This window comes from Podarcis vaucheri (assembly GCF_965113315.1).
Source record: "Podarcis vaucheri genome assembly, chromosome: 5".
Classification (NCBI taxonomy): Eukaryota; Metazoa; Chordata; class Lepidosauria; order Squamata; family Lacertidae; genus Podarcis; species Podarcis vaucheri.
In genome coordinates this window covers 103116677-103248530 of record NC_138763.1, presented here as the reverse complement: position 1 = coordinate 103248530, position 131854 = coordinate 103116677, and the positions used below count along the sequence as shown (strand labels likewise).

The following is a 131854-nucleotide window of genomic DNA, read 5'->3' as shown; positions in this document are numbered from 1 at the left end:
AAAAGTGGGATGCCGGAAAAAGTCAAGGCCGCTTCCTGGCCGCTCAGTGGAAAGTTTAAAAGTCTCCTTTCTTCCTACAGATTGTCCTGAATGTATATGTATTAATGACTGAGAGAAAATCTGGAGCTGAAAAAAGGAGGCAAAGGAAGCGATGCAAAAATTCTCCAATTACAGCACACTCGCTTAAATGGTATCTCGTGTTTATCTTATCCAAACAAGATGCAGAGTGATCTTTGGTCCAGAGGAGGATCTGCCCGGAGACCATCCGCCTCCCTCCGGCTGCGCTCTTTGTGTGGGGATTAGATTAACTGAGGGTCAAATGTTATTTCAATAAGAGCAGATGGTGCTGAGTCCTATTTGAGGAGAGGAGTTGCTTCCTAGGCTTGCAGGTTACCCCCCCCCCCTTCCTCTAAGAGTGCTCTGGGCTTCCCATTTACACAGAACTCTAGTAATCATCCCAGGTGACTTACAAAACTGGACTGTTCTACATCCACATTTAATCTTCAAACAGTGAGCCCCAAAATACTGTAGTTAATTTGTTTAATGGTTTGGTTGGAACTCTAAGATACTACTACTATTATTATTATTATTATTATTATTATTATTATTATTATCATCATCACTTATACCCTGCCCATCTGGATGGTTTGTTAAGGCTCTATGAACTGCCATCTGATCAGACCAATGCCCATCTCGTCCAGCAATCTGTGTCCAGCTGTGGGCTGGAGGGGACCACCTGCCTCTGTTGGCCCATGGACAATGCAATTAATATGGGTGCTGTTAGCAACTGATAATTGCCTTCTGTTGTTTTCCCCCTATTATTATTTCATTATCACAGGAGAGGAATCTGGTAATTTTTTGTAAAATGACACCTTGCGCAAGGCACCCCCAAATAGATCTTCACAAGTATGGATCTTCTCAATATTGCGCCGCCTCGGCTTGGTGCCTTCTAAATCTGGCACTGGCTTACCACATTGCACAGCATAGAGAGTTGCCTGGGACAGGAAATCAGTTCCAAGGGTTAAAGCAGGGGTCAGCAAACTTTTTCAGCCATGGGCCGGTCTACTGTCCCTCAGACCATGTGGTGGGCCAGACTATATTTTTTTTGGGGGGGATGAACAAATTCCTATGCCCCACAAATAACCCAGAGATGTGTTTTAAATAAAAGAGCACATTCTACTCATGTAATAACATGCTGATTCCCAGACCGTCCGTGGGCCGGATTTAGAAGGCGATTGGGCCACATCTGGCCCCCGGGCCTTAGGTTGCCTAGCCCTGGGTTAAAGGGTTGTTTAGTGGAGGCAGAAAGGAAATACAGAGATACCCACTTGGTAGCAGTAGTGCGGACCAAGGAAGGAGGTGCTAAGCTAGCTGTTTCACTTGTCTGCCCTCCTTCTCATGGTGTAGGCTGCAGCCCCCCCCCCCCGCCCCCCACCCCCGTTACCCTAGCCACTCTGCCTTTTTGGGCAGCTTGGATGATGCACACTTGCATTGGCATATTTGCATACACATTGGCATATTTCCTCAATGCCAGGTTCCTGAGGCTCAAGGAGCAGAGCTTGAAAACTCAAGGGCAGTGCCAGACAAAACGAATGGAGCCAGTCATCTCTTGACGACTTGCTGTCTTCAGAACAGGATTCTTGCCCTCCTTCTCACAAGTTTTCAAAATATATTTATTAGACCTTATTGGCATCTGTCTCAATTTCCTCTAAGAGAAAAGGCAAGTGAGACTGGAACAATATGACGAGAAAATATGCCAAATATGCCAACAATATGCCAAGTTTCCTGCTTGGCAGGGGGTTGGACTTGATGGCCCTTGTGGTCTCTTCCAACTCTGATTCTATGAAAAGGGAAGGAGGCTAACTTTTAGGATAGTCTGCAAATGAGACTTCTGAAAATAGTCCTCTGTGCATCCTGAAATTTAACCCCTCGCCCTGGAAATCCTGAGAAACAAGCCAAACCTCTGACATTTCCAGTCCAAGCAAACCCAAGTCTTGGGAGTTCATTTGTCTGGTGCCACACTTCACAAATAAAAATAGTACAAAAGTGAGTATTTGGGTTTTTTTAACTAAGGAGCAAAACAAACATGATCCTTTCCATCTCAACCGAAATCTCCACAGAGCATCTGCCCTCCAGGCGGCTGCTGGCTTTATCTGAAGCCAAACTATTTGGAGGTAAAATTGAACTGTCGCAGAGCAAAACTAAAACAAGCAAAACTGCAGTCAGGATGGTGACATAATGGAAATTCGTTCCCTGTTGCCTTTACTCTGTTTGCTTCCAATATTAGCACCTTTGCTTCATGTGCAACTTAAGAGTATGTGCTATATATTGCAATGTTTGCATGAAAGCTCTCTTCATAAAGAGCTTCTAATAACTTTTTGCATGTGTTGTGAAAGAAAATGTTTTGAAATGATTTTATTGATTACTACTGCATGTAGTGCACAGTTTTAGGGCTTAAGCCTTCTTTTGCAGGTCTCAAAAATGAAGTGTAAAACCTTGGACTGATGTGCCAGAACGCAAAGTCAGACAGTTCTGCTTGGTTTGGTTCTTCTGCTAAGCCACCAAGCATAGCCAGGCTCTGACCTCTGATCTGCAGGTGGCATCCCGGGCCTCTTCCAGCTGTCCCTAGGCTCCAACCCTAGTCCCAGCTGTCCCTAGGCCCACCATCTGCCGGCAACCACCTCCTGTTACCCAGATGCCTTCACTTTGAGTACCAGGGTCTGATGCTATTGAGATTTGACAACCATAAAGGGAGACTACACTTTTTCAAGCTTATGGTTAAAACCATTTTTCCTTCCATCCACATTTGATTGGCTGATTTATCTTGTAATTGGCAGCTTGTACACTACAGGAAATATGGAGTGCAATTGTTTGAGTTGGGAGTCAGGCGTCATTTCCAGTAAGTATTTGTGAAAGGAATTTGCAGTGAATAATTTTCCAGATAAACCTACCACCAGGGAGCTGGTAGCCTCATACTTCTGGTCACTGATCACTTTTGTTTATATTTAGTCTTATTCCATTCTGGTTCCAGGCACCTGAGTGCTAACAATAAAAATAAGATTGCTCTGGATAGAACTAAAAAATATAATAAAATCCAGTGCAGGACTTATCTACAGGGGACTGGCCTGAGACAGTACAGTGGTACCTCGGGTTACAAACGCTTCATAACCCGAGGTACCACTGTAATCTGCAAATGATTGCAACTTCTACTCTTCTTTTTCAGCAAACACACTGGTTTCCCATTGGTACAGGTCCAGTTCAGCTAATACAGGGACATATAGGCAGCCAGCGGGACGCAGGTGGCTCTGTGGTCTAAACCACCAAGCCTCTTGGGCTTGCCGACTATAAGGTTGCCAGTTCAAATCCCCGCGACGGGGTGAGCTCCTGTTGCTCTGTCCCAGGTCCTGCCAACCTAGCAGTTCGAAATCACAAAGTGCAAGTAGATAAACAGGTACCACTGCGGTGGGAAGGTAAATGGAGTTTCCGTGAGCTCTGGCTTCCTTCACAGTGTCCCGCTGCACCAGAAGTAGTTTCGTCCTGCTGGCCACATGACCCAGAAAGCTGCCTGCAGACAAATGCTGGCTCCCTTGGCGTGAAAGCGAGATGAGCACTGCACCCCATAGTCAAGTTTGACTGGAATTAACCACCCAGGGGTCCCTTACCTTTTACTTATATAGGCAGCCAGGAAATTTTCTTATTAGGTTGATAAATTAGGTTGATACTGATTGATATTTTTATACTCAATTTTTATTAAAAGTTTTAGAGTACAATAAAAGTAAAACAGGTGGGGGGAAAGGAAGAGCATAAAAAGAAAAGAAAATGAGGAATTAGATGAAGAGAAAGGAAGGAAGGAAGGAAGGAAGGAAGGAAGGAAGGATTGGAGGAAATACAAAGCCCTCTCTCTCTCTTTACTCTTAGTCCACACAAAGGGAAGTAATCCATCCCAGCTCTTGCCTGGGGGCTTCTCCCTCTTCCCCCAGCCTCCCACCCTGGGAGATCCGCTCTTCCTCTCACGGAGGGCCTTTCATCTTCCATCCATCACAGAACATAAATGTAGAAAGAGCTAATGAAAAAGAACAAAGTTTGAGAACCATAGAGACAAAAAGATATAAAGAAAATTTGATTTAAAAATTGATCAACAGAAAAGGAGCTGCTGATTAGTTACTGAGTATTTATATTTTTTAAAAAAATAATTTTTAGTTCAAAACAAAACGTCTTGAAAGATGCATTCTCTCTCATCACACAACAGAGAATGCCTCTTCTAAGATGGTGCCTACTGTGATGTGTGCATGCATCATCCAAAATAAGTATGTATTTAAATCAGAACTAATGCTTAATCTGTATGCAAATATATGTAGAATTGCAGGGCACTTCAAAGAGGCGGAACTACCAAATCCAAGGCCGTGCCAAGCTGGGTAGAAGGCTGGGAAGGGCGGTATCTCCTCATCCTCCTGTTTCTGGGTGCAAGGAAAACTGAGCGTTCATTCTGAGAGTGAGCCAGGGCAATGGGGTAGCTGCCCAATCTCCCTCTATTTAAAGGACATATGATCCTTGAAATAAGAATATTGATGTCATTTTGTATACACCCACAACTTAATAATTTGCTTTGAAAAACAGCATTTTTAAAAATAGACTTGAGTTCAATCACCCTATAAATAGGCTTTTAAAATACTTCACATTGAGAAAAGATCTGCTTTTCAGCTGTTACACTATGAATTATTGACACCAGCTTAAAACCTAATATAGCAGTTGGATTTATTCTGTTAATACATTTCCCATAAGTTTTTTGGAGGAAAAAAGACTTAATAAATGCTGCTGTAAATATATGAAAAGCAGAACAGTCTATAATTGGGAACACATGAGGAGGGAGGCTTAAAAAGAAGAAGTTTAATGTTCAAATATGTAATTTAGGATATGCTAGCCTGCCATTTAGGGAGGCCTGGCTAGAAGGCCCCGCAGGAGCACGTTCCATCTTGGGGGAAGTGCCGGGGCCCAGAGCCCTTCCTGGGACCCCCATCACGGGGCTGGAGGGAATCCTTCCAGGGTCCCGTCCCCCCCTTGTAGCAAACAAAGGCTTGGGCCTTCTTTTTCATTCTTCCCCAGCACCAGTGATGCACTGCTATGTTGGGGGCATAGTGGGGCATTAAAAAGACTTGGTGTTCCTCTCAGGGGCAGAAGGCACAGATTAGAAAAAGAATTCTTAATGGAAGTTACAAGTCCTAGTTTGCGCAGCCTGCCTATACTGAGCCAAGTGAAGCTCGTTTGGAAACTAGATTTCCTCTTTTGAAATTGCTAAATTATTTGCCAGAGCAGTTTTCTTGTAGCAAGGAGTTCTGCAGCTCAGCTTTCTCCAAGTTAAATACATATATTCACTCTGGAAGTCCTGTGAGTCAGCTCTCCATTTTAAGAGGAATTTGCTGCTCCAGAGCCTCAAAAGAATACAGCTTTTCATTTTATATCTTTCCCTTCCCCCACGTCTCTCCTCTTCTGCAATTTCTCCTCTCTGTCTTCTTTCACACTTCCACCCTCAAACTTTATTTCATCCCTCCTTTTAAATCCATTCCCTCTGCAAAACAACAACTAGTTTCCCTCTCTTATCCTGTTCCTTTTCCTTCCCACTTTATTATTTTAAGAGATATGAACCATTCATCTCTCTTTCTAATTCCCTTCTGCGCTTCCCCCTCAGAGGAAGGATATCCCCCCCCCAGCACACATGTCTCTGGTTCTCCTGCAGGGCAGTTTCAGTTCAACCAAGAAGCAGCGCATGAACATGAGGATGCTGAGCAGGTGGTGGCGCTGAGGCGCTCAGCCCAAAGGGACCGAGGTCTACTAGTGCTCTCTGGCCCTCCATTTCAGCCAGTCAAGTTGGCTGTTTGGGGGGAAATTGTATCACAACTTCGGCGGGAAGTCTCCTGAGAAATTGCAGTCGTTAAGAGTCGTCAACAGGCTCATCTCAGCTACCTGCCAATCTCCCATTCCCACCACCCTTCTGAGTAATACCCCTCCCCACCTTCGCACTATATAGAAGGATCTGGCAACTTCTGTTTCAGTGTATCGGAAGAAGTGTGCATGCACACGAAAGCTCATACCAAGAACTAACTCAGTTGGTCTTTAAGGTGCTACTGGAAGGAATTTTTTTATTTTGACTATGGCAGACCAACACGGCTACCTATCTGTATCCTGAGAAATGGTGCTTGTGTTGGAGACCCACGCATGCATCTTTCCTCTTCTTCTTCTTTGCTTCCCCTGAAGTCCCTCGGCTCTTCTTCCTGAAACCTGGAATTTCTGGCCCACCGCTCACACCTCCCTCTCCACACAGGACACTTTCCCTCAAGCTGGAAACCATTTCCTTTCGATATAAGCGTCACATCAACAAGGAAATTCTCAATAATCACATTAAACATGTTGCGTGTGAGCTGGTATCAGTCTGAAAGCTGGGGTACAAATGTAGTAAGAAATCACTACACAAGTTAACAGAGTCTCTCGGACAGGCCTTTCAGCCTTGAACATGGCTGACGCAGCCCCCTTTCCCCTCAGACCAAGACACAGGGAGCCAGTAATCATTCAAATCATTGTTTGGGCTTCCCTCTCCAGCACTGTCTGCAGAGATTAAAGAGGCAAGCACATGCGAGGGTTGCCACACTTTGAAACAATTTAAATTATGCCCTGTGCATTTGCTTTTCAAAGGAGTGGGTGGAGAAGCAGGCCTGCTGATCATGATTGTCATTTCCAGTCACTTCCACAGACAACATTTGGTTCTTATTATCAAAAGATAACCACATATGCGGGGGGAGGGGGCGTGCAAAAACAAAAAAGACTATCCAAAGTGCCATAAGAATTCCTCAGACATGCACCGTTCTGAAAGCATTTGTTACTGAGGCTTTCGGAAACATCTGTTATTTTTTATTTTGCATGTCCAAGTAAATTTTATGTCTTGTTTCCTTTGTATTATCAGGACTGGCAAAACATTAACGTTTGATTTAGCTGAAAAGAATATATATAAAGAACACCCTGTGTATTTTAATACTTTGGATTGAGAAGTGAATTAAATACATACAAATGACATTAAGGATTACCTAACCAAGGAAAAATAATAAAGAATACCAAATTTCTGTGCACTTTTTCTGTAGTCTCTCATTCTGCATGTTAGCTTGCAAGCCATTTTGGAGTACTGTACATAAGTGAGTGAATAAATAAATATATGTAAATTAATTTTTGCCTTTTAAATTAATGCATTTACAGTGGTACCTCGGGTTAAGAACTTAATTCATTCTGGAGGTCCATTCCTAACCTGAAACTGTTCTTAACCTGAAGCACCACTTTAGATAATGGGGCCTCCTGCTGCCGCCGCGCCGCCGGAGCACAATTTCTGTTCTCATCCTGAGGCAAAGTTCTTAACCTGAGGTACTATTTCTGGGTTAGTGGAGTGTGTAACCTGAAGTGTCTGTAACCCGAGGTACTGTACCACTGTATAGGACTGGAGAGTATGGAAGCACTTTTACAGTCAATATCGCATTAATTCACACAACACAACTTTACCATAGACACATAAATATCAAACAGAAGACTGCGTTCTGTCAGAGGTACTTGCTTGTTACACATATACAATGATGGTTAGGTAATTTTAGACTCTGAACTTAATGGTCTTATGGTATTATCCATTATCCAAGTTCAAAATGTGTTAATCCAGTGCTGCTGTGCTATGGAACCTTCCTGCTCATTCTGTCTTGTCCTCCTGCTCCCTGGGCTCAGGCAGGGAGAACCCCAATGGATTTATGTCATCATGACGAGTGCAAATATGGGACAGAGAGACATGAGGATGACCGGGGGGGGCGGACGGACGGACGGATGGGGGCTTAACACAGTAGGCTGTCTTTATTGCAATACATATACCCACCTATAAGTGAAAGACTTCTAATCCCGCTCCCTTCAGCCTTAGGACTGCATTTCCTCTCTGCATTTGGGAATGGGAACTAAGGAAGTCAGACCCTTCTTAAACTCCATGGCCTGAACAAGGAAATATGCCCAAGAGCTTTGGGAGTATTCACATGTCCCCCAGGTACACTTATAAGTGACCAGAAGAAGACGAAGGGAGAGTACCCAGCAAAATGGATCCAGGAAGGAAAGTTGCTAAATGTGCAACCATCTCTGAAAAAGATCCAAATAATGCAATCTGCTGAAAGTGTCTTTATGTCTATTAAAAACAATAAGGAGTCTTGCAACACCTTAAAAACTATTTTATTACGGCATAAGTGGACGAACTCCACTTCATCAGAGGCATGAATAATATACATTAGTTGGCAGGTCTGTTGTAAAAGAGCCAGATTTCAGGCAGCGTGGAAGTGTGGAAAACCATATGGTATCCTTCACAAAGGCTTTTGAAACACTGCTGCAAAAATGACTCCAGGCAAGGAGGGAGCATGTTGCAATTACAGCATCCTCACCATATGTTTTGTTAGTCAGTATATGGGTTGAAAAGCATGGCAACAAGGAGCTACGATAATATGCTGGGGAGATGCACGCTGCTTTGGAGCCCTAGTTTAAGATTATTCAGGGAGAACTTAAAGTCCTCTTCCCTTTAAATAATATGCCAATATCATATAAATCCAGATACACCTGTTATAAACGAAACACAATGGCATAACTATGGAGCTAAAGGTGAGATTATAGAAAAACAACCCTGACCTGCTTCAAGGAGGCTGGCTACTTCTTCCTGAGGAAGGCAACTCAGACGTCTGGTGGGAGCCCACAAGACTGAACGGTTCTTTCTATAAAATTTTCTCCCCATGCAGAGATCACGATATCAGGGGAAAGACGCTTGTCTGCTGACAGACTACTTTTCTATGTGCAGGGATTTATTTATTTTTATTATGAAGGAACATTCAATCATGTGAGACCCTAGTTGATGTCTGAAGTTGTACAGCTCAGTCACAGGTTTACCTCCTAAACAAGGACTTGGCACAAGAAGCTTAGTTATTGGGTGACAGCCTTCCTCTCTGCAATGTGCACAGCCCTGTATGGAGAAGAAAAATAGGGGTGGAGGCCTGCATCTGGTTAAGCCTCCGCACAATCCTTCTTTTTATTTTCCAGGCAGAGCCTTATTAAGCATGTGTAATAAATTCCTGTGACTGTCATTCGTTTTAACTGTTTTTAATACAGAATTTTAAATGACTGACACCCGCCCTGGGGCCTTGGGATGAAAGGTGGATAAAAATTTAAATAAATAAATATTACCTCTTGCTGAAAGAGAAAGAGCTAAGTTGTGTGGATGTAGAATTCTATATGTGCTGCATCCCTATCCCAGATGATCATCTTCATTTTTAAACGGTGTTTTACATCTCTTAATCCATCTCTTAATCCCTTTCTACTAGTGATGCCATTCCCTTAATAAGCATCTATGCTATTTCGGGGGTTTTCCCCTCGTTAAGTTCTAGGAAGCTTAAGCAGGGAACATCTACAATACACTACACCATACAATAGGATAGCATTATTTTCAACACAAGGCAGCACAAGGTACAGTTCTAGAAACATAAAAACGTACTGATGGCAAATACCTCCCAACAGAGCTGGTTGCAAAGATCTCCGAAGAAAACCTTGGACATTTTGAGAAGGGCAATGGCATACTCTGCACTGGTTCCTCAGTTCCAAATTTCTTAAACCTACCCCTGGTAGATCACTATCCCTATTTTGTCTTTCAGGTAGGTTTTGACAAAATTGTTTTTTAAAAAACATGTTACTGTAAATCGCTACAATTTTAATTCCTTTCCTTCTCCTGGTTCCCTAGAAGTTTAATCTCGGAAAGTAGGAGAGAGGTGCATATGTAAGCTGACAGGGCACTACATCAGAAAGCTGTCTGGAAATATTTGCCCCTGGTTATAATTTGTAGTCAATAGAATTTGACCAGTTGCTTCCTAAAAGTGCAGCCATGGAATTTTCAAAGTTATGTTACTATGAGAAGATCTCAGCCGGCCAGAACATTCTTAAAGGACTGAACCGAAATGCCTTAGACTAGAGGCCCTTGCAGTGCTGAGGCTGGAAGGATTCCTATCTACATCATCAGGCGAAATATTGGCTTGTCTGCTCTTCCTAGCTTCCAGCTACTATGAACTGCATTGCAAAGAGTGGTCTGAAGCAGGTTTTGGGGAACTGACTGCTTTTAATGAAAGGGCAGGTGCCGTGCTCTTTTTATTGTAATTATTTGTATGTTTTAAACTTACAGTGGTACCTCAGGTTACATACGCTTCAGGTTACACACTCCGCTAACCCAGAAATAGTGCTTCAGGTTAAGAACTTTGCTTCAGGATGAGAACAGAAATCGTGCTCCAGTGGTGCGGCAGCAGCAGGAGGCCCCATTAGCTAAAGTGGTGCTTCAGGTTAAGAACAGTTTCAGGTTAAGAACGGACCTCTGGAACGAATTAAGTACTTAACTCAAGGTACCACTGTATTTTATATATGTATATACAGTAGTTTTAATTCTATCAATGTTTATTTTTTTAAAAGTGTTGTTTCTTCTCTGTTTTTGCAACGTTTTTTTATTATCTATAAGCCACCTTGAGTCCAACCAGGGGAAAAGGTGGGGTAGAAATAAATATATTAACAACAAACAGCTGCAGCTTTGCTTATATCAACATTAAAAGCACTGTTAGAAAGGGAGCAGTAATTCTCCAGTATATTTTTCTGCTGTTTTCCTCTTCACCCGCCAACTCTTCCTTACAATTTTAAACTCATATCTGAGATAAAGCGATGCTATTTACGTACATCAAAATTTTATGTTGAATGGGACGAGAATTGAGAATAGCACAGTTATTTCCATGGTGTATGTTGTGTGCATTTGAACTCTGTGAGCCCGAAGTACCCACCTATGATGGAGGCTTCCTGCTACATCTCTGCATGACTCACTGCTCCAACCTTTCTCTCCTCCACCTCAGTTAATCTCTGCTGGGAGCAGGTAATTCTGCCTCTTTTCTGCATTGGTTGCAGAAATATAGTAGAATTACTTGCCCTCTCCTAGGAGCCTGCTCTGGGCTCCCCCCCCCCCCAGGTATTAAGAGTATGCTTCAATTTTAATCCAGGGAAAATTTCTCTCTGTTATCAGAAGTTTGGAATGAGTAGAATAGTTGGACTGCAACATAGGTTTGGAAAATATGTGAAACTGTTGGAGTGGAAACATTTAGTTCAGCAAAACCACAGACACCCTCTTTATATACACTTAACAGTTAGTTTTAGCATCAACTGCAGAAATAAAAAATGGCTGAATTGAAATATTCTGGTCCCAATCCAGCAAATTAGATCCATCCACTTAACTGATGTAATGCACTGCAATTATATCTGGTTCTCACTGAATTCTGAGGCCACTAATTGCTGCATGCAGCAAAGTTTAACTAGAATGGAGCCACTGCATTAGTTCCTTGGACTTCTCATACAAAAAAATAGCAGCACGGTTCTCCCATCAGTGGGGATAATAAGGATTTAATCTGATGGGATACCTGACAGCAGAGCATATTCAAATCATTAGAGTGGCTCCATTTCAGGGATAAATAGCACCTCCTAGACACAACATCATAATCCTGTTTTTCTAAGCCCCAATTCTTCTGAATCCAAGCAGTTTATGGAAACCAAACAGTATTTCATTAAACTTGCCAAGAATGAGAGCACCGTTTGGGATTGCAAGCTATGTTACGTCAGTGCAAATGCATTAAATGATTTTACCATTTACTTTAAAAATGTGAATGCTATATGATGACTAGGTTTCACTGACTGGAAGCTGGGGCAGACAATACAGTTGTCTGCTTCTAGGCAGGCATTGAATAAAGTTTTAGTTTGCCTCTCTTTATATAATATTGTCTCTATTAATTTGCTTTTAGCCTGCTGCTGCTTTGTGTTCTTTATCTAATTTGTGTCATCTGTACTGAAATGGTAAGCCATTGTGAGTATTTTTGGTAAAGAAAAGAAGAAGTAGAAATTGGACTGCAGAAATAAATTAGCAAAGGACTGATGGTAGCGTGTGGATTTCTTTTCCTATATTCCACCTCCATTTCTGGTCACAGAGTTGACAGGTGTTATAGTGCTATGGAAACTCTGCTGGAGCAAGACTATGATGCTCGTTTTTAGCTCCTCCGAGAGCACTTTGTCCTATAGGGCGATCCTAAAATGTTACAGAGAAACTAACTCCTGATCTGCTCTCCCACAGTGAGTTAGAATTAGGCAAAAGTGACCCTCTCTAAGCTCTGCTGGTGGTGATGGAGGGGCTTCAGCACTCTGGGCTTCCCCAATGCCTCCATTGCCACTGGCAATGTTAACCAATGATCCAATGATAAAGATAGATCACTCATGTGAGGTAATCAATCAATTACCGTATTTTTTGCACCATAACACTCACTTTTTTCCTCCTAGAAAGTAAGGGGAAATGTCTGTGCGTGTTATGGAGGGAATGCCTACGGGTTCCTCCTCTAAAAACTACATGCGTGTTATGGTTGGGTGCGTGTTATAGAGCGAAAAATATGGTACTTAATTGGCTGGATCCCTAGATCGAAAACATGGGGCTAAACATACTCTCTAGCAAGAGAAAGACCATATCAGTTAAAAATCACAGAATCATGGGAGTAATGGGTTGTTAGACCTTTTAAATATCATGCTCTAGCCACTTACAGTGCTTCCCATCTCTTCCCCTCTTGCAGTGAACAGACCACACCATTCAGAAAGTTAAGATGCTTTACTTGCAAACTTAAAAGGTCAGATTCATATGTTATTCCATGTAGAAGCAAGAAGAACACAGGTAGATATTTGGGGATTCAAAAGATAGTGAAATGGCTACATTACTAATTATTACATTTCTACCACATAAAGAGGTTATCCCCACCCACCAAAAATGAACCCAGAATGTGAAGCAGCACATATATGTGTCTGTATGTCACTATGCTTTCTGTGACTTCAACTCCTGTGTTAGAACTCATTGGATTAGGCTTTAAATTGTATTTATGGAGAGACAGTCATCCTACATGGTCAAACTCTCAATGTATGGAAAGTACAACCAGTATTGCTTAACCTGTACTTACTTACCACCATTCCTTTTAGTGCCCTGGCAAGCAAATCACAGAACGGGATCTTCTTTGGGCCAGATTTAACAAGGATACAGTCCCACCCCCATGCTTCCCAAGATAACTGGGAATGTGATGGTGGTGAGGAAGGTAGGGAGACAGAAGTGCTTAGCCTCCCTCGCTTCTCTGGAAATGATGTTTTGGCTGCCTTTTTTTTTTTTTTTGTAGAAAATGGGTGAGTGAGGGAAAGGCTACAGTTCCCCCCAACCCATCTTTTCCCTGAGTCTCCCCTGCAAATCTCCCTGGCTTCTGCCCCATATTAGTATTACAAGGAAAACATGATATTGGGAAACCTATTTCCTTCAAAACTTCTCTTTTGGCCCTATGTTCATGCATAAAACGAGGGTGGGGAATCTCCAGCCCCCAGGCCAAATGTGGCCCTCCAGGCTTTTCTGGCCCTCAGCACCCTTCCCAGGCCACACTGCCTGTTCCGCAGGTCACATCCTTCACCAGACCAGACTCCAGGCTCTTCTCAAGCACCTCTTTCTGGCTGGAATGTGCTCCTGAACTCAAATAATAATGCCTCTTTCTTGCCTGGATGGTGGAGAAAGGTGTGTGGAAACTTCTGGCTTTTATGTTTCTGGAATGTGGCCTACGATGGAAAAGTAAGCCACATCTGTTGCGCCGCCTGCTTTTGGCTGTAACCCTGTTCTCTCAAAGTTGCCTATTAGGAACTGCGGCCAAGCTGAAAAAGGTCCCCGTCCCCCCAGCTGATTAAAACGTGTTTAATCCTCTTTTGCATTTTCGTATCCCAGAAGAGTGGGGTAATCAAATTAGACCTTGCTTTGTTACTAAAACAGAGCTACTTGTAAGCATTCTTTTCCTGTCCGAGCGCAGATAAAGCTAGGAAAAAAGGGTAGCGAATCAGCCCAGAATTTTGTGATTTGCCATTTTTTAAAGGGTTAGAAACTGACAATGTAAGACTGCTTATTTTCTTGTGGTTTTTTATATGGAAGGATTTTGGCGGTGCCTTTTGTGAAAAGGCTGGATTACTAATAAGGCACAGGAAATAGATTTCTCAGGCCTATTATTCACTTGCATTATTTCATGCTATACTGTGTAGTGTTGTCTAGATCACAATGTGCAGATTCCTACACTTAAGAATGGTTGACCTTTTTTTTTTCTTTAACAGAGCTTTCAAGCCATGATGATTCAAACCTCTGGATTTTGTGTGGTTATACACACACACACACACACACAGATATAGATATATATGCGCGCCTCTGGGGTCCATGGGGTATTAAGGGAGAGGTAGTAGTCCTGGTGGGGGACACGTGCTGTTCCTTCTGGAGTAGTTTGTCCACCTTTGGTCCCCACCCTGCAGTCGGCTCTCACCTGTGGCTCCTAGAAGCTGTCAGCATGCAACAACGGCCACACCCTGGGAATAGCTTCACCTGGCCAGCTAAACCAGGTGAGGGTAGCCGATAGGTCTCAAACCCTCGGTGAGTTAGGGACTTCCCCTGCATGTGAAGACACCCCCAGGGGATTGAGCAGATGGGACCAATACTGGGTCCAAGAGTCAAGAAGGCAGTTTCTGCGTGTGCTGTAGAGGGAAGTGAGAGGCAGATGGCACTCATCCACCTGGGAAGAATCATAGAATCATAGAGTTGGAAGAGACCACAAGGGCCATCGAGTCCAACCCCCTGCCAAGCAGGAAACACCATCAGAGCACTCCTGACATATGGTTGTCAAGCCTCTGTTTAAAGACCTCCAAAGTAGGAGACTCCACCACACTCCTTGGCAGCAAATTCCACTGTCAAACAGCTCTTACTGTCAGGAAGTTCTTCCTAATGTTTAGGTGGAATCTTCTTTCTTGTAGTTTGGATCCATTGCTCCGTGTCCGCTTCTCTGGAGCAGCAGAAAACAACCTTTCTCCCTCCTCTATGTGACATCCTTTTATATATTTGAACATGGCTATCATATCACCCCTTAACCTCCTCTTCTCCAGGCTAAACATGCCCAGCTCCCTTAGCCGTTCCTCATAAGGCATCGTTTCCAGGCCTTTGACCATTTTGGTTGCCCTCCTCTGGACACGTTCCAGTTTGTCAGTGTCCTTCTTGAATTGTGGTGCCCAGAACTGGACACAGTACTCCAGGTGAGGTCTGACCAGAGCAGAATACAGTGGCACTATTACTTCCCTTGATCTAGATGCTATACTCCTATTGATAGCATAGGGAAGGTAGCCCATCTAGAAGGAAAACTATCATCTCTGCTGCCTTGAGGAATATCTTCAGGAGAAGAAAAGGCTAAGGATTAAACTCTACACAAATCTGGAGTTGAGTCCTCAAGATGGTTGGATGGCGCCTTGTACGCCTCCTTCCGGCAACTCCTGCAGCCCAGCTGGTGCCAAACGCCTTGCTCTGCTTTCCTTTGGACCACTTCAGTGAGGCCATGAGGTCTTGTCGTCTGGGCAACCCAGGACCTCCTTCCACACTGCCCAGACTTGCGCCCCAGGGAGGGCACTGCAGTGCTGCTAACACAACAGCTTGACTTCACCCCCAGAGGCACACCCCACTGTCTCTCAAGACTGACAGATGCCAACAATGTGTGCCACTCCATTAGGAAAGCATGGATTTCAGCTTCTGACATTTTTCAGTGCTTCAAAAATTGGGGTAGACAACCTGTGGCTCTCCTGTTGTTATTATTGTTGTATGTCCACCTCCCAGAAGTCCCAGCCAGCCCAATGGTCAGAGATGATGGGAGTTGTAGCCTAGTGACAATCTGGAGAGGCGCAGGTTTCACGCCCCTGTTCGAAACAACTGTATCTCCCTATCAATGCATGGAGGAGACATCAATGAATGAAAGAATAATGGACTTCTGTAAAAATTAACGGCAAGTAGTTCATCTTGCCTCCTTTTCAAAGTGTTAATTCTGTAAAAATTAACGGCAAGTAGTTCATCTTGCCTCCTTTTCAAAGTGTTAATACAAAAGGAGGATTCTGAACTGAGTCACTAATCTTATTTTCTCTTGGTAAATGTGGCTCCTAAGCATGAAGGGGATGTGAAATAGTGAGGCTTATACATCTGTCACTGATTCCAGCTTCATCTGTTTAGTTACAGAAGAAAAAGAGATGGTAGTATCTACCAGCTACTGGCTTCAGATCTGAAATAAAATCATAGGTGATTACGGAATTTTTCCAGTGAACAGCATAAGGTAAGTCACAATGCTGAGGCACTTATAAAAAATTCAATTTTTTTTTTTAAATGGCCAGTTGGGCTCAGTACTATAACACATACCTCACATGCAAAATATGTCAGGTTTGATTCCAAGCATCTCCAGTTCAAAGGATTATTTTGGGTAGCAGAGCTAGGAAAGACCTTGGGAGAACTGCAGCCAAATGGCACCACCCAGTATAAGGCAGATTCAGAAGTTCTATATTTCAAGTGATTCCACATTTTAATTTACCACTTGTAGTTCAGGAGAGTATTTTCTATTACTCCTGTGAAAATATGCTCAAATAGGTGTTCTAGCTTCTGAAAGAAGCCAAATATGCATACAATTGTGCCACAAATTATAGAATAAGTGTACGTTTTAATTCTGGAACCAGTTTTTTTAATTGAAAGGAAACCTACTAACATACATGAAGAAATACCAACTATTTACTAAAAAGTAGAGCATGAAACTCTTAATCTCAGGGTTGTGGGTTCGAGCCCCACATTGGGCAAGATTCCTGCAGTGCAGGGGGTTGGACTAGATGACCCTCGTGGTCCCATCCTGCTCTGCCATTCTGATTCTATGTATAACAGGAAAACTATCATTTGTTAGGGAAGGAGGAAAAGGACGGAAAATGTTTTTGCTTTTGAATAAATGAATTTGGTAGGCTTAATACCATATATTTAAATGAAAAACTTTTGTGATGTGAGGTTGTTGTACATTTGCTCTGACTTCTGTTGTGAGTGAGAGTTCAGGATTGCCACACTTGCCTGTGCTTGAGTTTGTTGAGAAAATCACTTATGGTATTTTGTAATCTGAATTTATTTACAAATACACAAGTTGAGTTGTGATAGAGGCACTCAGTTCAAAAACTCCCTACAGAAAGCTCTACTACCTCCTATTTGATCCCCAGAGAGAGGTGGACACCCCCACAAAATTGCTGCTAGCTTAGACTCCAAAACTCAACTTTCTATTTTTGTCCTCCTAACTCAAACTTCTCTTTGTTCCTTTTCCACAACAGATTAATAAATGCATTATTTGTTTTTGTTTTTGTTTTGTAGAGTGAAGACACCAGTAACATTATCTAAGTATCGTACCCTACAAAATGTATGATGCCGCCACGGGACATTGTCATTGTAAATTGCTTATACATTCTGTTGATAACATACCTGCTCCTTTTTGCTATCTTTGTTTGCCTGTTTGTTCTTATCTATGCATCCAACCTTCTCTTTGGCAGCAAGAACACTGACTGAAGACCCGCAAAATACAAATGCAAGCCAAAATTTAATGAGTCATATTTGCTGACTTCCTTCCCACAGCATTGAAATGTATCTCTGAATCTTGTGCAACATCATCATATAGCTTTGAGAGACTGTGACTTGGTGTATACATGGAGCAAAATGGGGTAATGAAGATGACAATACTATTGCATACTAAAGGTAGGAAATGTCATTTTTGAACGTTTCCCCACATAAAAAGCTCCCTGCAAACAAAGCTTTTCACATCTCAAGAGACAAGTTCTAAGCAAGCCACCCTCTGCCATGTCAGTTTCCTGGTTTCAGGGAGATGTTTGGGTTCTTTGGTTGTTTTTTGTGTAGAGGAGTAGCATTCAGAACTGTGATTCCCACTCCACCTGCCGTCTGAAGTGGTGCAGGACACTCCAAGAAAAATGCCCCTCCGTTCCTCTGTCTTTGTAGACCAGGCATGTCCACTTACTGCTCTGCTGGTGCAGATGAGGGAGACGCTCTTTACCAGCTAGCCTCTCTCATTCCCCCCAAATGGTATTCAAGCCGAGGGTAAGCTTATCAAGCAATTTTTGGATTTAGTAGAGGAACTGTTGATAGAAAAAAATAAAATAAATAACTCTGACATGCAAGGAGGTCTTTTGGATGTGTGGCCATAGGTAAATTCTTCCCAAATTTATGGGACAGAGACATGTATTAAAAATGCAAGACTAATGAAGACTGAATTGGGATTTCTGAGTAACTGCCAAAGTTCTCCCACTGATGGTTAAAATCACAATTTTCCGTGCTTCTCAGAATTCATTCATTTATTTTTAAATTCTACAAAATGACTCAAAAGTAAAAATGGTTCAAGAAGACACAAAAAGACATTCAACCCAACTAATCAAGAGGCACAGTACTTCCCCAAGACATATATAAAATAGTATCTAAGTCAAACTCAGAGTAGATCCATTGATATCAGTGGATCTACTCTGAGCATGAAAGAGTTTGATAACTTTCTAGAAATCTTATGGATGTTTTCTCCTGGGAGAAAATTCCATATGAAAGTCTGAAAAGAGATCATGAAGACAAATTTTGGACAAACTTTTCCTAGTTGAGATGAATATTCTGTATAACATCCAATGTCAAGTGGGCTGACTTCTTCTTCTTCTTCCTTTTCTTCTTCTTCCTCTTCCTTTCCAGCCCTGATGGACCCCTCTGTCCACATCTGCTCCAGAAGATCACCAAATCTCTAAAGCAGATTTTTGGGTTATTGGGGATGGGGGCAGTAGGGAGAGGAGAAATCCGTTGCACCAACTATGTGTGTCCTTCTAGTGGAGTTTTCTGGTCATTCAATGAATCTTTATGCACAGGGTTGGATGTCACAAATGAGATGGGAATGCCTTTGTTCAAGTTTTCCTCCATAACATATAATATTGCTTATCCACTCCTGCCAGTGGCAACCAATGATTTGGAATGGAGGTGGAGAAATGCACAGGAGATGGTGTTATTATATGGGGTAAGTGATACCATATGATACAGTGCAGAATGCAACATAGGAATGCTGTTTTCCATACTATCCGTCTCCTGCAACATATATTTCTGTCAGTACAGTAGTTTCATTGTAAAAACAGTCTGTTATCTAGAAACATTCTTATATGGATGTGTTTGTGCACTGAACAATTGTTAAGCAATTCATTTAATTTACTGTTTCCCAAAATTTTGCTCAATTTGTATTTGCTTTTATGAATTGGGCAGCATTATATTATTCTACTGAAACTGACACTGGAATCATTCGATGAATGGTGGGGCTACAAAATTCTCCTATAAATTCTTCTAGAAGCATTATAGCAGTATCAACAACTTTTACTAAGAACTGCAAATGTTCTATTATATTGTCTTCACTGTACATTTTTTATTTCTGCATTAATATTTTCTTTTGGAATCCACCATCCTCTTGCACATTATAAAGGCTTAGTTTCATAATATCCATATGTCAGGTAAAAAACATATTAATGTTGTTTTCTTTATTACAGTTTTGAAGTTGAAACAAATACTTCTGCAAACCTTTTGGATATATCCAACTTGATAATATTGATCCAAACATCACCGGCTAGTGGTGTTAAATTGTGTGTAATACTGGCCAGAAGGAAAATTTGAATACACCTCTTCATCAATATATGCTTGCCTGGAAATAAATATATTCAATTAATAAAAGTTCTCATAAAAATGTAAAGTTCATTCTTCATGTGTTCTGCTTACGCTTCAGATAACTGCTATGCAAAGTAAAGTAGTCACCAAAAGCATCAATAGTATCACAGAACGATAACAGGTAATTGTTATTAAGTCTGACATTTTGTAAAAACTTAGCATGCTTATTTTTAAAGATTATGACAGATCACTGAATGTAGAAAATAGCAAGTTCTCTGTGGAATTTCAGGAGGATGAGCATTTTGGACCAAATGCAACCAGTTTGATCAAAACAGAATAACTTTGCCAAGCTCTTGAAGATGCCTTGCACAGAGTCAGATCATGGGTCCATCAACCTCAGTGGTGTCTAAAACGACTGGCAGTCCCTCTCCAGGAGACATACCCAACCCTACCTGAAGATGTTTGGGACTGAACCTAGGACCGTCTACAGGCAGACGTTTCCCCAGAAGGGGGTGTCTCCAGATCAGGGTTTTAAACTGGAAAAACTAGAAACCTGAGCCTAAAGAACAACGAGCGGAAGACACTACTCTATTGATCAGCTAAAACCAAAAAACAGGCTCCTAGCCTTTATACCAGGCCTGACCAATGCCTGCTATTTTCTGGTGAGACTGAAGATGGTCATATGTATAGATGATAGCTTACCAGACTAGGCACATGAGGTACGTGGTATAGACACTTCTTACCTTGTCTTCTGTTCCTGGGAGAGCTGTGCATTAAGATTATCTAATGTTCTCCGAAGCTCTCGATTCTGACGCTGCTGATGCCGTTCGAAAAGCACTTCTGCCCTAGCTTCCTGAATGCGCTTTCTGTCCCACTCTGCATTTCTTTGACGTTCTTCTTCTTCCAACCTCTATGTCAAAAAGGAAATGCTTGTTATTTCTTCATAAAAGGTAAAGGGACCCCTGACCATTAGGTCCAGTCATGGCGACTCTGGGGTTGCGGTGCTCATCTTGCTTTATTGGCCGAGGGAGCTGGTGTACAGCTTCCGTGTCATGTGGCCAGCATGTCTAAGCCGCTTCTGGCGAACCAGAGCAGCACACGGAAACGCTGTTTACCTTCCCGCCAGAGCAGTACCTATTTATCTACTTGCACTTTGACGTGCTTTCGAACTGCTAGGTGGGCAGGAGCAGGGACTGAGCAATGGGAGCTCACCCTGTCACGGGGATTTGAACCGCCGACCTTATGATTGGCAAGTCCTAGACTCTGTGGTTTAACCCACAGCGCCACCCGTGTCCCTATTTCTTCCAGCAACAATAGCTATTTCTTCATAGCCAGCAACAATTCACACAGCAACAATTCACAAACACCCCAATCCTAACTAGGGCAATCCTCATACAATCAAAATGGTGTATGTATGTATGTATGTATGCATGTGTGCATATATGTACGTGTGCAAATAGTGCTGTGCATGCCTTCTGTTTAAACAGACCACATGCCGGGGTTGGGATAACTAAGACAGTGGCACAGTGGATTTCAAGCCCACAGCTCAGAACTCTGATCAAACTGCTTCTTCTGTCCTCATTGTAGGCAGGAAGTCTACCCACCCACCTAATAATGTGCTGGTCCTCCCACAGTCTTAATTATGCTGGATCTGATGTAGATCAGGGCCACTGCTGGTGAGTTTCCATGACTGAAATCTACATATAGTTATACTGAGAGTTGCAAGTTGCCTGCCTCTGGCATAAAGGCACAATTATACAGAGCCCAGAATGTGGAAATACATTTAGAGAAATCCATGCAGCTGACATTACCAGCTTTACATAAAATATTTGCCAAGTAGCATATGTCTCCACATAAACATATGAACCCTAATATACTTAATTATTTCTTCTGTAATTATCAAGGAGTAGACATACTGCATGCTTGGTGGGAATGTGCAATGAAATAGGAGTTTTAGTTACAGTTAAGGACAAATGTTAAAAAGACAACTCTATTAGTTCCTGTAATTATCTTAGGATATTTGGAAGAGGTAGGATCAGTACAGTAACAGGAAAGAGAACTGTTATTTATAAATAGCTGTACATATTTTAATAGCACAATATAGGGCGGAAAGACACAATTATGAAATAGGAAATTAAGAGTTGGTCAAATTAAATGCATTAGCTTTCTGTCCATCTGGGCACAGTTTGGGCCTCGCCTACTGGTGGTGTTCATCTTTGGTGACCGAGGCTAAGAAGAGAATGCACTCTAATAGGTACACCAAACCTATGGAGGCACAGGGAATCTGCTTTCTGTGCCTTGCTAGATCAATGCAGCTGAGATGAGAAGTGTGGGCAGCCTTTTCCCTTCTCCTCCTTGTACCAACATGTACAATTTCAAGGTTCCCACCCATTGACATCAAGCATCTCGAGTTTCAGGGCTTACAGAGTTCTTGGTGCTTTGGGGGAACATGTCAGAGGAACAAGGGGATTCAACTCCAAGGTTGTCTGTGGCACACCCAGTCTTCACATGCAAAGACACACACACACACACACAGACACGTGTGTATCAGGGGCTTGCACAGGGATATATGAACCACTCTGCGGACAAATTACATACATTCCAAAGGCCTCTCAGCCAGACTCTGACCAGCTACAAGACTGCAGCCTGAATTGGGCTGAGCGGATGAAGCATAATTTCATTTTTAAGGTTGTTAAGAAAATAATGAAGTCATTGGCAGGGCCGTCTTAAGCATATCCGGTGCCGCGGTGCAAAGCTCCCTCCCGTTTCCCAGAGTTTTTTTAGAGAGGACGGTGCTGCCAGCGGGGCTGGAGGAGGCAGGCAGCGCCAGGGGGGCGGCTCCTCTGGTGGGGAAGAGGCAGAGGCTGGACGCGACGCCTCCCAACTCAGCTGGACACTTCGTGCTGCGGTGGCCACAGCAGACAGAGGCTCTGGGCGCAGCGCTGCTTCGGCGCGGCATGGCAGAGTGGGGCAAGCTGATGCTGGGAGGCGCCGCGTCCAGCCTCTGCCTCTTTCCTGGTGCCCTGCACCACTAGCCTCTATGGGTAAGACGCCCCTGGTCATTGGGTTGATGTGGATAGATTATGTAATTGTTTTGTAGTTTTAATCATTACAGAGTAGTGTTAGTAGATTTTATGAAGGAATAGTAATGATGATCTAAGTTCTGGAATTATATTTTTCTTGATATGCTACACTATTTTTAAAAAATAAGTGTCCCTGTGCAATCCCAAAATAATTGTGTGGTCAGGGTGGCAATTACGTTAAGTGTGAATTAGTTCTTACAATGAATTCTGGAAAACTGGTGAAAAGCAATTAAGTATTTGTGTTTTTTAAACATCCTATTTCAAAAGAGGATTCATAAGTTTCTACTGTGGCACAGCGGCAATAATGAAAGTGAATACCAGCTTCTCCAGAACTTGTTGCAGCTGAATGTCACGTATTTCTTTCAGCTGATCTTGGTTCATTCCTTTCCATCGGTTAGGAATCACTCGACCGTTACCAAAGGAACTGGCCGCTTGCTGTGGGTTTTCAGAGAGCAGGTCTCCTCTAAGCAGATTTGAAATCTCAGCTATGTTATCTTCGTCTTCTTGCTGCTTTTCAAGTTGTCTTCTTGATGCAATGTCAGCAGCCTTAAAAAAGACATTGTTGTAGGAAAAACTCAGAAAAACAGCAAACCCTATTAATTATTCCAAAAGACTTACCTTGTTAAACCATGCACAGTTCTTAATGAGTACAGCATGATATTGTTATGTTATCTAATACACTTTACTACAATCCCTTCTCTTCAGCTCACAGGAGAATCAAGATAGAAAGATAAATAAGGAAGACCTGAATTAGACTAAATGAACTGAGGAAAAGGGAGCCAACATAGAACAGAGAAACACAAGAGGATGAGAATCAGAGGTAAGCATCCTGCTGCTGACTGTTTTTACTCAACTGAAAAAAATTAATCTTGCTGTTTTATTGATTTTAGTTATTGTATTTCCGAAGTGCACTGTCAACTGCTTTCTAAAGTTGTGAAAGTAAAGGTAAAGGGACCCCTGACCATTAGGTCCAGTCGTGACTGACTCTGGGGTTGTGGCGCTCATCTCGCTTTATTGGCTGAGGGAGCCGGCGTACAGCATGTGGCCACCATGACTAAGACGCTTCTGGCGAACCAGAGCAGCGCACGGAAACACTGTTTACTTTCCCACCAGAGCTCACCCCGTCGCGGGGATTCGAACGGCCGATCTTCTGATCGGCAAGTCCTAGGCTCTGTAGTTTAACCCACAGCGCCACCCGTGTCCCTAAAGTTGTGAAAGGTGGTATGCAAATACTATAAAGAAGTAAAACAACAGAAGAAAGAAGAACAAGATGGGAAAGCGGAAAATCATTAAGTCGAAATAAAGGAAGAGAAGTGACAAGGTAAAACTCTCAAAGATTAGAATGGGCCAAAACAGACAAGATTCACTAACTGACAAGAGTTAGCAATAGTCTAACAAGTGGAAAAACAGAAAGAGAAGAATCAAAACTCACCCACAGCTTAAAAACAAGATAGGAAAGAACCAGATGAAATAAATAAATAAATAAGATGCAGAAGGGTCAACTAAAAGTTTAAGAGACTAAAGCTAAAAAAAATTAAAATCTGCTCTTAATTCATTAAACCCCACTTTATTTTGGAGGGAACTTCCTAAGCTGAGCCAGAATAAACCAATGATTTAAACATCAAAAGGTCAAGCAAACCAAAAGTCAGATATCACTGTTGTTGGTTCTTTCTCTTACTGGAATCATTCATCATAAAATATGAGCCAATTCTTAAGTCATGCAGGATTCACTTGGAATGGGAGTTTTCCCACAGGCCTGCGGAGGACTTGTCCCCCTACCCCTTAGAAGTCCTGAGTTTTATTCCAGGAACAAAAGGTTGACCACTTCCAAGGATGGGGGGAGGGAGGAAAAGACAGTGATTTGTACATTTGAAGGAAGTCTTTTTGCAGAAACTGAATGGGGATTGTTTGGTTCTGAAAGGGCCCTGAAAACATTCCATAAGAATAGCCTATTCCATCTAAAATGTTGGATGGCCATTTGCCTTGGGATGCTTTAGTTGAGATTCCTGCATTGCAAGGGGCTGGAAGATTACCTTTGGGTCCCTTCCAACTATACAATTCTATGATACTGTTTTTATGTATGTTTTATCGTTAAATTGCTTTGAGATGTTTTATGGGAACAGATTCATAAATAAAATAAAGGATGTCTCTAGAGGATGTCTAAATATTCTGAAGTGTTTTTTCAGTGTCTTATTTGTTACACTATATTACACTGAACTTGGAAAATAATAGTTCATCTTCTTTTCCCTTTTAATACTGATTTACCAGAGCTTTATTAAATTCTGTAGTAGTGATGCAAATGGCTCGTCTTGTTTCTTCATCTATTCTTTGAAGGTTCACAGCCTTTTGATCAAGTTCCATTCTGTGTTGGTCATGGAGAGCATCTAAATTAGTGAAACAGAATTGGACACGTGTACACATGTAAATCAGTAGAACTGGGCGGGGGGGGGGGGACGACGACCTATTGTCTCATTCTGTTGCTTCTGCCTGTTCCTTGGACTCAAGTTTCCACGTTCACCTTACACAACCCAATTCATTTGCCCTGCTCTCCTGACAAACCAGTAACTTCTCTAAGCCCTAGATCCAGCTTTCTCCCTCCAATTAATACACATCACATGCATATGATTCTGCAATCCAATGAATGTCTACTCTTAGGTAAATCCCACTCATTTCAATGGGACTTATTCCCAGTAAATAGGTACTGAACTGCTCCACTGCTCCAGACTGTGGATTAGGGCTGACAAAACTGAAATGTATTCCAAGCCAAAAAAAAAACCCACAAAAAGGCAACAAAACTAGTATGTCAGGGAGAAGTGTTCTAAACAAAAATATGTAGGAATGCTTTTGTCTGGCATGCAGCTGAACAACTTGACGACTGTTTGGCCAGCTACCTGAGATATAACTTTCAAAACAAATTCAAAAATCTAGGTTAATTTATTACCAGCATATTTTTTATCTGCCAGTGCGTTCTCCAAATCTTTTTGTTGTTGCAAAAGCCATTCCCTTGTTTGCTCCTTCTGGAATTTCCACCTATTCTCACTGTTCAAATCTTCTCCCATAAACTTCTGCAAGCCAGATATGGTACATCGAGGGTCACTGTCTGCGAGACGAGCTGGAGTATCTTTCTTTAGGGCTTGTGGGTCAGACAAATCAAATTCACGCCGTGTTTCTGGCTGCTGATAAGTTTGGCGAAATTCATTGACAGCTTTGTTTAGAATTTGAGAGTCTCTTTTCTGTCGTTCATCTAAGATGCAGAGGATTTTGTCATTTTGTTTCATTTCAGCAGCTGGATTAAAAAAAGGAAAAAAGTCTCATTCACAACCAGATGAAACATATACTCTTTTTAACTATTTATCAATAAAGGAATTACAAACTTGTTGACCAGCATCCAAAGACTTGTATGTGCACATTTCTGATGGTTCCATGTAGGGTTATGCCAGCTGTTAGGAGGGTGAGGCAGCCTGCTCCAGACAGTCAATTTCAGACTGCAAATGCTCTAACATTTTTACCACCGTGCAGATAAGTGAGAGGTGCCTTTTGGCACCATATGTCTTTGAGCTGTCTCCAGACTTTTTCTTTATTAAATGTATATCTTACCCTCCTCCCAAAGGAGCCAGGGTGCCCGTTGTATGCATGCAGCAAGGCTTCCAGCTACCATTCTTCACACTTCTGTACCACAGGCTGCTGCTCTGAAGCAGACGCCACCCCCGGTTGTGGAAGGCTTCTTTTTCAGTGGCACTGCATGCACTGCAGCAGTAGGAAAAGAAGCCTCAGAATCCTCAGTACTTTTGAGTTCCCCATGTGGTCAACTGGATCACTCCTTATTTTAAAAAAAATGCCAAAGAACCATTCTTTTTATTGAACTAACTTGTTTTGGTGTAGAAATATGCAAATATTTGAGCAACAGAGAAAAGTGGGAGCATGAAAAGAGTAAGGATGCGATTCTAATCATGTCTACTCAGGTAAGTGGAGTTATCAGGTAATTTGCCATCTTTCTACTCCAAAATGCCTTACCGCCTTGGCTGATTTTCAACCTGTGAGGTTCAAAATGCACACATGGATATGTAAATACCTGGTCCACAAGAGGGGTGGGGCCAGCTAGGACTGGGGAAACAGCAGGCAGGAGAAAGGCTAAGTTTCCCTTCTGAAGCTCCTCTTCTTTCCTTTTTCTAACGGTCACTAGAATTCTATTACACATATTTGTAGTATTTTGAGTTGGGGAAATCTTCTAATCCCTGGATCCAGCAAATGTTAAAATATAACACTTTATAGGCACTATAACAGAAGTATAGTGTCCAGATCATGGAAAGTCATAGTGCAGCTCTATTCTGCCTTGGTCAGCCCCCACCTGGAAGATTGTGTCCCGTTCTGGGCACCACAATTTAAGAAGGATGTTGACAAGCTGGAACGTGTGCAGAGGAGGGTGACCAAGTTGATCAAGCCTTATGAAGAATAGTTGAATGTATGTTTAGCCTGGAAAAGAGGAGACTGAGGGGAGATATGATAGCCATCCTCAAATATCTCAAGGGCTTTCACGTGGAAGAGAGAGCAACTTGTTTTCTCCTGCTCCAGACGGTAGGACTCAAACCAATGGCTTCAAGTTACAAGAAAGGAGATTGCGACTACACATCAGAAGGTTGGTTGAAGCAGAGGTTGGATGGCCATCTGTCACAGATACTTTAGTTGAGATTTCTGCATTGCAGGGGGTTGGACTAGATGGGTAACTTCCAACTTTACAATTCTATTTTTCTATGATAAGCAATGATTCAAATTCCTGGTGAAGTGATAGTCTAGGCCTGGGCCATTAAGTGAACAAACCAAGTGGATCTGTGCCAGATAACAAATGGGTGGGCCACCATCCCTCAACTGGCTGTTAGTTAGAAAGACTAAAGGCCAGATGGAAGTGATCTGAGCTAGAATCTAGAAGTGGGAAGCAACAGGCTCGGAAACCAGAGAGTTAGAGTGATGTAGGCTCAGGTTGTATATATGTGTAAATAAACCATATATCGTAAAGGCACCTCAGCCTCTGCTGTACCTTAGTCCAAAGGAAACACCGCCCCTGTAATCTTGCACCACTCGGATATTGCGGTGGCATGCAACAGCAAGCAGGATCTAATTTGCATTGGTGCTACATTGGGTATATCTCTACTACAAATTTATAATGGATTTACGCCAGTGTAATTTTGATGCCTTCCCAAAGAATCATGGAATGGGAGTTTGGTGAGTATTCTCAATAAGAACTCACACAACCACAGTTCCCATAATTCCCTGGGGAAAGAAATAACAATTAGACTTGTTTAAGTTTGTGGTGAACGTATGTCTTTCTGTTGCAACTCCTACTGGCTGTAAAAACACACCTAGTTTCCAGCCAGTAGGAGTTGCAACAGAAAGACATATGTACCTCTTCCATGTACCTGGGGTTAAGTCCCACTTAATGGCACTTGCTTCCAAGTAGACATAGAACCATAGAATTGTAGAGTTGGAAGGGACACCAAGGGTCATCTAGTCCAACCCCCTCCAATGCACGAATCCTGCCCACAGCTAGCCCTGGGTGGAGGGGTATAGGATTGTGCTGTTAATTTTATATAACGTTGGCAATTCATGACTTCCATCTTCACAGCAGAAGAGTCATAGAAAATGTAAGGTGTTATTTAAGAAGAAAATAGTAAGAGAACAAATTTTGGTAGTTGTTTGATAAATTACTGATTTAAAACTATTAACAAATATACCAATGGTGTCATCATATGCCCTCTGAGTTGCTTCTTGGATCTTTCTGTCTTTGATTTGAGCATCCAAAGCTTCCGTGTCAACCTGTAGTTAAAAAAAAGCCCACCACAAAACTGGTTCAAATGTATAAATTATAAAGAAATTACTGTATTACCAAAACTATGCAGGGCTAACTTCAATACAGAAACTGCTATTCAAGATAAAGCATTTAGAAATGAACTAGTGATCAGATTATCCATGTAACTGCTCCAAGACTAATCCTTTCCTAGTATAGGATGTCATTATAAGTTCTCTATACAGGAGTAAAAGGGGTATTAATATATTTTGCAAACTCAAGACACTAGCTTGAAAATAAAAACTTGTGTTCATCTGATTATGTATCCAACGTATTTACTTTAAGCACGCATTCTGGAAAACAAGGAAAACATGTACATTTCCAGTGAGAACCAGTGTGTTACAGAACGCTGGAATGGGATAAGGGAGACCTGTGCTCAAATCCCCTACTGAGTGACTTGGGTTCATACTGAGAGTACAACTGTGTTCACTGTGAGCACCCTACATAACAAACAAACAATATACAGTGGTACCTCGGGTTAAGTACTTAATTCGTTCCGGAGGTCTGTACTTAACCTGAAACTGTTCTTAACCTGAAGCACCACTTTAGCTAATGGGGCCTCCTGCTGCCACTGCGCTGCCGGAGCACGATTTCTGTTCTCATCCTGAAGCAAAGTTCTTAACTTAACCTGAGGTACTATTTCTGGGTTAGCGGAGTCTGTAACCTGAAGCGTATGTAACCTGAAGCTTATGTAACCCAAGGTACCACTGTATTAGTAAGAGATTTCTGTCCTTAAACACATTATTTACTTGCCTTTAGAAGCGTCTATCCAAGCATTGCCCTCAAATGTCTAAACATGACTCTACATAGATTTTTAAGAGCATGCCACTAAGACTTGACATACTTGCTTTGGGAACTACAGTATTACTCTGTTATCAGAGTAATTACAGCTAGTGATAAAGCATGGCATTTTCTTTAATCATGAAGTTCATTGAGAGGACTTTTGTCTAATCACCATTGCTCAGGTAGTGACCAAGCTTTTGTAAATTCAATGTCTTCATTGCATTTGTAGATATGATAAATGAGCAGTAATTAACAAAAGATTACAAATGAAAATAAAGGTAAATATAAATAAAATTGGGAGAGATAAATAGCAGTCTTAGTAGTAGTTGGTGATGCGAGTTATGCAATATCAGAAAGAAAATATCCTAATAATTCAAGGAATGTCTATGTTTTAAAATTATTTTCCACAGCGTTTTCCAAATATTTCTGTGGATTATTCATAACATTTGCAATAGGGAGTTTGCAAGAAGAGTTGCAAGTCATCTGAAAAAGTTTTATGCTGCTCATTGGGACATTGCAGTACCATTTATTTCATGACTGTATTGATCAGGCTACAAGAAGCAACATTCTCAGTAAAATCAATTTTGACATTCCAATTTCAGAAATTTGCAGACAGGATACTTAAATCAACACTTTGGCCTAGATGTCCTAAAAGGAAGCATTGCCCCTTCCCAGGAGTCACTCTGCCCATTGCTAGAGGCACTCTGCCTACAGGACCAGAATTATTATTATTATTGCTATTATTTATTCCCCCACAAACTCCACATCCCTCTCCCGCACGCTTACACCCATGGTCCTGACTCTGGCGTCGAACACCCGGCTTTGCCTCTGCAGCTCCCGGTAGCGCCTCCTCTGGAGGGCAACGTCCTCGGCCAGGTCTTGGCGGTAGTCCCGCTTCTGCGCCATGGGGGAAGAAGGAGGCGCGTCTAAAAACCTGCAAATGGCAAAGCAACAATTTCCACTTATATGTTTGTGCGTGTGATTGTGTGTGTGTGTGATATATATATATGTGTGTGTGTGTGTGTGTGTGTGTGTGTGTGTATATATATATATATATATATATTCCTTCTTTCCCCCTGACAGCTATATTAGCAAAAGCTAAAAACATAGGGGGTGGGAAACACTCGTTAAAAAAGCATTAATCAAATTAAAGCTATATGCATATAAATATATATGAGATGATCTGCTGGAGTTACATCCAAAGCAACTCTCCCCCCCCCGCCCACCTCGCCTTCTCTCCTCCCGGGGATGCGAAGGAGGATGTCAACAACGCGCGGTTGCCAAGGGAAACAGGCCGCGCCCCCCAGCCAGGTTCTCTTCCGCTCCAAGGACCGCCTTGCCCCATAAGCCACGCCTCCCTCTTGGCTCCGCCCACCCCGTCTCACCATCGCGCTTCCTCTCGCGCCTTCACTCTGTGAAGAACACGCCGCCCTCTTCCTTACTGCTACTTCCGGTGAATTCCCCCCCCCCGACCAAAACACGGGGGGGGGATTTCACCATAGACGCGCGAAGGCTAGAGCGACGCTGTCTGAGTCGAGCGTGCTTCGAGTTTCTTACGTGACTTTTTAAGGCTGTGTAGGGTCAGTTACACGTGTGTCTCGGACGCAAGCGGCGCGCTGCTCCTCCTGCCCACGGGGGGGGGCTCGCCTTCTCCCCCCCGGAGGGGTCAGAGGCCGGACTCGCTTCGGCCAAAGGGAACATAAACATAATGAAATACTGTTTCAACGCATTAGATGAAGTGTTTGTTTTTTAAACCCTGCATCTCCGTACTTTATACCACAGCAGACAAAGCATTTTTAAAGTAAAATTAAAGGTTACTCTTCTAGTACAACCTAATTTTCAGTCAGGGGTAGAATTCCAGGGTTCATTTAATATATTCAGTGCATGTATTATGGTGCATAACTGATTCATCTTTATAGTGTATATTGATTTACCGCTTGTAATAACGAGAAGATTGTAGCGCGTAACTGATTTATGTACTTTGTTATTTGCGCCATTGAACTGCATGGAGCAATTCAATCAATAAACGCTAAATAACTTCCTTCGTCCTGCCGCCTCCGGGATCCCCCCCCCCGCCAGGGGCGTCTGGCCAGCCGCCCTAGGAAGTCCAGCACCGGCCGCACCTTCGCGGCTCTCGGGACGTCCCTCGGGCGGCGCAACCTCAGCGCCCGCGCTACTCGGAAGCGGAAACACCGCCCCCGGCGTCTGCGCGCGCAGCCCTCAGAAAACGGGAGCCGTTAAACTCGGGGCGGGGCTTCCGTGCCGATTTCGGCGAAGCCCGTCGAACTGCCCCGCCCCTCTCTTGGGACTCTCGCGAGATTTTGTTCCCCTATGAAGAGCGGGCGGGTGTGAGAAGAGACGCTCTAGGAAGAGACGATAGAGAGGGACCTGTGAGGCGGCATTCGGGCGAGAAGGTGGTCTTCTTCTCCTTCTCCCCGCTTGTCCCGTTCGAAATCCTGGGGCGAGGAGACCCTCGGGGCTCCCTCAGCTCTGTGCTTGTTTGCTTTGTATGATTTTATCGTGGTTTTTCTTTATAAAAATAAGGAGACTTATTTTCTTTTTGAACTCCCCGTTTGAATATGTTTAGCGCCACCTGCAGCTTGTATTATATTATTACACATATAATATGAACATGAGGGTGTGGGGAAAGCAGGTTACGGTATATCCACCTGTATTTAAAAAGCACACACGCATCACTGTAAATATATACTAGTTACAGATGGGTAGCCGTGTTGGTCTGCCATAGTCAAAATAAAAAAATTCCTTCCTGTAGCACCTTAAAGACCAACTAAGTTAGTTCTTGGTATAAGCTTTCGTGTGCATGCACACTTCTTCAGATACACTGAAACAGAAGCTGCCAGATCCTTCTATATAGTGCGAAGGTGGGGAGGGGTATTACTCAGAAGGGTGGTGGGAATGGGAGATAGGCAGATAGCTGAGATGAGCCTGTTGACGACTCTAAACGACTGTAATAGGTCTCACTATATAGAAGGGTCTGGCAACTTCTGTTTCAGTGTATCTGAAGAAGTGTGCATGCACACGAAAGCTTATACCAAGAACTAACTTAGTTGGTCTTTAAGGTGCTACAGGAAGGAATTTTTTTATTTTGTAAATATCTACTGTGCGTGCATATCTCTATTTCTATCTACACACACACAGTCTTGAGATTCCTGCCTTGCAGTGGTTGGACTAAATGACCCTCGAGGTCCCGTCCAACTCTACAGTTTTACTTAATTTTACTTCTATATAGTAATGTTATATGGCACCTATTTTATTAACTATGTTGGCAATGTAACTATCGGGTGCTGAGTACTGTATTGTCACTGACTTGTTAAAAATATTACTTAGGCTGCACCCCCTGCTCACCTGGGTTCAAAGGATTTAACTTCTGGGTAGGCGTGGTTAGGATGGTGCTGCAAGAAACGTGTTAAAGCGGGAATTAGACAAATTCATGGAGGATACATACTGTACCTATCAATGGCAGCTAATGGCAGTGGAATTTGTGGAGGGCTGTGTTGAGCGCCAGTTTAGTAAGGTCAGATTGGTTGGAGAGGGCAGTTGCCTTCATTATTATTTATTAAATTCGTGCCTTTAAACTGTGCTTATATTAGGGGGAATATGGGAACATGGAAAATATATATCAATAGCAGTTTATATTATTATTATTAGTACTACCGTATTTATTAAATTAATGCATAGCTACTGGCCTGCCTGTTCCAGCAATGTTTATGTTACGACTATTATGTGTAATACAGTGGAAGGTCTCCATTTAATGGGATTAATGATTTATGGTATAATCCTAACTATGTCTCTTCAGAAATATATTCTGTTGAATTCAATGGCACGTACTCCCAAGTGAGCAGTGTTAGCCTGCAGCCCTGGTAGTTATCCATATCATTTCTACTGAGCAACTTTCATATTCAAAGGGTTGCAGTGTTTGATTGTTACTTAAAGTGTTTATTAACTATTGAGGGGTAATTGTCTATATATTTTTCTTTCAAAAATAATTTTCTCTCCTCCCTGTAATCCATAGATGGGATACTTGCAGCTTTTGATGGTGGAAAATTTCAAATCATGGCAAGGGAAACAATGCATAGGACCGTTCAAGAAATTCACATGTGTCATTGGTCCCAATGGCTCAGGTAACACGTGAACAATTCAGTCAGGCTTCTGTCCTGTTATCTCCACACTGTTGCTAGAGTTTTTCTTTATCCTGTGTATTATTTGTTGTCTGTGATGTACCAAGCAAGATTTATTGTATGCTACTTTGAATGTTAAAAGGTGGCTCACAAATGGTTTTAATGAAATACATTTTTAAAAATTGATTTGGTGGAATGTACCGGTAGTTCTACCTACCCAAATTGATTAATCTGTATTAATATAACCCATTGTAAACTAAACTTAATAAACTAGCCCTATAGGGAAAGTTTGCAGAAGGTTTCTCAGTTTGTGAAACAATGGCTGTTACTCAAATATCAAGCTTTGCAAAGCCTTTAGCCCCCACCAATAATGCCTTTGAGGATCTTTCCATTCTTACCCCAATACAGAATTCTTCATATCCAGTATGATAATACACCTGCGAAGTCTGTAGGTGGCATATGCATGGCTGAGGTTGCAAGGTTTAATCTTCGGAGTTCTTCCGAGGTGTCCTCTGTGCTTTTCTCCCTTTTTTCATGGGAACTACTCTGTCACCCTTACTTTCCTCCCCATATGCTATCCTTAAATTCTGTTTTAAGCATAAGCCAGCTGTCTTATATACTTAAATTCATATTAAAAATAGAAAGTAAAATACAAGCTTATTCAACCTTAATTACTGAGGTAATACTTCATTTTACGTTGTAGAGGGGGAAAGTGCGGCTCAAAAAGAGGAGTTAACTTACAGCTGAGTAAGCTTATAGGTGGCTTTCATTTCAAAACGTTTTAGAAGAGATAGTTGTAGATAGGTAGCTGTGTTGGTCTGCCATAGTCAAAATAAAAAAATTCCTTCCAGTAGCACCTTAAAGACCAACTAAGTTAGTTCTAACTTAGTTGGTCTTTAGAACTAACTTAGTTGGTCTTTAAGGTGCTACTGGAAGGATTTTTTTTATTTTAGAAGAGATAGTTCCTGTCTCTTCTAAGATGGTACCTGCTATGGCAGGTTTGTATATGTTACAGAAAAATAATACATGTTTTTTCCCTTACGAATTATTATTAAAATTTATCATTAATTTTTATAATAGTTCTGAAGGAAAAAACCTCTTATATATTATATAAACCTCTTATATAATATAATTACCCTATAAATTACCAAACCAAGACTTGGGGGTATGTGGTAATGATTTCAATGTTTTCTACAGTGAAGTCATTGCTGTTATCAGAAACTAGTAAAATCCTATGTTGTACTCCTAATCTTCAAGACTAAATTAGGGGAACGAAAAGAGTATAATTTAATATTAAAATTAGGCATCTATCAGTGTCATATCAATGAAGCAGTTTTATGGGGTTTCAGGGCTTTCCAACTTTTTGGGGTCAGGAGGCACATTTGGAATTTTGAGGGCTCCGGTCCCAAAATGGCTGCTTTGGGGCATGCAGTGTGGCCTAACATAAAATGGCTGCCACATCGAAAAGAGCAGAAAGAGTCCAGCAATGCCCCTGCACCCCCTATCAGTGGGGCAAAGGTACCTCTAGCAGCCACAACTGTGCTTGCTCACAAAAAGGCCCTTTTTGCTTATCTCATCCATTCAGAACAGAAGGAAAGTGTCTCCAGCTCTGAAATTTAATGAAATGTGAGTGTGATTAAGAGAGCAAGCTCAGCCCAGGAGAGGTTAGAGATGTTGAAGGAAAACAAATAGGGAAATGGTCAGGGGGGGGGCTCCATTTTTTTCAGAAAAAACGGGGGACAGCACATTTTCCACTTTTTTCATGGACCTTCACATCTTTCCAGTACATGAACTGGGCAGGAAGAGTGAGCAGACTCGTATGCATTGTAGGATTTTGAAGGGATGTTCCATGAGGACTTTTGTGGGTGGTTGAGGAGGCGCTGGCAGGGAGGCAGACAGACCCCAGCAGGTGTCATGTTGGGGATCTCTTGCTTGCACCACTATGGTGCCCCACACTCTGTGGGAATTGCTGTGTGAGGCACTACTTCAGAAATTGCCTCCTCGTTTGTGTATCTAGAGGTCTAAAAATGTATTATAAAGAAGAAACCTGAGTTATATAGTCTCCTGTTACCTGTGCTAGTGGTTTTTAGTCATAAAAGTACAGTGCAAAACTGTTTCAACCTGTATCTATGGCTGATAGCAAATCTTATTAAAGTTCAATATGGCTTAGTAAAATGTGCGTAGAAGTGTGTGCTAAATTGTGGAATTATACTAGCTCTGTTTATAATCTAACATAAAAATAATGTCTGTGAGTTCATTCTCACAACTAGGAGATAAAACATAGCTGTGGTGATACACGAGTCATGATTCTTTGCCTGGTATAAATCAAATATTAGTCAGAAGTTGTATCACACCACACAATATTTGAAGCTTTTTTTGTTGTTATGGTTCATTTAGTATTGTTAATGGTTTTGCCATGCCCTCAAGCTTTCATATCATCATGTATACAGCAAGCCTTCATTGTTATTCTTGAACTTTGGCTAGGCAAATGAAATAGAAGTCATCAAATCTGCCTTTCAGCTCTTCAAAAAGTTGGGTTACCCACTATGGAGTGTGTGATGAAAATTAACTTTCAAGCTTGGCTAACCTCATTAAATTCTTCCCTTAAAAAAAGAGGATAGAAAGGAATCTGAGAATAACTTCATTTCCCCCTAAATTCGGAGGGTTGGGTAGATGATGCCCAACCCATAGAACCAAGAAAATTTGTTGGACATGTTTAGACGTACATACTGTCAAGGCCGTGCCAATGGATAAAAATATCTTCGTTTAAAGGGAAGTTTTTAAATTAAGAGTCTCTTACATCTGATCTGAAATGAAAATAAAGATGCTTGTGATTATCTAAGCTATATTTGAAAAGGGCAATATTTTGATCTTTTATACAACTGAAGGGAAATCAAATGTAATGGATGCACTTAGTTTTGTAATGGGTGAGAAGACATCTAATTTGAGAGTGAGGCACATCCAAGAACTGATACATGGAGCACATATCGGGAAGCCCGTTTCATCTACAGGAAGTGTAAAAATGGTGTACATGGAGGAAAATGGGGAAGAGAAAACATTTTCAAGAATTATTCGAGGTGAGTGGAGCTTTTCTAAATCATGGGTAGGCAAACTAAGACCCGGGGCCCAGATCCGGCTCAGTCGCCTTCTAAATCCAGGCTGCGGACAGTCCGGGAATCAGCGTGTTTTTACATGAGTAGAATGTGTGCTTTTATTTAAAATGCTTCTCTGGGTTATTTGTGGGGTGTAGGACTTCGTTCATTCCCCCCCCCCCAAAAAAATAGTCCGGTCCCCCACAAGGTCTGAGGGACAGAGGACCGGCCCCCTGCTGAAAAAGTTTGCTGACCCCTGTTCTAAATAGTGGGTATGAGGTTTATATGGAAAATATATATATAGAAGCTTTTCATTATATATGTTTTTATTTTAAGAAGTAATTATAGAAAAAAATACATTAGCATAATCAGCAACATACATAGAAGTTTTTAAGATAATTTGTTTGGTTAAATATAGAATTACTTTAAATTTTAAAATGGCTTGCTTTTTAATTGCTGTTGATTTTGCTTGTTCTTATTTTTAGGTTGCTTTTTGTCTTGTTTTTAGGGTGTACATTTATCTTATTTTGTACTGTGTCAGTTGTGTGTAAACCACCTTATGTACTTCTGTAGAAGGGTGGATTATAAATTCATATTAATACTATACTTCTGTCTGGTGTCCCTAAATGTGAATATCTCAGTGATTAGCTGTTAACGACTTCTGGGGCCAAAGGAATTTGAGGATAGAAAGCAGACCTATCACAGTGATTAACACCTTGCAAATTTTGATGGCTTAACTACCTAATTCTCATTTCAGCATAAGGCAGTCAGTGTTAAATCTTACCCCCTCCATTTCCCCCTATTGTGACACACACCCCAGCCTCCATCCCACCAATCTCCCTTTTTATCAAAGGGAGGACAAGCAGGCAAAAAGCTTTCTCTTTCTTTCTTTCCCTTTATATGAGGGAAGCTATTTAGGGCCAACAAACGCCTTACTTTTACACAGGGGGAAAAGGGGCTCTGTCCCAGCCTCAGATGGGCATTAAAGGCACCAGGAAGGGGAGAGAAATGACACAAGGACACACATAGAAGGGGAGAAAAGAGAGTCTTAAATAACAGGGCAACTTTTTCCCCTCTTCCTCTGAAGAAAACAACCAGCTTCTTTTTTCATGGTGGGTAAGGAAGGGGCAAAGGGGAAAGGGGCTTCCAGCAAGAAGCCCCAAGCCAGCTCAGAGCAGCCTCTCTAAATAGCACCTGCCAGCCTGGCCCGCCAGCCCTACTTTAAGCAAGCAGAACCTCAGGTGTCTGCTAAGTTTCTGCTGCTGGCTGGCTGGCTGCTGCTTTCCCAGCTGCTTTCCAAGTGTCATATGCTGTTTTGATCAGTTGCCTCTGCAGCAGGTATTGGAGCTGAGCTGCTGCTCGCTGCAGAATGGGGGGTGGGGAGCCTCTCGTGAAGGCTGCTACACCTACTCTTGTGAGTCACTCGCTGCCCCTGCAGGAGGCAGCGGAAGGCTACATGGTTTCCCCAAAATTGGGACGTTTGCCAGGTGACATTTTATGAAACCATTATGATATGGACTTCGAAACCAGTTTTGGATTGATATATTGTTCCCCATCACTCGGTTAAGCCATTAATGTCAGTCTTGTCTGGTCATGCACTGCAAAGCTGCAGGTTATGAGCACCTTCTCCTTACGTACTTTCACTTAGTGTAGTGTCTAGCAATATCTCCCCACTTACCTCCACCTTCTGAATTCCCTTGCCTCTAAGCCACATTTGTTGTTTCGCTTTTGAGACTTTCTTGGGAAGGCACCAGACAGTATCCATCTTGGAAGGAAATATTTGTATGTTTTCAATCGCAGTAAAAGGTTTGGGAGAACCCAATACTGTACATTTAAAAGAAGACCCATGACACAAGGCATTGTTGGTTTTTGCAGTAGATGACCTGGGTCTCACAGGAGTGGTGAGACAACAGGCTTTGCCTCCCATTGCTTAGGAAGACGCCTGGTTCCTCCTGAGATCCATAACGAACAACTTGTTTGGCTTTGATGCTGCCTACTTATTTTCGAAGGCATGCTTCTAAGCTTTTTGCCATCTGTGTGTAACACGAGCATACATGTGAATGCATACACTAGTGCAAGAGCAGATCTGGTAACAGTTCAGAACTAAAGACCACCTCAGAAAATAATGAAGTGTTTTCTTGGCTTGAGTAGTCATTATCTCTTTCAAAATGGATGGATTGTATAATCTGCTCTTTCTTCCAAAACTAGGCAGTGGATCTGAATTCCTTGTTAATGACAAGATTGTCAGCAGATCTGTTTATACAAAGGAACTTGAAGAAATTGGTATAATTGCTAGAGCAAGGAATTGCCTGGTTTTTCAGGTAAATATTTGTGCTGTAATCTAATGTATCAGGAAACTAGAGCATAACTGACACAGGTCTCTGCAGCTTCAGAGGCATGGAAGAATCTGGGGAGTAGAATGTGTGACATCCTGTGTCCTGTAGCCTCACACCCATTGATAGATTGAAGCAGGTACTGTATTAGCCTTGTATTTTAGCACCAGCTTAGCAGCCATGCGGTGAATTGTATGCAGAGGAAGGATAGAGTGCTCTGCCTTTGCCTGTGTCTGGCATAGAAACCAAGCAGGGCTAGCAGAGGGCGAAAGCCGCCGCCTCCTTGTTCAGCGTAGAAATGTGGCCAGCTGTTTTCAGCTCCCAGCAGGCTAGTAAACATTTTTTGCAGGCTAGTAATTTAGGCTTACTTACAGAATAAGTTCGGAAGCTTTTGTTTCCTCTTAACAGTTTCTGCTTAACTACACTAGAATTGTGGTTAACATTAACTGTGGTTAGTTGCATCGCAAGCCATAGTTTGAACCTATAATAATAACACATAAAATGACAATGTGAAGAAGCTCAGTGTTGGAAAAGCAGAAACAAAAGCTTCTGAATTTACCCTGGTCATAGAGGAGGAGGAAATGGGGGATGCACAAGACCAAAGCTACTTGTGGTTTGTTTTTGCTTGTGCATGTCATGCTAAACCATAGTTTAATGTAGGAGTGAGAAACTTCCATCTTGCTGGCCTCAGCAGTCCACCAGGCTTCACAGATTGGACAGGCTGTTTCGGACAAACTAGCCACCTTTCCTATGTCTGATGTTAAAAACTGCAGTTCCCAAGATTCTTTGTGTGGTCGGGGAAAGTGCTTTGAATGTACTTTACATGTACGGTGTGTATGTGGCCGAAGTTTGTTCCCAGTTCTTTAAATCAGATGATGGTTTCATATGACATGCAAACATGGTCTTTGTTTTTAATCCCTTTCTCATTTTTGTTGCTGGTGACAAGGTTTTGCTTCAGTTTTAATGCTTTGTAATTCTGTAGTTTGATCCTACTTTGCTGTAGGGTGAAGTTGAAACAATTGCTATGAAGAAACCCAAGGAAAGAACTCTACTTTTTGAACAAATTAGTCATTCAGGAGAACTTGCTGCTGAATACGCAGAAAAGAAGAAGAATATGCAACAGTCAGAGGAAGAGGCACAGTTTAGTTATAACAAGAAGAAAAATGTTGCAGCTGAGCGCAAACGTGCCAAGTTGGAGAAGGAGGAGGTAATTCAAAGAATAGCACAAAACATTTGGCTCTTAAAGTTTGTGTGCAAAGTTTAGCAATATTGTTTTTGGTTCTTAGGTGGTGTTTTTATTGTTTTCAGTAGAAATTCATGATTTAAATCAGTGTTTTCTAAATAATTTCCCATTATAGAGATTTAGCTCATAAGCATATGCACCAGCATTATTGTGCCAAAATATGCTTCCTCTGAATTTACTTTAACTATTTGTGCAGAAATCTTATAAATCAGGTTTCATTTGACATTTTTCTTTGCTTCTCCTGGTTCAGAGCTGAGAATCATGTGTCTGGTTCTTCTTGTTCAACAGTAGAAATAATGTTGTTGTTTAGTGCAGTGTTTCCCAAACGTTTTTGGGCAACGGCACACCTGTTTACTGAAAAAAAATCTCGCGGCACACCACCATTAAAGCCCCGCCCCGTGACGTCAGCGCGCAGCGTCACGCCGGGAGGGACGCACAAAAGTGAAAGTTTTTTCCCTCCCCCTTGCCGGGGAACCTCCAAGCTTTGGGGGTGGGGGGGGGAGGAGGCAGCAGAGCAAGGGACTGAGGGACGGCGGCAACTGAGGCGGCGGCGGCTGTTGTGGTGGTGGCGGCGATAGCGGGCGGAGGAGGGGGCGGCGGCGGGGCTTGAGGAGCCGTCGCCAGGAGTTGCTGCTGCTGCTGCTGCTGCCCGGACATGCCGGCCTCCTCCTCCTCCGCTGTCTTGCGCTCCTCCCTTTTGCACGCGCTGCCCCGCCGCTCAGCACCACCACCGCGGAGCCGCCCCCGGCTTGACGCGGATCCTCGCCGCCGCCTCAGTTGCCGCCATCCCTCAGTCCCTCGCTCGGAATTCAGCCTGAGGAAAACCCCAAGTCCCCACATTTCTAGTTTCCCGCGCCCTTTAAAGGGCGATACGAGCCCCACGGCAGGCAGGCAGGCACAGCTGGGAAGGGGGTTTCCAGGGGACACGGCAGCTCCTCGAAAGGCTTCTCTCAGCTGCGCTCAATCCGCCTCGGAGAGGATTTCCCCTCCGGTCCCATGTGTTCGTTTGGGGCATCGCTCCGGCTGCTCCCTCTCCCGCCGCGCAGGAGCGATGCCTCTCTCTGGCTCTCCCTCCGCGCAGGCTGAGGGAGGGAGGGAGGTGCGCGTGTGACCCATCGCTGCTGGGAGACCAAACCCAGCGAGGCAGAGTCGCGCGGAGGCGCCCAGGCAGCGCTGCCGGCTGCGAGGAGGAGCGCCAGGCAGCAGCAGGAGGCGCGGCCTCTCCTCGCCGCCGCCGCCCCGCCTCTCGCCGCCCGACTCGCCCGCCTCCCTCCAGGCATCTCGCGGCACACGAGGCAACGTCTCACGGCACACTCGTGTGCCGCGGAACACCGGTTGGGAAACACTGGTTTAGTGGTGTCCGACTCTTCGTGACCCCATGGACCAGAGCACGCCAGGCACTCCTGTCTTCCACTGCCTCCCGCAGTTTGGTCAATTCATGTTTGTGGCTTCGAGAACACTGTCCAACCATCTTGTCCTCTGTCGTCCCCTTCTCCTTGTGCCCTCCATCTTTCCCAAAATCAGGGTCTTTTCCAGGGAGTCTTCTCTTCTCATGAGGTGGCCAAAGTATTGGAGCCTCAGCTTCACGATCTGTCCTTCCAGTGACCACTCAGGGCTGATTTCCTTAAGAATGGATACGTTTGATCTTTTTGCAGTCCATAGGACTCTCAAGAGTCTCCTCCAGCACCAGAATTCAAAAGCATCAATTATTCGGCGATCAACCTTCTTTATGGTCCAGCTCTCACTTCCATATATCACTACTGGGAAAACCATGGCTTTAACTATACGGACCTTTGTTGGCAAGGTGATGTCTCTGCTTTTTAAGATGCTGTCTAGGTTTGTCATTGCTTTCCTCCCAAGAAGCAGGCATCTTTTAATTTCATAACTTCTGTCACCATCTGCAGTGATCATGGAGCCCAAGAAAGTAAAATCTCTCACTGCCTCCATGTCTTCCCCTTCTATTTGCCAGGAGGTGATGGGACCAGTGGCCATGATCTTCGTTTTTTTGATGTTGAGCTTCAGACCATATTTTGCGCTCTCCTCTTTCACCCTTATTAAAAGGTTCTTTAATTCCTCTTCACTTTCTGCCATCAAGGTTGTATCATCTGCATATCTGAGGTTGTTGATATTTCTTCCGGCGATCTCAGGGACCACTAGGGGCGCATCAGAAGATGGCTGACAATAACATCTCTCCGACCCACACAAGGTAAATTGGAGGCTGTGATGGGAGTAAATAGCCTCCCTACCCCCCCCCCAGGATTATGGTGGGGGACTGCCCTTGCCTGCTGTGCCCTATACCACCCCCAAATTTGTGGGGTGGGGGCACTAGGCACAATGCCCTCCTGTGGGATTTCAGCACTCCTGGACGCCGTCTCTGATCCGCACCACTAGCTGCAAGAACTTCAAAAGAAATAATTTGGATGAAGCTAATGCACATATTTCAAGGAAGAAGGGGGAGTAAAGACTGCTAACAGAAGAGATCTCTGATAAAACAAGACGAGTCGGAGGAACAAGTATAGATCATGAGAAGATATGCCAAGACTCGGTATGGCAAAGGGACTGATGGGAGGGGGGGGGAACCTTCCTTTCTTTCTTTATGTGATTAAACAAGAATCCCACCCACCCACAAGTCAGAAATGTCGTTTTAAGGACTTAAGCTGTGGATTTAAGGCTGTGTGGAGATAAACTTTTGAACCAGAGCTTGTTTTAAGAAGAGCGTGGAATGTATAAGGGCTTTGGAATGACGCAGTTAAAAATACCGTCGCCATACTGGGAAGTTCTGTCGGAGGACTTAAGTCTGAGAGGAGAAATAGAGCTGTTTTTATATTGTGGATGAAACTCCTCAGTAGAACTTAAGAACGACAGTTCTGTAATTAATGATGGAAAGAGCGCTGTTATCTATGAAGGTGATATATGGAAACCATCTCGATTTGAGGACTGGAAGAACGGAAAAATTCACACAGGATTATTATTGGTGTTTATCAGCTTAAGGAGACTATCAGAAGAGATCATAAAGAAAAAAGAGAAAATATATGAACAAGATGTGATGTGGAAACAGCAAGATAAGTCTGGATAGAATTATGAACTTTGGACTGATTTGGACATTAACGCAGTAGCAAGAAGACAATCAGAATCCCCCTTCGGATCTTGAAATATGGGTTCCCTCAACAAAATTTAAAATTCGACTTTGTAATTCGGAATTTATGTGATGTGATTTGATTTGATTTGATGTGATTGGCCGGTTAATAATTTTTTTTTTTTAAAAAAAGATATTTCTTCCGGCGATCTTAATTCCGGCTTGGGATTCATCCAGCCCAGCCTTTCGCATGATGAATTCTGCATATAAGTTAAATAAGCAGGGAGACAATATACAGCCTTGCCGTACTCCTTTCCCAATTTTGAACCAATCAGTTGTTCCATATCCAGTTCTAACTGTAGCTTCTTGTCCCACATAGAGATTTCTCAGGAGACAGGTGAGGTGATCAGGCACTCCCATTTCTTTGAGAACTTGCCATAGTTTGCTGTGGTCAACACAGTCAAAGGCTTTTGCATAGTCAATGAAGCGGAAGTAGATGTCTTTCTGGAACTCTCTAGCTTTCTCCATAATCCAGCGCATGTTTGCAATTTGGTCTCTGGTTCCTCTGCCCCTTTGAAATCCAGCTTGCACTTCTGGGAGTTCTCGGTCCACATACTGCTTAAGCCTGCCTTGTAGAATAATAATCAACTAAAATAATCAATGGCTCTGCAATATCAGCAGTGGTGTAGTTTCTAAGGCAAAAGGAAAAGAAAATGAAAGAAAAATAAAATGCTCTTTCTGTTGTCCCAGACTCTCCTCAGCCCTCTTCCTACCTGCTGCTTCCCTCCTCCTTCCCCCAAGGATCTAGCTTCCCCTTTGTTCAGTGCTTCCCTGGCAGCTGCTTTTCCTGCTTCCCAGGCCCACCTTTTCTTTTTCAGCCAACATACTTACTCTGTCTACACTTCTCCTTCTGTCCCTGCCAATCAACCACCTGGTAATGGAATCTGTCCAATCAGAAGGGAAGCAAGTGCAAACAGTGAAAGGTAAGTAAAGAAGAGCTGAACCTTGAGCATGCAGCAGGAGGAGTGTGCACGACAGGGTGTGGATTGGCCAAACCCACAGCAGGCATACAGTTTCCAGAGGTTTGACCATAAGAAGACCTGGCCCTTGGACCAAAGAAGGTTAGCCATGCCTGTTTTAAGGAACAGAAGAGACTTTCTGGCCCACTTTGGTGCAGATTGAAACTGTGGCCCTTATGGCAGGCATACCAGTCTTTAACCTAGATGTGGCTTTAAAGTGTGTATCCCTGCTATGAATCTGGTCCTATTCCTCCAACACCTATAACCGGTTGTGACAAACTAAAGAATAATATAATTAAACAATTATCAAATAATATTGCTATGGAGAAGGCAAAACCTATGAATGGAGTATGTTTCCTTTCCAACTCTGTTAACCAGTGGCTAACATTTTGTCCGTATCAAGGTGGTGAGTGTTGTAAGACAATAGAGGCTGGGAGAGAGAGTTGACAACAATGTCTAGGCCATGCCCCTGATAGATAGTCGAGGCAGAGATCAGGGTAGGAGACCTTCCTTCTCTGATTCACACAGAGGCCCAGCCTGCAGGAAACCAGCACTCAGAGCTTGGGCTGCAGCAGGGCCAGATGGTGGTACCCATCTGCCCTCCCCCCACAAAAACCACTGAAACCCTTGGTATAGTGATGTCTGTTAAGAAATTTCTAATATTTACAAATGCTGTTTTAAGGATTTAAATATATAGGCTGCATCTATAAATCACAAATTATTACTAATACATATTGTATGTATATTTAATATAACCGAAATAAATGCAAGTTTTTTGTTTGGCACTTTGCTTTCAACTTTTAACTACCAATATCCATTGCTGTTGAATATCAGTTAGCTGCTAATGATTTGGTTGTTTACAGGCAGAGCATTACCAGATGATGTTTGACAAGTTAAGGGAATGCAGAGAGAAGCTGCAAATGTTCAAGCTGTATCACAATGAACAAAAAATTAACTTTCTGAACAGCAAATTGGCTGTAAAAAACAAGGATATTGATTCTAACAAAACTGCTGTTTCCCATGCTGAAGATGCAGTGGGAGCCAAGAAAAAAGCGCTTGGAGCATTAAATAGAAAACAGCAGCAGATCGAAAAAGAAATAAAGTAAGTGCATAAATTAACATTGTTGGGAAATGTTTGTTTTTACCCATCTCTCAGAATGCTGTGCTACACCTGATGGGTTTTGCTGGTATGTGAGGATTTTGTTTCCCCATTTTCACCAGGCAGTATAATGTTGTGAAATGCTTTGAGTGGGAATGCTTCTATTTAATCTCTTTCAGCTCTCCAGAGCCAGCCTGCTGAATCTGGAGATTATGCAAAGCTTCAGTTTCTATTTACTGACCGATATTGCTAAGAAGCTAAAATCCCAGAGAAGTTCAATATATATTTTTTTAATCTGATTTCACCCCTTCCCTTGCCAATCCCAGCTTCTTAGCATAACAGAAGAGTGAACAAAGCCTTGAAACCCAACCTTATGCCATCACAAAACAGGACTGTCCAGGGCCACTTTCCTGCCATTTCAGAATATGAATTCCCGGATTCCCCTTACTCCGGTTAAGGGCAAGGGTTCTTCTAAACCTATCAGCTCTCTACCTAGGGACCTGGGCAGAAGTGAGACATTTCTTCCTGAGACTCAAGAGCCTCCCTCAGGAGACACCTCATGACTTAGATAAGGAGAGAGGCCAGGGGAATGATTTACCCAATGAGGAGGTTAAGGGAGCCAGGTTATTTAACGCCTTGGCTTATGTCAAGGCCATTTCCAATGTGGTTATGTGCTCTGCTTAACCAGTTCCAGCAAAGGCACCATCCAGGGCAGCTTCAGTCTGCATCTGTCAAAGTATCTCAGAAGGCAGCCTCTTTCCCTGCAGTATTAAAGGGTGTAGCAGAATCAGAGTGAGCCTCCCCCTTGAGTACTTAGAAATCAGATGTGTCCCAGTATATTAGATTAACCAGCTGTGGGCTTTTTTATATGGGCCTTGGGCAGAATTTCCTGGTAGATCTCTGCGTGATTTGAATAAAGTAACCCCCTAAATGGATGTCTCCTTATGCCAACCTTGAAGTCATATTCAAAGTAAGTGGACCGATGTTTATTTGGAAAAAGGTTGATGACTTTAATGGAGCCTTTCAAAATTCTTTCTTGAATTCCTTTGAAAAGTACTTTGTTCAAAGATCAAAATATATCCCTTTTTAGGTCTCTGGAGGTTTTGCTGAATCAAAAAAGACCTCAGTATATAAAAGCAAAAGAAAGAACCTCTTACCAAATAAAAAAAGTAGATACAGCTAAGAAAGATTTAAAAGATCATATGAAAGAACAGGCTAAGATGGAAGAAAACAAAAAAGAGCTAGAGACAGAACTGATGGATATTGATAAAGCTTGGAAAGCCTATGAGAAAAAGGTTGAAGAGGAAGCAGTGCACCGAGGGAGAGAGGTTTTGCTAGAAGAAAGCCAGGTAAATTTCAAAACAAGCAGAAAAATGCTCAAGCTTTAGCTTTAGGTAGCTTTAGACATATACTTAACACATCAGGGGTTCGTTGTTTTCACCATTTCATTTTAAATTCTTTTTAATTCATTTTTGGAGTGATTATTATTTCTTAGCCACATAAATCAGGAAGTTGTTGCAGTAGATATTCATTATCTTTTGTATGTAGAATATTAAATGATGTTGGGTTTTTTTGTTTCTAGTATCCCATATAGTCCTACATGTTATTTTTAAAAGTTAATTAAAACCAGAAATAAAATAACTTTAAATACCTTAAATGGACAATGATTTGGAAAATTCAAGCTATAAAATTACTACATGGTGGATTTTTTTTAAAAAAGAATAATATTTTACTGATTGCTCTTGAGCACTTTATAAACTTGGTAAATAGCTTTTATGAAGCAACCTGGTAATGTATGTCCGATCTTGTGTCCAGATACGTAAATATAAGGAGCTGAAAGAACTAGTTAGGAAAAAAGTAGCTGTATTGACTCAGCAACTGAAAAAACTGCACTTGGAGCAAAAGGCAGATGAGGACAAGATGGCATTTGAGCAGCGGAAACAGAGAGAAGTTGAGGTACTTGTAAATAATAACAAACCAAAAATTATTTTGGGGCAAGAGTTGTATTCAACCTGTTGGCCCCCTTGGTTTTCATATTTCTATGTTAATACTGCACTTGCTGTGCAGTTCAAGAAACAGTGTATTTTCATGCATTCAGTTTCGCTAACAAACAGCACCAAGGCAGTTTTTCTCTGCCCTCCCTATTGCATCTGGTTAGTCCCGTAAAGAATAGTGATTGATGAAGATCCCAGCACATAATAGTCCTCCAGTGATCTTTGCATGGCAGAGTTGAGGAAATTGAGGATGGAAACTTCAATTGTTCTGGAAACAAAATGGTGTAGTAGGAAGGCAACTGGGTAGAGATGCAACCTTCAGGGGAAAAGGGAGCTGGAGACTGAACAACTGCAGGTGTTCCTTCATGAGACTGAGTATCTAGATCCACTACAGTCTGGGTTCAGGCCCAGTTTCAGAACTGAATCAGCCTTGGTTGCCCTGATGGATGACCTTTATTGCGAGAGGGACATGGGAAGGGAGACCCTGTTACTTTTGCTTGATCTCTCAGTGGCTCTTGATACTGTCAACCTTGATATTCTCCTGGACTGACTTAGTGGGAGGGATATCAGAGGCAGTGTATGACAGTGGATCTGCTTGTATCTTGTCCAGTAGTGTGTTAATAATTTTTTTATAAGTAAGTGGGAGACCAGGGAGAGAAAAAAGAAGGCTTACAAGCTTCACAGGGGGAGAAACTTGCCTGTTGTGAAAAAGATGCTAACCTGAAGAGCCTTAGGGTACCAGGGACCCACCAGGCAGACTCTCAGGTAAATGAATGCTTTGGGGCTCTGAGAGCTTCCTCTAGCAAACTCACAATGTTTCCTCTAATAGACTTTTCAAAGCGAGATCCTTCATTCTAAAGCCACTAGCATTTTAGAGGTAGAAGAGAGACAGTTTGTTACTGTTCGTGGCATTGATTCTCTCAAGCCCAGAAGACCTGAAGATGTGTTTCCAGTACAAATGGGCAGTGTTACCTAGATTGTCTTCTGAATCATTGGCTCTCTTTGGGGGAAGGGTTAATATGGTCATCTGTCATGGATGCTGTAGCTGAGATTCCTGCATTGCTCGGGGTCTCTTCCAACTCTAAAATTCCATGTTAATGGTTGATTGGATGCCAAATTATGCCCAAAATGGTTTATTCAGCAGCACTGCATCCTGAAGTTCTTCCAGTTGGTGGGAGGGTTAAGTACAGAGTGCTTTGCTTTGCTCTGTCTCTGAAGTAAGTCAGAGGAGCAATCCATCCCCTGGATAACTTCCATCCACTAGGGAGAGAATAAGGGTAAGCTTCACATTCCTTTTTGATAAAGCAGTATCTTTTGACATTCTGTTTTTGTTTAGGCAAGTATGAAGCAAGTTATGGAACAGATAGAAGATCATGAAAAGCGGATAGAGAAGTTGACAGAGTATAGCAGCACATGTGTGTATGTATTTATAAAATCTGATTAAATTTAAATTCATCACTTTTTGCACAAACATGAGCTATTAGATTAAAATATTTTGATAGTTCTTTGTTTGGTTTTCCCCATAAACCTGTTGTCAAAATAGTATATTAAAGGGAGAGCATTTCATGCAAATCTACAGGTGTATGCTATATAGTTTTGAGATGTAAACTGGCTGTAAACATATACCCAGGTAAACTCACAGAGCTCTGGAGTGGGCTGAGTTTCATAGGTTGACTGGGAATATTATTTTTAATACATGTAAAATTTATATCCTACGTTTGACTGGGAATATTATTTTTAATACATGTAAAATTTATATCCTACGTTTTCTCCCAAATGAACCCAGGGTGACTGTCAGGACACTGTCAGAGGCTCCTGGCTGGTTGCCCTCTTTCAGCGGGTCTAGGAAGGCTCCCTCACAGAGGGAAGCATTCATCACCCCATGGAGCCCAGAGCCCAGCCCTTCCCGGCTTGCTTTTATGAGCCAGAATGGGCAAAGATCAAGGAGACAGGTGGTCGGTTTCACTCGTCCAAACAGCCTGCCCACATCTACACTGTCTTCCATCTCCCTCCTCCCTGAAGGGTCAGGATGGGGAGGTAGTCTCCACCATTCCTACTCTGCCCAGTTCCTGACAGTGACAGACAATACAGTAGTAAGAACAATACTCTCTCCCAATAAATCAGTATGAGCAAGGTTCTTTTGGTGCTAACACCACTTGAAGTGAAAAGGATAATGAAGGAGCATCTCCACCCCCATCGTTCAGCCCAGATACTGAGGTCCAGCTCCGAGGGCATTCTGGCAGTTCCCTCACTGCGAGAAGTGAGGTTACAGGGAACCAGGCAGAGGGCCTTCTCGGTAGTGGCACCTGCCCTGTGGAACGCCCTCCCATCAGATGTCAAGGAAATAGCTATCTGACTTGTAGAAGACATCTGAAGGCAGCCCTGTTTAGGGAAGTTTTTAATGTTTGATGTTTTATTGTGTTTTTAATATTCTGTTGGGAGCTGCCCAGAATGGCTGGGGAAACCCAGCCAGATGGGCAGGGTATAAATTAATAATATTATTACTGGTCTTACATATGTACATTTTTGTAATGGATAGAAAGTGCCCTACCCAGCCAGGAAGGTTACTGTGCAAGGTGTGGGGGTGGGATGGGGAGATGCTTGTCTTAAGAATTTAGTTTAGTAAGTTTTACATTTGGGGGGGTCTTTCTCTCACTTGAATGTATCTTTGGTTCATACTGTTTTTCACTGTGGACACTTTGGATGATCAGGAATTTTCTCCTATGGTAGCTTTTTCCAGAGAGTTGTACTTCTATTTGCAGATCAAGATCCTGTAACTGAGTGTCCCCACCTAAGATCATTTACCTAGGGGTCAGGTAAAAACACTGTTGCGTAAGAACAACCAAGAGCCTTAAAGTGCAATCCTGATTGTTCCTTGGCAAGCAGGGTTTCTATTTGGCACTAAATTCAGCCCTGCCAGGACTGGCTTTTCTCGGCAGCTCCCAAATGGAGCCCATCCCTGCTGAAAGTGATGACAATCTGTTGATTGGCAGGTACTTCAAGCCCTTCTTGATTTGACTGGGATCCTCCCTTGAAGGATGACCTTCAGGATTCATGGCAGTATTGCTTAGTTGACATTAAACTAATTGGGCTGTGTTTTTTACCATTTTGCTTTGGTTTGAAGTGAATCTTTAGCAGAGAAAAAACAGGAAGAAGTAACACTCACAAATGAAATTGAAAGGTCGAAGATACGAATGTCTGAGTTAAATGAAGAACTGAATAAAATTGTCAGTGACCTGCATAATGCAAAAATCGATGTCCATGAGGGGAAACGCCAGAAGACAAGGGCTGAAAACTTGGAGAGCCTCAAAAGACTATATCCTGGTCACGTGGTAACTAGATGGACTCATTGTTACATTTTAATGTGTTCAGTAGACTTGAGAATTTCGCCTTGTGAATAGCCGGTTGTCTTTATCATGTTTCCTACTTGATAAATGCTGAGAAGTGTTGAACATAAGTGCAACTGAGAACTAGCAAACCATTTTTGAGTATCAGTATTTTTCTAACTGGGTAAAGAAAGTAGCACTATGGTGGCTACATAACTTTTAGTAACACTATGGTGGCTACATAACTTTTAGTAGCACTATGGTGGCTACATAACTTTTCTCACTAAAAGTGAGAAACTAGTAGCTAGCTAACTATTTCATAAAATATATACCCCACCTGATTAAAAATAAATAAATCTCAACTTGGTTTTCAAAAAGAAACTATGAAACCACAAGAATGTTTCTCCAACTGGCAGTGCGGGACAAGAGGAGCAGGAGGTTGGAAGCTCCCTGTTGAACCGCTCTGAGATGGGTGGACAACGCTAGGAGCCAATCCTAGTTTTTCCATTGTATCTGACTGTCCATACCGTTGGGAGGAGTATTGTGCTTGTCCTGCGTCTATGTTGCATCAGCACAGGGGGACATGATGTTGAGGCTGTGGAGAAGGTGCAGTTCACCTGAGCAATAATTTAATTCTTGGCACTCATTCACTTTAATCTTTGCAGATTAAAAAATATGTTTTTATTTTTAACAAGTGATCACTAAAAGATTCCATACCCCTCTTTTAAATAAATAAATAAATAAATAAATAAATAGTGTTTTAATTATTAGAATATCACTAACACACCCATTGCAGACACTGTCTTTTTAGCAATGTGTTCAATGGCTGCGCTCAAAATGATTTTTTTAAGCAATAAAACAATCCTTTTTATTATTATCATTATGGCAGTGATGCCCTCCAGATGATGATGATGGACTACAGCTCCCATCATCCTTGACCATTGCGGTAGTCTCGTAATCTGGGGAACTGGGTTACTGCAGCTCCCATCATCCTTGACCATTGCGGTAGTCTCGTAATCTGGGGAACCGGGTTCGCGTCTCCGCTCCTCCACATGCAGCTGCTGGGTGACCTTGGGCCAGTCACACTTCTCTGAAGCCTCTCAGCCCCACTCACCTCACAGAGTGTTTGTTGTGGGGGAGGAAGGGAAAGGAGAATGTTAGCCGCTTTGAGACTCCTGAAGGGGAGAGAAAGGCGGGATATCAAATCCAAACGCTTCTTCTTCTTCTTGCTGGCTAATAGCTTGAGTCCCACAGCTTCTGGAAGCCTCACATTGGCTAGCCATATAGTATGATATTAGGACTCTCATCCAAGTGGTTTTTCACTGAGCTAAAGCGGGGAAAGTGTTTTAGCAGTAATCACAAGTTTATTTTAAAATGGTGTGATAAAACATTGCCATAGTAATACACCAACATACCCAGAGGTTTCTAAGATGCTCCACATAGTAGGTTCTCATATGTGCTCAAATAAGGTTCATTTAGGTAGAATTCAGTGAATGTCTTTTCATAATGGATTCACTGCTCTTAAAAACTGCTCTGTATTTGCTTCTAGAATGAGGATTGTAAGATTCTGATGCCTCTTGAAAGATTGTAAGATTTTCTGATGCCTCTTGAAATGGATGCTTCCATCAAGGAAAAAAAATGCAATTTTAATTGAAAAAAATGGGAAATTAGCTAAAATGAAATGTGTGCTGTACAAACTCTAAAGATCAGTTTGCTCGTTATTGCTGTTCTGTTTTTAGTTTGGAAGACTGCTTGACTTGTGTCACCCTATCCATAAAAAATATCAGCTTGCTGTCACCAAAGTTTTTGGCATGTATATGGTTGCGATTGTTGTGGCTTCAGAAAAAGTAGCTAGAGAATGTATTCGTTTCCTCAAGGAACAAAGAGCTGAGGCTGAAACTTTCCTTCCTTTAGATTACCTTAAGGTACACTTTTATTAAAAGTATATTATTAGTTTTTTATTCACAAAGCTGATTGGGGATTACTTTGACATCTAAGAAATTTTGTTAGTTTAAATTTGCTTTAGAAATATTTTGTAAAATGTGACTGTAGTCTTAGAAGATTTTGTACAACAATTAAAGTGTCTAGGTTTGTATACTTGGTCTCTCTGTGGCTCCTTTTGGGCCCAGTTAATATTGCTTTATTAATTTATGAGTGTCTGAAAGCATGTTTCGTATGTTAGAAACAAAATCTGATAGGATACTTGTAATCTTTGTTACAGGCTCTTTCATTGTATTTAAGTAACCTTTTCTAAACATTTTTATTTAGGTAGAACCAATCAATGAACAGTTGAGAGAGATAAAAGGAACTAAAATGATGATTGATGTTATACAGACATCGTTTCCTGCACTGAAGAAAGTAATTCAGTTTGTTTGTGGGAACGGTTTAGTATGTGAAACAGTACAGGAAGCAAGACAAATAGCATTTGAAGGACCATATCGACTTAAAGTAAGCACAAAGAACCTCACTTTTAAAATAAGATTTCCTGTTGGCTTTTAAACACGCAAGGTACATGTTCAGAAGAATCATGGAGCTCATCTTTCCAAAACTATATAACTTGAAATGCTAGCCAGTGCCAGAAACATTTTATACAGCTAAAATAGGCTAGACTAAAGCACTTCCTGCTGACATGATAACACTGGTGGTCCTCTGAACATTTGCTTTTGAAAATTTGTTAATTTTATCTATTTTGATTATTTTGTTATAGCTACTGTTTTTATTGCTGTTAAAGTGTTATATAAAATATAATGCTAGGTTGGCAGGAGCTGGAACAGAGTTTATACTCTAATGACACATTAGCTACTGAAGTTAAACATTGTCCCACTGAATGGGTAAAATAGGAACCTTCAGAGTTTAAAAGTCACCATACACACCTGGCTCATAAGACAATTGACATCCAGTGCAGGTCTTTTAAAATTGCTGTTATATGAGACCAGCCAGAGGTTCTGGTTAGGTTTAAGCTAGCCAGAGGTTATCACATATACTACCTTTCATCCAAGATACAGGATAGTCAGATACACACTGTATTATATACAGTGGTGCCCCGCAAGACGAATGCCTTGCAAGACAGAAAACTCGCTAGACGAAAGAGTTTTCCGTTTTGGAGGTGCTTCGCAAAACGAATCTCCTATGGGCTTGCTTCGCAAGACGAAAATGTCTTGCGAGTTCCTGCGGGGTTTTTTCCTCTCCCCCCCCCTTTTTCTAAGCCGCTAAGCCGCTTATCAGCTGATCCGATAAGCTGATAAGCCGCTAATAGCGCTAATCCGTCAATGGGCTTGCTTCGCAAGACGAAAAAACCGCTAGACGAAGAGAATCACGGAATGGATTCTTTTCGTCTTGCGAGGCACCACTGTAATTGTCTTAATCCTGAACTATTTCACTGGTTTTATGTCCCGTTTCTTTGTGTTTTATTGGAAGGCAAAATTGATTTGAATATAGCTAGTTTGGAATATCCACCCCCCCCCCCCCATATACTTGCCCTCACCTCAGCCCAGGAATTGTTAGTATACTTATGCCTAATTGCCCTCTAGTAATATTGATCAATTCAGAAAAAAGTGTTTAATTTTCAGACAGTGGCTCTGGATGGAACTTTATTTTTGAAATCTGGTGTAATCTCTGGCGGCTCAAGTGATTTGAGAAAGAAAGCTAGATACTGGGATGAAAAAGAGGTGAATGAACTTAAAGAGCAGAGAGAGAAACTGATGAATGAACTAAAGGTAAAGCTATGGAAATTATGTCCAACAGTATCAGTGTTTGAAACTCCCTTTGTTCTAGGTGCGTTTTGCCACAAACTACAGGAAGGAAAGGAGGAGCTTTTCCTGCCTCCCCACTTCCAGCCACTCTCTGAAGACTGGAGAAGAGACCCTCTTCAGAATATGAAGGGGACTGGCAGGGGAAGCATGGCTTTGTTTTTTGCAGATGAGGACTAGATCATTTGAAATGAACATAATATTTTAGCTGTAGTTCATTCTTTTTCAGCTTTGTATTTTTGTTTTAAAAAAGCGTGCCTAGACATTCCGTTGTTGGGCCCATAACCTAAATTTAAGGTGCCAAAGTATCCTAATATCATTACTGTAATACTGTAAAAGGAACAATTCAACTTTTGATGAATTGATTCAATTTTTCCCCTAATGAACACGTTTTTGAAATGCAATTTCCCATAATATTATGCATTTTTTTTTTGTTATTTTCACTAATGCATGCATTTCAATGCATAGCTTCCCCAAATAAATACATTCTTGTACATATTACCCGGCTGGAGAACTGCACCGCAAATTTGTTACAGAAAGTGCGATTTAGGTAGGTTTCCCTCTAAATGCAAACTAAATCAGATTTCTCTCCTATACTTAGGACTTGATGAAAATCAAGCGCAAAGAGGCTGATTTAAAGCAGTTGCAAGCTCAGTGCCAAGGAATTCAAACACGACATAAATATTCGCAAAATGAACTAGAAGTTATTAAAAAAAAACATATTGCTAATTTCTATAAGGTAATATTAAACTCTCAGGTGGCTGTTTTCCTTGTCTGGGCAAAATGACTTGCTTTTTGGTTTTAACTAGGACATCTTAAATGGTAACATAATTGAGGTTTTTCCTTTACCCGTTGAAGAAATAGAAGTAATATTTTTTTTAAAACCCATAATTTAGGAGGGAATGTTTCTATTGGGAGACTTTCATTTTTATACTTTTATACTCTAAACATGAAGTCTACATTTAGATGAACAGGAAACTAAACGTTGGCCTTTTTGTGTTTGGGTGTTGGAGTGGGGGTGGCTTCTTCTGATCTCCGGACTGGCTTACTTTTTTATTGTGCCAAGGACTGCATTGCCCTTGATCAATCATCCAGGGGCCACAGTTTAAAAGTGAGTGCAACCACATTTTTGTCAATTTTGTTTATAAAGGACAAATATTGGGAGGGTGGGGAGGACACAAAAAACTTCTGTCATCACAGTAGCATAGTGAAGTTTACCTTTGGAAGGAGTCAATAAAACAATTTATTTAAATTAAATTTTAAATTATTTTGTAAATTGAGAAATTTAGGTTGGATTTGTCTGGCCTCAAACATGTTGCTGTCACCAGCTACATTAGGAACCAGTTACAGCAGTAATAAATTATTTCTAAGAATTAATATCATTAAAATCATTAAATGTTTAAAAGAAAAAATGGAAGACCCCACAAAAAGCCTTTTTTGGCATCATGGTCTCATAGTGGGGAACCCATAGTGTGGTGGAGTCTCCTTCTTTGGAGGTCTTTAAGCAGAGGCTTGACACCCATATGTCAGGAGTTCTCTGATGGTGTTTCCTGCTTGGCAGTGGGTTGGACTCGATGGCCCTTGTGGTCTCTTCCAACTCTATGATTCTATGATTCCATAGAGCGGTTTTAGGGGAGGCCTCACCAAAAATGGTTTTGGGTACAAAATGCAGCCATTGGACTGCAGGTTAGCTACCTATGTTCTGATAGTTACATTTGCCGTACAATTGTGTGGTTCCAGAATAAAATATCCTCACAACATAAATAATTAAAACAGTGAGACTAGTTCTCCATTGTTTTTAAAGACTGTTCATATTTATTTGTATTTAGGAAAAATCTATGCTGGAAAGTGTACTATTAAATAGCCAGTCAGAACATGTGATGTTGAATGAAGGAGTTTTACAAAGAGCTGTTAAAATGGATGAACTCCAAAAGAAAATTAATGAGGTATAAGATTTTCATTCATGGCAGCATATAGAACCATAGAATGGATGTCTTACGGCAATTGGTTGTAGATGTGTGTTCCTTGTGCAGCTGCTTCTGAAACCCACAGATCTAAGGGGAAAGCTCCAGACCTGCTTTTACACTTGCAATAAACTTAGTGCATATAGCCAAAAGCCTTTGCAGACTTCATGGTCACTCAGACCACAGATTAATAGTTTACAAAATAAAATGTATCCAGGCTATGTACATAACCCAGGGAGGGGGGGTTCAAAAGCTCAACAAAACACTTTCATATCCAAAAGCTATAGAGGACATAAAGCTCAGTTAAAATAAATTTTAACGTTGTTAATAACGAAAACATAGAAAAGTGTTCAAATAATTTTCTGGCATCTGGAAAAAGGGCACAGTGATGGTCTAATGTCAAAGATCCATCTTTCAGAGGTTAAGATACAGCTTGCCAATTTATTTGGATAATTCTTTGACAACTTACAACCCTTTATGGGAACCCTGCACAGTTTAGTAAGACCCTGATCTTAGGTTTCATTTAAATTGAACCAGTATTGTAAGGAAGGCAGGTCCGCTGTTGCTGCCATAGATAGCAATCAAGGTTCAGCTCTCTAAGAGGAACGGATGGTGTCCCTGAAGAAGTCCTTGACTCCTTCTTGGAAATAGGTTCTACAGAATTTCCAGTGCTGCCTTTACTTCTCTCTGGCATTTGCCCCTGTATAATAATTATGTTAATTCTTTAACAGAAAGGAAATCTTCAAAATGGGCACCAGCACTTCATTTCTATTATAAAATAAAATTTGAAACAGTTTTAACCAAACACCAATTTCTGTAACAGTTCAGGCCAAACTAGATGTGATGCTGTTCATGCAGTTAGCAAGTGTGTGTGTGTGTGTGTGTGAATAAAACCAAGTAAAAAGGAGCTATGCTGAAGAGTAGGCAATTTAACCTTTTTCTTCCACCATTGTCCTGATCCAGATCTCTCCTCCCAACCCCCATATTTGCATTGGGAGAAGAGCTCCCACTTGCTCCAAAGGGAATTGCCAAAGGGAATTTTCTTCCCAGTGCTGATAAGAACCATGGGATGGGACAGTTATTTAGGTGGGGAGCATAGAGGGGCTAGAGAGTTGAAGACTCCCCCCCCCCCAGCTGCCTTACAGTCCCAGTCCAAATCACACACATGCCATATGGCTACTATTTGTGTTTGTACAATTGCTACTTTCCTTAATAATGTAATGTCTAGCTTGGCCTGATCTCTACCAACCCAATATTCCTAAAAAGGTGTGTCTGCAGTAAAAAAAATAGTAGTGAAATTCTTCTGGCCCTATCAAGCTTTTCAGTGTTCCTGTGTTCCAATTAACAGGTCAATACCTCACAGTGAATAATAAAATGCATTGTTGAAGAAGAAAAGGTACAAGTGAGGTTTCTTTCCAGTGACTCTGTGAAAGAGGTCATTAAGAAAATTCTTGTCTTGACAATGTTCCTAAATGGCACATTCACACATTACACACAGACACAAGCATTTGTCTATACCAGTGTTTCCCAAACGTTTTTGGGCAACGGCACACCTGTTTACCGGAAAAAAATCTCGCGGCACACCACCATTAAAGCCCCGCCCCGTGACATCAGCGCGCAGCGTCACGCCGGGAGGGACGCACAAAAGTGAACGTTTTTTCCCTTCCCCTTGCCGGGGTGGGAGGAGGCAGCAGAGCGAGGGACTGAGGGACGGCGGCAGCTGAGGCGGCGGCGGCTGTTGTGGTGGTGGCGGCGATAGCGGGCGGAGGAGGAGCCGTCGCCGGGAGTTGCTGCTGCTGCTGTTGCTGCTGCTGCCCGGACATGCCGGCCTCCTCCTCCTCCGCTGTCGCGCGCGCTGCCCCGCCGCTCGGCACCACCACCGCGGAGCCGCCCCCGGCTCGACGCGGATCCTCGCCGCCGCCGCCTCTCGCCGCCCGACTCGCCCGCCTCCCTCCCACGGCACACCAGCCGGTGTCTCACGGCACACTAGTGTGCCGCGGAACACCGGTTGGGAAACACTGGTCTATACATATAGAAGTGTTATTGTTGATTTACATAGCTTAACTACTTGTATACTTGTTGAATGTAATATGTGAACATCCCTACAATAACAATTGATACTTCTTACATTTCTAAAACCTTCATATACTGTGTGAAAGAACTTCTTTTAAGGAATTATATTTAATTGCCTTCTTGGTGGGGGGTTGTTGCAATAGGTGGAAGACAATGTTTTCAGTGACTTCTGTGCAGAGATTGGAGTAGACAATATTCGTGTATATGAAAAAGAACATTTGCAAGAGCAGGAAGAAATTGACAAGAAGAGGTAACTATTCAGAACTGAATAGTAGTGATGTTTTGTGACATCATTCTGTAATCAGAATTCCTCCGTTTTCTGTATACATACATACTTAATGTCTCTGTCCTAAGATATTGTTCAGCTATCATCATATGATGATTATTTTATTGTTAAATTGAGGTCAGTAATATGTTTGCATAGAATGCCCTTGCCAGTATGCATTTGCTACTCCTCGGGGATGCAAGGACATTGGGGGAGAGGAATTGTCGCTAGCTTTATTCTTTTCCAAAGTGGTTTTGCCTATCCTATCCCTACCAATAGGGATGTTTGCATGTAATGTTTTTATATGTTGCTTCCTTATTTACCCCTGATTCCAATACCTTTTGCTTCCTTGGTTGCTTCCCTTGGATTGAAGATTAGATTGTAAGCTTTGGGGGATCTACACTGCAAAGCGCCATGCATTCTGATGCCACTTTATTGTTATTATTAAATAATAACTTGTTTTTTACCTTGCATTTAGAGGGCAGCCTAAAGCCACATGGACACCCACCCCTCTGCAACTGATCAGTTCAGCCTTTTAACAAGTGTGATCTGCCCCTCCCCTGGCAGTCTGCTGGGTAGAGAGGAAGAGGGGGCAAGAGAAAAATAGGTGTGCCAGAAATAGAGAGAGAAAGTGGGTGCCCCCCACACTTCTGACTCTGTCCCTGCCCACTGTTGACTTTGGCCCTCCCACAGTCAACACAGATCCCTTGACATTACTTCTGAGAGATGTAATGGCCCTTGACAGGAAAACATTGCTGTCTCCATCTTAACATATTGCTGTATTGTGTCTGTTCAGGTTTCAGTTTGAAAACCAGAAGACACGACTGAGTGCTCAGCTTGAGTATATTTGCAGCCTGGTAGACAAGGCGGTGAAGAAGAATAACATGTTAAAGGAGAATATTTGCAAAGATGAAGCTTATATTATTAGCCTGAAAAAGGTAACCAATGGTTTGTTACAATAATTCATATCCAGCTTTTCAAGTTTTCACTACAATCAAGCAGTGCATAAAATTTCTTAAAGTAATATAATAATCAGATTTGGTTACAGTCATTTACTTCACAAAATAAAAAAAAATCCTTCCAGTAGCACCTTAAAGACCAACTAAGTTAGTTCTTGGTATGAGCTTTCGTGTGCATGCCAAGAACTAACTTAGTTGGTCTTTAAGGTGCTACTGGAAGGATTTTTTTTTATTTTGACTATGGCAGACCAACACGGCTACCTATCTGTTACTTCACAAAGAAATTGGTTTAATTATTTTAGAAGACCTCCTTTTCTAGGCATTTTGCACTATGCGCACATTGCATGTCTATAATATATGAACATATAAATGTAACTAAGATTAAGGAGTGAGATGGCAATTAGGAGGGGAAAATCCATGTAGATCAACCCAACACAGAGATATTAGAGTGTTCCATCTCTACCAATAGGTATCTGACTACCTTGTCTGGATAAGATTACCATGAGGCTATTATACTTTATAAATACTTTTCATACATAGGATGAGCAAAACTTTTTACAAATGGTCGAGGAAGTTACGGTGGAACTGCAACAGCTGAAGGAAAGGTGGAATGTTAATAAGGCTGATGTTGCAGAAGCACAGAATCAAGTTGAGGAATCAAGGAAGGCATTGCTAACTCTAATAAGGTAAGGTTGTGTTTAGAATAGGTAAGTGATTTGTGGGGGGAGGAACTCCAGATAACTGAAACTTCTCTCACTAATTTGTGTGAACAGGAACATTTAAGTTGAGCATTGTATACTTGCTAAGATAGTACAATTCTGTACAACTGCTATGACCTAGATCCGAAGGTTTGTGATGGAGAGGTTCTTTGTGTACAACAGGGTGTCTCCAATACCATCTTCATTGCAGCCTGACAGGCCACTCATGAATTGGTGGTATAGAGCAGGTTAAGAGATCCAGAAGCTGATGTGCACATGTTCAGCTATGGTGCTCGTTGGATCACCACCGCAGGGTGCCTTTGGATGGTAAAAAGGTGACAAGAGCAAATGTGTAAATGACTTGGATACAAAACTGTTTCTATCTTTGAAAGAGGGCATGCAAATCTTTCCCAGTTACTTGTGTCTGCTTACACATGTCACTGAAAGCAAGCAAGCAAGCTGAATTTGATGGGGAAGTAATTGATTTCTAGAATGGATTGAGATACTTTGTATTTGGGTTAGAAACTTAAGCTTGAAGTGTGGTTCAAAAGTACTATCTCATGTGTTTCTAAACCCAGGTATTAAGTCTAAATTAATAATATAATATACAAACTATTCTTATATAAATTTTAAACCTTCAGTAGCTGAAATATCAGTGTTATGTTTTCTGTGTTCTTGCTTTTTGGTGGCAGAGAGTTGGCAAAGTTGCAAAAGGAAGGTATTGCAATCGAGACTTCTCTGGAACAGAAAAAGTTAGAAAGGCATAATACCTTTCTTGATTGCAAACTCCAGGACTTAAAGATCGGACTTCTTTTGGGATCTTTGGATGACATTAGTGAAATAGAGGTAGGTTTTGTGGCATATTAAATAATTTAATACAGTTGTGGAGTTTGTACATAAATAAGGTCTGCCAGACCTTGATCTAACTAGAGTAGTGTTTTCCAAACTTGGGTCTCCAGCCATATTTTGACCACAGCTCCCATCATCCCTAGCTAGCAGGACCAGTGGTCAGAGATGATGGGAACTGTGGTCCAAAAACATCTGGAGGGCCGAATTTGGGAAACACTGAACTAGAGTTTTATCTGGTGGCAAGTACCAAATTTTTAGAAGAGCTACCACAGAGAGAGCACAGAGAGAACCAGAACTGCAAAGATGTCATCCTGATGGGTGTTTCCCTCCCAAATCCAATGCTATTTTATTCAGATGCTAGGATGTATATTTAACAATTGATGCTCCTGCCCCTCAAAAAGGGCAAATGTGTAGAAATATATGAATAGGAGGCTGGATAAAATTGAGGCACCACTGGTTTTCATGAAGAAGTAAACCGTACCTTAACCATAAGTAGAAGGATGGGAGAGGAGAGAGAAGCAAATGCTGCTGCTGCTGCTGCTGTTTTGGGTTTTTTCAGTTTTAAGTATTATGTATCTCCATTAATTTTGCTGGCTGTTTGTTACAGCTGGGATCTGATACTGAAACTACAGAAATGACGGCTGATATCTATGAAAGAGAAGAGGCAATTCATGTAGACTATAGCAATCTTGCAAAAGAGCTAATGGTAAGAGAGGATCTCCATTTTAATATTGTGCATGAAAGCATGTTTTCATGAGCTTGGTTCCACAGTTTATTTCCCGTTTGCCTGGCTAATGTGGTTAAAAGGAACATCTGGCTGCCATGATTCCTTAGATATTCTCTGCCGCATGCAACTTGCTCCGTAAGCAGGACTGCAATCAATCACCCCAGAGACTGTTCATCCTGTGGTGTGCAGGACCACTGAACCGCTTCCTGCTGCTATGAACCACGGAGGGAATCTTTCATGGACGCCCATTGAAGCTTTGCTGCCAAGGAGTGTGGTGGAGTCTCCTACTTTGGAGGTCTTTAAGCAGAGGCTTGACAACCATATGTCAGGAGTGCTCTGATGGTGTTTCCTGCTTGGCAGGGGGTTGGACTCGATGGCCCTTGAGGTCTCTTCCAACTCTATGATTCTATGATTCTATGATTCCCTCCCACAGACAGAAGCAGCTTCAGGGAGAAGGGTGGTTTTCATCAGCATGTGGGGGACATTCTCCCACAGCTTGTGCAGTCTGCACTTCATAGCACAACTACCTGTTGTGATGAGTGCTTCTGCATTTCATAAGTTTGTGGTGAGGAAAAAATGGGGAGAATTATGTATGCCACCTTGAGCTCCTTGGAGGAAAGGTGGGATATTAATAAGAAAGAAAAGAAATTAGTTCTGCATTCATTCTGCATTACAGACACTGCATACTGTGTTGAGACTATTGTTGTTTGTAGGTATTCACAGCTATATCAGGTTTGTTGCCTGAACCAAATTCTCCCTGAATTCTTTAGTCCCTCAGATAGGTAGATACTGCCATCTGCCATCCACTGTCAGGAATTGCAGAGTTGGGAAAGGAGATTTCCTCCCGGTGTAGAGACCCTGGTCAGTTTCCTGCGTCCTGTCCAGATGGTTTTGCCTTTCATTGCTCAGGACTAGCCTCACATCTTGGACTGTTGGGTGATTTATCTTCCCCTTCCTTCCCTGCTTGCTTGCTTGCTTGTTGTTCATTATGGTGAGTTTTGAGTGGTTTGGGTTATTGTTTTTTTCCTGACAGTATTTTACTTCACACATCTCCTCACATCCGCTAGGCTACTTGGCCCAGTGGTTTGGTGTTTTGTTTGTTTCCTGGCCCCTCAGCTTCCCCACCTGAAGTGAATCCCCGAGTTTAATTTTATTCAATGGTAGTTGTGGTATGTGAGCAAATGTCTTCAGTCTCTTCCCCACACCTGCTCTCCTAAGCCACAGCAGTTCCTTTTCTCTTAGTAGCTTTTGCACCCAGGCCTTTCCTGAAAGCCTTTTTAAAACATGTTTTTCGTTCTAGTATGTTTTCCTTATTGTGTCAGTAAAAGGTAAAGGTAAAGGTACCCCTGCCCATACGGGCTAGTCGTGTCCGACTCTAGGGTTGTGCGCTCATCTCACTCTAGAGGCCGGGAGCCAGCGCTGTCCGCAGACACTTCCAGGTCACGTGGCCAGCGTGACGAAGCTGCTCTGGCGAACCGGCACCAGCGCCGCACACGGAAACGCCGTTTACCTTCCCACTATAAAGCGGTACCTATTTATCTACTTGCACTTAAGGGTGCTTTCGAACTGCTAGGTGGGCAGGAGCTGGGACCGAACGACGGGAGCTCACCCCACCGCAGGGATTCGATATTGTGTCAGTACCAGTACCTTAAAAATCATACTTCCTAAACTCTGCCGTTCCTGCTTGTGGGTGATAGATGGCAGTATCCATCTGATGGACTGTGTATGCTCTAATAAGGTCAATCTGAGTCCATAAGGCCACGAGGAATAAGCATGGCACTTGCAGCCCCACAGGGACAATCAAAATGTTGCAACTGCAGCAAGTTCCTCTGGTGTGGACATTACCTCCCCCCTCCTTGTCTTTTCTTTTAAGACTTTGAGGCAATTTTTAATAACCCAATACCATTATTCATTGTTTTTATACTTCTTTATTTCATTTTACATCTAGGACTTGCGCTCCGACAAAGATATTGAGACTCACCTAACAAAACTTCAGCAGGAAATAGCATCTAGAGAAAATGTTCTATCAAAAACAGCAGCACCGAATATGAGAGCTCTTGAGAGATTACATGTTGTTACAGGCAGATTTCAAGAATCGGTTGATGGTAATATTGAACCTTTTTAATTAGTAAAATTAATAATAAAACGATTCTGTGATTCTGATAGTAGTAGTGAGAAAGGTGTTTCTGTAAACCCAGATTTTTTGGGTGCCCTTGTGGCTGTCTGATCACCCCACAACGCACTTACATCCTAATTTATTACCTTATTGCAAGTCTTTCAAAATGTCCTAGCAGTTGACAGGAAAGAGGCGAACACATGTCTTAGATTAAAAATCAGCCACAACTTTTATTTATAGTTTGCCTTCAATAAGTAATTGAGATAAAATATTTGAAAGGTGGCCAGGAGGCCTCCTCTTCCTTCTCTCTCTCCCCCCACCCCAAGAGAAGTGACTTGGCTGCTTGTCCTGCTGGACTATCTGTTGGGGCCTTTTTCCTCTGCGGAAGCCCCGTACTTGAGCATATGGTTAGGTTATGAGCAGGCCCCTTCAGCACATGCTCCCAAACCTGCTGGGCAGTCCCCATCCCATCCCCTATGGAACTTACTGTTCTGCCTGGCAAGTTGTCACCATTATTTGCATCAAGCAAGGACACCACATGCGCTATAAACATGCAACACCAGATGGCGCCAGAGAGCAGGAAATATATGTGTTTTTCTAAAGGGTTTTTTATTTTATTTTGTTATAATGATCTAATTTCTGACTTATTTATAGCATTTTTTTCTGTGTCTAGATCCACCACAAGATCCTTTAGGCAATATTCCAAGAAAGTAATCGTCGTTGGCCGGCCTCCCCCCCCCCCCTTTTCTTGAGATATCACTTTAGGGACCTGAAAACAGCTCTTGGTTACAACATTTAAAAACTTCCAAATAGTTTAAAAAAAACATTATAATCACAAAAGCATGGTGGCTCTTAAAAATATACACCTCAGGTGTCAGAAGTCCGAGTAACATGGGCCTTGCCTGAAATGTTTCTCAACCCTCACAAAATCCCTTTCCTTGTAAGATACTCTTCTTTGTCCCTCCCGTGATGACTCAAAGCTTCCATTCATCCCAAGAGTTACTTGTCAGGCCCGCAAGGCTTGACAAACATCCTGGCACTCCACATCCTGGTTGCCCCAAAGGGCTTGCGGGGCTGGGAGGACAGTGCTGCCTTCTCTCCCGCACTGGAACTTGCAGGTGAAGGTATGCTTTAATGGCAATTTTTGCAAGGATGTTCATTTTTATTTGTCCCTTTAGGGCAATAGATGTAGAGGTTCTGAAGAAAGAGAACATCCTAGTAAATCCAGTGTTCCATCAAAAGTATAGACATTTGCAAGGATTTTTCTTTCTTTCCATAAAAGTGTGAAGCAATTCAATTTTCCACCATACACAGATAGATAAATGGGCCATATAAGCTACAGTAAAGTTTGAATTTAAATAGCACTGCAAACATATAATGTTCACTGAGAACACTTTGTAAATTGCAAGAACCTGGACTTGTACAGCACAAACTTGTATGTTGAGAAAAGTGGCTTTCTGTTGCAAAATAACATCTGCATAAATACTGTTTTCTTGTGTTTGTTTACCGAAGTTGGTAGGAAATTGTGGGTAGAATCCAGCTGGTGACCTTTGCTCTCATGGAGGGACTTTTGATTCAGCGGAAAAGGAGAAAGGTTGAATTTTGCTAATTCATTCTTCCACCTGCAGCTCTCCACACCACCTTCAACCCTCTGCTGGAGGGTGACAACTGTCTGAAACGAATTTGAGTATGGCGTAAATCACCTATCTATGTTCTTACATTAGCAGAGGCATCCACCAGAAAAAGCTCTTCCTTGAATGCAAGGACATTAGTTGGATTCTACCCTATAAAATTAACTCCCAATATTTTAGTGATATGTTCTGTTAAAGCTAGTTCAATTATCCTTTTACAGTGTTTGAGACTTGTAGGACAGAAGCCAGATTATGTAGGCAAGAATTTGAGAAGGTGAAGAAAAAGAGATACGAGCTGTTCAGTCAGTGTTTTGAACATGTGTCAGTAGCTATAGATCAGATCTACAAGAAACTCTGCAGAAACAGTAGCGCTCAGGTTTGTAATTTTTCAGATATTTCATTTAATACTCTTTAACAACAACAGTGAGTGTACTGGTTGTAGATTAAGGCTAGATTACTGGTCCATCAGAAAATGAATCATTCAAGGAATTCTTCTTCTTAGTTTTTAAAACAGAAATATGGGCAACCAGATTCAGGATTCAAAATAAAGTGATCCAAGGCAAACAGCAAAGGGTCCAATCCCTCTGCCTCCATGACTTGGAAATACAGAGTTAGCTGGGCATGGGGAAACGACAGAGCTGGTGAAAGATGACTTACCTGTGAAGCTGCATCAAGGCTCCACAGTAGAAGAGTTTGTTTTGGGGGTGGGAAGTTTGTTCTGTGCAAAGTTGGCATGCAGTTATGAAGGTTAGGTTAACTTGCCATGCACAGAACTAGTGTGTTCTCAAACTTTGTGCTCATGGACACAGAAAGGAGCTCTGGCTTGTTTCCAAAGCAGCTTGTGAATGATTTTCTGTTGTTCTTTTCCATCCAGTACAAATACCGCTTTGGACTTTAACATCTAGATGCTCCCTGTTCTCCAAATTCACTTCGAAGAATGTTGTATTGTTTGCATCCGTAACTTGAATAGGATTGCATTTTTGTCCAAAAGAATAATTTAAATTGCATTTCTGGAAACCAGTATTTTTTTAGCATTCACGAAATCTGGAATAGCCAGTATGGTGTCTTCCTGATGTTGCAAGGTTGACAATGTTGACAAGCCCTGCATTAAATTTTTTACAGATAAAGCTAATGCCCATGTTTTGTTATTAATTGAACAAGGAAGCTGGTATCTTTCAGGCATTTCTTAGTCCCGAAAATCCTGAGGAGCCTTACTTGGAAGGTATTGGCTATAACTGTGTAGCTCCTGGAAAAAGATTTATGCCAATGGACAACCTGTCAGGTGGTGAAAAATCTGTTGCAGCTTTGGCTCTTGTGTTTGCAATACACAGGTAATACATTGCACTTCAAAAAAGAATATGACACACATATCACAGTTTATACAACCGTGGTATCGTTTTGGAGTCACTCCATTCTTCATATAATGTTGAGATTCTACCTCTGGGCATATATGGTGGACAAGATGAGAAAGGAGAGCAACATATATAAGCTTTCAGTTTGTTCTGGAAGTGTGGAAAGGCAAGAGAGGATTTGGTCTGTTGTTGGTCCTGTGCTTATGCTTCGAAGTTCTGGAAGTAAATGTGGAAAGCTGTTGATCATGTTTTTGTGGCCCTGTGTCAACACCCGGTTTCTAGGGGATGTTCTTCCTATATTCAGTTCTGGCTCAAGCTCCAACCCAGAAAACCTGGTTCTCCAATTTATTTAGCTAGATCAACAAGAGATAGGCAAATAGATTTTCGTCTAGAATGTGCCACTTTCTCCCAAGGTACACCTATTCCAAAGGAAGTCTGTCAGGGATGCAACAAGCGAGGGGGCTTCTTCCAGGTGCAGAATTTGAGAGAGGTGCAGTATTAATACTCCTAGGGAACTGCAGCTTTTGCTACAAAGATAACCATCTAAGTTATCCATTAAGCACTTCCATGCAAATCAGTATCCAAATAAATAAAAATTATACAAAGTAGCTCCTTCCTTGGGGCAAAATTACTCTTATTTAGAATTCAACATATGCTAGTGGTCAGATGAGCACCATTATTTAAGGGATATATAAAATACCAGTGAGAAAGTTTATATAAATCATTTACCAGTACTTACGGTAGTTGCCTTTTTTTCTTGCTGATTGAAATAAATGATTTAAAGTGCCTTTATTGATAAGCCCAAATCAGGTAGTAGGAAATGTATTTAAATTATTGTGTTTGTCTTTTATATTGTTTCTTAGTTTGTTTCATTATGTAATCTTTTAATTTTTGTAATTTCTAATTATTGTGGTCTTGTATAGTAATTAAAATAAAAAGAAATCTGTGTATCTGAAGAAGTGTGCATGCACACGAAAGCTCATACCAAGAACTAACTTAGTTGGTCTTTAAGGTGCTACTGGAAGGTATTTTTTTATTTTGACTATGGCAGACCAACACGGCTACCTATCTGTAACTAAAATAAAAAGGTTTGAGAACAATGAAGTGCACTCCAGCTATGTTCACACAGAGGTCATTACTTCTGTTCTGTTGCTCACTAATTCTGTAGCTGATAGTCAATAGATACCTCTTACTTCTGTAATGATCATATTCGTTTTGAGAACGTAATGCTGCCTTGCCCCACAACAGGAGGATCATGTTGAATGAAGTTTGTCTCCTACTAATCTTCTAGCGCTGCTACCATGCTAGTTGTTTAGAATGGAATTGCCATCCTTACTCATTCTTCATAGTGAAAACAGACAGTATGATTGCCCACCCAGTTTTTTCTTCTTGTTGTTTTTCAAATAAAATGCAATTGCAGCATCAGTTTTTCCAGGGTAGACTGCTGTTCTCAGGGAGGATACTGTGCCTTTAATTAGAAGCTTCTTCTGCCTCTACTTCTTGTTCGGTGTAGAGTGACATTGGTAATTAATTGTTCCTTAATTAGGAGGTTTCTGATAGGTTTCAGGATACCATTCAGGCAGTTATTTTCTGGCTTGACCTTATATTTTCCTTTTTCTAAAATCACAAAATACCACTGTACTGGAAAGGGTCTAGTTAAAGTTCCAGGCTACCTCTGCTTAATTCCCTTTTAGGTCTTGGCTATGGAGGTGGAAATTGCTAGATAATACAGCACTGTATTAAGTGCTATAATAATATTAATTTATTAAAGTGCTTTTAATTCCATTCTAGCTTGATACAGAAAAGTAATACTGCCTTGTTTAGATGGCAATTTGGTAAAGAGAAGTAGAAATATATTTCTATATTTCTGTACCACTGGCATATTATAAGGTGGGGGAGGCTGTATACTATATGGCACACTTGTTTTAAATTCTGTATTTGTGGGGGATTTTGGCTATATATTAAGAAAAAGTAAAAAGAAGTCTTGAAATTCAGAATATGCAATCATTAAAGTAGAAAGCAGATGGTGGCAGGTGCAAACTCCATTGGTGAAATTGTTTCTGTTACTCTTATAGGTACAATTGGACTAATTTACATTCCATTAATAATTGTGCTTGCTTTGTTGTTTCAGCTTTAGGCCTGCCCCCTTTTTTGTTTTGGATGAAGTAGATGCAGCGCTAGATAACACAAACATTGGCAAGGTAAGCTATCAGTCTCTCTTTCTTCCTAAAAGAAAAACAACATTCCATCTCAGAAATGTGCTTTTTCTTTTTATATATGAAAACAATATTTTTAAGCAGGGGCAAAGAGTAAATAGCAAGCAAACCCTTTATGAAAGAGATTACACTGGATATGCTGCATATATCAGACACTGTTCGAAATGGAAGGAAGCGAATTGCATCTCATGCTAATTCCCTGTTAAAGGCTGTTTAGATTGTTCACTTAAGAATCTTTCCATGCTTACCCAGTGCATCTTAAGATTTACTAGTACTTTCCAGCCACAAGAACTGTTAGTTCTTGAAAGCCACTGTTCAGACCTAACCCAGCCCACTAGGCCATTTTGGCAAACCCTGTAAAGTGAGGTACAGTGGTGCCCCACAAGACGAATGCCTCGCAAGACGGAAAACCCGCTAGACAAAAGGGTTTTCCATTTTGGAGGTGCTTCGCAAAACAAATTTCCTATGGGCTTACTTCGCAAGACGAAAATGTCTTGCGAGTTCCTGCGGGGTTTTTTTCCTCCCCCCCCCTTTTCCCAAGCCGCTAAGCCGCTTAACAGCTGATCCGCTAAGCCGCTTATCAGCTGATCCGCTAAGCCGCCTATCAGCTGATCCGCTAAGCTCGCTAATCCGCTAATGGGCTTGCTTCGCAAGACGAAAAAACCGCAAGACGAAGACTCGCGGAACGGATTCTTTTCGTCTTGCGAGGCACCACTGTAAAGGCAGGGCTTGGCGAAGGGGCTTTGTAGCACTTCTTGTTCAGCTGGTTGTCGGGCGCTTGGGATGTACTGTGCAAGGGCTTTGCAGGCTCCTTTAGAAAGAAACCTGCAACCTTCCATAATTTTTTGACAGTATTAATCAAACCTCTGCTGTAGCTGTAGCACGTGAGGGTTTTAATTAAGATCCCCAAATAGATAATAAAATTATCTATTATAATGAGGACCCTCCCATGGTCTCTTCTGCACTTATTTGTTAAGCAACTTCTTACAATTCGTCCAAGCCATAAGGGTGTGGGTTTTTAAAAATAAAATACTGTCTTAGTGAGTAGAGATATATTGCATGAGGAATTTTTATTCCAAACAGATCCTCTAATGTATTTTATAGCATAGTCTTGTATTTGAGATGTCTTGACAACAGTATGCTTACCCATTCTATAAAGCAATTTTCTTTTCTAATCGTTGTATTTCTGCATGTATCTAACAACCCCTTTTTTTTCTTCTCAAAAAGATATCAAGCTTCATTAAAGAGCAGGCCCAAGAAAAGTTTCAGATTATCGTTATTTCTCTAAAGGAAGAGTTTTATTCTGAAGCAGATGCTTTAGTTGGAGTCTGGCCTGAGGTACATATATACGCACACAAAACACACTCTTGAGTGAGTTTCCGCACCCTAAGTGTTTCATAGAGAAAACAGAAACAGAATATGGCTACACTTCTATAGAATCAAATCCCTGGTGGTTTTAAAGGGTTGGGTGGCAGAAATGCAGAGAAACCAAACACCTACAGCTGCGTCATTACGGCCTGGTGTGCTATGATAACTCTTGACCATTTCTCTCCTTAGCAAGAAGAGACTATCCACAGTCAAGCACTGAGCCTGGATCTTACTCTGTATCGAGAGTCGGATGATGAAAATGAAAAGCAACCGAAAGGCAGAAAGAGCTCTGCATTGAAATAGGATATAAAGTGAATTTGTGGCTGTGGGCTTTTGTTTAACCACGTTGTGACAGGTTTGAATGTTACTTATTAGAATTCAGTATAAAACTAAATTCACATATATTTAATGTGAGAATTGGTTGTTTAGCATTATATTAATATGCTTATTCTCTGTGGAAGTTTAACTGCTAAAATTTGTAATAGTTAGACATTAGATACAGTTTCCTGATGTCTCTATCAAAAAGAAAAGCAGATGGGATTGAATGTGGAAATAGTATTAACTATTTCCCCACCATTCTGTCCCATTCCCAGCCACCCACACTTTAACTTCGCCACTACCTTGAGAGGTTTCAGATAGGTATTTGCAAGAGCCAACATGTGAAAAGTCATGGGGGTGCAATCTGGAATGGAAGAATGAGTAGGTAAACACACCCTATTAGCCACTCCTCAAAGTGTGGCTCCAGCAGCCTGTTCCTGTTTAAAACAGGGTCATGACACACAACTACATGTAACATCTGCATTGGCCTGAGTTATAGCTAAAGTTTCACACTTTTTTGGTGTTTTTGATCTGATTGTTATCCTTGGTCAAACAAGGACTGGGGACCAGTGACATTCACTAATATAAAGCATATATAGACAACTAGAACCACTGACACTGAAGATTATTATGCAACAGTTTCTTACAAAAAATATTTCTTAGTGTTTCCATTAAATTTGTTTTGCTTGCATTTATATTTGAAAGTTGCTAAATAAACGATTCAATGTTTAGTTTCTAATTAAAACTAAGTTGTAGTCACTTCTAAGCATAGCTGCTAATATAAGTGGTAAACAGAGCTTTTTTTCACCTGGAACTCGTCAGAACTCAGTTCCAGCTCCTCTCAGGTGGGCACCATTGCCATTCTAAGAGAATAATTCTTCATGGTGGGCTCTGGCACCTCTTTTTCTAGAAAAATAGTGGTGGTGATTACATTTTACACTGCAATTCACTATTGGTATTCTCAGAGATGCATATGTTATACACCTGCTTGGGGGGGGGGGAGAATAGAAACTTTTCATGAATGCTTAGGTTCAGTAATTCTACACTGGATGCAGTTTCCAGATCAAGAAGTTTGTGAGCTACTGTGGTCAAGCTGTCTTACTCGGTTATCTGGGCCTCCAGAAACACCCCACAGGCTGCATTACCTGCTATTTCAGTTGGAGTGCAACCCCATCTTGCCACAAGAACCACTCGGCCACAGTGCCTCCATCATGCCAGGATTCAAGCTTCGCTTATTTCCCCTCATCTGTGCTAACACTGCATCCCAATAGCAGTTCAGATCCTACACTGCCTGTCCTGATTCAGATGTCTCCAGGATAGTGATATCACCTTGCCCCCAAACTCCTAATGACTGCTGCTAGTGGCTTCATATACTTATTAAATAGCTAACCACCAGGCAGTTAATCAATCAATCTCCCAGTGCTACTTTCTGGACTTTCCAGTACAGTGGTACCTCAGGTTAAGTACTTAATTCGTTCCGGAGGTCCGTTCTTAACCTGAAACTGTTCTTAACCTGAAGCACCACTTTAGCTAATGGGGCCTCCCACTGCCACTGCGCCAACGGAGCACGATTTCTGTTCTCATCCTGAGGAAAAGTTCTTAACCTGAAGCACAGTAAGAGCTGTTTGACAGTGGAATTTGCTGCCAAGGAGTGTGGTGGAGTCTCCTTCTTTGGAGGTCTTTAAGCAGAGGCTTGACAGTCATATGTCAGGAGTGCTCCGATGGTGTTTCCTGCTTGGCAGGGGGTTGGACTCGATGGCCCTTGTGGTCTATTCCAGCTCTATGATTCTATGATTCTATGACTGAGGCAAATCATGGTTTTGGTTTATATACCAATCAACAAGCAAGTTACATGCCCAAAGGAGCAGAGCCCCAGAATTATTGATAAAGGATTTGCCCTCAGATATGTTATGTTAATGAACTTCAGATGCAAGGTAAATGGACTTTGCTTTTTGCCATTGGTTACTTTGGAGGGAACTTAGGAGTTTGAATGTGCTCTGTGTGCATTCATGAAGTTTGCTTTGAGTACATGGTTCAGTGCCAAAGAGGAGTAACTTTAAGCAAGAGTAAAACATACTGCAAAGACACTGCTCGGGCTGTCTGGATTTACTAGAAATCTTGACAAGTTAAACAGAGGCTGAGATTAAAGGTGAATGGGGCCTGTGTTGGAAAGATCAATCTTGGAAGACTGTAAAAAAAAGAAGGAAAAAGTTAAATCAACATAAAGGTCACCTGACTAATGAGATAGCGGAGTCTGTAACCTGAAGCGTATGTAACCCGAGGTACCGCTGTAGTGCTACTTTCAAGTACTTCTGAACCACAGGTCCCCCAATTCCCATGGCATGGAGCCGGTCCAGGATGATACACTGGTCAACTGTATCAAAAGCTGCAGCAGTCAAGAAGCAAGTGCAAAGTCAGAATTGCAGGGTTGGACAGGACCCCTACTAGGGTCATGTCCAGCTCTGCAATGCAGGAATCTCAGTTAAAAGCTTCCATGGCAGATGGCTGCATTCTTCTTGTCATGCTCTCTGTAAAAGTCATCATATCAGGACAACTCGGTCCTAGTCCTGAATCCAGATTAGAACAGATTTCTTCCCCAAGAAGTGGGTAATTGTTGGTCAGTAGCTATTGTAACAAAGCTCCTCTACTAGTCTCATAGCTTTTGCCTTCTATTTATGTCCTTTATTTTCTGACATTTTGCTAGGTTTAAAAAATATATACAGAAAACAACAAATATTTGCTCCTGGGTTTCAAATCTTTTTATTAAAATGTACATAAATTAAAAGCCCTTACTGTTCCCCACTGCAACCAAGTTTTTTTAAACTTAGAAAATGTGCAAAACCTGTTTATATTTGCAAGGGGTAGGAGTAAGCAAAATAAAAATTACCATTACTGCTGTTCACAAATGTTTGCACAAGAGTTCACTCTGATGGGTAGGTTCTATAGCAGTTCTCATGCACTTTTCTCACAACTGCCCTTGGGAGAAGATGATTTCTAATACTCACCTTTGGATTCAGACAAACGGAAACAAAATTAGTCCAATTCAAAGAAGGTAAAACGCTGTTTCACAGATTTATGTCAGAAGCTATCCTTTTGCAGTATTTCTTTGCTGAGGTAGTTGCAAATTGATTAATGGATGCCCTTAAAATGTACATATCCTGAATCGGTGTACAAGTCTGTAATAGAAAATCCATTCCTAAACAATTCTTACTAAACAATGCATATAAATTTAAAGGCTCCTCTTGGCCGCTGTTGGAATCCTTATCCGTGATATAATCAGGTGACACACTCCTCGTAGACCACTGCTGTTCAAGTTACATTCTTGTATTCAGAGAGGGCAACATCTTCAACGCTACCTGTTTTTGAAAAAAAAGGGTTTTCAAATTGAAAAAATACTATTTTCTTTTATCTAGACAAATTATAGAAGCAATGGGTATGCACAGGTGCCAGGAAATTCTGCCTCTAGTTCTAAAAGCAGCTGTTTTAAAACTTTGAAAACTTTGACAGACAGGAAACTGCCTTGTAGCATTTCAGGTAGATGCTTATGGTCTTCTAAGGGAGCAGTTTATCATCTCTTCGTGGATGACAAAAGCCCATACTTATGCTGAGATACAAACTTAATTCATAATTTATTTATCCCTTTATATGCAGAGAAATCTGTTTCCATCAAGATAGTCAGTTCCAACTGCTGTTGATGATGTGAGCTAAGATCTCTCTAAAGATCTCCAGATTAGGAAATCACTACAGAGTTTGGAGACGCACGAGTTCTCCCAATTGGTTCTAGATTGCTGGCACGCCACTCCCCTGTTTATATGGCAAAAATAAGATTCCCCACTTCTACCACAGAAATAAACACAGCAAGCTGTTGATCCAGACAGGATAGTGTTTATGAAATTTCTGCACAAGGATTCCCCCCCCCCCGTAACTATTTTGGCATTTCAAGCCACACTTTTATTCTCAAAATGACCATTTTGGGGTCTTACAGTAATAAACAAATATTTATTTAACCCAGATTAGGACTTGGTGATAACTAAGATGCAGTGCAACTTTCCCCACGGTGTGGCATGACTCTAGGCACATGTTCTTGAAAATATCAGCTGCATGCCCCATGACGCACTATTTTTACACACCATGCATTTATTTAATTCTGTTTACTTTTACACTGCAGACTCATAAATATGTGCTATGCACTGTTTGTCCCCTTGAAAATGAAAATAAATGTCAAATAACGGGTTAGAATTACCATTATCTGCAAGCCTTGGTCTCTTAAGTTGGTCATTACTGCTTTCTCCTAGCCGTCTCTTGGCACAATCCACGCAAGATGTTCCTGTGAGAACAAACAGTATTACAATATCGTAAACATGGAGTGAACATAAGGATTTTCATGAAAAGACTGGCTCCAACAAAGCACGTATTGAACTCCATTAGAATTCACATCATAATCCTGTGCCGTGTGGCAGATGTAGGTGACCATTGTGGATGGAGGTCTGCATTCACCATTGGATAACCCTTCGAGGGTCATACCAGCAGAGGTAGAATTTGCACCACCATGAGAGTCCTGCCCATTCGGCTGTGCATCTACTTTAACTTTTTTTCCCTGTGCTGCCCAAACTGGTGGGGTTGGGGACTTTTTCAGGTCCCTGAACCCGGGGTTAACCAGTTACAAAAGGTATGCCAGAGTGGAGATTTCCCTGCTGAAATGAATTCATCCACATCCTGGGCCCCAGAAGCCTGATCTGGCCTCCTGAGACCCCAGATAAAGTAGGCAGGAAGCAGGAGTGGGCAGAGAAGGTTAACGTCCAGATTGCCCCCTCCTAACTTGATCTGCACAGGTTAGCTGAGGTGCTGGCCATACCACTGACAGGCATGCCCCAGAGGATTTTCCCCCTTGAATAGAAAAATGAGATGTTTGTTTCAAGTAGTTTGTTTGACCAGATAACAGTTTTATACAATTGTAACTCTTTGAAGTGGTACCTCAAAATCCAAAGGTAAATGTGTTAAAATTGTGGCTGTGCACAAAAGAAACACACAAATCACCCTTCAGTGGTATTACTATAGGGCTTTCCTGAGAGGCACAACTTTGAGGTAGCCTTCCAGTGCTCCTGCCTTAAGCACTACGATGCTGAAACAAAATCTCTATACATTTACTGCTTGCAAAATTAAGGGCTCACTGCACAAAACAAATAAGCCATAAACCAAAATAAATAAACCATAATAAAAGTTTATAAAACAAACCCTATTATGCCAAGGCAAAGTAGATAATGTATTCAAGCACCCCCTGTCACTTTATCAGCTATATTTGTTCATAGGCTGAGGTGAGTCCTTGGCCATTTTCTTCCTTGCTTTCAAATGAAATGAAAGTGAGACCAAACAGGTACAAAATCATCCTCTTTTCTTTGCCCCCTAAGGACTTAGTTTTTCTAGCACAGCAATATTCCACGCTTTAGTGTACCAAGTAATAAGAATGGCTCAATTTCCCCCAAATTGCAGTGGTTGTTCTAGCTGCTATAAGAAGGTGCTATATCAACTCTTCATTATGCAAATGTTTGTTAAATTTGTGAATTACAAATAAAACCACTAACTGAGAAGTTGGGGAAATGTGACAGTTTAAGATCTTATCAACTTCTCTGAATACTATTGCCAGAGAGAGAGTTTATTATTATTATTTTACTGTTGTTGTTGTTGTTGTTGTTGTAAAACAGAATATAATTACCCGAACATTCAAACTAGCACATAATTTTACATGGGTGCAAAATCATACTATCCCAGTTCTTCCCAAGACCCACCCCAACTGAATATTACAAGGCCTACATTCAAATTAAAAAATGTACTTAACCCAAAAGTGTTGTACTGTCCACCCGATCTGCATCTGGAGAAAGAATGAAAACTATGTCATGAACGAGATAGAATTTAGCTACATTCACTTTTCAGAGTTGCTAATAAACAAGGTTGCATCAAAGGCTAAATGCACAGAGACATCATATCTAGGACATTATTCACATGTGACTCTTTGCACAAACAATATTATATAATGAAATATTCCTATATTATATAAAGTGGTAGGTTTCTCCATGGAGGCAAACCGCAAATCATGATTTACATTTAATTTGTGCTTTTACAGGTCCAAGAGTCTACATCCTCAGTTCTGCAGTACTGTATCGTGATAATATTTCCATGATAGAGTAGTCTAGATACTTCTTCCTAGAACTACTGGGCCAAAGATGGGATAGGGCAGCTTGTGGGCCACCTTCTTGAAAATGGGATATTTGCCCATTGGCAATACTTATTAACATGTATATTTTGCTGTATCCCAGGCCTTCCAAAATAAAAGAGCAAAACATTGTAGTACATGTGAAAAGCATCTTGGGGTCTTGGTAGACCACAGGCTTAACATGAGTCAACAGTGTGACACATACAGCAGTAGCAGCCAAAAATAAGCTAATGCTATTCTAAGCTGCATCAACAGAAGTCTAGTGTCCAGATCAAGGGAAGTCATAGTCCTGCTCTATTCTCCCTTGGTCAGACCACACCTGGAGTTCCGTGTCCAGTTCTGGGCCCCACAATTTAAGAAGGATATTGAAAAGCTGGAATGTGTGCAGTGGAGAGCAACCAAGATGATCAAGGGTTTGGAAACCAAGCCTTATGAACAATGGTTGAGGGAACTGGGTATGTTTAGCCTGAATAAAAGGAATCATAGATCTATAAATCCTTGATTTGGCTATCATTTCCATGATTGTCATAGGTAGTACAGAAACAAGGGATGGTGGTTGCAACAGACTATTTTACAAATGAATGTGGCATCAGAAGCATGAAGTTTCACACACATATTTAAAGCAATACCCTTTATTCCAGAAATATATGAAACTAAAAACCACTGGTATATGGAGAAGAGAAAAAATGTTTTGACACAACATTTGACACACACACACACACACACACACACACACACACACACACAGTACCTGGACTCCTCTGTTTGCAGATCTGAGTGGAAAGATCTTGAACATACTCTGGGAAACTTTCAAAGCAATTTCCATAGGATACAACTTTTATTCCATGTAGGAGCATATCTGCCTGGAGTTTAAAAAACTGGTCTTCATTTTCTTTAAGCACCAGCATATAATGTTCTAGATCCACCTTGTTTTTGACAGTGTACAGAAAGAGGGCCTGAAATATCTGATCACGCAGGGTTTCTCCGCAGCCCACAAACAAAAATGATTTTGTCCGGTACAGGTTCTGCAGAGCCTCCTGTAAAGAACAAGTAGTTCCTAAGTCAACATTAAGTCACATATGAGATAAATGTTTAATTGTAAGGCAGCCTGGGCTCATAAATGGCCCCTTTCCTGATTGATAGTGGGCCAAAATTGCTTTCAGGTAAGGAAGTTTCCAAACACTTGAGACAATAGGTTTCCCTTCAGGTTGTCACTGCCACAAATGGCTAATAACTGTACATTTGGGCTAGTAAATTTTTTGCAAGTTACTATATTTTATGGGTTCATTACAAGGCTCTAGATAACATAACTATTTGCACTTTTATGCCCAAGGAATTCGGTAGTATAACCAGTTGTTACTTTTCAAAATATACACATATATCAGAAATATTTTTGTTAAGATGTCATGATCAAGAGGTTGCTGAGTCACTGTTTGCATCCACTTAATTAGCATTTCATTATAATATTATATAGTGGAAAAAATGGGTTCAAATCCTTCCTCAGAAAAAGAGTAGCCTATAGCATGACCAAACTTACATAGATCTTGTAAAAACTACATATATAACAATATATAATATTGTAATATGGCTGCTGAATGCAGGCCTGAGTTCCATCCTCTTACACTGTGCACATCTGCACTTCATCAAAGAGTGACGCATACACTGGAATAAGTATCAGAAAAAGTTATTTCAACAGTTCAAAATACAGTAGGCCTGCAACTTACATGGGGTAATGCTCTGGGGATCATGCCTAAAGTCAAAACCACACATGGTCAAAACCCATCGGGTTCAATGGCGGATGGAATTACTAAAGTCATTTCCCCCCCAAACCCTGCAACTTTTTAAATTTTTTGCTGCACGTGTGAAGCTGAATGTGCACAAGTTCAATGTGGGCAAGTTGTGGGCTTACTGCACAAAATTCCTCCTCACACACAAAAATATGTATCATATTAAATGATACAACATGGGCAACAGGGATTAATGTAAGGAGATGGAGGCCACAGAAGGCAAGCTCCTGTCTCCAAGAAGAGAAATATGCTTTTGAAGCACTTCCTGATTTATAGGCGACATAACTGGTTTCAAGGTGCACATACCATCACCTCAGGGTCTTGAGTAACATCCTTATATCCTGAGGGATCCAGCACCATTCCACAGGGATCAGCATACAGACCGTGAATGTGAAGCACTCCATATTTGACGTGTCCTTTTGCCCACTGGAGAACCTGGAGAGAGCCAAACACTTTATTAATACTGCCAAGCATGAGGCAGAAAGGGGCCGTGCCTCAAAAGGGACATGTGATTCATTCATTTTGGTGACAGTACTATCACTTCCCTCATTTACTTTAAAAAAAACAACCAAATCTGAAAAAAGGAACCCACCCAAACTGTAGGCTGAGGCATTCACACATATTTCATTTGCTACCTGTTGAAGGCTTGCCGTTCTTGAGAGAATTGTCTAGGCTGCAACATGGCATTTGAGAGCTAAGTTTCAAATTATTAAATGGAGAACAATATTCTGCAATAATGCAAATACTACAATGGTATCATTTCAAACAAAATGGGGGAAGGGGTAATCTGCAAATCAAAATATACGTGTTTATTTTCCTTTTCTATTTTTTAAATGGAAAAATACAGCAGTGTTCTAGAAAAAAATAGGCTGAAAATGTATCTGTCAATCCAGCTACCTTCTACAGAAAAATGTCAGTACAAGTACACCTCCTCTCGCTATCAGACCACCTCCCCTTGCTTAGCTAATCTTCCGTTTGCTCTCAGATCACCTCTGCCCACTCTCAGACCAGCTTCCCTTTGCCCTCTGTGCTCTTGATAGGCCTTCTCTCACCCTCTGACACCACCAAAACACTCTCCCAGAGTGAGTGCAATGGCTGATTGACATGCTTCTACAGTGTATTTTATTTTCCCCAATTTTTCCAACATATTCATTTATATAAGATGGCATTTATGGTTGAGGTCATGAAAGTAAAGTGAGCTAAGTTGTGGGCTTACTGTATATTCTGCTGCTTTCAATAGCAAAAGAGGCAGACAGTGATTATGTCAACAGTAATTCCTAGTTCGCCAATATTAAAAAAACCAATTAGAGCAGAACTTTCAGGTGAAAAAAAAAATTGCAGCTGCTCTGATTCTGTACTCCCAAATAAAGCCATTTTACCTCTGAAATACAGCCCAAACCAAAACAGTTGACTTTGAGGTGGATGAACCACCTTGAAATATATGGATGAAGGGCGGTATATGAATTTAATAAATAACCACCACCAAACACCTGATAAATTGCCCTTGTTAATTTGGTACAGCGGTAGTCTTAGCATACCTTGTCCTTATCCTTTAAGTCAAGAGATTCCATTGGTTTACTCTGCTGCTGACCAAAGATTTCAAGTAAGTTGTCATAGTTTGTGGTCAGCACCATAGTGCCTCTCTCCATTAGCCGAAGAATTGACTGCAGAACAACAGGATTCTGAATGTGTTGCTCCAAGTTATCAAAAACTTCCATTAGGCAGTCCTGAAAGAAGTTTGGCTTGGCATCTCCAGTGCGCTGCGGGAGGAAAGAGAAGCACAGAAGGAAGATATCTATGTTGAGGCCTTTGACAGCAAAATAAAAACCGTGAAAGCATCAAAATTCACAGGGCATAAAGCTATCAACACCTAGTGGCCCTGATGGCTCTATTTTACCCTCACGATCAGAGGTGCATAGCCTCTGAGTATCGGTTGCTGGAAATCACAAGTGGGGAGAGTGCTGTGTTCAGGTTCTGCCGGTGAGCTTGTCATGGACATCTGGTTGGTTGCTGTGAGAAGAGGATACTGGATGAGACAGTCCTTTAGTCTCATACAGCAGGCTCTTCTTATTTTCTAACAGGGCTCATTTATATTACCACAAAGCCTGCACCATCTGCAGACTAACGGCCATGTCTTCTGGTCTGCCAAGGTCTCAATCACTCTGCTGAAGTTGAGGTTGTGAGTGCACAACTTGCTGTAGTTGAGGATGAAGGGATATCAGAAGGCTTCGCATTATGCTACTCTACAAAAAGTGTCCGTCCCCCCCGGGACAGTAAATAGTAGCCGCATGCCAGGATAACTTTTGCATCCTGGTGGAACTGTAACCACTCTCGTCCACAGACAAAACAAGAAGGAAATAGAGAAGGTAAGTATATAACCTTGTCCTCCTGAACCATTTCAAATAGCCCCCTGCTTCGCAACATGCCTCCGCCAATTTGCCCTGTGCGAACAGGACGATTGTTAGCCTAAAAATGCAAAAATGGAGAAACTGCCAAAGACCTTGAAGAAGGCATGGAAAAGCCCCACTTAAGCCCAAGCAGTGACTTAAAGAGGCTGGTGCCAGTGATTCAGTACTGAAGTCCAAATCTAAGAGTTCTTGGTTGCCTTGAACCTGAGCAGGAACCAAACCCCTAATCACAAAAACTGGTTCAAAAGCAATAGTTCAAGAAACAGGTCAGGACAGGCGGGACCTTAGAAGGCCCCTCTCTTTCTCCATCTTCCAACAGAAAGGCAGGCAAAGCTGGCTACCTTATATCCAGTGCTATTTTTCTAGAAAAAGAGGTGCTGGAACTCCCCATGAACGCCTCCCTTGTTCTCTTACAAAGGCAATGGCGCTCACCTGAGAGTTGCCTGAACTAAGTTCTGGTGTTTCCTCAAACTTGGGTCTCCAGCTGTTGGACTACAACTCCCATCATCCCTAGCTAGCAGGACCAGTGGTCAAGGATGATGGGAGCTGTACTTCAACAACAGCTGGTGACCAAAGTTTGAGGAAACACTATTGTATGGTAATAATGTGCGTCCAATATTGTTTGTTGCAAAGCTACAGATATGTGCTTACCGGCGACATCTTTCTGATGAGGTCATGTGCAACCACAAGCAAGTCTCGCTCTTTGACCACTTTTTTGCGGAATTCGGCCACATCCCCCGGGTGCAGCACCTCCAGCTGATCTGCGGCTTCAATGACGGCTTCAATGCAGCTTCGCCAGGAGCACAAGGCTGGAATTCCTGGTGCTACAGCAGCACTCACTCCCGTTCCAATCACTAACAGGAGGTCTTGGGGCTGCTTCCGCACAAGGCTTTTTAAAAATTTCCTGGAGAGTAGAAGTCAAGCAGAAATTCTATTTATGGCCACAGCTGACATGGCCATATTTTGTTAATCAACGGCATAGCACATTAATTAATCAAACTTTTCTTTTGGAACTCAGCAAAAGTTCTCAATATGGTGTCCATGGTTCTCCCTCCCCCCCCCCATACAATCCCCACAACCACCTTGTGAGGTGGGTTAGGCTAAGAGGCTGTTACTGGCCCAAGGTCACCCAGTGAGCTCCATGGCTGAGTGGGGATTTGAACCCTGGTCTCTCCCAGGTCCTAGTCCAGCACTCTAACCATTACGTTACAAGAAGATTCCAACCAAAGACATGGAAAAACTTTCTGACAGCAGGAGCTGTTCAACAGTGGAAGAGTCTCCCTTGGGAGGTGGTGGACTCTCCTTCCTTGGAGGCTTTTAAGCAGAGCTGGGGTGGCCATCTGTCATGGATGCCTTAGCAAAGATTCCTGAATTGCAGGGGTTGGACTGGATGACCCTTAGGGTCCCTTCCAACTCTATGATTCTATGATCACAGATGCCAGGCATCAACTGGGTTCCTTTAAAATCAGGAACCTTTTAATTAACTGTGGAAGGGAACTTAGCTGAACAGGACTGAAAGGGTGGAAGCAGCTTTAGTGTGGAAGAAATCGCAGTTCCTCATCCTATGCAATGAGTACAATCTCCCAGAGTGTGCACTGCCTCAAGCTCACAGGAGAAGAGGCACAACAGAAGTATAAGAAATAATAATAACAAATAAGAATAAGGTATTGGTAGTAGTATGTATGCTTTCATATTTCTAGGAAAATACTTTTTATGGGGAGGATTTAGATTTGGTTCACATTTAAAGCCCTGTTTATCAAATCCACATTCTCTGAAACAGTACGACAATCAAACAAAGCCAACCTTCAAAGCGCAAGCGCGCGCGCGCACACACACACACACACACACACACCATGATTCGTGATATATTGCCAGGTCAAAAATTATGAAACCGCTATCACGATCTGGACTTCAAACTGGTTTTGGATGATATATCAATATATTTCCCCGCCCTAAAAATAACATGCAAAAATGCATCACATTTAGGGGAAATGCTTGCAAAATGTATACATTAGTCAAAAGTGCACACAAAAATGTGTTTATCAGAAGAAATGTGTACAAAAAATCTGACCAATTTTCATGAGCATTTAAAAAAATGCAAACTGCTACAGAAATATGGACAACAGAATTTAAGATTGGTAAAATGAGAAACTGAGGGAACCGACTCTGAGAGATGTTTCCATCCCTACTTTTGGCATTTATAAAACGTAAAAGAGAGTTCTCCACACAGAATTGTTGTGGATATAAAATGGAGAGGCTGTTCCAAACATTAAAAGTATCAGCAATAATCCTCATGTACCTAAAAAGTTTTTTTTAAAAAAAGGGTTTAAAGAGTCGCTTTTACCTTGATTTTTGTTCACTTCTATTTGTAGCTCTTTCAGCTGAATCCATTTCCCCAGCTCCTGTGAAATAACAATGCAAGGATTCAATAGACGAATTACAGCTGACACATTAATCAACTTTATCAATATATTAACACATTTTGGACCAATAAAAAAGTTGGCTCCAATTAATCGGGTCAACGTCCTGCCCACTGTACTTGCGGGAACCAAGCCAGCCTCTGTTAGGTCTCAGCTCTCTCTCTCTCCAATAGGTATCACAGCAGTCAGCCAGAAGGATGGGGTGGACGTGAAAGGAACCCTGGCACATTTTACAGAGACCGCAGCAGCAAGAAAACTAGGTTCCACTTGCAACCCTTCATTGTTCAGTGTCCTCAAACTGCCACAGCCTACTCTTGAGGAGCCATGGCAACCTAGTTTGTCTTCCAGAGAATCCCTTTCTGCTGCCGTGGCTTTTGGAACATCGGGGCGCCCCCTCGGTTCACAGGGTTCTTCCTAGACCTACTGCGGTCTGTCAGCACACCAAACATACTGAATGTGCACCCCAGGAGCATTCCCCACGCTCTCCTGCAGGCTGCACATTGCAAGGAACAGATCAGCAAAAGGGGAGGGAGAAACAAGCCACGTTCACTTTCAGAGACATTTGCCTGCCCCTGCTGAACTTCTTACCCTGGGAAGCTTCTGAGAGGGACCCCATGGAAGGTCACCCATGAGGCAAGGTGAGGGGACTGCCTTTGGTGGCAGGATCCCTCAGGGCAGCGGATCCAGCCTCCAAGGACTGCATCACCTGCTGTTGCCGCAGTGGCAGCAATCACTGCAGCCCACTCCTTGGAGGCTGGATCTACAGTCTCCTCGGAGCGGGGCTCCCCTGCCGCCACCAATGCTGCCCCTACAGTGGTCTCCCTGCCACTCACCCCCTGGCCCAGGGCAGGGCCTGATGGGCTCTATAAAGGACTGCTGCTGCTGTCCCACAAAATGCAGTTTGGAAGCCCCTGTTTCTCTCAGAGGGAGCCCCACCAGTGATCCTCAGGGCCACATCCTGCTCCCTTGCCTCTCCTCCCCAAGGATGCCTGGCCTTCTGGTTGGAGTAATAGCGGCCAGGAGATAATAATACAAGGGGGGAGGGAGGGAGAACGGACTTCTTCCTTTGAGGGGAAAGGGCCAGATGAGCTATGGAAGGGAACTAGCAAGTGAAAGAAAATGTTAATGTTTAATCAAGGAAACAAATAGAAAATGGAGTAAGAGAGGAAAGATCATATGAAGAGAATTAAGTGAAGATAAAAGGACCAGGAAGGAAGGATTAAAGAAGCTGGTGGGATGGGGTGGAGATAAGGGGAGTGGAGTGAGCAGAAATTACAGGGGGTGGGTAAAAAACTTCAGGTGTGGGGACAGGGGAATATTACAAAGAAAAGAACCCTTATCCACTTAGGGCACCCAGATCAACAAATTCTGCCTAAATTGTGTGTGGGTGTGTGGCCACAGAACAAACATGCCTGTTCTTAGTTGAAGGAAAGCTGAATTACAGAACTCCTTGCCACAAGGAAGACGCTGTGCCAAAGAATTCAGAAATTCCCATATATGGATTACTAGAAAATGAAGTCAGAAATTGCCAGCTGGTTGTCTGTTTCCTTCTGACACCATTTTGTGACTGGCTCTGCCTAGGCAGCGCAGGATGGGTGTGTGGGGGGCGGTGTGGGTGTGTCTGGTGCCCCTCAATAATTTCCAGCCATCTCAAGTGAACTCTGGGAGTAGAAAGTCTGAGAACCTCTGCACTACAATATAGAAACATATTGACCTAGAAAATGGAAACTAACCTAAAGGGCATGTAACTCTTTTGTGCAGAGGAATTTATAGCCACTCCCAACATCCACACGTCCCTGGGTATCATGTGGGGTCACTATTTGTACTTAAGCAGTGCCCCTGTGCCTTTAATAGCTCCCTGCCAGATGAAAACCAGCCTCCAAAACTCTTCCCATCACTGGTCTGTATGCTAGGAAAAGCTTCACTTGCTAAATTTGTGTTTCGTTACACTGGTGTTAAATTGACACAAGGGCCTTCCAGGGGAAAAAGTTGACAACCATAATATCATGGGATATTTATCTGTGGCTAAACCACTTTGGGATTTATTTGTGGTGGTGGTGGGGTTACCATCAAGAGGTGTATAAATTTTATGAAATAAAATAAACCAATTCCTCACTGATTTCTCAAGAAAAACTTCATTCCTCAATAAATGCTTAGACTTTGGTCCTAACTACACACACTTGAAGGGAATTAAATGAACAGAAGTTAATTTACTGACATTTACAATCCCTAACGAATGGTAATCACTTCTGAATAAACATTATTAAAAATAAAGGAGCAAATACATTTAGGATTGAGGTGCCAGTCATGATATCCTGTTGTTGAGGCCTTCATTGTATGTTTTTTCTCATAACACACACTTCATAAATTGATCACAATGACCTAAGTACATGCCCATTATTACCTCATTGATTCTTACTGTTCCAATACCTAACAAGTGCAAACCAGTGTTTCATTCTATCCAAAACAACCCCAAAGAAAATCTCTACATTAAACTTTCATTTCAATTAAATTAGTTAACAGGTTTCTGACAATACTAGAAGCCAGACTGAACATTGTATTCACACACAAAACGCCCCCACAGACATTTCCCTATCTGGCACAGAAACGGCTGTTTGGCTTGGCGAGTAAAAATAGCAGACATTAGAGGTGCTATTTTGACCAATGACCGCCTGTTATTTGACCTCAAGCAAGGCTCTCCGGTGTCTCATCGCTAAGCTCTGATGTCACAGCTACCAGGACAAAGATGTCCAGGCAAAGTAAAAAACATCCGGAATTGCACCTTAAGGAAGCAGAAACAAATAAGCAGCAGCTGGATTGAAATGTGTGTCCTCCTTCGCCTCAAGGGCTGAAGACACAATGAGGTGCAAAAGAGAAAGAGAGACAGCAACTGACACACTGCGCTCCCTGGAGAAGCTAAGGCAAAGAGGCCACCCAAAGAGAAGAAGAAAGCAGATGGCGTTCCTGGTGACATTGTCTTATCGGAGAAGACCTAAGGGGAAAGTGCCAGTAGCTAAACTCAGTGGGTGCAGTGAAAGTGGATTAAAGGATTCTGTCTCTTTAGCACAACAAATCCACTTTATTGGTTTTTTTTAAAATGGAATCTGGACTTTTTGCATTTTGGAAAGTGGCAGGGAAATGCATTGACAAGTGTGGGAGGAACAAATGGCTAATGAGAAGCCACCTCACAGCTCAGCAATGGCCGGATGTAATCTAAAATCCACGTAAGCAAATCAGAATGAATGCTCAGTGAAGGGGCCAAATAACAGTGAGAGTTTGAGGCTGAAAAGCAGGGTTCAAATTGAAGGAGAGAGAATTACAGCAAGAATAATAGAGTGGAGCCGGGGCAAAAAGGGAAAGAGAGAACCCCCAGCACTCCCCCCCCCCAATGCGCATAAAACAAGAGACACAAGGTTCTCTTCCTTGCGTATTTCAAGGACACACCAAAACCTTCCCATCTCACTCAGTTATATAAGCAGAGTCCTTTCTTGTTCCGTAGGGCTGAGCGCCACGCTTTGAAGAGCATCGCAGCAAGCAGAAATCCCGCAGGTTCTGCTGCTGGAAGAAAGGCTTCGCCTGTTGGACGCCCGCCTGACCATTCTTGTCGGGGAAGACCAGTCCAGTTACAAATGTGACCGAGACAGAATGACTTGGATTGTTCCCTGTGCGGATAGAGAACAGGAGCCTTGGCGGCCGGGGGGGGGGCTTTGGGGGGCCCGGCTTCGAAGCGAGCGATGCTTCCAAGGCGCGCCGCGTCCAGCCACAGAAATCCGCCCCCGCGCCGGGCTGGTCGCCGAGGAAGAGGCTCCTTCCAAGGCAAGGCGTGCGCATTATGGGATGGAGAAATCCTCGCCATTTCCTCTCTTCCGCGCGCCCGGCTTGCCCAGGGAGGGCGCCACCCCAAGGCCCCCCGCGCTCCGGGGCCCCCGCCCGCAACTGCTTCCCCGGACCCCCGGCCCTGACCTGCCGCCTCCGCCGCCGCTTCCTCGGTCTCCGGTCCGGCGCAAGGCGACGCCGAGCCCCCGCTCCCGGCGCCGAAGGGGCTGGGCTTTTCCTGCGGCTCCTCCTCCTTCCTGCGATTTTTCCTTGGCTCCGGGCTGCAGAAACGGCGCCGCTTTGCGCCTGCGGTCCTCAAACTTCCCTCTCCGGTCCTCCCTTTCGGAAGGAAAACTGGCTCGCGCCACGCCGCTTTTCTTATTGGTAAGAACTGCAGTGGGAAACAGAAAGAAGCAACTCCGAGCAGTGCTTGATTTATAACATAGAACACACAGCTACCTTATAATCTTGTAATAATAAATTTAAGCTCTGCTAGATCTAGATATGTGGACCACATTTCTGGAGCAGCACAGGAAGAAGAAGAAGAAGAAGAGTTTGGATTTGATATCCCGCCTTTCACTCCCCTTCAGGAGTCTCAAAGCGGCTCACATTCTCCTTTCCCTTCCTCCCCCACAACAGACACTCTGTGAGGTGAGTGGGGCTGAGAGACTTCACAGAAGTGTGACTGGCCCAAGGTCACCCAGCAGCTGCAGGTGGAGGAGCGGAGACACGAACCCGGTTTCCCAGATTACGTGACTACCGCTCTTAACCACTACACCACACTGGCTCTCGAAGGAAGACCGCCCTGAAACCATTTTGACTCCCCAAGTGACCAAATGTTTTCTCTGCAAGGAGGGAGGGGGCGAGGGAACTTTCCCATTGTCTCAGGAATTGGGAAATCACCATCTCAAAGGAATGACAGACTACCAGGAAAGGCAGCCAGATAAGGCATTATCAGATAACCGGGCAGACAGGAAAAACAACAACATTCAAATTTCTGTGATGGTAGGTATGAGGTTTCTGGGGGGTGGTCTTGGGTTACACCCCTTCTGTGATGTATGTATGATGTATGGAGGGGTGGTCTTGAGCTCCAGGGCAGGCAATTTAAAATGTCTATATAAGGGCGGGCACACCTTGGTTCTGGGTCCTCCTCCTTTCCTGCGTGTGAGGGAAGCACCATGTCGCAACAGATCAATAAAGATCAGGCTGAAGAGCTGCTTTGCTTCTCCATATTCTCTGGTTGGCCTCTGTTGTCTTCTACTACCAATAGAGAACCTACAAAAGACTCTATAAGGGCTCTTGTGTCCCCCATAAGGGAATAAGGGCAGCTTTTGTTTACAACAATCTATATGATCATGGGACATCCAGAAAGCTATATAAGAACACAAGTCCTTCCCAAAGGAAGTCTCTCTTCCGAGAAATCCAGCGGCCTGACAGTGGCGTAGCGTGGGGGGTGCCAGGGGTGCCGGCCGCACCGGGCGCAACATTGGGGGGGGCGCATTTGGCCGGCCCTTCGCAAGACGAAAGTCCATAGGGAAATTTCTGGGACAGCGGGGAAGCGCAGCGCGTCTTCCCCACTGTCCTCGGACCTCCTCTGAAGGCTGGCGGTGGGGCGGAGAGACCTCCTCCCGCCGCCAGCCTTCGGAAGGATGCTCCGAAGGCTGGCGGCGGGAGGAGGGCTCTCCATCCCACCGCCAGGCTTCGGAAGGCTGCTCCAAAGCCTGGCGGCGGGAGGAGGTCTCTCCGCCCCACTGCCAGCCATCGGAAGGCTGCTCCAAAGCCTGGTGGCAGGAGGAGGTCTCTCCGCCCCACCGCCAGCCTTCGGAAGGCTCCTCCGAAGCCTGGCGGTGGGGCGGAGAGACCTCCTCCCGCCGCCAGGCTTTGGAAGGCTGCTCCAAAGCCTGGCGGTGGGGCAGAGAGACCTCCCCGTGCCAGCCTTCGGATGGCTGTCCTGAAGACTTGTGGTGGGAGCAGTGGCGTAGCGTGGGGGGTGCACCTGGCGCAACATCTGGGGGGGGGGGCGCGGAAGAGACTTGAGTGCTAAAATCCACGGGTTAGGGGGCGCAAATTACTTGCCTTGCCCCGGGTGCTGAGAACCCACGCTACGCCACTGCGGCCTGAGACTCCTGGCTAGGAAACATGTGAGAGTCAGGGAGAGCCAGCCCAGCACGCCACCCTTTGAGAACGACGCTTCTCATATAGGAGAGTACAAAACCTTGTAAACATGAGATAGTAGTTTATGACTTGAGGGTGGGGCTCAAGTAACCCAGAACTAATAAGTCCCTCTGAGTTCAATGGGGCCAACTCTCAGGTATAGTCATAATTAATCCCCTGGAATTTGTAATTACACAGTGGCACCTTCAGAGCCAGCTTTTCCTTGGGAGGTGGTCACTACTACTACTACTACTACTTACTACCAATAATAATAATATTGTTGTTATTGTTGTTATTAAATTTGTAAATGTAAAAAAAAATAATTCGCAAATTTGTAATTCGTAAATTAAATCTTTATTAAAGCCTATGCAAAACGACCTAGCCAAGCTAGGGCCATTGAGAAACGATACAGGGCCATTGAGAGAACCTTCCTCCTTCCTTGCCGTGAGGGGTGAACAGAGACTGGAGATTTGGAAGGTTGACAGGGTCACTGGGTGTGAGGTGACAGGAGGAGAGGCTTAGAATCATAGAATTGTGGCGTTGGAAGGGACCTAAGGGTCATCTAGTCCAACCCCCTGCAATGCAGAAATCTCAGTTAAAGCATCCTTGACAGATGGCCATCCAACCTCTGCCTAAAAACCTCCAAGGAAAGGAGAGTTAACAGCCTCCCGAGGGAGATAGTTCCACTGTCAAACAGCTCTTACTGTCAGAAAGATTTTCTTGTTTAGTCAGAATCTCCTTTGGTTCCGTATGTTTAGTCGGAAGCCATTGGTTCAAGTCCTACCGTCTAGAGCAGGATAAAACAAGCATGTTCCCCCTTCCACGTGACAGCCCTTAAGTTGTTTGAAGATGGTTATATCTCCTCTCCATCTCCTCTTTTCCTGGCTAAACATACCCAGCTCCTTCTACCATTCCTCCTAAGGCTTGGTTTCCACAGCAAGTGTTGCTGGGAAGAAGAAGTGGGAAGAAAGACTGAAATCTGGACTCCCTCCATGCAGACTGAAGGTGTAAACAGGTGAATAAACCGTATTTCTTAAAGCTACGACATTGTCCTGAACACACCGTTAACATGTTTTGTAATGAGGAATGTTCAATAAAAGGACAACTGGAGGGGCCTTTACTTTGTTATATCTTCTACTTACATTCATGCCAGACTGAAGCCCAGACCTACCTAGAAAGCCACTCCCCTTCCCCAGGGTGGTGGAGTTGTGGGCGGGCAGCCGGGACCTCCCTGTGACCTGGCAGGGGGCAGAGGGATGCCACCCATGTCATTAGGGCTCCCAGCCACGTCACGCCCCCTGGCTGACCAATTAGGTTAGCTGGGGGCATGGCCAATGCTGTTTAAACTGCAGTGCAGCTGGGGGGGGGCAACCTCTATTTGCCTTTTTGTCGGGTCTCCCAGCCCACCCACCCTCTTTTTTATGCATTCCTTGATTGTGGCCTTGCTATGACTAATGTCGGCCGCCTGGTTGTGGGGGCCAGGGAGGAATTTTTCCACTTGGCAAATTGGCACCAGCCATTTGGTTTTCGCCTGCCTTGGAGCAATCATCACAACTTTGTAAGGCTAGGCATTGGGTAAGCCTTGTCATGGGAGGGGCGGTTGTTGCCTCTGGCTTGCCCCTCTACATTAAGGGTATCCCATTAAAGGGATCCAGGGGTGTGGAGCCTGTCCGAAGCCTGGGCTAGGGCCCTGCCACGGCCCCATCGGTGACCCTGGGGGTGCTCTTAATTGATGTATATCATAGGACTTCCCCTCTCGGTGGTTGACCCTTCAGAGACTTTCTGCAGTCGGTCAGGAGTCAGGATATAGTCTGGCTTCACCCAAATGCCTAAACCAAACCACTCACATCTGTAACCAATAAAGTTGTAACCTACTTTATCCCAATTAACCCAATATATTTGTGTCTGTGTGTTTATTTCGGAGGGAACTGGGGGGCCTGAGGCCTCGCTACACAACCAAACAACAAAGAAAGGGAAAGAAGAAAACAAAGAACAGGTGAGTCGGTAGGAAGAGAAAGAAAGAAAAGAGAGAACGTGGAGGGGGAAATTGAAGTCTTGTGTTTCAGGAGTCTCTCTTCAATATATAAACACTTTTCCTCACACAGTGAGCTCTGCTATGACTTTACTTGAGGGGTTCTCAACTTTCTACACCAGGACCCACTTGAGTTGAGACAGCTGAAAAGTACTGACACCCACCCCAGTCATAAAATAGTGGCACACTTCAGCATAATTGGCCAGCAGTTGAAGACATCCTTTTCTGATTTCTTTCCGCAGGGCCTGTAAGACAGAGTTGTTCCGCCTGGCCTTTGGCTTGGAGCCAGTTTGATTCCCTCCCCCTCTTTCTTTTTTCTTTCCCTTCTCCTGTGATGAGGCTGCATTTTAATATTTTAATGTTTCAATATTTTAATGTTGTATTTTAATTTTGTTTTTAAGTTGTATTCATTCAACTTATTTTTATTATTGCTTCTTAGCCGCCCTGAGCCCGGCCTTGGCTGGGGAGGGCGGGGTATATTATTATTATTATTATTATTATTATTATTATTATTATTATTATTATTTTCTGTCTCTTCAGAATTAAGTCCCCTTGAGTGCAATAGAACTTAATTTTTCTGGTAAATGGCAATAGCAGAGGTCAGCCTTTTTGAGTCCACGGCTCCCTTAGCCAACTATATTATTTCACCCCTGTGGGGGTCAGGAGCCCAGTTAGGTCACCTTTCCTGTAAAGGAGCCCTGGGGTGTTTGGAGAAAGCAGTAGAATTGGCAGCTGTAACTGTACTTGCCTTCCCTGCTTTCCTCGCCTCCATCTATGATTTGTAGTCCATAGCACAAAACAAAACAAAATGTATTTCCCAGTCGCTACTTATTTTTGCCACATTATTTGTCCATATTTTGGGCTTCCTCTAGGTGGCGCTATCTGCCAGTTTCCCCCTTTGCTTATAATGGAATGGCGCCACAATCATAAAGGGAAACAGTTTTTTTAAAAACTTTAACCAAACAAAATGTTCAGTGCTGCTATTCCCATATTTCAAGTACAGTGGTGCCTCGCAAGACGAAATTAATTCGTTCCGCAAGTCTCTTCGTCTTGCGGTTTTTTCGTCTTGCGATGCACGGTTTCCCATAGGAATGCATTGAAAATCAATTAATGCGTTCCTAGGGAAACCGCCTTCAGACCAGGTCCGGGGACAGTCTGTCCCCGGACCTCTTCTGAAGGCTGGGGGGGGGGGGACAAGGGCTTTTCTTCCCACTCCCAGCATTTTAAAAAACCCTGGGACAGCGGAGGATTTCTCCGCTGTCCGGGGCGATTTAAAAGCCCCTGGGAAGGCAGGCAGGGGGGACAAAGACTTTCGCCCCCTGCCCGCCTTCAGAAGGTGTTCCCGCCCCCCGCCCCACTTTGGAACAGCTTTCCGAAGTGGGGCGGCTGGGGCAGGTGTCCCCGCCCCCCGCCCCACTTTGGAACAGCTTTCCGAAGTGGGGCGGCTGGGGCAGGTGTCCCCGCCCCCCCTTCGGTACAGCGTTTTAAAATGCTGGGGGTCGGGAGCGAAGCGCTGCCGACCCCCAGCATTTTAAAATCTCCCCGTGTCCCAGGAAGATTTTAAAATGCTGGGGGTCGGCAGCGCTTCGCTCCCGACCCCCAGCATTTTAAAACCTTCCCGGGACACGGGGAGATTTTAAAATGCTGGGGGTCGGCAGCACTTCGCTCCCGACCCCCAGCATTTTAAAACCTCCCCGGGACAGGGGGAGATTTTAAAATGCTGGGGGTCGGCAGCTAACGCTTCGCTCCTGACCCCCAGCATTTTAAAACCTCCCCGGGACAGGGGGAGATTTTAAAATGCTGGGGGTCGGCAGCTAACGCTTCGCTCCCGCCCGCCAGCATTTTAAGATCTCCCGGGGCAGGCGGGGGGGGGGGAGGCAGGCGGGGGGAGCAAAGACTTTTGCCCCCCCGCCGGCCTTCAGAAGAGGTCCTCTTCTGAAGGCCGGCTGTGGGCGAAAGTCTTTGCTCCCGACCGCCAGCATTTCCCTATGGGCTTTCGTCTTGCGATGCAAGCCCATAGGGAAATTCGTCTTGCGAAGCGCCTCCAAAACAGAAAACCCTTTCGTCTTGCGGGTTTTCCGTCTTGCGAGGCATTCGTCTTGCGGGGTACCACTGTACAGTGGTACCTTGATTCTCAAACTTAGTCCGTTCAACTTCCAAAGCGTTCTAAAACCAAGGCACACTTTCCCATAGAAAAAGTAAAAAAAATTTCTTCCAGTAGCACCTTAAAGACCAACTAAGTTAGTTCTTGGTATGAGCTTTCGTGTGCATGCACACTTCTTCAGATACACTGAAACAGAAGTTGCCAGATCCTTCTATATAGTGAGAAGGTGGGGAGGGGTATTACTCAGAAGGGTGGTGGGAATGGGAGATAGGCAGATAGCTGGGAGAGCCTGTTGACGACTCTTAACGACTGTAATACCTATCTACTACTTTCCCATAGAAAGTAATGCAAAATGAATTAATCCATTCCAGACTTTTAAAAAGTACAAGTAGTCTCAGGAGGAGATCAGATCTCCCTATTATTATTATTATTTTTTTTTAAAAAAACCCTCAATAGCAGTCAAGGGGAGAGGGGCAAATGAAGTGGGACAGTGTTGCTGGCGGAGAAGTTTAATCCTTTCCTAGTGCCATGTTCCCAATTAAAATCGCACCATCAGGTTGTTTGCCCTATAGGGGAAAACATACATGCACAAATAAATGATTCTATGAAATCATTTATCTGACCGAACCCAAAGGGTGCTCATCAATGGTTCCTCTTCATCCTGGAGAAGAGTGACTAGTGGGGTGCCACAGGGTTCTGTCTTGGGCCCGGTCTTATTCAACATCTTTATCAACGACTTGGATGATGGACTCAAGGGCATCCTGATCAAATTTGCAGATGACACCAAACTGGGAGGGGTGGCTAACACCCCAGAGGACAGGATCATACTTCAAAACGACCTTGACAGATTAGAGAACTGGGCAAAAACAAACAAGATGAATTTTAACAGGGAGAAATGTAAAGTATTGCACTTGGGCAAAAAAAAATGAGAGGCACAAATACAAGATGGGTGACACCTGGCTTGAGAGCAGTACATGTGAAAAGGATCTAGGAGTCTTGACCACAAACTCGACATGAGCCAACAGTGTGACGCGGCAGCTAAAAAAGCCAATGCAATTCTGGGCTGCATCAATAGGAGTATAGCATCTAGATCAAGGGAAGTAATAGTGCCACTGTATTCTGCTCTGGTCAGACCACACCTGGAGTACTGTGTCCAGTTCTGGGCACCACAATTCAAGGACACTGACAAACTGGAACGTGTCCAGAGGAGGGCAACCAAAATGGTCAAAGGCCTGGAAACGATGCCTTATGAGGAACGGCTAAGGGAGCTGGGCATGTTTAGCCTGCAGAAGAGGAGGTTAAGGGGTGATATGATAGCCATGTTCAAATATATAAAAGGATGTCACATAGAGGAGGGAGAAAGGTTGTTTTCTGCTGCTCCAGAGAAGCGGACACGGAGCAATGGATCCAAACTACAAGAAAGAAGATTCCACCTAAACATTAGGAAGAACTTCCTGACAGTCAGAGCTGTTTGACAGTGGAATTTGCTGCCAAGGAGTGTGGTGGAGTCTCCTACTTTGGAGGTCTTTAAGCAGAGGCTTGACAACCATATGTCAGGAGTGCTCTGATGATGTTTCCTGCTTGGCAGGGGGTTGGACTCGATGGCCCTTGTGGTCTCTTCCAACTCTATGATTCTATGATTCTATGAATAGCAGCTTTGGGGGTGCTTTGTTTAAAAATGCAGCAGATCCCCAATGTCACACTGAGTTTGGCTCTTAGCTATAGAATATCCTCCTTATTCTAGCTGCCTGTCTAGCTGCAGTGAGCTGTACTTGGTGATGAGATAATACTAAGGATGATACCTTATGTCTTGAGAGAAACAATGGAAATATCATCACCCAATTTTGCTCAACATGGTCCTCCTTTTGGGAGGGCAGCAACATTTTGTATACAGTGTGAGTAAACAATAAAGAAGTAAGGTACACCCTCCTGTATTGCTACTTCGCAATAAGTTGTTCACATGTTAAAGGGATTAGAAAAAGAGGGGTTCAAACATCTGGGAGCGGATCAGAAGGGTCTAAATGGGGCTGTCACACTACACTTAGCCACACTACACTTAGCCAGGAGGATGACTAAAACTGCAGTCTTGGAATAAGCCTGACTGAAATCCATAGGGCTTACTTCTGAATGGATATGCATAGATTTTGCAATATAAACCCTGCAGTATTCATTCATTCATTCATTCATTCATTCATTCATTTCTACTACTACTATAAACCAGCATGCATTGTAGCATACAATCAGAAACTAAAAGACAAAGAAGACACAAAGATTAACAATTTATCATTTCTTCAATTTAGACACAATGATTACAAAAGTGTTTTTGTGAGTGTCATTTTGTATTACATGACATTGGAGCATTTAGGACTGTACAATGTTTGATCATTTTTATTTTATAGTAGAAAGTAGACCAAGCCTGTCCAAAAGTGCACTTGTATAAATGTGAAAATAGCAAGCTGCCTTATTGGACCAAAGTCTACCAGCCTTTGGGTTTTGCAGATGTATTCTTTTTTAGGCAGGCAGGAATAATGAAGAATAAAGCATTAAAATTTGCATATGCACCTTTGTAGAAGTTGGTCCAGTTTAAGGTGTCACTTTAAGAGTTTTCCCTCCTCTTAATTCTCTGGAACTTCCATTCCCCACACTAAAGACATTGAAATTGTTATTATGATTCAGACTCATCTAAGCAGCATTTCATACATTATGCGGCAACAACAAAGGTTTGTCACCAATGAACATACAGGGAACCACAATCTCATTTTCAGATATATAGACTTTAAAAACATACTGTGGGAAGAGGCCACATAAACAGCATAAATTCTGCAGTCATTGTAGGTTAAATTCTACACACACAAAAAAACACCCCAAAACATTTTTAAGATACTCTCGTTCTTCAGAATGCTTGTTCTTTGACTGAAAACATGTCACTAAAGTACATTCTTTGATTCTCGGGGAAAATCCTGCAGTTGATTCATATCTGTTGTTGCCACTGTTCCAGAAGAAAGGAAGTGCTGAGTTGCCTGGCGTTCTATTTCTTATTTGAAAGAGCTACTGCTACAATTAAGGCAACTACTAGGACAGCCCCACCAACGGAGACCAGAATGGTGATTACTATCATTCCTCCGGCTCGCTCAAACATCACATCAGCAGTTTCATAGTTTGTCACTGGAATGCAAAAGGAAAACGGGTTCAAGAATCAAACACAGGGGTCAGCAAATGTTTTCAGCAGGGGGCCGGTCCACTGTCCCTCAGACCTTGTGGGGGGCCAGACTATATTTTTTGGGGGGAGGGAATGAACGAATTCCTATGCCCCACAAATAACCCAGAGATGCATTTTAAATAAAAGGACACATTCTACTCATGTAAAAACATGCTGATTCCTGGACCATCCGCAGGCCAGATTGAGAAGGCGATTGGGCTGAATCCGGCCCCCGGGCCTTAGTTTGCCTACCCATGAATTAAAGCAATCAAGACAGATTGGGTCAAAGTCCATTTATAAATGGTCAAAGTCCATTTTATATCCCTACTAAGGAAGTACTTTATACTTATGTATAACAACTAAAAATATTGCACTGAGGTATTCAGGCAGGACTTGTATAACACGAGTATACACACAACATATTCCTATTGAATCAACAAAGTGGCAGAGTGGTCCCACGTGACTGAACACTCCTTCCTACAGAAAGAACATTACTTCCACACAGAGAACTAGAGGTCAGGAGGACAAGTACCAACTTCTCCATATCAGAAAAAACTAAGCCCAGCAAAGTTGTTCCTGTGTTAGTTTTTTGGGTGGTGGGGGAAGCAAAGTGTATTGTGGCATAGTCTAAGAATTTTTAGTCTGGCCTACATGTGCACCTGTGAAGTGGACTCTAGTGTATGGAATCTATTGTCATAATAAAAGTGGTTAGACTTTAAGGTTCCGCTTGTTCACAACTCACAAGTGTATCTATTTTTATTTTCACACGGTGGGTGGCATCCGTACATCAATGGCCATTTAGGTTACGCAGCAGTGGAAAACCCAGATTCAAAATCTTTCACATACCAAGTAGGTGAATATTTTCTGCTACCATATCTGTCCTTAACTGCACAGATATTTTTTAACTGGGTAACGTATTACATTCTAGGATACATCTATTCATTTCTGAAACTCACCATTTTTGGTCTGTATTGCTGTTGACCAATCTGTATGAGCTCTTATTGTAGACTTGCCATCCAAGAAAAAGAAGTTCACCCTAGAAAATAGAGATTAAAAGGCCAGGGAAAATTCATATGCACTTTAAAATATCAAGTATGAAAATAGAACTGGAGACAATCTCATTGTAGTCTTTGCCCCATGTTTTAACATGTTATATAGGAATGCTCGACCCACCATCCTGAATCCATAGTCTTAGCTTCTATTATTAAAATTTGGTCTTGCCCTGGGGGGAATGTTGCCTTTTTAGAATACTGGTACTATGTACTTTTGCTTTTATATTGGAAAATAAATGCAGGTGGTGTGCAAAAAATGGCCATAATTAAAAGTGTGCACACATAATAAAGTTATTGATAACAACCAAAATCACTTACCTGGTTCAACCTGTCTCTTCTACTATTTTATACTGTATGGTACTAGTTAAACCCAAAAGATCTATCGTTAATAGGTAAGCAAAGGATGGGGAGTTTCTCCTACGCCACAAGCATTCTAATGGAACAAGAAAGCTTTTTACACCATTCCTGGAAACCCTGGTAGAATGCAGCCTAATTTTATTTAAGTGGTAAACATGTGTTGGACTATGCCACTCCAGATTGTACTAAAAATCTTCTCCCTATAAAAAGATTTATTCCATGTAAAAAAAAACTAGATACCAGGGGAGCCTAGCTTTTGCCCCATCATCATGCTAATTCTCCATGTGTATATATGGAGGAGAATTCAGACATAAGGACCCCCCTCTGTATTCTCAAATGGTACGGATCCCATTCACTGAGAACTGGAATATTATTATTATTATTATTATTATTATTATTATTATTATTATTATTAATTTATACCCCGCCCATATCATGTGCCTATCCTGAGATCATTCCAAAGGCAAGGTTCCTGCTGATTGTAAACTATTTTAAACACAAGCTTGATGTTTGCAGTGTCCTAGAATGCTACAACCTCAGTTCCTCCCCTGCCTAGATGCAGCCCAACATACACCAGTAACCATCTGAAAAGTACAAATGTTTAGCCTCTAAAATTAGTGCATGGTCTGTAAATAAAATATACATTATTTTTAAAAAGTCAGAGGTGCATATATTTCAGTGTTCATAGTTACCTATAAAATGTGGATGGCTTGAGGGCTTGATTGCAGAAGGGACCTTTAGTTTGACGGCAAAATTCTGATCCCACCTGGTAGCCTACGACTGTCATGAGCTCATATTGGCTGTTATCTAAATCCAGGACCACAATGTCCCTAGCTACTTCACAGGAGACACTCTTGAATTCCCCAGCAAAATAAAGAGTGGCTTGAGGCGTCTTGCGGAGATTTTCAATCTGTTCAGTATCTGTCACACCTTCAAAAGATGAAGAACAGCCCATAATATGATAATGACAAATATATTTCATCAGTACAGCACAAAGAGTCATTCCAGCATTTAGAAACGGAAAATGTTACAGCTCTTTTGGGATGGCACCTGTTCAGATGGCAGGTGAGGGGTTGCCTCTTTGATATGCAACCAAGAATAAACTTTCTATGCATGAATAAAAAGCTAGCCCAGCCTTCTTCTTGACATGCTGGATTTCTCTATTTGAGGGGCCTCTCTCTTTCCTTTTCCAAAAATGGATCACTGAAAAATGAAATCCCTTCTTCTTGGAAGCCTGCACTGGTAGAAATGAGAAAGAACACTACATGCTATTTCCATACCCTCCAAATTTTTGTTCCCAAAATTGGGACATCAGGAGGGACACACCTTCTTCTGTTCCGGCATTCTGGCACTCGTTAGCAGGATCACACCAGAGGTGGCACAGCCCTGCTGACTTGCACCAGAGTGAGCATCTTTTGGTCCAGCACTCTGGACTCACACCAGATGAAAAAACAGGACCTTCCGGGCAGTGGCAGAGCTTCATGCGGGGCGGAGAGCAGGCGGGGGCATGGCATGTGTCCTGGGGGCATGGCATACCACCTGCTGGGGCTTGGCACCTAGCGGGGGGTCCGCCGCGATGGCACCCCACCGGGATGGAGCTGCCAGGGGCGGTGCGCTCCCCCCGCCCTCCTCTTCCTCCGCCAGTGCTTCCGGGATCCAAACAGAAGCTGGGATTGGCTTCTGTGATCTGGTATGTCCCACTTAAAATGGGACACTTGAGGGACAGGCACTAGCAATCATGAGCTCCAAATTCTTGTCATCCAAAGCAGTGTCAGGTAAAGACATTTAAAGGATTATATAAAGCCAAGAAAGTAGACAGAAGACTAGACTCATCATTCTGCTAAATTCTTCAGCTTAATGGAGGGGGCATGATTGTGTGCACCTCTCTGTGTCCCTCTATATCTGTAAATCCAAGCAAACAGAACAACATGGCCCAAGAGCTTAAGGGGACTAAAACGTGACCCAGAACCTATTCATTTTCCTGAATATATGACCACCTTTCTTTGTATTACAGGCAAACCGCCAAACCCAGTTGTATTTATTGTACTCCCCACCCTCCCACTTTGTACTGTTATGCTGGTTACCGCTTTGGGTGCCTTTGGGTCAAAATACTGTACATAAATAAGCCACAGCATAGCATAACATCCTTGGGGAGCCCTTTCCAGTAGCAAAGAGCCCATCATTCCCCCAGTTTCCATTGCTCAAGTCTACGGCCTGGCTAAATGACAGAAAAACGTTCTCATTTACAGTTTTAATATTGTGAGATGGACAGATAAGGAAGCATAAAATATGTTGTATTTTTCTTTCCTCAAGCACTCTTATTGCATGTCCAGATAAGGAAAAGAGAAAAAGATTACAGCACTCAGTCGCTAATTCTCTACATTATGAAAGAGTCCCTGAAAAATGGTCCACGTATTCTGTTGGTCATTTCAAAGCAAGAGGGATTGGGACTGGAAAGTCCAGCTGAGACGTACATTAATGGAAAAGGAATGAAGTAAAACGTGGAACAGAAATGCTGTAGTTTTTATCTTCAGTTCTTGATCAGCAAGTTTTGCTTGTCTGTGAGGTGCCACAAGACGAAGGATAAGGAAAATATCTGTCCCCCCTCAGGTCACATCTGCTGGTGACTCTTGTTATTTTAAACTTTCTCAGGCTGGACTGCAGTTTTAAAACCTGGTTTTGAAAGTTGTATACTGAGCACTTGGGATATAAAGGGATATGAATGTTAATGTTTTTCCCTATGTTTCAGGCACTCGGCATTTAAATGCCCTTGAGGTGGGTTGCATGGGAGCTATGTGGAAATAAGTTTTTAAAATTCACACAGCCGCAGGTTCATCACTTCTGGAAGACAGCCGCAACAGACCATCCCCTCAGCTGCTGACTTCTGCTCAAAGTAGAATGCTGAGGTTTGTCCTCTGGAGAAGCATGTGAGACTTTTAATAGAAGGGAAACAATTATTAGACCAAGGGGGGGCTACCCTTTGGCCTTCCAAATGTTGTTGAACTATAAAGCCCATAATTCCTGCCTACTGGGGCTGATAGGAAGTGGAGCCCAACAAGATCTAGAGGGCCACAGGTTCTCCATATCTGGATTAGAGTAACGAAATCTCTCAGACAGGATCCCACTCATTCCTGCACGGCTGCATCAAATGTTACATGCACACACATACATACATAAGTCCCATACCTGGCAAAGTGGACGAGTCAGGAAGTTGAGCTACAGCTATTCTCACTGTGGCTGGAGTAAACTTTGCAGTGGTAACACACTTTGGGATATTGACAAGAAAGTAGGTGCTCATGTAGGTTGTTAAAAGCATGCTGTTGTTAGGGAAAAACTCCAATGCTGAAAAACAAAATGAAAAGTAACATCATGGTCTTGTTCCATGGGATAGCTAATTTATCACAAACCCTGTCAATTGAATAAAGAGCACTTTTCAAAGTGCCTTTGCTTGAATCACAGCCCCAAACTTGCAGATAGCCATCAGTAAGGGCAAAGACATAAACAGACATTTATTGCTATGTTCAGAGGAGGCTCCTACTTTTAAAACAGCTCCATCCCCTCCCAGTCAGAAGGGGGCAAGAATTATTGTGAAACTTTCAGTGGTACTGCTTCTGAAAGTCCCAAGTCTACAGCACTGACATAGGTTGCTCCTATTCAGAAGCTGTTGTGCAAAATGCTTGATGGCAGCTGCTGCAGAATGCCATACCATGTGCCAAATTTTCTCCACACACACTCAACAATATTCAATAGCTGAATGTGTTGTGCTGTTTCAAATTGCAGGCCCAGTGAGATGCTGAAATGGGCTGGCTCAGGCATGCAGGTCCATCACTTCATGAGCACAGACCTGAATCGTGACAGCTGTGTCTGAATGAACCATCAGCCAGATTTCAAATGGAGGGCTTTTTATTAGAACCAGCTCAGTTTAGCTGCCATTCTCGTCATGAAAAACTGCACACACATGGTTCTAAGTAATAAAAGAAGACTGATTCCTTCAGTTGAGTTGCCTTCTCTAAGTGGTTAAAAAAATTTTCTCTATGAAAGAATTATGCTACTGAAGACTAAACTGCTCCCTAGTGAAAAAGAACTCATTTAATACTCAAAGACAGCTAGAAGGATTATGCCCTCCAAAAAAGATAGATAGACAGACAGATAGACAGACAGACAGATAGAATCACAAATGGGGGTGGAGTTTCAAAGAACTGGAGGTCTTCAGCGTATATAGGTCAGGAGTAGGGAATGTTTTCCCGCCAGAGGCCACATTCTCTTCCAGAGAGGCTTCTGGAGGCCACATGCTAATGGTAGGCAGGGCCAGGGGCAAAAGTGACCCCTGAATGTGAATGTTGCCATACTCCAAGGAGACCTTCCAGGCAGGCAAAACCACCGAAGTAGAGTTTGAAGCAGAGTCCTTGAGGATGAGGCCTTCTGAGAGGGGGGGGGGTTTGAGGAGGGACACAAGCCAGGGAGAGTCCAGGGGCCCGAGAGACAGATCTGAGGTGCTGGCGTAAGGCAAGGAAACATCAAACTTTAGTCTGCACAGGCGGAGGGCCAGCAGAACTGCTTTTCACCCTATCAGTTTATCATAATAATCCATCTCTATTCAAATGTGTTTTTTAATCTCAGCAAACAACCTAAAAACAATAACCTGAAAAACTCATTAGCTGCCCATCAGCATGTTTGCCCTTTAGCCATCCAGGGCCACCCGCTGCTTCCTTTCTGAAGAGAGCATTACAGCAGCAGCGAAACATGTTTTGCATACAGCATTGCAAGAATAACTGAAATATGATGTTGTTAACATTGTGGCTTCTCTGATGTAGTGGCAGGGAACATAAAGCTTATTTGGTTTCTTCCCTAACAGCTTCATATGAAATGTATCTTACGTTGCTCTATTTATATCTCTGAAAATATATCACAAACAAAATGATTTCTCCATTATTGCTTTAACATACAGATGTCCTTTCTAGCTTTCTACTCATGTCATGAGGCTTTCTAGTCATTTGTCATTTCTCGGCGATTATCAGTTATAGCCTTGAAGGTTTCAGTTCTTTCTCAGACATATACAATGCAACTCCACTGAATTATTAGTTGTGATTCTTTGTTTTCTGAAGTGCTGCTTGGAACCGTACATAAAAGTAAATTTCTTTATGACAAGGATTGATTTATTGTAAGGTTGCCAAGAAAAAAATATTGAAGCAAAGTTATTATGCTTTTAACATCTGCGTGAGAAGCAGAAATTCAGTTCTTTGGGGGCGTCCAGTTGTAATAATGGGGAAAGCTTAAGTATCTGAATTTTGTCACACAGCTTTTAAAGGTACAGGACTCTCCCAAGGGAAGAAAACAACAATAACAGTGGAAGAGAAAGTCTGAAAGTATCAGCAGAATCAGGTCATGATGAGAAAAAGATTATGGATTAAATATTTTGCAAGCAAATCATATGTGTAGTGTAGAACATAAACTGTTACCGGCATTTAATATGAACAGTTATTTGCCATAAAACATCACCAAAACATATGGAACTTCATCAATATAAATTTATGTACTGAGATGACAGTGGGCTTTATGCTCTACACTTCAACGCTTTGTCAACCTATTCCTGCTCAAGCAAGAAGGTAATACTTACTGATTTTTTCCAGGTCTTCCACTGGAACAGCCCATCCAGATCCCAAACTGCCAAGCAAACACAAGAGCAAACTCAGCTTCATGTTGTACAGCCAAGACTTAACTAAGTGGCCAACTGAAAGGACAGTTGGTCAAACGGCAAGTTTTCTGCTTTGGCCGGGCGGGAGGGCGGGCGGTGTGGATGGGCAGCCCATTCTTTTGTAAGCATGAAATGGGCCAGAAAAACAAGGAAAACAAGATAATCAGGTGCTGCACAAGCAAGACACTTATGCAAGAACACAGTCCTTAACGTATTGGGAACTGCATACTTACCTATAAAAGCACTTACAGGAATGTTAAAAAAAAAAATTATGAGAACTGGGCTGAAACAAGATAGTTTTCTTTTTATATTCCTAATGGAGTCCATTCTTTCAGAAGAATATCAGGAGCATACCCATGGTAATATTTAACATTTATACACAGCTTCAGAGATTTAAAAAAACCTTGTTAGTGTGTGAGAGGTTCCAAAGTCATCTGTCTGTGCCCAGAGTTAATGTTGTTAATGTGGGGTAGACTGTAGAAAATAAATAACATACACATTATGTGATCAAGGTATCTTGAGAGACCACCTTCCCCTTCCCTCCCTGGCAGCTCAGTGCATTCAGCAGGAGAGTTTAATGCTAAGAAGCCTTAGCATTAAACTTAGAAGAGGGCTGTCGCTGCCCCTGTTTTTGGGGCATCATAATTTTGAGATACAACTGAAGACATTTTTGTTTCAACAAGCTTTTCCAGCTGGATGGAAAACTCACCTACGTACTCATCTCTGCCTTCGGTGCTCATTTTCTATTGTTTTAAAACATCCTTCGTTTTCTATGCATTTCTTTTGAACCTATTTTAGTTATTTTTATTGTAAATCACTTTGAGACTTATGTAAAAAGCAATTAATAAACTAATAAAATTATTATCATTTCAGTTTTTTAAAAAGTTAACTTTCTACTGTAAATGTACCCTTTCATGCAAAAACAGCATATGTAGTCTTTGGGAATTGGATAGATCTGCAGGTATGTATTTTTTTCTGTTGTATTTGGGCTCATCCTCACTTCCGCTTGTCCTGTGCCTAGAAAGCATGGGGCTGAGCAGTTTTCTCCTTGCCCTGCTCCCAGGGGTGAAGTGTGGGGGAGCCAGGGGGGCCGTGACCCCGGGCACACAATATGGGGGGCACAAACCAGCCCCCCCGATATCCCTGTAGCAACCTGCCGGGCTGTGGCAGTGAGGGCTGGGTGAGCGCAGAGGAGGTTCTTCACCCTCCATGTCCCACCTTGCCCAGTTCACAAGTGCCTGCCTGTCAGCGGTGAGGGCTGGATGAGTGCGGAGGCTGAAGAGCACTCTCTGCGCCCCACCCCTGACCTGGAAAACCAGCTATTCTCAGGCGAAACCCACTGTTCAGCTCTAAATCGGAAGAAACTGCAACCCACAGAAAACCCAACAAGCCATTTGCGCCAACTGAGTGCTAAAGAGCCATTTTCCCCAGGGAAAGAGGAAGTGTGGCTAAGCCCTTGACTCAAGAATAGTGCTAATGGGGTCTTCCAAATAGTAGCAACTCCCTCCAAGAACAAAGCATGGATCTCATAGAAGCACTACTCTTTGTTGCAGAGGGTTAGAACTTGTCCCTGTTTTGCCACAGCAGTAACTTGTCCACCTCTACTAGACACCTAAGAATGCCATGTGTCCTAGTACAGTGGTGCCTCGCAAGACGAAATTAATTCTTTCCGCAAGTTTTTTCTTCTTGCGAGTTTTTCGTCTTGCGAAGCACGGTTTCCCATAGGAATGCATTGAAAATCAATTAATGCGTTCCTAGGGAAACCGCCTTCTGACCAGGTCCGGGGACAGTCTGTCCCCCGACCTCTTCTGAAGGCTGGGGGGGGGACAAGGGCTCTGCTGTCCCAGGGAGATTTTAAAATGCTGGGGGTCGGGAGCGAAGCGTTCGCTGCCGACCCCCAGCATTTTAAAATCTCCCCGGGACAGCAGAGACCCGGGGAGATTTTAAAATGCTGGGGGTGGGCAGCGAACGCTTCGCTCCCGCCCGCCAGCATTTTAAGATCGCCCGGGGCAGCGGAGAAGTCTCCGCTGTCCCGGGAAGGCAGGCGGGGGGGGAGCAAAGACTTTTGCCCCCCGCCGGCCTTCAGAAGAGGTCCAGGACCTCTTCTGAAGGCCGGCTGTGGACGAAAGTCTTTGCTCCCAACCGCCAGCAATTTAAAACAGGTCCCCGGAGATTTCCCTATGGGCTTTCGTCTTGCGAAGCAAGCCCATAGGGAAATTCGTCTTGCGAAGCGCCTCCAAAACAGAAAACCCTTTCGTCTTGCGGGTTTTCCGTCTTGCGAGGCATTCGTCTTGCGGGGTACCACTGTATGACCTAGTTATTTATACCCCTCTTGGCTTCACAGCCTTCTCCAACCTGGAAATTGTTTGGGGAGCCTGGGATTCCGAGTCGGAAGCCATCTGTTTTAAATGTGCTTGAAATGTATGGTGTGCCTGCAGCCTGAGATTCTTTTGCTCCGGTTTCTGACAGCGGAAAGGTCAGTCTTGTCCGGTCCTATCCCTTCACCACTGTCCCTGCCTTTCATTCGGTTTTCAAAGTTGATGACCTCTGCAAACAGGTTCAGCTACATGCTTTGATGACCTATAATCTTTAACTACATCATATTTGAGTACAAGGTGGTTCTTGCCCATGTTCCAGAGCATTCTCATCTCAATGGCACGAGGAGCATGCAACCTGGCTAGAGAAAGCTAGTGGTAATCAAATCAAGAGAAACTTGATTTACCACAGGGGTGGGGTTCTGTTTTGGCTCAGTGGGCCAGATCCTTATCTGTTCCCACCTTCTGGGCCAACGTTGACAGGTGGGGGGACAACCCACCTGCTAGTCAACTGACATGATTATGACATTATAACACCCTCCCCCCATGTAAAATAAGGCCACAGTCATCTAGCAGGAGAAATCCAGGAGTTCAAGCCTAGCCCTTCCCTTGGCCTGCTGTGTTAGTTTTCAGTTTTCAACATGCATTTATAACGCAGTCCTCAACCTGCCATCCGAATAGCAAGGTCCTTTCCACAGCCCCCTGGGCAGGACCCATGATAATATCAAAATGACCACGAGGGGGTAAAGCTCTGTGAATGGCAAACACAGCGGAGAGGAGAGGAGAGACCCATTGAAACATGCAGAGCTTTTGACTTCTTCAAGGCAAGTTGTGGGCAGGAAACACAATGCGTTCCTCTGGATTGTTTATTCTCAAAAAATTACACACATGTCTGTTCATTTAACTCAGAAGTGCAACATACCACAAAGAACCAAGTTACATTTCCTCTCATAATGGACAACATAGGATCGAATACTTAAGAGCTATAGGCCTGCACACCTGAAAGGAGGAAATGTAAAGCTTCTGCTTCCCATTTTAAACTGTTCACAGTTGCCCATGACATCTGAGGGCTGTGGGTTGCTTAAGCTATGGTTAATGTGAACAAGCCCAAAGATCCCATCATGTTTATTTAGCCACAGTTTCTTGCAATGGTGAACCATGTGAGTCTAAGTCTCACTTATAATGGGAAAGACAGTTTCTCAATACTGTACATCTGAACCAGGCTATTGGGCAAATATAAGCGCAAATAGCTTCATCTGCAGTCTGAAACAAGACACAAGGAAGAAAAGTGACTGAGGACTGGGCAAGTTACAACTAAGGAGCACCGTTAAACTCTGTTTAAGCAGTGTTTTATGCGTTCTTCAGCTCCCGGCTTCACAGCTTGTATACTCATGCTCCAGAACTTCAAAGTACCTTTCAGTTTTTACCACAACACTTTTGAATCATACAATCAGCCAACAACATTTTTTTTTTAAAAAAAGCTTAAGCTTAAAGTATCTGGATTGAGATTTTTAGTTACATTATCACTTTACAAATCAAGTGGTCAACCCTACACCAGCTGTTGCTAAACTACAACTCCCATCATCCATTGTCTACACTGCCTGGGACTGATGGGAGCTGGAATCCAAGTAGATTTGGAGGCCACAAACTCCCCATCCCTCAGCCAAGTCAACAAAAAACTTTTTTGGGGATGCCCTTCATTAGGTCTGATGTAGATTAGACTGACAACAGGGCCAACAAAAATCATAAACAGCAACTCTTGCAGCGTGAAAACACCACAGATTGTGTTATTAGAGGAGTATCGCGTCAGAACAAGGTCAACAATGCTTCCTCCAATGCCCTATTGTTCGAAGCGCAGTAAGATTTTCAGTAATGTCATGATGTACGATAAACAAATGAGCATTCTGGAATGTGGTTTCCCATGCAATTCTATGTATAAATGTTGCACAGTTTCACCCAAAGACAGAGCTTAAGCAGCCACAACAATTTTCAGCTTTGTAACCACTTTCCTCTGCCTTTCCCCTCCCCACTCGGCCACGTTGACTCCAATTACTCAGTATTCTCTTCTTTTAAATTGGAACTTAAATACAGCATCAGTTATGATACCTTTAGAAGTTTAAATTTGTACTCTACTACAATCAATTTTCACAAATCTAATGATTGCTTTATAAAAACCACACATGCTAAATGACCCAGGCTATATCACTTAAATCAGGGTAGCCAGTTTGGTGTCTTCCAGATGTTTAGAACTACAACTCCCATAATCCCTGGCCACTGGCTATGTTGGATGGGGCTGATGGGAGTTGTAGTCAGAAATACTGGAAAACATCATATGGGCTACCCCCAACTTCAGTAACAGGACTTATAGCCCATTGCTCAAAGTTAAGAAGTCATTCAAGCAATTAATGTTGGAATATTATTTTGGACTACCCACGCAGAAAAGGTCCCCTTTTAAACTTAAAAAAGTCATATATTTAAGTTCATCGCTGCTTGAGAATTGGAGATAAGTTCATGAATATTCCTGTTCTATGCATGGGACTAGTCACACGGGGTCACAGTTTTTTAAAGATGTGCAGTTTTGTAACCAGACTTCATATTCAAGTATCTGGAAGCATTGAAAGGACATCCACAGCTGGTTTGCCACCTTTTCTGACTTGAAGACTATATTTAGTGGGCGGAAGAAGCTTCTAGTTCTGACTCAGAAGTTTCTAGCACTCTTGGAGAAGTCTGTTGGGTTGTTTGGGATTCGTATCTCGTCTCAGTGGGAGTCTCTTCTGATGCCCTGGGAAAGAAAGAGAGAAGGAAGGAAGGAAGGAGGGAGGGGTTCACATCATGCAAGCCCTTGATCACTAGCTCACTTACATTTTAAACCAACTTCACTGAAAAGCATAATGTGAAGCAAGGTGAATTTAATGCATATGCAAGCCAACTGATTAGGACAAGTTCATGATAGCTCAAGCGACACTTAAGCAACTGAAACAGAAAGCCACCTCAATCACCTTCCAGAGCTGCTCTCTTAATGGTGAGAGCAGGCTACATCTAGGGCAGTATTTTTCTGCAGCAAAACCTTCTAGGTTTCCTTCCCATGTGCATGAAGCTCTGAAGGGGTTCTATTGGGAGATGTTGATTAGATCTGAACCTTAATAATGGGTAGAGACAAAGCAGAGCACAAAAGAAACTCACGTTACAGTCAGAAGAGTCGCAGCAAGAAATCCAGCCACGAGGGTGAACATCAGCACACTCAGGATGGAAGTTATGACTATCATTCCACCACTTCTGCGACCTGGCCAGGTATCAATGGTAGAGGACCATTTCACTAGGAGAGGAAGTGGAGTGATGTCAGCCTTCTGCACAACCAATTTAGATGGGTTGCCATATTTCAAACAGTGAGAATTCGGACAGAAGTTGTTGATTTTCCCAGACATTTAGCCGATTTCTGCCTGGATGCTGCTTCTGACTGCAGTATTCCAGGTATGTCCACAAAATTCCAGATGTATGGCAACCCTACAATGAAAGAACACTTGGCAACTGGTAGCTTGTTTCTTTTAACAGGAGGATTTGGTATAACAACACTGGACAGCCAAACAAGAAATGCCACTCCCATGAAGCATACTGTTGCATGCCACCCCAATCTCTGAGAAGTGCCAGGTTCCAGGGGTTGCAGGTGCTCACCCAGGGTTCATGTTTCCATTTGGAATGAGGGACAGAAGAGACTGTGGAATCTTTATGATGTATGGTTTATTTACACATATGTACAACCTCAACCTACGATTGAGTGAATCCTCACAGTATCACCACCCCACTTCACTTTCTGTGAGTTCCATTTGCCATCTTCCACAGAGCCCCTTCCTTTGTTCCCTGAATGGCTCATCACCCAGGCTATCACCTCAGCAGGAAGCTGGCCTGCCTATTCCAAGAGTTAGAAGCCTTGGTTAAATTTTAATACTTGCTGGATCCAGGGATTAGAGGGGTCTCAGCATACAGTATACTCCCCCCTAACACCCCCCCTCATAATAATACTTACACTTTCTGGTTTTGATTGGTTGAGACCAGGGAGTTTGGTCTTTCATGACACCTGCTGTACTGTCTACAAGGACGTATTTAAACCTGGTAGCAAGAATGCGGAAAAGGCTTTACTATTCTGATAACAGAAGACAACATCTTAACGCACCAAAGCCCTGGCCTCTTACCTGCAGAATCCTCAGCGGAGGCTACAGTTCAGGCATAAGCAATAATCTATTAAGGCACTTGGCGAGCTGCTAGACTTATTATTAAGGCCTGGCTTGAGAATCTGGATCTCTGCTTCAAAGAGATCTCGAGATGGTTCCTCCCAGGCTTTCTTGCTTTCCCCACCCACTGCCACCCTCCTTGCCCCAGCCACCTTCGCCCAGAAAGCACATCTGAGTCCCTGCTGAGCAAAGGGAGCTTGCAGGGATAAGCAGCAAGTGGAGAAGCCTGCATTGGCATCCTTCCTCCTGTCTTCTGCTTTAGATCAATGCCCTTCCATGATGGCTTTGCAGCTGTTTGTGGCAGAGACCCAAATTCCAACACTTTGGTCTCTACTGAATATTTAATCTAGGGTTAGTATACTAAGCATGTGGACAGTGGAAGAGGGAACTCACCTGATCTTGCTTCCTGAATGCAACTCCATTTTTTTTTTTTAAAGGCCTCTAAAAGCAGAGCGTTTCTGCTGGGTGCTGTAGCCCTCCCTACATTTTGCAAGGAGTATTCTGAATGAAGCCAACCTATTAAATCTGCTTTGGAGTCTTGGCCTATACTGTGCGCATGTTTTGCTGATCTGCCTCAGGCCATGGCAAGTGACTCAGAGGGCTGCCAAGTGAGGCTCCAGAGTCCTTGGGAAGAGACTTGCTGAAGTCACAGCTAAATGCAGGTCAGCTGGCTTATTTTAAATTTGTACGCTGTTTTGAGTATTTAAAAGCAGCTTGTACAAACATAAAGCAGCAGCAGGAACAATACTGCTGACAGGAGCAAAATGGGTTTGCAAAGGAGAGGGGGCCTTTTCTGTGGTGGTGCCCCAGCTTTGGAATTCCCTCCCCAGGGAGGCACTGGTGTTTCTCAGTCTTTTCAGCATTGGCCAATACATTGGTTTTATTGTAGCACCCTGCTTGTGGTTAACGCTTAGCTGGAATGAAATATTCAACGCAGCAATAGAGAAATTAAAATAATTATTTATTTGTCAGACAAATAAATGAGAGGCACAGTGGTATATGGTTACCAAGCTCTGGCCTGGCTCCTGCCATTATGGCCAGCCCTTATATTCCCTTAATCCAGCCCCCTTTGCTCCTCCTGTGGCTGCCTCTGTCCAATCAGCCTAGTTGGATTTCCTATTGGCTGATTGCTATACCCAATCCTAAAAGATACACCCACATCCTCCTGTCCTTATATGGAACACAAACAGCTATATATTGTTACATCTATAAATGACAAATAAGTAGTAATATATCTTACATGTGTCTCAACAAGGAATCTTAATTACCAGCTCACCTCTTGCCCTCCTTGCCCTTTTGCCTTCTAAAACAAATGGTTAATCTTAAATTTTTATCTTAAACATATGTCAAGGATCTTGAGTTTCACATCAACATTGAAAGATCTCCTTCATTTGAAGGTTTCTAAACAAATGTTTGACAACTAATAAATCAGGACTGCTCAGGACGGCGTCTCTTGTCTAGCAAGGGGGGGCAAGACTGGTGGCTGACTTAATTTCAAAATACAACTCTTAGAACTATATGAAATCTAGCATTTCTTAAATCCTTTGCATAATTACATTTAAGACAATATATTTAATACATAACATAGGTAGCCTTTTAAAAGGAATAAGGCCTTTGTAAAGTAAAAAGGAACTCAGTAAAAAAACAGCTTCAAAAGAAGCCTCTCCAGTTTACAACCCCTCCTTCAGCCAGCTGCTTTTCCCATTAGACAAAAAGACTTGCTAGCTAGATGCTTCCCCATTTGGTCTTGGCCTTTTAACCTTAGAAAGAAGATCTGGGTCATTTACTGGGAGGCACATTGATATTATTTTACTATTTACCAACTATTAATTATGTTTATCTCTGCCTTTTTTATCTTCTGTAACATGTAGGGTCAGTTTCCTGTAATTTCAGCTTTTACGACTTTGAGAATTGTTTTCTGCTATCAATCAAAGGGGCCCTTGTCTAGAAGAATAAACATTACCAAGGTTGTAAACTGCTGGTCTTCTGGCTTGAAACTTTTGAAAATCTTTAAGCTCTCTTTAATATACAAGTCCTGATCAAACATTAATAAAATGCAGGCTTATGCCTGATGCCTCATTCCCCCCTTTCAAGCTCAAGGACCTTCGTCCCAAGTGTCCTTGATAGCTTGACCTTCATCATATTCCTGAGGTAAAGCTCTGTATAGGGCCATGATATGAGGTAGAGTTTCATTTGAAACCATCTTGCTAATTGTACTTCTAAAACATGAAATGATACATGGCATCATACATAAAACCATTACCACTACTGTCAAGAAAAACAAGCAAGACAATAGTATCCCTTTGAGTCCTGTGACATTAGGTAACCAATTGGTGAGCCATCCCATATCCCATCCTTCCCATGTTTGTACTGGGACATGTGCTATATTCTCCATCTTTGTGGCCAACACACGGATTGCCTCACCATTATCTGAAATGTTAAAGCAACAGGCATTCCCTGTCAAGTTCAAGACTCCACATAGGCCTCCCTGCTTGGCAAGTACATAATCCATTCCCATTTTCAGCTGCAAAATGGCGGCTCTACTTTCATCCAACTGTTGTGCAATAAGTCTCAAACTCCGGGCCGTTGCATTGGTTACAAGTTCCACTACTGCTTGCAATCGAATTATTCTGTTTAGATTATAAATAGGATCCCGTGCCCCTTGTATGAGCTCACCAGGATTCCAGGAGGCAGGATCATAATAGGCTATAATGCGCTCTGGTGGCCAATCATCAGTACCGCTCCAACTTTGGGTACTTCCTCCTGCTATATGAGAAATATCAGCGTTTCTTCGTGTTCGCTTGGCCAAATTAGTGGGCATAATCCACATTGGTGGCAATACCCATCCCAGGAAACAAGTCCCACTCCATTTGGAGGGGAGTTTCTTGTATGCCCATTCTCCACATATCCACCACAACCATCGTGTCTGAGGTCTTTGGTACGTGGAGTACAGAAGGCGAAATAGCAAAAGAGGTAGAGAGTTCACAGTGCAGTATGTTAGATTGCCTTTTTCTGTCACAGTTATGTTCCATACCACTTTCCATGCATGAATAAAAGGAGGTGCACAGGGCAAGGCATCCCGAGTTCGATAGGTAGTATCGTGTGCCCAGGTATTCTTAATATTATCCCAAGTATAGTGACAATGAGAAGAGCCTATCATGGTAGAATCAGCTGCATCTGATGATTTATGTACACAGAATTCCCCTTGTACAGGTATAACTCGTAATGGTTTAGTTGAGTTCCATCCGGGGAAATTCTGTACTTCTGTTTGGTGTGGTATTTCGCTTACCATACCAATGGCATCTAATGGTATCGGTAATAAGGGCATACCTCCCTCTGAATCATCTGGCCCGAGAGAGCAAACAAGGCAATTGGTCCTATTTGCAACATTGGCTACCATTTCAGCTAAACCTACCCACATATTGTGGTCATGGTGGAATCCATATTTAGTCAATTTGGCCAGATTCAAGGACCCTTCCCCTTCCCAAGGGATCAGGATTAATAATAGAATCATGTTGATGTCTAGCATATGCATTCCTTCCACAAAAGATTACCTTATAGTGATAGCAAATAAATATTAGTCCCAATATAATTCCCCCAGTGACAGGAATGGGGAACCACCAAGACCAAAACATATATCCCGAGGATCCCCAATGAGTAATATCTCTGATAATTGTTCCACAAGGGGGGGGCAGTCAATCAATTGTATAAGAGAATCTTTCCTTTCACAATCGCTGGTTCAGATGCTCCTCAAGCTTCAGGCGTGCGCAGGTCAGCCAGCTTCCAGGTTGTGGCTGCAGCAGGCCGGTCGTCTAATGTTGCCCGTGACCTAGCCCGTTCCCGGTAGGGCTAGATACAGGGGTTTTTGGAGAGAGTCAGTTTAAGAGGATTAGAGGGGTCACCTTTGCACGTCCAACTGCCTTCGGACTTCTTCAAACGGGAGTGATGAATCCAGGGGGTCACCTCAGCTACCTTCACCGCTGTTGGAGTAGAGAGCAAGACGGTGTAAGGTCCACGCCACTTAGGTGCAAGTGGATCACGTTTCCACTCTTTCACCCATACGCTATCGCCAGCCTGGAACTGATGAATCGGCTCGGCAATGCTGCACGGCGTGCGCTCGAGGGCCCACCTGTTAAGAGAAACAAAAACACGGGAGAGAGATTGCACTTGTCCCTGTGTCACATGGTCTCCTATTTGTTTAAGGTCAACTGAAATATCCTGAACAAAGGAGGGCGGTCTCCCATACAGGAGCTCAAAAGGTGACAACTTAAGTCTTTTTGTGGGTGCACACCGAACACGAAACAGTGTTATGGGTAACACATCTACCCATCCCAATCCCGTTTCCTGGGTTAATTTTGCCAATTGGGTTTTCAAAGTCCGATTCATTCTTTCAGTTTTCCCTGAACTCTGAGGTCTATAGGCTGCATGCAGTCTCCATTTCACTTGTAGGACTCGACATACTTCTTGTACTACTTGATCAATGAACGCTGGCCCATTGTCACTTCCAATGCATCTAGGTAACCCAAATCTCGGGATCAATTCAGTGAGGAGTCTCTTAGTTACCTCTCGTGCCTTTTCAGTTCGGGTGGGAAAAGCTTCAACCCATCCGGTAAGAGTATCCACAAACACAAGGAGATACTTGAATCCCTTAGAAGGGACCAGCTCTGTGAAGTCCACAATTAGGCTTTCCATGGGGACATATCCCACATGTTGGATTCCAGGAGGTTGTACCGGTCCCTGCCTGGGATTGTTTTTAGCACAAAGAACACATTTCTGTGAAATGCAAGTTGCTAATTGTGATAGATTAATAATATACAACTTCCGACTGAGACTCTCTCTGGTTGCAGTACCGCCAAGGTGAGTAGATTCATGATAATTTCTTACAATTGTGCCTGCTAGGTGATGAGGTACATAAATCCTATTGTCCGGCAGGATCATCCAACCGTCCTTCACAACCGCTCCTTCCTGTTCAGCCCACTTCCTCTCTTCTGGGGTATAGTGAGGTTTAACTTCTTCTGGAACTACCTCTGGTATGAGGGCTGCTATAAATCCTCCCACAGGCTTTTGGGCTGCCTCTCGGGCTGCTTTGTCAGCAGCATGATTTCCTCTGGTTATTGGATCCCTTCCTCGTCCATGACCTTTGCAGTGCATTACAGCAATCTGTTCTGGAGCCCATACTGCTTCTAACAGGATTTCTACTTCAGGTCCATATTTCAAGGCCTTCCCGTGGGCTCCTATTAGACCTCTTTCTTTCCATAGAGCACCATGTGCATGCAGGGTTAAGAAGGCATATTTAGAATCAGTATAGATGTTTGCCTTACATCCGGCTGCCAATTGCAGAGCTCTAGTTAAACCTATAAGTTCAGCTTTTTGTGCCGAGGTGCCAGCAGGCAAAGCTTCAGCTTCCACAACTTCCTCATTGGTGACCACAGCATATCCTGCTCGTCTGGCACCTTCATGCAGGTAACTGCTACCATCAGTATAATATACAACATCTGGATTTTTCAATGGTTCATCTTTCAGATCAGGTCTACTGGAATAAACTTCATCCATTATTTGGAGACAATCATGTGATTCTTCATCATCTACCTCTGGTAGGGGCAGCAAAGTCGCTGGATTGAGCATATTCACTACTCGTAGATGAATCCTGGGATTTTCACACAATAGGCCTTGGTACCTAGCCATCCTTGGGTTCGTTAGCCAATAACTACCCTTATATTCCATGAGTGTCAGAACAGCATGAGGTACATTCACATACATCGTCTGGCCGAAGGTAAATTTATCAGCTTCTTTGACAAGGCTGGCAGTGGCCGCTACTGCCCTTAGGCATGGAGGCCATCCTTTTGCTACTGAGTCCAATTGTTTTGACAAATAAGCTACTGGACGGTTCCAACTTCCTAATCTCTGGGTCAGGACTGCCGCTGCAATCCCATTCTGTTCATGTACATACAGCTGAAAGGGTTTTTCTGAATTAGGCAGTCCAAGGGCTGGGGCCTCCATAAGTCGTTGTTTGATAACTAAAAAAGCTTGTTGCTGCTCAGGTCCCCATACGAATGGGTCCTTTTCTGCACCTCGAGTGCTTTCATGTAAGGGCTTGGCCAGACTGCTGAAATCAGGTATCCATAGTCTACAAAACCCTGCTGTTCCCAAGAATCCTCTGAGTTGTTTCCTTGTGGTAGGTTCCTTGATAAGGCAAATAGCTTCTTTCCTCTCTGGTCTCAGTGCTCGTTGTTGGTGTGAGATGTCAAAGCCCAAATATTTGACCTTTTCTAAACATAACTGTGCCTTTTTCTGGGAAACTCGATAGCCAGCTTGCCAGAGCAAGTGGAGCAGTTCCTCTGTACCTTCTTTACAGGTATCAAAATCCTTTGCTGCTAGTATAAGGTCATCTACATATTGCAGAACCACCTTTTCTCCAGGTATTGAGGGGTAACTTGTTAGATCCTTCGCCAAGGCAGTGCCAAATAAAGTTGGGGAATTTTTGAATCCCTGGGGCAATCTCGTCCAGGTTAGCTGGCCTTTTGTTCCTGTCAAAGGGTCTTCCCACTGGAAGGCAAATATAGGTTGGCTCTGTGGTGCCAGCCGGCAACAGAAGAATGCATCTTTCAAGTCCAATACAGTAAAAAATGTTGCTTCTGGTGGGATCAAACTCAGCAGGGTGTATGGGTTTGGTACATTTGGGTGCAAGGTCTCGATAGCCTGGTTTACGAGCCTCAAGTCCTGCACTGGCCTGTATTCATCTGTCCCAGGTTTTCGAACAGGCAAAAGGGGTGTGTTCCATTCTGATTGGCAGGGTTTAAGCAGACCATATTTTAATAGGCGGTCCAAATGTTTTTGGATGCCCTCTGCTGCTCGCCGGGGTAAAGGATATTGCTTTACAGATACAGGGGTAGCCATAGGTTTTAAGGTTACTACAATTGGAGCTATATTCTTGGCCATTCCTGGTGGGCTATTTTCGGCCCATACTCCTGGTGGCACCTGTAGGGTTCGGAGGAGCTTGTTTAACTCTGTTTCCAATGTGGGTTGGACTTGCAGGGCTGACATTAGGCGCCATGATTGTTCCTTAGGTACTGAGAGGGAAATTATTCCTGCTGCCTTTGATGGCAGTTTCATTTCTGGACCTCGAGGAGTGAAGGTGATTTGGGCCTGCAATTTGGACAGCATATCTCTACCTAAGAGAGGTATTGGACACTCAGGTATATACAAAAACTGATGGGTTAAACGATGCCCCCCAATCTGGCATTCCAAAGGTTGGAGGAAAGACCTCTTAGCTGACTGACCAGTGGCACTTTTAATGACTACACTTTTGGATGCCTTTTTCTGCAATAGTTCTGGGAGTACTGAGTATTCAGCCCCAGTATCAATCATAAAGTCTATTAAATGGCTTCCTAATTGAATCGTGACCGTGGGCTCCTGGAAGCCTAACTTTATGGAGTCCGGTCGTTCCTAGTCTTGGGTAAAATCCTCCTCTGCCAGTCCAATGAAATTGTCTCTACTCTGTCCTTGTCCAGGTCTCTGATATCTTCCATCTCGGATCATTCCCCGTCCCCGTCCCTGGTTTCTTGGGCCGGAGCCTGGGCCTGGGCCTGGGCCTGGGCGTACTTCTTCCAACCTCAGGGGTTCAGGACACTCCCGCTTCCAATGACCCTCCTTCTTGCAATTTGCACATTGATTCCTTCCCAGTGGTGGATTCCTTCCCCGCCCTCTTCCTCCATTTAAGGGGCGGTAGTCTTGCTTCACTGCTGTGGCCAGCATTACCATCTTTTCCTTCTGCCACTTCTTCTTCTCTTGCTTCTCAGCCTCATCCCTATTCCGATAAACTCGGCGTGCAATGGCCATAATTTGGCTCATCAGCATCCCTTCCCATCCTTCTGATTTCTGAATTTTCTTACGAATGTCGGAAGCGCACTGGGCCACAAATGTAGCAGTAATCATTCTGCTGTTTTCAGGGGCTTCAGGGTCAAAAGGAGTCCATATACGATAGGCTTCCTGCAGCCTCTCTAAAAAGTCTCCTGGACTCTCATTTGATTTCTGTTCTACTTCTGAGACTTTAGACATATTAGTGGGCTTCTGGCATGCCCTGCGGATACCTTGCACAAGCGTCTGGCGGTAGGTGGTAAGCCTGGCCAGATGAATTGCATTGTTTGGATCCCAATTAGGATCTTCCAAGGGAAAGTTGTCTTGGAGATGACGGTCAATATTAAAAACATTTCCCACTCTGGCCTGCTCACGCAAATATATCTGTGCCTTTTCAATTATGTCTCTCCTTTCCTCAGTGGTGAACAGAGTATTCAGGAGCTGGCGGCAATCTGTCCAAGTAGGACTATGAGTATTTATTATTGAAGTCACCAAGTCCATCATAGCCTGAGGTTTTTCTGCGAAAGATGGGGTGTGTGTTTTCCAATTCATCAGATCCGTAGTTGTGAATGGAATGTACTGAAGGGTCGAAGTTCGAGGTGGCCGTCGTCCGGGTTGCCCGTTAACCAGCACAGGCTCCTCAAGTGCATCAAATACTCTTCTGAGAGGGGCTAGTACGTGATCTTTCTCTTCGCTTTGCTCTAGGGGCCTCAAATCATAGGGGATGGTATTTGTCCCAAGGCGTTCTTTTAGCAGCCTTATACGCCTGGCTGTATTGCTTGCTGACCGATTAAGGTCTCCCTGTAACTTCTGTAATAATTCTCTAGGACTTGGATGTACAGGGGTTTGGGGTAGGCAATCAGTTGTTCCACTAAAAGAGACTGTAGATGGAGTTCTACTGGGACTCACAGATGGAATAACCACTTCTGCTTGGGCTTTATTATAGGCCTCCAATGCCTCCTGAAGATATTTATCATAATCTATCAAGGAATCAAGTTCTGTGGCTCCAGCCCCATTATTCATTCCACTTTCTTGCCTTGGGGTTACAACTGGTGGAGTGTTTGGATTAGGCTCCCTTCGATGTGGAGCATAGGGTGGAGGTGGAAGCAGCTCTTCCTCTGGTCCCTCAAAAATGGGTTTGAGTTTATTTGGCAAGATTCCTTTCCTGGCTTCGGCTTTTACAGCCAATAATTTGCATCGTTGGACTTTGCATTCCCTTATCCATGGAGGATTTTTATTTAATGTGCTCAGCCAGGAATCTATATATGAAAATTGTTCTGGGCATCCTCCAGTTTCTTTGGCGATGTTAGACCAAAGTTTGCTTACTAAATTTATATCAAAGGTTCCTTGAGATGGCCATTCAGTATTTTGCTTCGGCCACTCTAATTCACATAACGTTCTCAGGCGCTCTGGCGTCATTTTGACTCCATATGCCCCTGAGAAGGCTTTCTTAAAATTACTTAACATGCATTCAAGAGGTGTATTTCCCCCCTTTGAACCCCCAACTCCCATTGTATGGCCCTGTGAAGTATCCACTCAGTCACTCACACACACACTTCGTGAGTTTCCTTGCTCAGTGAAGTCGCCTTACTGAGAACCGAAGTACTACCCACTCCACACTCAGGTCAGCTACAGATTGCTCTGTACTTTCTCACACATACAATGCGCTAGATACTTCACCACACACTACCTCCCATTCTTCCCTTTTCCCCCACCAGACCACCATCTGATATACCCAACCACCTAGCGTACTCAGTTCCCACTTACTGAGACGCAGAAGTTTGATCAAGACTTCTCTTCCTCCCAATTAATTGGAGGGCCAAAAATCCCTTTGTGCACTTACCCTTGGTTGGTTCCGTTTCCCCCCGGTCCGTCGCCGCCAGTGAGCAGGGTATCAGACAGATGAGACTTCTGCGTTCCCCTGGAAAAAAACTTTCCAGTGCGCGCTGGGTAAGCAGTTTAGAGATCCTCTCTCTTGTACCCTGCCCAGTAGGGCGAAGGGGCTGCGTTCCAGCAGACCACTTATCCGAGTCGCAGGCACCATAAAATGTAGCACCCTGCTTGTGGTTAACGCTTAGCTGGAATGAAATATTCAACGCAGCAATAGAGAAATTAAAATAATTATTTATTTGTCAGACAAATAAATGAGAGGCACAGTGGTATATGGTTACCAAGCTCTGGCCTGGCTCCTGCCATTATGGCCAGCCCTTATATTCCCTTAATCCAGCCCCCTTTGCTCCTCCTGTGGCTGCCTCTGTCCAATCAGCCTAGTTGGATTTCCTATTGGCTGATTGCTATACCCAATCCTAAAAGATACACCCACATCCTCCTGTCCTTATATGGAACACAAACAGCTATATATTGTTACATCTATAAATGACAAATAAGTAGTAATATATCTTACATGTGTCTCAACAAGGAATCTTAATTACCAGCTCACCTCTTGCCCTCCTTGCCCTTTTGCCTTCTAAAACAAATGGTTAATCTTAAATTTTTATCTTAAACATATGTCAAGGATCTTGAGTTTCACATCAACATTGAAAGATCTCCTTCATTTGAAGGTTTCTAAACAAATGTTTGACAACTAATAAATCAGGACTGCTCAGGACGGCGTCTCTTGTCTAGCAAGGGGGGGCAAGACTGGTGGCTGACTTAATTTCAAAATACAACTCTTAGAACTATATGAAATCTAGCATTTCTTAAATCCTTTGCATAATTACATTTAAGACAATATATTTAATACATAACATAGGTAGCCTTTTAAAAGGAATAAGGCCTTTGTAAAGTAAAAAGGAACTCAGTAAAAAAACAGCTTCAAAAGAAGCCTCTCCAGTTTACAACCCCTCCTTCAGCCAGCTGCTTTTCCCATTAGACAAAAAGACTTGCTAGCTAGATGCTTCCCCATTTGGTCTTGGCCTTTTAACCTTAGAAAGAAGATCTGGGTCATTTACTGGGAGGCACATTGATATTATTTTACTATTTACCAACTATTAATTATGTTTATCTCTGCCTTTTTTATCTTCTGTAACATGTAGGGTCAGTTTCCTGTAATTTCAGCTTTTACGACTTTGAGAATTGTTTTCTGCTATCAATCAAAGGGGCCCTTGTCTAGAAGAATAAACATTACCAAGGTTGTAAACTGCTGGTCTTCTGGCTTGAAACTTTTGAAAATCTTTAAGCTCTCTTTAATATACAAGTCCTGATCAAACATTAATAAAATGCAGGCTTATGCCTGATGCCTCATTATGACCTCTGTTTTGCTTAATAGTTTTGTAGTTCATTACCTTATTTATACTGCTGCACTTAGATAGTTTATATTGAATTTTTACTGCCCTGGAATCTCTGTAGAATACTTTAAAACAACCAAATTAAAAGAAGCAAAAGCAAGACAATAAGGATAAAAGCCACCAAAAGCCTCAGCAAATGTGTTCTAACTGGCTTCCTGAAAAAGCTCATTTTACAAGCTGGGCACTACACTGAGGAGTCTCAACCTCCCCCTCCAATCTTCAACCACCCAATTTCACTTTGTGGGAATACCTGGGGAAGGATTTGGATGCTGATCTTAATTCCAGGAAGACTTATAATTATGCCACCGTTCAATTGGATAGAGGGTGTTCTGTCCCTTTCAGATTAGCCTGTGCATTTACGTTTTAAAAACTTTCTTGGGGAGAAATGCTTACCTGTAGGCTGTGTCTTGGGAGAGAGGCGGATTACAAGCATCTAGAAAATTTGGGTCATACAAACATGTGGCATCATCACCAACTCTGACCAGATACTGAGACAGGATGGCAGGTGCTTTGGTGGCGTCCACAGCATCAGACAGCTTGGGAAGCGACGCACAGTTTGGAACATTAAAGACCGCAGCTTTGTAAGGCCCACTTTGTCCTCCGCTGGTTTGTTGGAAAGTTGCATCAAGAGGTTTACTACTATTGTCCATAACAAAGGAACCTGAAGTACTTGCTGCAGCAGAAATGGACACATGCAAAAAGTTTACATGACAGTTTGTACATGGCACTCACCAGCACTATCCGCTTATTTATTTAAGTAACTGTTAGCAGTGTTTTTTCTTGTGTCTCTGCAGGAGAATGGCCAGTGGCCATTTGCCAAAATGACTGTCTACCCATTCCAAACTTTGCCATCCAAGTGGAAACTGCTATCTGAAATTGCTTCTGTATAGGAGCCTGTGACAGGGACAGGTTTACTCCAGTTCCAAACAATATAATATCTGCTTTTGGGGGACACCCCCCCCCGAACAAGGACAGACACAATAAGCACCCACTTACCAGAGTCCATCATGACATACAGGTATACTTCATAAGCTGCTCCTTTCAACATTGAGCCATCAAACACACAGAAGGGCTTCTCCAAAGCAACTGTTGTGAGGGTGGGATTGTTTGTGGCAAATTTGGGGTTTGCAATTTGTGGTCCCAGAGTCTGGCCTTCTAGAGTAAGAAGAAAAATTACTTGCTATTAACTTTGGAACAGTCAATCACTCAGCCCCCCAGGTTCAAACAAAAAGTTGTTGTACTCTTTGAACTTAGGGAGAGGGGTATATAGACAGTCTCGTAATGTTGGCATGTGTCTGTCTTGAACCTTTCTGTTCTGTTCTTTAGCCCAAGCATGCACACACCACTTCTACTTTAAAACCATATATTTTTATGCTGGCAGTGCTGCTATGGCAACCCACATCAGAGCAGACGGTGACTCAGCAGTGGGTCCTGAGCCACCAGTTGAAGACCCATGCCATAGGCATTCACATAGCCTGGTGCTATCAGGACTAAGGGAGTGACACCCGTGAGGATGCATTTTACCACAGCCTAAGTGGCTGAGTTAGAAGCAAGGAGATTCTCCAGTCAGGTCTTACCTCTATAGGAACTTCTCCGTTTCTACCTGCTGCCTAACCAAGGAGGGGCCCTTGCTGGTGCCCCATTTGTGGAATGCTCTCCCACGAGACGCACACCTGCACACTCACTGTGGTCTTTTGAGGAACCAGGTGAAGACCTTTATTTTTTCACAGGCTGTTTAAATTACAATGGATGTGGTTGTCTGCTTTCCTTCTTAGACTCTTAGACTCTTTCTTAGACTCTTGCATCAAATAATTCACTAGCTGGTTTTATGCCATTTAAAAATTATGTTTTGCTGGTTTACTCTGCTTTGCTAGTTTTTTGTTTTTTGTTTTCTTTATAATTGGATTTATTGTTTTTATTGTTTTAAACTGACCAGATTCAGGGATTTGTTTAGGACTTAAATGTGCTTGCAAACCAGTGTGTGAGCGGTATAGACTTTAACAAACACTGTATGACTAGTCTATATAGTTAACAAAATATAGCACAGCCTTAAATTAGTCTGTCACTGTCCCATCTGCAGTATTTGGATGACAATACTAATCTGCTTTACAGGAGTTATGTAAGGATTACAAAACATATGTGAAGTGATTTGAATATTCACAAGCACTATCATGTGTGCTAAGCTTCTTTCTGCCCTTAACACAGAAAAGAGAGTGGTTCTCCTTTCCATTTCCACAAACAGCAAGCTAACTACATCCAAAGTTACAGAGGTCAGGGACATTACAACTTGCCCATAGGTCATATGTTCCTGTTCCTTTAACAGTTATTACATTGATCTTTGGTCATCTTTAGCACTTCCAAATCCTTACAGCAGCTGCCACCAGTAAATACCCAATCCTATGCAAATTTACAGCCCCCCCCCCCAGCAACCAATCCGGGAACCAGATAAGAAGATGGCTGCTATATGTTAGTAGTGTAGAACATCGACAGGGTCTGCTTATCCTAAAGATTTTGCCTATAAAAATCACAGGCACACAAGCCCTATCTATGTTTTTATTGCAGAGGTGGCCAGGCTTTAGATTTGTAGGATCTACTTTGATTTTATTAGAATCCCAAGGTCCACCAACTAGGTGAGCATAACAAACAGATTGAGCCTAGGGATTTGCAATTGGTCCCATGACCAAGCTAACAAGCCATTTCACACAAAAATCTGTGCCTCATTTTCCAGTCCCCTTCAAATATTCCCCCCCAGCAACCTATTTGGGAGGGAGCAGGAGAGAAAGCTCTTGAGTTGTTGCTATCCACAGATGTTTGAGAGTTAGGTCTCCAGGTGATTTTTCAGGATATTGGCAAAAGTTTCTCCCTTAACAGAGAAAACAATACCCTCCTCTGCTTTGCACTCTTGATGCTGAACTGAAGAGCATCACCACTACCAGAAGTTGCTGCAACAGCTTATGCTGCTAATAATTGTTGTGGTACTTAGTTGTACAAACCTTCAAGGCCAGAATTAACACAATTGGTGTTACGTTGTTCAAAGCCACGGGCAAGTCTGATTAGTGATGCAAGACTTGAATTGTCAACAACACACAGCTATGAAAAATGACTCAACATCTATGTGTTAATTAATAAACCATGTGGAAGGAAGAGTAATGAAATTTAAACAGATATTGGCTTACCCAAGTATATTGTATCTACTTTAGTATCTTCTGAGTTTACGAATACTATTATAAAATATTGTCATTGGATATGTAATAATTGCACTCAGTGCAGCAGCACATACAGTGCGGCAGAGAGATTAACACTGACCAAGTTGCTCTATTATGGTCCCCCTTTAAGGCGCTTGATGCTCTGGGACCTTGTAGTGAGGAGCAATGGGTTACTTTTTGAAACAAAGGGGAAATTGTCAGTACCAGACATGCACACTTGAAAGCAAGTTCCATTGAACTCAATGGGCTTGCTTCCAATGCAATATATGCTTAAGATTACATTAGAGTGTCATGTCTGAAAAGTATTTCCTAAAAATAAAGAAGAGTCTTCTACTTTGAATCCCAGAAAAAGAAAATTTCTCCCGCAGGGAAGAGTTTCCATGAAGAACCTTTCAGCCCAGTTGTGTAGCATAAACAGTATTAGGGAACAGGTTAAAGCAGGCACCACTCCTGATTCCAATGACTTACCTATGCACAGCTGCCACAAACAGCAAAAAATCAGCTGCAACCAGAAAGCCCACATAATCAGACAGTAGAGGAAGCCCCTGCTACCGGCAGCCCCAGCTCACAAATGCCAGCTCCACAGCTTGCACTAACTATATCAATGGTTCTACACCTTCCACTAATTGCTCTGTTCCACCAATCAGTGGCTCACATTCTGCTCCCTTTCAAGCTCGCTTGCAGCCACCCTTTCTCATCCCTGCCCCAAACACACATTATCATCTGCATCTAATCTGTTGGGGGGGGGGGAAAGCTGTGCCTGCCTCACCCAGTAGAAGCAGACTGCAGTCCTTTTGTCACCCTTTTAGCAAGGTCTCATTTTTAAAGTTTGCTGTGTTGCCTGTTGTTACTGGAACTCACTCATAGTTTTCCCAAGGAAGCAGCAGCTTATTCTGAAGTTAAATGTAAAACCTCTTGCACAGGATGTTTTGCAATAAGAAAGGAAAGTATGTATGTATTTAAAATATTTCATGCCTGAATGGCACCTGTAATGACAATGGCACATTGTTAGAAACTTTATTAGAGTGGCCAAGAGACTGATTTTTGGATTAGCACTGGCCTTCCCCACGGCAACCATGACCACCAGCCATGCTGGCAGGGGCTGATGATGGCATTTGCAGCCCAAAACATCCTGGAGCTCACCAGATTGATTGAGGAAGGCTGAATTAGAAAGGCACAAGTTATCTTTGGTCAAATCTCTAGCCCTCATCCTCCCACCGTAATGTGAGGTTGAGAATCCTGACCTACCTTAGAGGCTTGTTGAAGGGATGGCCGCAATACGTTCAGCACTTCAAGCATTCTGAAGCACATTATAAACACTAAATGTTTTTATGACTGCTGCTGCTAGTACTGGAGAAATGCTTTCACAGATGCCTGGCAGGCATAAATTTAGTAGGTTAGGTTTGCTTCTCTCAGTCCAGTATCTCCGGGCTGGGAATTTCTTGTTCTGTTCCTAGTTGGTCATGGATTTTATTTGCTTGTTTGTTTTATTCCATTGATTACAATGTTGATAGTGCAGAAGTTGGATTTTTGAAATGTTTGCTGTACAGAGACTAGATGCTTGAATCAGTGGGAGCCTTGCCTGAAGTGCTGCCGTCATAGAAAAGTGCACTTCCTGGCTGCAAGAAGCACCTGCAGACCTAAATCTCGATACACTGAGGACTCAGCTGCACTGGCAAAGAAAAAGTGCTTTATAGGCGTTGTTTATGCATTCTAACACCGTGACACTAGATGGCGCTGTAGAGTTCTGTTTTTGCCAACCCGATTTCTCATACAAAGTTTAAAAGGTGTTTAACCGAAACACTTCTTTGTTGTGTCTGGATCCAGCCTGAGCAAGAGTTGTGTCTCCCTCTGCCTTCCTTATTTACACTTGAGCAGCAAGATGTGAAATGAGAAAAGATTAAGTAGCCTATGGGAGCTGAAATATTTAATTTTATTTTGAGCACATCAGTTGAGATCAAATAAGACACCAAAATACTTCTATGTAATTCAAGGCATGCGCCCCAAGGCAAGGTTATTCCTTATTTTATAATTTACCATATACTGACAGCAAATATTCTTAGAAGAATATAATGACTCCAGATTAGTGTTGCCAAGTAAGTAAGAGACATGGATTTGAAAGATTCTGATTCAAATTTCTCCTTTGCTATTCAGCTTAGCAGAAGTGGATGGTTGCTCTATTGCAGCCCCTCTGCAATAATTGGGATAACAACACTAGGACCTGCCACGAGGGTTGTTGTAAGAAAACTAATATTGCAGAGATTAGATAACCTTTTTGTTTTTAAATGTAGGAAATACAGGCCTGATTCTTAGATGGTATAACATGGCACATCTTACAAATTTGTATGAATAAAATTATTAATTTAGGAATCCCTTGTTGTCGCTAACCTGATATGGCAAGAATCCTGATTGCCGGGAGACTGCTAAGCATGTTCAACCTAGGATGTTTAGTCCTTCACGCTGAAAGTCCAGGGACATTTGGGGCAGCCTTCCCTGTGAGCTCCCTCCCCACTGAATATCTCATCTAATCTCACATATCTGTCAACTCACATATCGAGCTGTGAGCAGTTCAATGCTGAGTAATCAAGTGCTGTGTGCGAATATGTCAATGTCCCCTTAGGAAACAAGTGTTGCTGCTCTAGAATGTCACCCATGCTGAGCACACTGCTTTTGTGAGGAGAGGAGCATGAAGTGGGCTCTGGCCCATTAAAAAGTATCTCACAATAAACTGACACACTTCTTCCTTCATACTGTGTTGTTCTATTAATTTGTGGCATCATTTTCTCTATTAACCTTGTGGGCATCCACAAAGAAAGGCATATTGAGACATGGTGCTAAGGGATAAACTGAATGGGAAACTACATAAATGAAGAACAAAGAGACATGTGGGCTTGACTTTATTACATAAGCTATTGACCACCGGTGACTCATGGCAAATTATGGAGAGATACTTTTATTTAACATCTCTTAGTAGAGATGTCACATCTCTTAGTAAAAAGGTAAAGGACCCCTGACAGTTAAGTCCAGTCACGAACGACACTGGGGTTGCAACGCTCATCTTGCTTTACTGGCCAAGGGAGCCAGTGTTTGTCCGCAGACAGTTTTTCCAGGTCATGTGGCCAGCAGGACTAAGCCACTTCTGGCGAACCAGAGCAGCAAGCAAAAACGCCGTTTATCTTCCCGCCAGAGCGGTACCTCTACAGTCATACCTTGGGTTGAAGTAGCTACGGGATAAGTATTTCTGGGTTGCGCACTGCAGCGACCTGGACATAACGGAGCGCATTACTTTCGGGTTTCGCCGCTTGTGCATGCGCAGACGGTCAAAATGACCTCACGCACATGCGCAGAAGCGGCAAATCGCGGCCCGCCCGCCCGTGTTGCATTCGCTTCTGGATGCAAATGGGGCTGCAGAACGGATCCCGTTCGCATCCAGAGGTACCACTGTACCTACCGGTATTTATCTACTTGCACTTTGACGTGCTTTCGAACTGCTAGGTTGGCAGGAGCTGGGACTGAGCAATGGGAGCTCACCCTGTCGCGGGGATTCGAACCACCAACCTTCTGATCAGCAAGCCCTAGGCTCTGTGGTTTAGACCACAGTGCCACCCACACCCCACATCTCTTAGTAGAGATGTTAAATAAAACATCTCTTGGTTTGACTTTAAAACTATAGTTTTTCCTATAATTCTTGTATGAATTTGTTCTTCCATGGGTGTGGGGGTATGGCAGGAGAGTTTGTTGAAGGTTATTGTTCTGTATAGGGACGCGGGTGGCGCTGTGGGCTAAAGCCTCAGCGCCTAGGGCTTGCCGATCGAAAGGTCGGCGGTTCGAATCCCCGCGGCGGGGTGCGCTCCCGCTGCTCGGTCCCAGCGCCTGCCAACCTAGCAGTTCGAAAGCACCTAGCAGGGGGCAAGTAGATAAATAGGTACCGCTTACCAGCGGGAAGGTAAACGGCGTTCCGTGTGCGGCTCTGGCTCGCCAGAGCAGCGTTGTCACGCTGGCCACGTGACCCGGAAGTGTCTCCGGACAGCGCTGGCCCCCGGCCAATAAATGTGAGATGGGCGCACAAACCCCAGAGTCTGTCAAGACTGGCCCGTTCGGGCAGGGGTACCTTTACCTTTACCTATTGTTCTGTATAATATCTGTAAAAGATAAATGAGCAGTTTTGTTTTTTTAAAAAGAAAGGCAACTGTATGCCGAATAAATACCCCTATTATTAGAATTTGTGGTTAGTGTTTAATCAGAAAAACAGTCCTGGGCATACATGAAACTGGAATGCCACTAATCATGTTCTGAACTATTTGGCAATCTCCATTAATAGTTTGAGAACAGCGCAATTCAGATTCATTTTTTGATACCAACCTGTCTTCTAGGTTGGCATCAGTTTACAGCAGTTTCTCAGAAATGTGTTGTACTCTGGAAAGCGAGGCGTTGCATCCTCTAGCGATAAACTTGGAAGATAAGCGGGGGGGGGGGGGAATCTGGTGACATTCAAGTACATTATCTAGCACAAATCACATTTACTTTGCAGTCTGACAAAATACAGCTGTCATTGTTCATGTCCCAGAGGACTTGCTCCTTTGGCAGGTTCTCTGCCTTTACTGGATGCATATATCACACACTCTCATGAAAGGAACAGCTTCTCTTAATGTGAGAGAACACACAGTATTTATACAGACATTCCAGGAGGCCTTTACATTTTTCTTTCCTTTTTTTAAAACTTGTCCTCCACAAGTCTAGTTCTTCCAGTTAAGCAAGAGGGCGGGGGAGAAAGACCCCTGCATTATTTCTTACTTTGCATTCTGAAGATACTTTCTCACACTCACAGAAACCACTGTTGAGACCAAGCTTCTCCACCACTTATGTCCATGCCAAGATAATCTTCACCTAATGAGTCTCAGAATATCAGCCTGTGATTTTACGCAAAAGAGTTTTCCTCTCAAAAAGCTGGATGTGTATCTTGAAATCTCCAAATGTGCCTGGATGATAGCAGGTGTGGCTTCTCCCAGCCGTTCCTGTCCCTTACACAGCAATTTAGGGGAATGGCAAGAGTTGAGGAAGGAACTTGTTGCTGATGTGGGGTAAAATAACACACCTGGTTTCCAGATTGCATTTTGGTGACAGTACATGGACTACTTTAAGATTCATTTCCCATTGCTGTTAGATTACTAACCCAAGGGTGGCACTGTGGTCTAAACCACTGAGCCTCTTGGGCTTGCCGATCAGAAGGTTGGTGGTTCGAATCCCCATGATGGGGTGAGCTCCCATTGTTTGGTCCCAGCTCCTGCCAAACTAGCAGTTTGAAAGCACGTCAAAGTGCAAGTAGATAAATAGGTACCACTCCGGCGGGAAGGTAAATGGCATTTCCGTGAACCAGTAATCATGCTGGCCACATGACCTAGAAAGCTGTCTGTGGACAAACGCCGGCTCCCTTGGCCTGAAGCAAGACTTTGGGATGCACTTGCGGAAAACCCGGAAGTATTTTACTGGGTTTCGCCACACGCGCATGTGCAGAAGCGGTCCTCAGGTTGAGGAAACCTCAGGATCTGACCGGACCTCCGGAACGGATCCCGTCCGCAACCGGCGGTACCACTGTACTGTAGTACCAACAATCCCTGCCCCAAGACACTGATCCCAGCAACTCTTCCCAGTAGGTCTTGCCCCAGTGTGGCAGTTGCGAGGAGTGACTGAAGGCCCCCGCCTCCCCACTGCTCCCTAAGACTCCTCCCCTGGTTCCTTCCCCAGCAGCCTAAGGCTCCTTCGTCTTGTCTCTTTTTGGTCTGCCCTCTTCATTTCAGGAGAAGAAGACTCCCTGGCTTCCTCAGCAGCCTGCCTCATCTCTGCCTCTTGACCACCTCTGCTTCTGTGTTTGAGTCTCTTCCTGCTCCCTAAACCTTGTTGTCCCTTCACCTTCTGACACCTCCTCCTCCCAGTCTTCTCCCTCTGACCACTCATTGTTGTCCCACCACCAACCCCTGGCTCTGAGCCTTCTTCCCTGGGGGTTCCCCAGCTGGTGCCTCCCCCCACTCCTCTGTATCCAGCCCCTTCAAGACAATGAGGTACTGGAGGCTTATGAAACGGTGGGATTTGACTAGGTAGCATGAGGAAGGCCTAAGGGGCATTATGGTTAGGCAGTCAAGATGTACAAAGTTCACTAGAATAACTGGGGGGCTTTGTGCATAGGCACTATTCCTTGGCCCCATTTTAATATTTGATCATCAAATTTAGCTTAATTGGTTTGTGCTATACATGCTATACACACACACAAATTCACATCTTGATTTTGGATCTTTTTGGACACTTAGTAACTATGGTTGTGGAAAGACAAATGAAGTATCAAAGCATATACAGATTTATTCAAAACTCAGTGATTTAGACAACACCCTGCCAAAATAAGGCAACTTTGTCAGAAGAAAGGTGTGGAGGAACTGAGGAGGCCAGTGACTATGGTCATTATAGGTGAATGACTGGCCGTTTGAAAGGTGACTTTCCATCCACTGTCTCAGCATCCGAGGTGTTCTGGGATGTTTATGCACATTTCAACTCCTCAGTAGTGAAAGAGTCTTCAGCACGTAAGTCCTGGGGACAGGAGAGGCTGGGCCAGTACTATGAAAGTGTTGTTCAGTTGTTAGGTGGCACATGTAAATTGTGTGTGTTTTTATGAGTGGCCTGTATAAGTATTGTGGGTATACATTAGAATTTTGTGTGATAGGTATGCGAATGGGGAAACACACAACACATACCAGTCTGTAAATGTACACAGTTCTCCATACTATTATTATTCTCC

The 131854-nt window shown here is 43.0% G+C and overlaps 5 protein-coding genes across 15 annotated transcripts; 1 reads left to right on the top strand and 4 right to left on the bottom strand.

Annotated features, from left to right (window-relative positions):
* Window positions 1–18282: 18282 nt before the first annotated feature.
* On the bottom strand, window positions 18283–30735 carry RIBC2 (RIB43A domain with coiled-coils 2). Of its 3 annotated transcripts, XM_082223228.1 has the most exons (9): window positions 30559–30692; window positions 30119–30266; window positions 28437–28518; window positions 25649–25993; window positions 24973–25091; window positions 23026–23253; window positions 20368–20534; window positions 19541–19661; window positions 18283–18923 (listed from the first exon to the last, which is right to left on the bottom strand). In XM_082223228.1, the coding sequence occupies exons 1-8, from the start codon at window positions 30675–30677 to the stop codon at window positions 19580–19582; spliced, it is 1290 nt and encodes a 429-aa protein (XP_082079354.1). In that variant the 5' UTR covers window positions 30678–30692; the 3' UTR covers window positions 18283–18923; window positions 19541–19579. The 3 variants fall into 3 exon arrangements, with proteins under 3 accessions (XP_082079354.1, XP_082079353.1, XP_082079355.1); XM_082223227.1 differs by lacking the exon at window positions 18283–18923 and having other exon boundaries at window positions 19486–19661; XM_082223229.1 differs by lacking the exons at window positions 18283–18923; window positions 28437–28518 and having other exon boundaries at window positions 19486–19661; window positions 30559–30735.
* An 864-nt stretch (window positions 30736–31599) lies between these two features.
* SMC1B (structural maintenance of chromosomes 1B) lies at window positions 31600–71683 on the top strand (the record flags this gene model as incomplete). 6 transcript variants are annotated; one of them, XM_082223050.1, is made up of 26 exons in its annotated part: window positions 31600–31746; window positions 33366–33474; window positions 36360–36548; window positions 38772–38884; window positions 39900–40103; window positions 45098–45336; window positions 46424–46682; window positions 47149–47289; window positions 48664–48746; window positions 50452–50659; window positions 52393–52578; window positions 52922–53101; window positions 54223–54369; window positions 55004–55141; window positions 56232–56348; window positions 58583–58689; window positions 59501–59642; window positions 60204–60349; window positions 61054–61207; window positions 61818–61916; window positions 63886–64042; window positions 65906–66060; window positions 66864–67015; window positions 69168–69237; window positions 70480–70590; window positions 70810–71683. In XM_082223050.1, 25 exons carry the CDS (start codon window positions 33366–33368, stop codon window positions 70921–70923), a joined length of 3720 nt encoding a protein of 1239 aa, XP_082079176.1. In that variant the 3' UTR covers window positions 70924–71683. The 6 variants fall into 6 exon arrangements, with proteins under 6 accessions (XP_082079176.1, XP_082079175.1, XP_082079177.1 ...); XM_082223049.1 differs by having other exon boundaries at window positions 31701–31839; XM_082223051.1 differs by lacking the exon at window positions 31600–31746 and adding an exon at window positions 33085–33213.
* Window positions 71684–73682: 1999 nt separating this feature from the next.
* On the bottom strand, window positions 73683–87794 carry FAM118A (family with sequence similarity 118 member A). 4 transcript variants are annotated; one of them, XM_082223269.1, is made up of 9 exons: window positions 87737–87794; window positions 83689–83749; window positions 81996–82248; window positions 80475–80696; window positions 79243–79371; window positions 77901–78186; window positions 76775–76807; window positions 75182–75265; window positions 73683–74294 (listed from the first exon to the last, which is right to left on the bottom strand). In XM_082223269.1, exons 2-9 carry the CDS (start codon window positions 83733–83735, stop codon window positions 74248–74250), a joined length of 1101 nt encoding a protein of 366 aa, XP_082079395.1. In that variant the 5' UTR covers window positions 83736–83749; window positions 87737–87794; the 3' UTR covers window positions 73683–74247. The 4 variants fall into 4 exon arrangements, with proteins under 4 accessions (XP_082079395.1, XP_082079394.1, XP_082079396.1 ...); XM_082223268.1 differs by having other exon boundaries at window positions 83689–83746; window positions 87728–87789; XM_082223270.1 differs by lacking the exon at window positions 87737–87794 and adding an exon at window positions 86050–86135 and having other exon boundaries at window positions 73683–74282; window positions 75169–75265; window positions 83689–83746.
* Window positions 87795–96341: 8547 nt separating this feature from the next.
* UPK2 (uroplakin 2) lies at window positions 96342–104196 on the bottom strand. The gene is made up of 5 exons (XM_082223327.1): window positions 104096–104196; window positions 101665–101820; window positions 99171–99408; window positions 98026–98105; window positions 96342–97035 (listed from the first exon to the last, which is right to left on the bottom strand). The coding sequence occupies exons 1-5, from the start codon at window positions 104175–104177 to the stop codon at window positions 96899–96901; spliced, it is 693 nt and encodes a 230-aa protein (XP_082079453.1). The 5' UTR covers window positions 104178–104196; the 3' UTR covers window positions 96342–96898.
* A 3162-nt stretch (window positions 104197–107358) lies between these two features.
* Window positions 107359–125617, bottom strand: UPK3A (uroplakin 3A). The gene is made up of 6 exons (XM_082223317.1): window positions 125536–125617; window positions 122858–123016; window positions 122255–122534; window positions 110513–110595; window positions 109672–109804; window positions 107359–109270 (listed from the first exon to the last, which is right to left on the bottom strand). The coding sequence occupies exons 1-6, from the start codon at window positions 125588–125590 to the stop codon at window positions 109156–109158; spliced, it is 825 nt and encodes a 274-aa protein (XP_082079443.1). The 5' UTR covers window positions 125591–125617; the 3' UTR covers window positions 107359–109155.
* Window positions 125618–131854: the final 6237 nt, after the last annotated feature.

Excerpts from the sequence above, each read along its gene's own strand:
- UPK3A (XM_082223317.1), bottom strand. The coding sequence starts at position 125,590 with ATGTGGGCTTTCTGGTTGCAGCTGATTTTTTGCTGTTTGTGGCAGCTG. Across the intron at positions 110,596-122,254 it reads TCCCAAGACACAGCCTACAG|GTTTAAATACGTCCTTGTAG; the intron begins GTAAGCATTTCT and ends TCTTGCTACCAG. Across the intron at positions 109,271-109,671 it reads GCGACTCTTCTGACTGTAAC|GGCATCAGAAGAGACTCCCA; the intron begins GTGAGTTTCTTT and ends TTTCTTTCCCAG.
- FAM118A (XM_082223269.1), bottom strand. The coding sequence starts at position 83,735 with ATGGATTCAGCTGAAAGAGCTACAAATAGAAGTGAACAAAAATCAAG. Across the intron at positions 78,187-79,242 it reads CTCAAGACCCTGAGGTGATG|GAGGCTCTGCAGAACCTGTA; the intron begins GTATGTGCACCT and ends TGTTCTTTACAG. Across the intron at positions 76,808-77,900 it reads CTGCAAACAGAGGAGTCCAG|ATGCAGATCGGGTGGACAGT; the intron begins GTACTGTGTGTG and ends TTCTTTCTCCAG.
- UPK2 (XM_082223327.1), bottom strand. The coding sequence starts at position 104,177 with ATGAAGCTGAGTTTGCTCTTGTGTTTGCTTGGCAGTTTGGGATCTGGA. Across the intron at positions 101,821-104,095 it reads GGAAGACCTGGAAAAAATCA|CATTGGAGTTTTTCCCTAAC; the intron begins GTAAGTATTACC and ends TTTGTTTTTCAG. Across the intron at positions 97,036-98,025 it reads AGCAATACAGACCAAAAATG|TGACAAACTATGAAACTGCT; the intron begins GTGAGTTTCAGA and ends TTTGCATTCCAG.
- RIBC2 (XM_082223228.1), bottom strand. The coding sequence starts at position 30,677 with ATGGGGCAAGGCGGTCCTTGGAGCGGAAGAGAACCTGGCTGGGGGGCG. Across the intron at positions 25,994-28,436 it reads GGCATATGATGACACCATTG|CTGCTGAAATGAAACAAAAT; the intron begins GTATATTTGTTA and ends TTTTTAATCCAG. Across the intron at positions 20,535-23,025 it reads AACAAGTTCTGGAGAAGCTG|AGGTTGGAAGAAGAAGAACG; the intron begins GTATTCACTTTC and ends TTTTTGACATAG.